This window comes from Chanodichthys erythropterus, chromosome 23, assembly GCF_024489055.1.
Source record: "Chanodichthys erythropterus isolate Z2021 chromosome 23, ASM2448905v1, whole genome shotgun sequence".
In the NCBI taxonomy this organism is placed as follows: domain Eukaryota; kingdom Metazoa; phylum Chordata; class Actinopteri; order Cypriniformes; family Xenocyprididae; genus Chanodichthys; species Chanodichthys erythropterus.
Window position 1 is genome coordinate 9,156,506 of NC_090243.1, and position 144,179 is coordinate 9,300,684.

The following is a 144,179-nucleotide window of genomic DNA, read 5'->3' on the forward strand; positions in this document are numbered from 1 at the left end:
ATTCAATTTCATGAGGAAAAAAAGATTAAGGTAAAACTAGCTTTGCTCAGTGCACCTTGCAATTCTAAGTAGATTAATGCTAACAACAAAATGGAAACTGAGGGGAAAATTATGTGAGCTGTGTATGTGTGTCATCATATTTTTTGTATCACCGAATGTGTGTGTGTGGCTCCGTGTGAGGCTAATTAAGCAGAGAGACTGAGCCGCGGGACAGCTCGCTCATTGAAGGTGCATGCCTGATATTATTGTAGAGTAAAGCAGGATGGGGCGGCCACACCGGCATGCATTGTGGGGAATTAAACTGCGAGAGAGAAACAATAAAAGCAGGCTGGAGGAGCGAAGCATGGAGCACTTGCTTAAAAGACTAAACGGAAGGGTGATCAGGAAGCTCAAGAGCCTCCCATTATGTGCTACGACTCAGACAGAAAATCTTACTGGCCACCGTGAAGAGACAATAACTGAAATTAAATTCCATACAGCCTCTCTCTTTGAGCCCCAGGAGGAATCGCAGCTATATCAGTTGCTCTGAAAAGCCAGAGCCGCTTTTCACAAGCATTCTTGTTCAATTACATTTAACTGTGCGATCTGACTAAGAAGGTGCTTATCAAGCCTTTTTTAATTTGGCAGACAGCAACAATTATATTACAAGTCATACAATGCATGCAGTCAAAACAAAGACATTTGGAGATTGATCGCAATTATTCATTTACGTTTCACCCAGAACACAAGATGCATGGCTGTATCTTTCAGAATTAACATCTTTACAGCTTCAAACAACAAATACTATTATTCTCATATCGATAGCAACCACAATTAACTACATGCAAAAGAATGGTGCTCTTTTTACTGAAAAGAAAAAACCATCTTAATTAAAACCACTGTCTTTTTTATCATCACAGTCAAAGCACTAAAGGACAGTAAAAATCATGTGAATTTACAATAGCAGCAGGCCACAGATGTCATTTCCTGAACAAGCAACATACGCACCACTTTTCCTAGACATGCCAGAAAAAAACCTAAATATAAACGTGTCTGTTTTAGTTATTCAGATAAATCAGAAGAGGCTGAAATTAAGAGAATAAAAAACATTAGCTGATTAAGAAACGCTGGGAGAGAAGTGGTGGGTCTAATTTAGTAGCAGGTCTGAGTGTCCTGAGAAAGGTCCTGTTTGCGATTCGTCAATGCAGCTCTCAGCCTTTATGAAAAGCCATGCAATTTATGGTAATGAGCTTTTTGAAGGTTATGACCACAGTAAACTAATTTGTTAGAGGAATGGCAAAAGCTGGCACAAACACTACTCAATCATTAAAGCCTGTGTGGGGAAAAAAACTATTAAAGTAATGGTCAACTACCCTGCAGAGAAAAAAAAAAAAGCACAACACAAGCCCAGTAAGCCCGTACTGATATATAACAGGGCAAAACATGGATGTCGCATCACACAAATTACTTCTCAGGACCATTTTGAACATTAATATGGCTGAAATAAGGGCAGAAAGGAGCGGGAAAAAACGTCAGATCCCAGACCAACGCCCAAAGCGGCGATGGAAAGAAAAATAACCAGGCTGACTGGCTGAAAATGGACCATCAAGGTTGCACCACTGACATCTTAGATTAATGTGCGAATTTAGGTCAGCGGTGGCCCTTACAATATACATTGGCTTGGCCTACCTCTGTCAGAAATAGTCAGGATTTTACATAATTCTCTACCTTCTTATTAGGGTTTTGAGACCGTCGCACATAGGGTGAGGCGAAGGGGGATGTAACTGCCCTAAATGTGGCATCCAAGAGCCAATAAAAAGTAAAATCCCATGGCGATCACAGAGGAAAACAGATAACTAATGAAAGAGCAATAAGCCGTCGCTCAGTCTGATGCAATCACAACATATTGTTTGTGACCTTGCTTCAAGAAGGTCTTTAATAATTGCCGAAACGGCTGTCTTGATAAAAATCAAAGAACACCTCTATAATATGCCACTATTTGAATCTCAGTCACCGTAGAGTCTGGGCTATCCGCTATTACAGCGTGAGGGCACATGCAAAGATAGGGGATGCCGTTCGACGCCGTTCTGACCTGATATATTAACAAAGGTTTACAAGGGCATTCAACTACATATGTAGGTTTGCCCTTATTGCTGACCTTACAATGCACTTAGTATCCTGTACTTGAATAATGCTGTCTTGGCTCCTCAGCGCAATTTATTCTAGCTAATGACCATCAAGAGCCCATAAATCAGCATTAGGTTCCTTTAAACTGAGCTGGTGACTCGGGCAGAGCATAGATAGAGACCGCAGTCTGATGCCTAACCTTGTATTGGCACCTCTATTGATTTTAATTAGTCTAATTAGTTCATTATTTCAGAAATCAAATGGCGCATTCATTACACAGAGCTTTACCCCAGTGACATAGCTTTACAGACGAATATGGTAATGAAGCTGATCAATTATCACTCAAAAGGAAGTCATTAACAACCGAATTAACATAACCTCCAATAGTGACCTGGCAGACCCTTCCCCGAGCAGCCAGTCATCACTCCTGCTGATGCTGCTCAACGGTCTCGGTTTACTGCGGCTGTTGTCTGGAGGAGCTTCAATTAGTGCACACGCCAGGCTACTGTGCTGTGATTTCACAAACTCACCTCTTCAAGCCTGAGCTCCTCTGCCGGTCCTTCCTCTCCCCTGTGTTTATCATCCAGCAAAACATACTGACAAAAGGAAGCAGAGTGTTATTATCCTCTAACACCACAACGGGGCTGTGCTGAAGCGGGCACACCGACTCTTGTTACAACCGATTCCGCCCCATGGGCACAGCTGGCGCAGAGGCCGACTTGTCACGGCTAAAGGTACAGCGGCAGGATCTTGGCATGGGCACGTTGTACACAGGAGACTATTGTGAACCTGTCAAGAACAAACCCCACACAGCAAAGGCATTTTAGATCTGTGCTTCTCGAGTGTTTTTTTTAATGTCAGGTAGCAGAATTTACATTAGACATCAAGACATCAATCACAAATATTATGTTATAAAATACTATTAATTTAATATTATTTATTACTTAAATCTAATATAAATGATATTAAAAATATATCAAATTAAAATTAATTTAATTAAATAAATATTTTTTAATTAATTAAAAAAATATTTAATTACAAATATTTTATTTAATTTATTTAAAAATTAAATTAAATTATAAAATGACATTTAAAAAAGAATTACTGTACATGATAATTACAATAATAATAAATAATAGATTAATTATATTATATATTAAATAAATAAATTATTAATCCTTAAAATCAAACATTTAAATGAATTAATATAACCAAATGTATTAAAGGATTAGTTCACTTTAAAATGAAAATGATCCCAAGCTTTACTCTCCCTCAAGTCATCCTAGGTGCATATGACTTTCTTTTTTTCTGATGAAAACAATCAGAGTTGTATTAATAAATATCCTGACGCATCCAAGCTTTATAATTTTAGTTAATGGGACCAACGGGAAGCTGAAGAAAATGCATCGATCCATCATTAACGTACACTCTATAAATGCTGAGTTAAAAACAACCCAAGTTGGGTTGAAAATGGACAAACCCAGCGATTGGGTTGTTTTCAACCAGCAGTTGGGTTAAATGTTTGCCCAACCTGCTGGGTAGTTTTACTTAACTCAACTATTGTTTAAAAATTACAGTATTGCTTACTTAAAATGAACCCAAAATATCTTGAAAATTAACGTTTATTAATATGTTTAATAAATGAACATTTTAATTTAATTTCATTTTAAGTCAGCCATATAGTCATTTTCAAACAATAGTTGGGTTAAATAAAACTACCCAGCAGGTTGGGCAAACATTTAACCCAACAGTTGGGTTAAAACAACCCAATCGCTGGGTTTGTCCATTTTCAACCCAACTTGGGTTGTTTTTAACCCAGCATTTTTTAGAGTGTACTCCACACGGGTTAAAGGGTTAGTTCACCCAGAAATGAAAATAATGTCATTAATTACTCACCCTCATTTCGTTCTACACCCATAAGACCTTCGTTCATCTTCGGAACACAAATTAAGATATTCTTGATGAAATCCGATGACTCGGCGAGGCCTCTATTGAGAGCAAAGCCAATTACAATTACTAAAGTATACTTTTAGCTACTTTGTGACTTAATAAAATTAAACATTTATGAGAAAATATATATTTAGAATTTCACATCTTAAAGCTGCTTAAAGGGTCAGTTCACCCAAAAATGAAAATAATGTAATTAATTACTCAGCCTCATGTCGTTCTACACCCGTAAGACCTTCGTTCATCTTCAGAACACAAATAAGATCTTTTTGATGAAATCCGATGGCTAAGTGAGGCCTGCATTGCCAACAATGGTACTTCCTCTCTCAAGGTCCATAAAGTTACTAAAAACATATGTGAAACAGTTCATGTGAGTTCAGTGGTTCTATCTTAACATTATAAAGCAACAAGAATACTTTTTGTGCGCCAAAAAAAACAAAATAACTTTTCAACAATATATAGCAACGTGACCGATTTCAAAACACTGCTTTAGAGCTTTACGAATTGAATCAGTGGATCGGAGTGCCAAAATCACGTGATTTCAGCAGTTTAGCCGTTTGATAGGAGATCCGAATCACTAATTCAAAACAAACAATTCATAAAGCTTCGAAGCTTCATGAAACAGTGTTTTGAAATCGGCCCATTGCTAGATATTGTTGAAAAGTCGTTTTGTTTTTTTAGCGCACAAAAAGTATTCTTGTCGCTTTATAATATTAAGATGCAACCACTGAACTCACATGAACTGTTTCATATATGTTTTTAGTACCTTTATGGACCTTGAGAGTTTGAATGGCTTTGCTCTCAATAGAGGCCACTGAGCCATTGGATTTCCTCAAAAATATCTTAATTTGTGTTCTGAAGATGAACGAAGGTCTTACTGGTGTAGAACGAAATGAGGGTGAGTAATAAATGACATTATTTTCATTTTTGGGTGAACTAACCCTTTAATAAAGGCCTTCTGAACCTTAGCGATGCATTTGTGTAATAAAAATATCCATATTTAACAAGTTATAAAGTAAAATATCTATAAATCTTTAAAATTACAAAAGATAAATACTGAAGGCGGTCTGGTGGAAGCTAGATATTTTACTTTATAACTTGTTGTGACAAGCAGGGCTGGGCGAGAGCTGTTGGGAAACAGGGCCATTATAAAGCTTGGATGCATCAGGATATTTATTAATATAACTCTGATTGTGTTCATCAGAATGAAGAAAAAGTCATATACACCTAGGATGGCTTGACAATGAGTAAAGCTTGGGGTAATTTTAATTTTAAAGCGAAAAAGTCCTTTAATATTACCAAGAATTGCAGAGTGTGGAAGAGGCACAACTTGTCTGTCAAATTTAATTGGAGGCATAGGGTGGGGTGGGGTTTAATTAATTCTAAATTATTTTCTAGCATAATTTTATATGCTAAATATGTATAATCATCTGATTAGTTGCATTTTGATTTTCCTGGTGTCTGCAATCAGAACAGACCTACTACTCCTTTTTTTCACCAAGCCTGCTGTACATGAGTATTTATACTAACCTTCTACACCTCACCGATGTTCTGCATTCACACATGATGTGATAAACGGAGAAGGGAGATGAAGAGGAGGAGGAGGCATATTATGCAGATCAAAGGCAGGACTGTGAAAAGGAGAGTGGTTTGATTAGAAAGAGGTATTGGAGGTGTTCAGGATGGAGAGGAGGAGGGAGCCGGGTCTCGTCGACCGCGGCCTGAGGGGCCCAGAGGAGCCACGAGGTCAAGTCGAACCCACTGAGTCGCATCAGTGTGGCAGGGCTGGAAATGAGTCCCATGCTGGCGTACTGGATCAAAGCCCAGCTCCGTTGATCCCTCATGCCCAAAGGCCACCAGTCAAGGTGAAGCCAGAATTAAAAAATCCTGAGCTCAAGGGCGGAAAATGAGTTTTGAAAAATGAATGAGGGACCGTCCCATGACTTTGGGGTGAGGGAGAAAATGGAGAGCGAGCAAGTGAGTGAGCGAGAGAACGAGGCAAGGGAATATAGGCATGTGACTCACATCCAGGCCGAGCATGTGTTGAGCGCGATGGATCACTTATGTGAGGGGTCTAATGTCGGTTTTCAGCTCCTGGATCTCAGCTCGCAGACAGCTACTGTCCTCCTCCAGGCATGTCCGCTGATGGTCCAAATCCTGCTGAAATCACAAAGGCAACATCTCCAACCCCTCCACACTGTTGCAAATCCAATCTGTCTAAACGAACAGTTTAGCTTGAGCTTTGATATAAGCTTTGGAATATCTGCTCCAGGTTGGATGGAGGAGACCTTTTGGCCATAAGCTAAGCTTATCATAAGGTTGCTGTGGTTGGTTGATTAAGCTTAGGTATGCTGCATGCTGATAAAACACAGCAACATGGCTGTAAGTTCAAGTAATTGGGTCATTGACAAATAAGTTTTTTAAAAGTGTAAAAAAAACATAATGGAGATATAATTAATTTTGAAGTTTTATTAAGTGTTAACAATGAGATTATGTGGTTTTTATAATAATCAATTAACACTGCTTTTGTCATTTTTTTTTTTACAAGATGGACAAAATTTGTCACCAAAAAAATGTATTTGGTTTAACCAAAATTTCGGTTTTACCGAATGATACTTTTGGTTATACCGAATGAAGATATCTTCAAACAATGCTAACAGGCTGATATCTAGCTAGCTAGCTAACAAAAGGACAATCAACAATTTTATATTTAGTACAAGTTTTTAAAATATTACATTTCCCATGTTTTTTGGCGGTTGTACTGAATGACCTGATGTTTCGGGACATGCATGAGCAAGTGAAAACATGATTTTTTCAAATAGTCAAGAGAGTTAGTTACTTTGCTTTATGACCACGTGGTCCTTTGAAGGTGTCTGAATGATGTCACATCCTGTCACATGATATTGACCACATGACTTGATCCAAAATGGTCCTTTTATATTGGTTACTCCAAATGACCTCAATGAAATTAATTATTTCTCATAACAAAGCAATGACTTCTACACATAATTTTAATACCATTTTGCACTATGTTTGATATATGATGTTATAAAATCATGCCAGAATAAAAGATAAATTAATTTATTAAATTTTAAGATATTTTAATCACAAATTAAATGGCTGTTTTGGCCTTTGAATGGTTAAACCGAATGACTTTTGACACTTCAAAATACCTTTATATGTAGAAAAATATAATTAAAATCTTTTGGATTCAATAAAAGAGATCTATTTGTACTACCTTACATACTTTGGATGTCATATCCTTGTTTTGTTTTTTTTATTATTATTATTAAGGCCTTTGGACAAAAAAATGACCCATCACGTCATTGACCCATAGTGCACTTCAGATTTATCCATATGAGCTCTTGTAAAAGAGCTCATATGGCTAAATTTGAAACGCACTATATTTGGATTTGTAATATTCCTTTTAATCATGTCTACGCATAAACTGATGGCAATAAGCAGCTGTACTTTGAAAAGCCCATTACTTTAAAACAATTACAAACCTATGAAATGGGTTAATAAATCTGGTTATATATTGCAACCATTCAATCAGTGCATTTGGAGCTTATATTACCAGGTTTGAAGCATTCTTTACATTGCATGAGGCAAATAAGCAGCTTTTAATGCTCTGAATCTATTCAATTGCCAATTATGTACATTAGAACAATGGTTACTGCAGCCAAGGGACAACAGCATAATATGCCTCTGGGACAGTAGAGATGCAGTCTTCAATCTAATTCTGCTGATTCTTGAAAACATAGACAAATAGAAATGGAGTTCATATGCTATCCCAGCATCAATATTGTGTGGTCTAGCTAATGAACTACTCGGTAAACTGAGAAGTGTGTACTGTTCTCTGCATTTTAGAGGTCATTTGCAGTGATTGCCAAATGCATGTTATTTGTTGTATGAGACGTAGGCTAACTTATAACCCACCTACATTTAACCTAAATTATCAATCTCACCTCTGTCAGGGATAATGGTTTTAAACTAGGTTAGGTTCGGTGGCATCAATGACCATACAGGGAGGTGAATAATTTACAATACATACTGATGAATTATTAAAATCTCTATTAACGGCGCACATACTAAATAGCAGTTAGTGCATATTGAGGAAGGTAATGCGAATGTTCTCCTAGAGTTACAGATCATGTTGTCCCTGCTATAGCAGAAATGATTAGTAATCTTAATGTGAACTTGATGTGTCTCTTCTGGCAAATGTGTAGCTGTGACTAATTGCTACATATACAAGTATAAAATGTGTGGAGCTATGAATTGTTCGATCTGAACTTTTAACAGTTAACATTCCTTTAACAATAAACGCAATATGTGAATCCATAAAGGTTGAAGAATCCACAAGAGGTTTCAAATGATTATCTTCATGAAAAACTAAACCTTGAGGACATAGAAAAGACATATGAAAGTGTGAATACTTGTACACAATAGTCAACAGTGTTTGTGTAAAAACATTTTTAAGAAATAGCTTGTACAGCTACATACAATAGTGTGTACACTTACAGATAAACAGACTCTATACATCTCTTGAACTTCTGGCCTCTAAGTGTGCCAGACTGTTGTAGTTCAAGTTCCTCTTTGTATCCCTGGTTTTAACAAGGACATTTGAGGGATAGTTCAGTCATCATGTTCCAAACCTGTTTGACATATTTTCTTCTGTAAAACACAAAAGGAGTTGTTCAGAAGAAACACTCAAAAAGACAATAAGTGAATGGTGACTGAGGCTGTCAGCAACATTCTGCCTAACATCTGCATTCCACAAAAGTAATACAAATTAAGGAACAACATGAGGGGGAGTAAATGAAAAAAAGTAAAAAAAAAATTTAAAAAAAAAAATTGGCCATTAACTTTCTGAATTGTAAGCACGGGGGTTTGGGGTTCTAATCTGCCTGAAAATATAAAAAATTCTTTATTTAATTTTTATAATAAACAAGAATTTCTGCCGCATGTCATCAACTGTGTATGTTCTTTTAGTGACATGCAGCAGAAATTCTTGTTTATTATAATACGTATTAAATATTAATAATTATCTAATATCATATATATGTATGTATACACATACACACTCCAGGTTACAAAAAAAGGCAATTCAGTAAATAAAAAAACAGACGTCCCCTCTTAGCTGATTTTTCATTGCATTACGAAAACTAAGCACATGCGGGGAGCATTTAACAAAACAGTTGCAATTCGCTGTTTTCCCAAGCAAAACAATATAAAAATCAAGAAAAGCAAATGCTTTACATTTATGTAAACCCTTGTTATTATGTCGTATGAATGTTCATATGAGCATTTCCCTTCTTTCCCACCCCCCTTATCCCTTTGTTCAGTTGTAAACAGTCTCCGTGCCTGAACGCGTGCTGCTCAACAGAGCCCGCCCCTGCTTGATAGCGATTGGTTAAAACATCCTGTAGAACAACACTGTCGATTTTGATTGGACTAGTTACTGTCAGACGCAAACGCTTGAAGACTTGCGTGAAGCTACGCCTCTCTCACGCGCATGGCGCGATGCGATTCATGTTTGCCTCGCTCAATCAGATATTGCGATTGGATGCATGTGATCAAGGGTGCAGAGAAAATGCAATTTGCAATTGGCTCATGTGCTTCAAGGAGGGGTTAATCGAGATAACCCGGAAAAGAAGGAAGAACAGCGCCTCAGTACCGAGACCGACCGTAGACTGTCAGTCTTATCATGGGTAATTATACTAAATTTATTTGCTCTAGTCAAATCTCACTTAACCAGACATTGTGACAACACATTCTATATTCGAGCTGCTTTTAGTTTTGCGCAGAACAGGGCATTGTTTCCTCTCCTGTCAGTCTAATATTAGATTCGTGCGTGTTATCACTGCATAATATGTGCATTCAATGTACACGGTCGACAAAAAACAATACTATAATATTTTAGGTTTTTTTTTTATTGTTTATGTTAACGAACTTAAAACCAAGTTGCATCAAATCTCATCACGTTTTTTGTTTTAAGCATTTTTAAATGGCATCATAAAAACAGCAACTACTACTATCACTACCATAATAATAATAATAATAATACAGTAACAACAGTATCTATTTATTATCACAAACTGATTCTGATATTATAATTAATAGTTACCTTTTTAGATCATTATTTATTAAATCCTCAGACACCACAACCTCACAGATAATTTCATGTTTTTAGTCATTTCCAGTTCATGTATATTGAGTCTTGACCAGATGTGGTGATGTCAGAGTTGGGAGTTGTTTACTTTGTAATTAGTTTGTGCATTTTCACCAATTTGACCCATTCAGGTCTATTTAATCACCTGTTAGGCAAGCATGATCTTGTTGACAGCATGATCACAACATGTATGCATTGCATCCTCTAACATTGTTTTTCAATTGTAGTTTTCATTACTTTTTTTTCTTTTCAAAAATCAAGGTTTCCTTTTTCAGTTATCAAGGTAACTGAACAAACTGGGGAAACACTTTTTTTTACAGTGTCATTGTTACATATGTTACATGTAGTTACTATAGTAATAACTATAAATTATGCATAATTACATGCAACTAAACCAAACCAAACCCTATCCACTTGGGTAAAGTTGTTTTTATATTCGCACATTTGGACTTCTGATAAATTCAGACTTTCCAATAAATGTGCAATAAATGAATGTTTGCGAATTTTAAGCAGCGACATGATATTGACAACCAACGATTGTCAACTTACGTAACATAACATTTTTCACAGTCGATCAAAATAGGCAAGTATTGTTTTAATGGCATATTTACTTGTGAATGTCCACTGAATGTCCAATGTAGTGTGATTAACAAGGCTATTGAATACGGATGTCCGAATGTGTGAATATAAAACCAACTTTACCCAAGTACCCTATCCTAACCCTATAGTAAGTACATGTAGTTACTTAATATTACTTAATACTTAAATGTATAATTAAAAGTGTAACAAAGACACCTTAAAATAAAGTGTAACCCAGACTGGTTACTTGGCCCTACTTGATACCACTGTCATAGATAATAATTATAATTATAATAATAATTTGGAATTTTAGTTGTAACAATAACTTTAAAGGGTTAGTTCACCCAAAAGTTAATTACTCGCCCTCATGTCATTCTACACCCATAAGACCTTCATTCATCTTCAGAACACAAATTAAGATATTTTTGATGAAATCCGACGGTGAGGCCTCCATTGCCAGCAAGTTAATTTCCTTTTTCAATCCCCAGAAAGGTACTAAAGACATTTAAAATAGTTAATGTGACTACAGTGGTTGAACCTTAATATTATAAAGCAACGAGAATACTTTTTGCGCACCAGAAAACAAATTTTTAGACTTTATTCAACAATATCTAGTGATGGCAGATTTCAAAACACTGCTTCACGAAGCTTTGAAGCTTTACGCATTTTTTGTTTCGAATCTGTGGTTCAGAGTGCCAAAATCACATGATTTCAGTAAATGAGGCTTCGTTACGTCATAAGTGTTTCAAAATTTCAATGGTTCATGTGACTTTGGCAGTTTGATATGCCATGCGAACAACTGATTCGAAACAAAAGATTCGTAAAGCTTTGAAGTTTCATGAAGCAGTGTTTTGAAATCACCCATCACTAGATATTATTGAATAAAGTTATTTTATTTATTTTTTGGCGCACAAAACATATTCTCGTCGCTGTATAATATCAAGGTTGAACCACTGTAGTCACATGAACCGTTTTAAATATGTTTTTAGTACCTTTCTGGGCATTGAGAAAGGAAAAATGAAATTAACCTACTGGCAATGGAGGCCTCACTGAGCCATCCGAATTTATCAAAAATACCTTAATTTGTGTTTTGAAGATGAATGAAGGTAATCGTAACGGTCGAAGGTAAATTGGGTGAACTTACCCTTTAACTAGAGTGTATAAAATGAATTTATAGTCCTCATACAATTTTTGTATGACGTTTTAGTGTGATCTGAAATGGCGTCATCGTACAGAATTAGGACAGCTGATTGCTGTGGATTTGATTGAGCTGTAAGTGGCCCGTTGCACACTTAACATAATGAATGGAGTTAAAGTCAGACTGCTGTATGATCTCAGCCCAGGTCAAAGGGTTGCCTATAGATTTGTGCCAGTGTTGCATTTAAATGGATTAAGATTTCAAATGCAGACTATATTGTTGGGTTGTTTTGCAGATGTGTTTGCAAATGAGCTTGAGTCTTTCTTCCATTTGTGGGTAAAATGTTTACCATGGTGCTGATTCCATGTAAACAGGGAGCTTTTTAATATTACGTTACATGACCATGCTAAGCCAAATCTGGATGAGGGTGAGAAGAAAAACATTTCTCATATGACAGGGTTTTATGATGTGCTGTCATGGAATAAGGATGGTGTGTTTTCTGTTTTCTGTTTTTTTTTTTTTTTAAATACAAGAACATGGTTATTGTAAAAAGTTTTTTTCATGCAAATACATCATCTCATAAAGGTGATGAAAAATTGCAAGTCAAATGTATTGAAGCGCAGATCCTTTATGTGGACACAGCAAAGCCTGACTGCCCTCTGTACACCGTAATATGCATCTTCACAATTTTCTCATTTATTAACTGTTCTCTTCAGTCGTTCCTGCTGCATCAGCCTTTAAATGTTTCATGAGTTTTTAAGCTGTTTTTTCTGCCTAACTCTATACTTAAGGCTTTAAATCTTCCACCTTCATGCTCACATAATCAATTAATTCTTTTAAATAATTTACATTTTGTGCAAACAAGATTTAGCAAAGCATATCTTTATGTCAGACCTATAGCTGCATTAAAAGATATTTCTTAGACATTAAGTTTGTGTTAGATTGGGGCTCTTGCGATTCATTGGTAATTAGAGAAATGGGTCAGTCTGATGAGACATTAGGACCAGACCTTGAACCCCAAGTGCTTTTGCAGACATACATATTTTATGATACAGACGTAGAACAATTAGAACAGTCGCAGGACGGGTATTTTAGCAGTCCTGTAATCCCATTTCAGGATGACATCACCTTTAAAATTCTGAAACTGACATACCCATCAGTGTTCATAATAAAACAGATACTTCTGGGACAGAGTTAAAAGTTGAATGCTAAACAAGGAGACTGGCTAATTCTTCTGCCAGCTAAAAAAGGCGCCAGAGCTCTGTAACGTTAATCGCGCAAATGATTGTACAAAGGAGTCGAAGGTTTAAGACAGGGTTTTTTTTTTTTTTTTTACTGCGTGACACTCATCTGCCACTGGAAATACAAAGTGACAACTAGCTTTTTGTAAGTTTAAAATGTTAAGCGAAGGATAATAAAACCCCTCTGACATGTGATTTCATTTTTATAAAAGGCACTGAAATCTTTGGCAAATACATAGTGTGTGTGTATATATATATTAATATATATGTCAATAGTATTGTATGTGTATGTGTATATATATATATATATATATCAGTCAAACCGAAAATTATTCAGACATTTTTTTATATTTTTGATATATTTTTACTAGTGTGTGCAGGACACTATAGTTCATTTATGTAATTGAGGATAGCAAAATAAAGTAAACTCTGACATATTATACCCAAAAATTCTTCATACAGTGGACTACCAGTAAAATTTATAAAAATTTGGAACCAAAAATTATTCAGACACTTTGACCTGAACATGTTTTGCTTAAGTGTTATCTGACATAAGATTATTTTTTTCTGACACAGTTTAACTAGTCATATTTTATTACCATTTTTTAAACTATAGTGAATAAACTGTATTAATTAATGAAATTTTCAAGGTGTCTGAATAAATTCTGGTTTGACTAATATATGTATATGTATGTGTATATAATGTATATGTATGTATGTGTGTGTGTGTGTGACAAACAAAAGTTTGGGGTCAGTAAGATTTTTGTGAAGAAAATAATTTTATTATGATGCATTAAATTGATCAAAAGTGAAAGTAAAGTGCTGTTGAAATCCTACTTGTTTTAAGAAAAAACCCAATAAAAATTGTTAAACATAAAAGTGAAAGTAAAGACATTTATAATGCTACAAAAAACTTCTATTTCAAATAAATGTTGTTTGTCTGAACTTTCTATTCATCAAAGAATGAAAGAAAAAAATCATGGTTTCCAAAAAAATAATAAGCAGCACCACTTTTTTCAACAATGATAATAAGAAATGTTTCTTGAGCACTAATTCAGCATAATAAAATGATTTCTGAATGTGACACTGAAAACTGGAGTATGTCTGCAGAAATTCAGCTTTGCAATCACAGCAATAAAATATTACATTTTATTATTAAAATGTAATATTTAAAATAGAAAACAGTTATTTTGAATTGTAATAACATTTCACAATATTACTGTTTTTATTGTATTTTGATGCAGCTTTGGTGAGCAAAAACATTTAAAAAATATTACATATAATGTAATATAATATAATATAATATAATACGTAAAGTAAAAGTCTGTTGTTTTTTATGTATAAAGAAATATAAGGCCTAGATTCTCTGACTTGCCGCAAAGATGCAAAGGCAGACAGAATGCCAAAAGCAAGGTCACGTAACCACAGGCTTCCTAAAAATCTCCAGATTCCAAATTGTCCAGTCGCTGCAGGAATCTCATGGCCTGCCGCCTTGTAATGCTAAGCCCAAGGTGACTCTGTGACCCAGCTTATCAGTTGCAGAACTGCAGGCCTGAGCCTCCAGTGGGCTGCCTCAGGAGAACATGTTTTATAGCCCGTGCCGGTGTCAGGCATTTGTCATTTAAGGATGCTTGTCAGGACCTTGACTTGGCTGATATAACCTTATATGCGTGTTCCCCATCCATTTTGCAGCCCGAAGATAGGCTCCATTTCCTAGAAAATTCAACTTATTTGTTGGAGTAAGATTGATTCCAGATCTTAAATAACAAAGTGGGCATATTGTTGAAAAATAGAGCTAATGAGAAAATCAGTTTACTTATTGTGTCCTATTGTTTATTCAGACTAATTTTGTTTTAGCTAGGCCACGTTCTCATTGGCCATTTGTCACAGATGTTTTTTTCTAGTGCACTGTAAACGTGTATGAATCACTGCACTCCATGTAGGCCAGGTCTTCTGATTACAATAGAGGTAAACACAGCCATTGATTATGAATTTGGCCGATTACATAAGAAGCATAGATTTTCAGCTCTCCGGTTAAAGCCCTGTACATTCAAATGCTTAATTTTTATAGGCAGTGCACATTGACAAAAGTGTCTAGTTGTTATATATTTGGCAAGTACTTTGAGTCTGAGAGAACATGTCAATAGTAATCCTGATATTGATAGCAGTCCTATAAGAGATGTTACTTGCCCGAGCTAACATCTATGTGATCCTCTAAATCATAATTACATTACTATTGACAGGCCCTTGACAATAGTCACATTACTATTGATAGGTTGCTGTCAATATTATGTTCTCAAATAAAACATATTCATTCATAACTTGTAAACTGCTCAATAAATGCCTATGACGAGAACATGGAAAAGCAGTATCCCTAGTGGCCTGCCGCAATGATTTGCCTCACCTGGGCGAGTGACGCCGTGCGGCGAAGGTTTTTTTGCTTAGCTGAGAAACTATTGAGATGGTTTGTAATCCTAGACACATTTAAAACATAATCAGTGGCCCAAAAGGGTTTTGACTGATTATACAATAAACTTAACTAGTTTCCAACATCTGTTTAAAGCAGATAATTTTTCAACTGATTCATGAACATCTTGCTTCTTTTTTTAATGTCCATTTCAGTTTCATTCTTAAATGGGTGAAGGTTTTGGGCACAGATGAACCTAAAGTATTAGAAAAAAGACTTTACTTAAGATTTGGACATGTTTTCAACAATTTTTATAAGCCAATTTATTGCAGATATTGTCCAAATCCAGTCCTAAGCTAAGAGGTGGTCACCACAGCCCCTGGCTCTCATTTTTTAACCATTGCGTTTAAAGAGATAAACTCAGCCCGATACAAACGCATTCCATGAAAAATTGCCAAACGTCACAGTTCTTAGATCCCTTATAAAAAGCCGTCAAAGTAAAGTAGTTCCACATAGCGGATGTTTACTGCCTTTCCAAGCCTGTGCTGTTGGGATAATCTCCTGTGATGTGATTTGTCCTCAGACTGAATCTTGAGAGGGAACAGCGTAAGACCTCCTGTGCTTCTGCCCTGCACAGCTGAAAGGGAATTTAGGATGGGTTTTACATGTGAAAAGTGATTTCAACTCAAATGCAAAAATGCATAACCATTTGCTTCTTCTGCTTGTAGCTGGAGCTGGAGGTGACGAGCCTTTCGCCAAGGCCAGCCCAAGCCCTTTATCTCGGGTTTTGAGAATCAGTCAGCTGGATGCTTTTGAACTGGATGGTGCACTGGAACAGCTTGTTTGGTCACAGTTTACCCAATGTTTCCAGCATTTCAAGCCTGGGCTTTTAACCCCTGTGGAACCAGAACTCAAGGCCCTTCTCCAGCTCCTCCTCTGGAGGTTCACTGTCTATTCCAACAGCGCCACCGTGGGCCAGTCACTGCTCAACATCCGGTACAAGAACACTCTGATACCGGGTGAGAAGTACCGGCCCATGAGCCGGCCACAGAAGTTCTGGTTCGCTCTGCTGACAGTCGGTGAAAAGTGGTTGAGGGATCGCTCCAATAGCTTGTTCCTCAACCACCCTGCAGAGTCCAATGCACGCAAGGCCCGCAAGGTACTCGCTATCTTGACGGGCCTCACCAAAGTGGCTAGCCTGGTCAACTTCCTACTATTCCTCCAAAGAGGAACCTTTCCGACCCTTACCGAAAGGTTGCTGGGAGTACAGCCCGTCTTCAGTCGACCCCAGGGCCCACGAGACATCAACTTCCAGTTCTTGAACCGGGAGCTGTTGTGGCACGGCTTTGCAGAGTTCCTCATCTTCCTGCTGCCTCTCGTAAACGTGTGGAAGCTGAAGGCTAGTGTCACCGCTCTGTTGTCCCCTCTGAATGACCTGAGGGGAACGGACGGTTCGGAGGAGACTTACTGCACCGAGTGCGCCATCTGCGGGGAGTGGCCCACAATGCCCCATTCCATCGGCTGCAACCACGTGTTCTGCTACTACTGCCTCAAGAGCCACGCAATCGCTGATGTCAGCTTTACCTGCCCCAAATGTGCTGCCAAGGCGGGAATGATAGAGCCAGTCACCATTCACGTAGGAACAGAGTTGCATCAGAGTTGAGACTGTTCTTCAAACAGCCTGCTGATTGACTTGAGAGACACATACTGCAGTTTGAGTCTATCACAGAGATTGGTTGATGAAAGTGTATGACTTGTGCCTTTTTCTGAAACGAGCGTATTTGTTGCCATGAAATATGCAGAATTTTGTACAAAGAGACAAACTTAATGATGTAAAATTCTAAAACAACATCATTTGTGTCACTAATTTATTCAGCCTCATTAAAGTTTGATAGAAACTGTGTATCAGAGGTCCACTTTTCTGCATTCTTGGATTGAGCGCCGAGCAAATGAATAAACATCAAAACAAGCCTTTGCTCAACTGCCTGCACGATCCAATTCCCCTCATCCCCTATGAAGAGAGAAATTTGCACAAGATCAAGGAGAGGCCATGATAGCACCAGGGGGTAGTTGACTTGGATGCAGATTGACAGACATCCCATCATAATCTCCATGGCCCTTCTTAATACGCCAGTAAACTGTAACAAACCAGAGTAGGACCGATGCAAGTTTCGGGGCATATTATGCTTTAAGCCTAATAATGACTGCAAAGATGGGTATTTATTCTGCTGTTAACTTTCTCCAGTGAGCCATGCCTCAGGCCAAACACATCCAAATGGTCTCAGTCCTGCTGGAAACTCGCACTTCAGGGTTTTTCCCCTAGACCACATTGCCTTAATTGCCCATTGTGAAGGCAATCAATCACTTCTCTGGGCACAAGGGGACCAGTGGTTTGCAAGATTTTGTAATTTTTTTTGTAAGCGCTGCTCTCAAGTTCACCATGACAAAGAATTGAAAATTGGGACATGGCACACCGGTCTGCCCTCATGTGGGCTCATTGACATTATTTTGCGTATTGTTGAATACCCAGGACCACCAAGAAGTGTAGTTCTCACTATAAGCAGAACTATCAAAGTTTACTTGTGCTCTAGGTTAGTAATGTTACAAAAGATTTTTAATGTGCAACAGCGAATGTTTATACCCTTTGTTTTGTTTCAGAGGATTAAAGGAATTTGCCGCCACTGTTCTGGAAATGTTCAGTAATGGTTGACAATTTATAATATACACAACACATGGTTCTGGTGTTTTTCATATAGATCGGGTCCAGGGAACATCTGTCCTCAAAATACATTTGTTTAAAGACTTCAAAAGCATCCAGATATAATCTTGTAAAACACATTATACCAGGCACAATAGACTATTGTATATTTATGTAGTTGCAACAAATGAGATTAAATTTTTACATTTGCATTTTGTTAAACTGTATCAGTTTATTATAGGCATGATGACATAATGTTCAAAAACTAGGTTTAATTGTTTAAAGTTTTAAATAATTAGTTTAGAATTTGGATGGAAGGATGGATTTTCTAAGCAATATCATATATTTTTTGTATATAATGTGTATTTTACAAATATTTTCAAACACTTGACATCACAATGATTTAAATGCAAATAATTTGTACAATTATTCTGTGTAACACATCATCTAAGAAGTCGGCCCTCATTTTGCACTTTATCTTCTCCAAAGCTCATTTACACTCAGGGTTGCACTGTCTCCAATCAGCATTAAAATCTTCAAGCTTTGACACCATTTACTTTTGCCAATTGCCCACGTTTTTTTTTTTTTTTTTTTTTACATACACGCTGGGTGTTACAGCAGACAAGGCCAGATTCACACTTTGAAGAGTGATCCTGCTCATTACAATCGACACATTCTTGATCCTTTGATGTCGGACATTGAGTTCTCTGATTAACAGGTGTGAATTTAAAGAGCTCTATTTTAGACTGTGTAATGCTAGTACTTACCCTTTGCTGCTATTCTTTGCTTAAATAGTAGTTTATAGCGTACCAAAAGGCATATTTGTTATCTAGGTTTAAATTCTGTGACTGAGAGTTTCTTTTTGTGTGTGCTTTTCTGTGAAAGGCAAAAGTCATTAAAAACAAATAAAACATCTGAGATAAAATACTTCAAGCAGTTCATTGCCATGTGTTGCTATCTGCTCTAGACTCCTAACTAAATGTTATCACCTAAAGTTCATAGTTAAAAAGCAAACTTAACACAGCTACCAGACAAAACTTGTCAACGGTGGCCAATTATCTGTGTTTCCTCACTGTTGGAAGGGCATTTGCACTCTAAACCAGGAATATGGGGAATCAATGAGACAAAAAAAGATACATTTCTTGACACCCACTGATTTCTCAACATAAATGGTTCACTTCGGACCAGCGGAACAAACAGCGATCGGTACCTCTTGCTATAATTGACCCAGTTTCTCACTACAGTCAAACTTCCAAACACACTGCAAGGATACATTTAAAATATATCATTGCTTTAATTGCATTGATTTATTACCATAAAGCCTGCACATGCTGACAGTGTTTTTTTGTTGTTGTTTTCTCCAACTTAGGCACTTTTGGCCTATATATATATATATAAATATAAAGTAAATATAAAAAATAACAAAAATAATTAAAATAAAACAAACTAAAAAATAATAAAATTAAAAAAATAAAATTAAAAAATGAATTAAATTAAATTAAAAATGCAATGAAATGAAGGCATGGTTTCCAAGATAAAACAAAAAGAAAAACTTCTGACTTTTCATAAATCATGAAAGTGCCTATAGTTGAAGAAAGCCCTTTTAACAGAAAAGTTCAACGGCATGTCTTCCCGCTTTTTCTCACAGGGTCTCTCAATTCCAGGTTGATGCTAATGAATGCAAGTCTGCCACTGACATTATCTGCTGGTAACGTCTGAGGTGGAGGGAATGAGTTTGGCACGGTAAGTGATAGCCTCGCTGACTCCTGTGGAGAACTACAAAGACAGACTGCATGCCTGGAAGGAAAAGCCAATACCTGTGTGCCTCCACAGGCCCTCCGTTCATTGGCTGTGCCGGACTAGAGTGGCTTAAAGAGAGAATGAACGACAACGAGGAATTAAGGGGGATTATGGGCCAGTCTGCGCTGTAATGAGCCCGAGGTGAGGTGGGTTCCAGCCAAAGTCTGAGCAGGGCTCTCATTGATGTCTACTACACACAAAATTGCAAATAATCTGCAGACATCCTTCCAGATGTCCCCTTGAATTTCCTGCGGCTTAAGACAAATCGAAAGTGCTTTGAAAGTTTTGATAATCAAATAGCAAGTTTGATTGAAACCTTGCACATGGAAGAATGTAGCGTGCAGCCATCTAAAGATGTTTAACTTGTGTCCTAATGACAGTCATCCCATCTCAAGGGAATTTTACAGGGAATCAAGGCAGAATGATACCTTCTCTTTCCAGACAGTGTTATCTGGTAATATAAGAGACTGAATTTCAGCATATTAGATATGGAATGTACAAATATTTTTATCTTTTCAATACATGTAAAACTCTAAAATTCTGAAATATTATTACAATTTAAATGAACTTTTCTATTTCAATATATTTTATATTTATTCCTTTGATGGCAAAGCTGAATTTTCAGCATCATTACTCCAGTCTTCAAGGGTAAGTTCACCCAAAAATGAAAATTCTGTTATTAATTACTCACCTTCATGTCGTTCCACACCCGTAAGACCTTCGTTCATCTTCAGAACACAAATTAAGATCATTTTGATAAAATCCCATGGCTCATGAAGCTTCGAAGCTTTACGAATTTTTTTGTTTCGAATCAGTGGTTCGGAGCGCGTATCAAACTGCCAAAGTCACGTGATTTCAGTAAACAAGGCTTTGTTACATCATAAGTGTTTCGAAATTTCAATGGTTCACCACTGGGGGGCGTGACTTTGGCAGTTTGATACTCCGAACCACTAATTCGAAACAAAAGATTCGCAAAGCGTCATGAAGCAGCGTTTTGAAATGAGTGGAAAACATTATTATTATTTTTCAGGAATCTTTGTGAATAGAAAGTTTAAAACTGCTGTCCGCGATTTTTGGCCCTCTAGTGGTTAATAAACAGAACTGCATGCATCTTTTGGAGGAACATTCTAGCCGGAGCTACTTTTCCTACCAGTCCGATCTGAAATAGTCCGAATATAAACACTTATTATAAGTGTACCATAATGATTCAGGATAAGACAAAAACACGGTTTGGAAAATGGACTCATTCTCATTATATATTTTTTATACATTTTGAACACAAAAAAAGTTGCGGACTGCAGCTTTAAAATAGGAGCATTATTTTTACATGTATATGTATGTGTATATATACACACACATACATACATATTTAAATAATTTAAAATCTAAATATTTGCATTTGAATATGCTTTATTATATATATACACATATATATATATATATATACACATATATATATATATATATATATATATATATATATATATATATATACATACATACATATATGTATATATATATTGAGAGAGAGAGAGAGAGAAAGCATATTCAAATGCAACATGACAGTGGCAGTGAAAAGAAGGGCAAATTATAGTTTATATGCTTGCTGAAAATATGAAAATAGGCTGAAACCTCTAATGTGCAAATCAAAGGTGATGACAACATACAGCATACAGATGTTCATTTCAATGCAGCTGGCTAAGAAAATCATTTCCCCCCGTTCCCATGGAAACCATACGGCAAAAGGTGTCTGTCTGTGAACTTCAGCTGGAAATCACAGAACTAGACGTATCTGCGAAGATTAACCTCAGCAACAGAATTTGTTCTGTTTGCAAATTCCCCACCAAACATGGAAATACTGATCAGCAGGAGAAGGGAAATTGATTTTCATGCGTTATCATTTCTTTTTACAGCATAGACGGTGAACTTTCTCCTGCTCATCTGCTGTCTGCCATTTGCCTCTTTTATTTACTGAACTTTTTTTTTTATTTATTTTGAAAGTGGCACAAGGAAAAAAAGTATGAAACAAAGCCTGTATGCATGATCTGATATTAGAAAATTCCACACATTTTCGTGTTAGAGACCAGGGCACTTCTGTTCACCAATGAAAGACATACCTTTCCGTGCTTTTTCCCTCTACCAAAGAGGTCATTGTCAATGCACCCAAATGAAAATCAACTCTAAGATATCTTTCAATCTGAAAGCAGGGACTTGTTCTTAAAAGACTGGTGACACTGCACTTGTATGAGGACGGGCTGCCCTCTATATGCCCCTGCTGATTGCTTTGCATTCACAACAGCTGTGGCTCCGCAGCAATTTCAAATCGTGCATTATCTTTTCTGCTCAAACATTTGAAAAGGCAAAATTATTCCTTCTGAAACACATTCTGTTTTGTTAAAAACAGATGCTGGACTTTAAGGCATCTGTGTGATATTTATTCAGTTTGAATAAATCATAATTTACAACAGAACCATCTGTGAGCTGCGTCATCATGAACAAATTATAAATATGTCGATTTTAAATGATCTATCTATCTATCTATCTATCTATCTATCTATCTATCTATCTATCTATCTATCTATCTATCTATCTATCTATCATCTATCTATCTATCTATCTATCTATCTATCTATCTATCTATCTATCTATCTATCTATCTATCTATCTATATGCGCTTTATAATTTATAAAGTTATAAAGATAAGAACTTATAAAAATGCTTTATTTCTTCCATCACAAAGCGTCTGAATATTATTTCCTTGATATTATACAGAGTTGACAGTTGCTCAAAAATCCAACCGAAACATATTTTTGAGCATGCATTTATATCTCACAGCGGTGTTTATGTCTAGTGTTGCATCGCTGCATGTATTTATGTATTTATCCATTGAAAGGCACACAGCATGACCTACAGCTCCGCTCAGAGCATCTTGGGGGCTGGTATTCCCCCCGGGCCTCTCATCTTTTACTGTGCTGTGACAGAAAATGGAGGCAGCGAGCGCAGAGTGCTGCATTAAAAACCCTTTACCCATTGGTGATTTATAAGCGTCCGCCCAGCCAAGCCCACAACGCCACACCATCTTTCCTGCATGAGGCCATTTGTGAATTTCAGCTCTGGGGGGGGGTCGGGTGCTTCATCACAAAGACCCAACTTCACCATGAGACGGTTGCACGTCTAGCAATTTTGCATTTTAATAGTTATTCTCGCCTATTCAATCGTGATGCAGTGTTGGTGAAGTAGCTGAGCAAGACGAAGTACTACAATTATATGATATCTTCTCGTTGACACCAGGTAGTCCTGACAATGAATATTTGAATATGGCAATAGCAGAGATGAGGAAAGAACCAGGCATGTTTTTCACTGAACAGCTGTAGAGTCTCAGGTCACCAGAAATAATAAAAAAGTAACTCTCCAGACATGGACTGGGGTCTGTGTCTTCGAGATGGGCCAAAATGTAAAGGAAAAATTCATTCATACTAATTCTGAATCAATCTGGGGTGCGTTTCCCAAAAGCATCGTTAGCCAACTATGGTTGCAAGTTCTGTTGGTAACAACTTGCGAACACTGTTGCTTTTTGGAAACGCGTCAGTAGTTGTGTGGACTCTCAATGGAGCAAAGGAAATCTCTCAGACTTCATTAAAATATATTTATTTGTGTTTAGAAGATAAATGAAAGTCTCATGAGTTTGGAATGAAATGAGGGTGAGTAAACAATGACAGAACTTTGGGATGAATTTTGGACAGAATTTTTTTTTTGGATGAATTATGCCTTTAATGCAACAACACTAATGTGCCCCAAAAGGCAGTAAACCACATAGTATAGATTTAATGTTTTCATTTTTTTATATTTTGCTTTCCTGTTTGTGAAGGCTAGTAGCAAATTTGTCAGAGCAGATGTGGAAGGCCTTTTTTCCCATATAGTTCCATATATTCAGTCAGATCTCAGCTGATGATCCATGAGCTTGTGACCAGAAGAATGGCTGCCATTAAATGTCATATGTCGCTGTCATGATAACATTATAAATCTATGTGTGTGTGTGTGTGTGTGTACACCCAGCAAGGATGCATTAAATAGTGACAGTAAGTACGTTTATAACGTTACAAAACATTTCTGTTTCAAATAATTGCTTTACTTTTGAACATTCTATTGATCAAAGAATCAAAGTTTCCACAAAAATATGAAGCAGCACAACTGTTTTCAACATTGATAATAATAAGAAATGTTTCTTGAGCTGCAAATCAGCATATTAGAATGATTTTTGAAGGATCATGTGACTCTGAAGACTGGAGTAATGATGCTGAAAATTCATCTTTGCCATCGCAGGAATAAATTATGTTTTAAAATAAATATGTAATTAATTCATATAAAACAATAGGAACCAGTTAATTTGAAAGGGCACCAGTTTTTATACCAAATAAATGCAGCCTTATTGAATAAGACACTTTTTTTCAAACACATAAAAAATATTTGCTGAATTTTACATATTTGTATATGAATTTTATATATATATGTGGGACATTTGATTAAAATTAGAAAAGCTTTTTGCTTATGTAAGATGTGCAGTTGTGTCATCCAAAGTGTACATTGTGCTGGAGCTGTAATGGAAGCCCTGACACACACACACACACACACGGGAAAATAATGAAGATGATGAAAACTGGAAAGGACTTTAGGGTTTGCGAAGGGTTGTTATTGCGATCAGTGGCAATTGTGCTGGCTTGATGTCTACATGATCAGGCTGGGCCACAGACAGACTAACGAGTGTATGGCATTACCCATGATTCTTTGATTAAACACAGCAAGCCCAGCAAAGGTGTTACAAGCGTCTGTTTTATCATGAATCAATTTAATGACAAAGGATGTGTTTCAAGGTTAAAAATAGAAGAAATAAAAAGTTGTCACATGGACATGCAGAGGAAAATGTCAACAAATGATCATGAAACCAGTTTATTTCTGATGTTTTACAGACAAAATAATGACTCATATATGTACACACAGATCAACTCTTGTGAGTTACCCTTGTGTTTATGAGATCCTATTGGTTTACATTCAAGATCAATAAGAAATTCACAGCAAACTTAAGATTCAGATTGAAAACAGGTTATAAAAGACTTTTTATAAATTTTATATTAAAGTAACACCAATTAATGAACGTTCAATTGTTAATGTTTGACAAAGATTATGACAATAACCAAAAAACATGCAAATACTGTCTGCATTTATGCTTAAATAAAGGCCCTTAATGTCATCATTTGAGCTCTGACCTGTGATTTCCCCTTCTCAAATCTGAGAAACCCTTCAAGTGGTAAACAGGTTAGAGGGGAAAATGCATGTAATCCAAGTCCCATGTTTGGAAATGAGAGGGTCTTTTGTGTAGCACAGGCGTGTGATGCACTGCTTTGTAATTTACATATGGCTGTGCTCTTTGTAAATATGCAGGGAGGACTCAGACAGGCACTGCCAAAACACACAACCGCTCTCCGAGAATACAATGGCTGGCCTCTTGTTCAACATCTTTGCAATGAATAAATGAATAATGTTGCACCAGAAGAAATCTGTAACAGGCGTGCGGGACTCGATATTCAGAGTTTGAATATGTATAACACGGAAATGTTTTGTGTGCCGGAGATAGTATGCTGGCTTCAGACTACCTACTGTAAACATCTTTCAGTAAATCAGTTAAAAATTATTGTTGCCCTGCAACATTGAAAGACTAACATCATTCTGTCATAAAAAAAAAAAATATATATATATATATATATATATATATATATATATATATATATATATATATATATATATATATATCACCTTTAAAGTTGTCCAAATGATGTCACTAGCAATGCATATTACTTACAAAAAATATTTTTATATATATTTACAGAATGAAATTAACAAAACTTCATGGAACATGATCTTTATTTAATATCCTAGTGATTTTTGGCATAAAAGAAAAAACGATAATTTTGACCAATTTTTGAGAGAGAGAGAGAGTTTCTGTTTAACAGAACAAAGAAAGACTGGCTACAGTTAAACCAGGACCCCGATCACCTTTACATCATTCACATATAATGTCAGCTCTATTTCTGAAAGCTTCCAAGCGCTCATAAAAATTCAGGGCTCTGCTTAAATGCTTTTAAAAATGTATTTAACGAGTTATGAAACATGACATGTTTACTGCGGTTGCCATAGTGTTGTTTCCAGTGTAAGAAACAATTAAATACGAATATTGTATTATGCGGAGTCTCAACCTCAATTCATAGCGGTCCCAGCGGAACATGCGCTGGAAGTAAATTAAGAGAAGGATTTAGGTTTTGGCCTTGCTTCCCTCGAGCAGACATTGTGAAGAAAAGCAAATCCAAACTGCTTTACATTAATATTTACAGTAATGCTCTTAGCAGACACTCTCTGACCAAAAGAGACTTTCAAGAAGTTTCTACCATCCCACAGGAGTAAAGACAGATTTCAAAAGTCAATAAATCAGTGACAAAAGTGACATTTTAATGAATTAAAACTGCTCACTAGTACTTGACGCTTGCTTTTCCTTCAAATAAAATTCACGTTTATGCATTTGCTTAAAGCACAAATGTGCATGCATAATTATACTGCAGTATTTTTGGTGCATTTCAACTTTGATCTGTCCATCTAAATCAAGGTGAACAGGACAAAGTGCATGTAATATTTCACTCTATTTACCATCCAGACCTTTATTACATCACAAAATGCTCAAAATAAGATTAGCAAATATTCATCAAGTGATGTTTACATTGCTGTCTTTGTGAGTATATAAAAACGGACATTTGTTTTTGCATTTCACTGCTTCTCAAACAGATTTTGCGTAATTCAGACAGACTTTAGGTTTGACAAGTTTGACAAAGCATCTGCTATTTCAGCCTCCCCTCCCTTACTGAAATATCCCGACCGTTTGTTGATTTAAGTAACATTAAAGCTGGAAGTTATAAAAGCCGTTTCCCTATTCAGCAATCCGAAGAGTGAACTTTGAGGAAGAAAATACATGCAGTCTGAAGCATAACAGGCATTTTATATAATAAAAAACTGGAACTTTACGCACAATTCAGAAAGCTAACAAAAAAGATGGGTTTCTTTTGTAATATCAAATCTACAAAACGCCTCGCTGTTCTTTAAACGTCGTCAATGCCTCAGGTGTTCAACGATTCACGGTGTTTTCTTTAGATGTATGGCCTCAACTAAAATGCATTGAACATCAGCAGAGAAGTATTATTTTGTTTGTGAGAAGGAAATAAGACATTTCTCTGTGAGGGATGGTATCATACTACTAGTTTTATCTGTCTTAAGCAATAGTGTCTCCCAACCTTCATCTCAAGCCATCTGGGAGGTGTGGTTTTCTGAGCATATCAGAAAACATAACAGAACAATCTGCCTGGAAAGTCCCAGCGGGTTCGAAACAGCATCTTTTTTGCGAGCATTTGTTTCAGAGGTGTAGCTCTCTGGCTTATTTAGACATCTCCCAGGTCTCCTTACTCTCCCATTCCTTAGATACTTGTGTTTGTTGAGCACATCGCCTACATGGATATTGGCAATGTTAGGAGCTTATTTCACTCTCAGAATGGAATAATTCTTTTATCTCTTCAGCTTTCCTCCATATTTGTCTGTTGTGTGCTGTTGGGGGCAATATTATATATCGTGTTATCAAAGTTTGAGGTCTCTCTTATCAGCTGTAATCCTGTTTTTATTCTGGCCTTTTTTGCATTAATGCAACAGGACAGTATGAAGCGACAACAACAATTTTGAGAGAGAAAGCGAAATGGGATTCGGACTCAAACTTGCGACCTTGCGAGAATACAATTACTAAAGTATACTTTTAGCTTCTTTGTGACTTAATAAAACTAAACATTTATTAGAAAATATATATTTAGAATTTCACATCTTAAAGCTGCTTAAAGGGTCAGTTCACCCAAAAATGAAAATAATGTAATTAATTACTTAGCCTCATGTCGTTCTACACCCGTAAGACCTTCGTTAATCTTCAGAACACAAATAAGATATTTTTGATGAAATCCGATGGCTAAGTGAGGCCTGCATTGCCAACAATGGTACTTCCTCTCTCAAGATCCATAAAGGTACTAAAACATATATAAATCAGTTCATGTGAGTACAGTGATTCAATATTAATATTAGAAAAGCGACGAGAATATTTTTTGTGTGCCAAAAAAACAAACAACTTTTTAACAATATCTAGTGATGGCTGATTTCAAAACACGAATCTACGAATCTTTTGTGTCAAATCAGTTGTTCGGATCACTTGTCAAATCACCCAACTGCTGAAATGACTTTGGCGCTCTGAACCACTGATTCAATTTGTAAAGCTCTGAAGCTTCATGAAGCAGTGTTTTGAAATCGGCCTTCACTAGATGAAAATTCGGGAGGAGCAAGTTCAGATAATTATCCTAATTAGCACAGGTGGAGAGCAATCAGTTAATCAACTCAACCAATGTCAAAAGGTATTAATTCAGCAGACTGACTTCTGTTCATCTGAGAGTTTATCAGCATCTCTCCTCCACTCCATCTACTCACTTATAGTTCTATCTACTTTTACCACACCGGGGGGAGTACTCTGGGTTCGGGCCAAAATTCCGAGCTCGGAGCCCTCTCCCCGGACAGCACACCAAATACGCATAACTTTACTCTATTTAATTATATGGATATGTGAACTTGTGAAATATTGTTAAAAAGTCATTATTTTGGGGTTTTTTTTGGCGCACAAAAAAATATTCTTGTCGCTTTATACTATTAAGATTGTATGAAATGATTTAAATATGCCTTTAGTACATTTATGTATCTTGAGAGAGGATGTGCCATTGCTGGCGATGCAGGCCTCACAGAGCCATCGGATTTCATCAAAAATATCTTAAATTGTGTTCTGAAGATGAACGAATGTCTTACAGGTGTAGAATGACATGAGGGCCAGTAATTAATGACATTATTAATGACACAAATGCAGATTAATGCAAATTGGAATTAGAGAACTGATCTATGTCTGTGTCGCAAATGCAGAAATGTTCTATTAATACAAGGCCTCTACAGTCAGGCCAGCATAAATTATTAGCAATTTTGTCTCGAATGTGAACATACACATCTGGTGGGACTGCTCAGGTGCTCATGGTAAATGAAGCACAGGTGTGGGGACCGGAGCTAGTTTATGAATCAAAGAACAAACTAAAATAGCTCTTGTGATCACCGGTGAGAGTAGGAGATTAAAAAAAGAGGAAAGATTAAAGGAGGACATAACATAGAATTCTATGAAAAAACAAGCATGCAAGAAAACAAATAGGATAGATAGATAGATAGATAAAATGGTAGATAGATAGATAAAATGGTAGATGGATGGATGGATGAATCAACAGATAGACAAAACAGTAGATGGATGGATGGATCAATAGATAGATAAAATGGTAGATGGATGGATAGATGGATGGATAAACAGATAAAATGGCAGATGGATGGATAGGTGGATGGATGGATCAATAAACAGATAAAATGGTAGATGGATGGATAGATGATGGATGGATCGATAGATAAAATGGTGGATGGATCAATAGATAGATAAAACGGTAGATGGATGGATAGATGATGGATGGATGGATCAATAGATAGATAAAACGGTAGATGGATGGATCAATAGACAGATAAAATGGTAGATGGATGGATGGATCAATAGATAGATAAAACGGTAGATGGATGGATCAATAGACAGATAAAATGGTAGATGGATGGATGGATCAATAGATAGATAAAATGGTAGATGGATGGATAGATGGATGGATAAACAGATAAAATGGCAGATGGATGGATAGGTGGATGGATGGATCAATAAACAGATAAAATGGTAGATGGATGGATAGATGATGGATAGTTCAATAGACAGATAAAATGGTAGATGGATGGATGGATAGATAAAAAGGTAGATGGATGGATGGATCAATGGATAGATAAAATGGTGGATGGATGGATGGTTTTGGTACCAAAGTGTATTTTATGTTAGGTTTCTAATCTTAATTTCAATGTGAATAAATCACAAATCTTGGGTTGATGCATTTTCTTGGGATAATATAATATTTGCTCCAGTAAATTAGGGATTGTGCAGGAATGATACATTCCCATGTGCAGAATTTAATTATAATTGAATCAGTTTAATACGAAAGACCTGAGTTCAGGGACTAAATACTGAAATTAGTATTCTACACTTGGGATTTCAAGTGGCAAGAGAGACAAAGATCCAATCACTTTTTATTCAGTTTACTGTCCCCAGACCCAACAAATGGCTTGAGAAAATATCAACCATAAATGTGTCAATAAACATTAGCATGCGACACATCAGCTGCATATCATCTCTTCGATTGTATAAGCAATGCCATTAGATGCCAAGTATCCCGTATGGACAGATTTAATTGTCTGTTTGGCTGTTGTGACAAGTATTTGAAGGAATATCAATGATAGATAAACTTATGAATGAAGACTATTCGATAGTCATCTTAAACAATTTCAGATATCTTAAAATCCAGCTTCTGAGTGACAATTATGTGCTCTGAATAATCTTTTACGAGGACAGGTGGAGTTTTAAGTGCAAATCTGTGGATTAACATCAGATGTCCCTCTCTCTCAAGAGCAAAACAATGGAACAATTCACAAAGATCACAATGCACAGGATACGCACAGAGCTACTGGGATCGGTCCTGAGTTTTAAATGTCAGCAAACAACTGTGGAAAGATAGAGAGAAGGTGTGGGGAGAGGGCAGAACTGAAATACCTTCTGCTATTGTTCTTCCAAAGGTCAAACCCTATCCAATCACAAAATAGTGTGACCCTGGCTCTATGCAGCAGTAAGATACTGGAAAAATAAAAGGAATGACATCCAAGTGTCCTCAACACTGGGCTGCAAAACAGATTTGTGGGAAACATCTGTTAGAATAAAAGATATATATATATGACAAAATATGCAGATAATGATTCGGATGTGCCGAGTAAAGCTACTCGGACTCTAGAGGCTGATCAAATATGTCCAAACTTGGATAAATGCCTTGGAGAATCATTTTCTAGACACTAATGGGAAAGGGAAAAGTTAGCTGCAGTTGGACCATGAAGAGTTGGATGAGAGATTGCATGTGACTGCAGAAATCCTGAAGTCTGATTTGTTTTAAAAGCAAGTTAACTTTCAATTTACTACAATTATCTACTCCTTTTCGTGTGCGAGTTTTAAAACGACTAGCGATTAGAAGAAAAGTATGCAAAGTCCTTTTTTTCTCTGCTAGATGATCTGCTTGGTAGATTGATGAATAATCCATTATCTCTTCCAGGGGAGAAGCTTAGACAAATACCTGCAGAAAGGCTCTTGAGATTGACACTTCTAGAGATAATCCATTGCATCTGGATAAAGCCAGATTACAACCAAATAACATGTAAAGGCATACCATGTGAAATTAAAAATGTTCTCAGTGTGGATTTAGGGATAATGTGACCTCTTTCCTAGCTCATTGGCAGCATGAGCTCAGTATAAGGATGGAGTGGATGGGCTCCTCAAATTGACGTCTTTTACTTGTGATGTAACGCAATAATATTAACGGCTAAACTGTCAGTGGCAGTGGAAAGAAACAAAGACAGTGAGGCCAGGCACAGAAATGGTTTGCAGATACAGTTTTTAATGTATCACAACAATGAGCAACAAACATACTTGATGAACTATTTCCAGAAGAAGTTGTTCAAATACCATCTACAATAAACGTCATTTCAACTATGACAACAGGTCTGTGACAAAATAAAAAAAGTTTCAAAACCATGTTATTACCGTAATACGGTACAGCTGAGACCTCAAACATTACAGTAACAAAAACTAATGAGACTACTCTCTATATATAAAACATCAATAACATTTTTGGTTTAGTTTATTTAAAGTTTTCGCCATAGGGGCATCTTTTTTTATTAAAACCTTGGGGTGCATTTCCTATGTTACCCAGGCGTTGAAAGTACGTATTGTGTAGAATATGATTACGCCTTGATCATCCCTTTGATATCCAGAAGAACAATCCTAATATCAACCTTTAAAAGGTTGTCCTCCTATGCTTGACACTATCCATCCGTAGAAAGGTTTTTTGGCTGCTGTGCAGTTGCAACATTTATGTACAATTACATTATTGGACCATCCTTTGTTTTTTTGTTTTTTGTTTTTTTTTGTTTTTGTTTTTTTATTTTAATTTTTTTTTTCTTTTCTTTGTTTTTTTGCTTTACCAGTCCTTTGTGTGGGAAGCATTCTGGTCCAGGCTAACACCTTAGCGCACGGTGCTAGCTGACAGCTCAGTCTCTAAATGCTGTTCCACATTCAGGGAAAGGCAAAAGCAGAGTTCTAAAAGCCTTTGGAATCAGGACAGTCGCTCATGTTTTGGACAGAGGCAGGATTGCACCTTAGGAGGCCAAGATGTCTCTTGTGAAACACAATCAAAAAGTGTCTTCAGGATTAAAATAAGCGTTAAAATATTAAAAATCCAAATAAGAACATTAAAAAGTCCACAAAAAAGAGAATTAAAAACTGACATTTTACCTTTAACAGAAAAAAAAAAATCACCTGTACAGCAATAAAAAGTAAAATGAAATGTTACTTAATTTCATCGTTTGAAACAATTTTTAAGCATGATTTGATTTAACCTGTCAAACAGTTGCATTACATGCTACTTGTTCATCTCAGAATAGGAATACCAAAAGCAATACATTTTTGCATTTCTTCATATTAATAAATTTGTACCATGCACAGCCAACTACGAATATGTACAACAGCTTAGCTTTCTTTGTTCACGAGCCTTTTACTTTCATACATTAAGCCTTCTGTTACTTTGGAATGAATCACATTGTCCAACTGTATCAAACCAGAAAGTGATTCGTAAAAATAAAACACCCTTGACAGCGTTCACATTCTTTAAGTTACACAGCCAAAAACAAAAGAAAACAAAAGAAAAACAGCAAAGCAATGTAATTCATGATGAATCAGTATTCTGTCTAGTAGGAAGCTGAAATTTATGGCAAGCGATAAAAAAAGTAAAAACAAAAACATTACACAGTAGCAGCATAACGTCATAAGATAATACTTTGTAATCCAAGTATCACTAAATATGATGGAAAATGGTCTATGTTCATGACATTAACAGAAGTGCCCAGAGTAGAATGGAAGAAACAGCCTATCCACTATATGGCAGTGTATAGGGGTAACACTGTGTTCAGTCCTACAGAAGTACAGGAAAAAAATATTCTCATTTTATAAAACAAATGCTTGTCCCCCTTTTTAAAAGCAGCTTTCTTGTTTAAAAGAAGCAAATGTTCATACCATTTTTTCAACACATTTTGTCCAACTTGCACTTTTTCAGTTTCAAGTATACAGTACTACTTTCATGGATGCACCAATTGTTAAATGTCTCTGGATTGTTAGGTGTGAAAGGTCTAACAAATGTGGACCAATCTGCTGCTGAACTACACACAAATAATAATTAAAACAAACAAACAAACAAACAAACAAACACTGAAAATGATATCTATTAAATTAAGATATGGCCTACCTCAAAAAAAAAAGAAAAAAAAAGAAAGAAAAAGAAATCAAATAAGTGCACTATAGTCCAGACACAAGCAAGTACCGTAACAGTATAGCAATTCACAAATGAAAAAATGTCCTATTCACATAATCTTCAAGAGTCTATCAAAACTAGAATTATTACCTCTTCAGAAAAGGGTGTGATGAGAGGTAAAAGAAAGAAGGTAAGAGTTGGCACAGATTATTAGTATATTCTACAAGAAAAAAGGGTGTTGTATATAAATACAGCTTGTGGCAATACAAACTGGCAAACACAGGGGCATACACATGACTTCACCATTCTAAATTCCCTCAGTGGTAAAAGCATACTCTCTCATAGGGCAAACTAAAAGGATATGCGCGTTGTCCTGTAACAGTTATATTGTCTCTTGGTACACTACACACATCAAGGAAATGCCTCCAATAAAGCTTGACATGTTTTGGTAAAAGCCATTTATAAGCAGGCTTCGTTGCTGTTTCAACAAATGAGAAATGTTATGTTCTGACCTGAGAATTTAAAGCTACTGAATTACACCTAACTAAACTAAGAGAAATTCTCTTTGAAAGTTCTGGATCATTATCCCATACAGTACATGCTAGCATTTGGAAATCAATCCAGCTGAGGTGCAATTTGCTATCGTGAGAATTTTTGGCTTGAATCAAGCTCCAAAAGAACTTGTGAGAGTTTTCCTATTCCATGTTTTTGTATACAATATAAGCTCAGTCAAGCATCTGCAACAGTTCTGTCCATAACAAAAATCAATCATTTTCTTGCCAGCATATCAATATGGGAAAAACAATCCTGAGTCAATCTTTTGGTACTGTAATTTTTTGGGTTAGAGAAACTTTGGAACTGCAGTTAAAAGTCTTTTTTTCGTTTAAGCAAGGGATCCGTTTTCACTCCTACACACTGAACATATCCATTCTGATACTACTGAAATTGCCATCTAGGCCGGACGCCGCCTTAGCCTTGACTTCCAACGCGTTATCTAAGTCATCCAGCTTCTGGCTTAACTCACTGTCAGACTCGTCTGAACAACTTTCGGTGGGTAGTGAGGTTTGAACCCCTGAGGTGCTGCACGAAGTTGAGGTAACCGTTGAAGGCAAGGAAAGGGGAGGAGGAGAAGCAGATGGGCAGGAAGCAGCTTTCCTGGCTGAGGCCTGGAAAAGAATATTTGGCCAGGACTTCATGGACAAGTGAGAGAGATGAGGCAAGGTGTTATTAGAAGAAGCTGCAGACTGCGAGGTAGATGTGGTGTTAGGACAAGGGGAGCAGACTGAGTGAGGTAATAATCTAGCATGCTCTTTGGCATTTCTCATTGCTTGTTTGATTGTTTTCTCTTTGTGCAAGCTCGACTGAAGGTGTTGGCCAAGTGCTTCGTTCCCACTGACGGACACGTTGCAGGCTATGCAATTGTACTTGCTCACGGCCTTACGAAGCACTGTCTCTTGTGGATCGATAAAAGGGTGACCAAAGTAACAGAAGGACTTCTGGTGGCGAGCTGCTGAGTCTTCATCAGCAAAAATCATCTGGCACTTTCTGCATATAAACTCGTGTTTGATGGACGGAACGATAAACGCATCTGGAAAGCTTGAACTTTTGGTATTTGTTTGGGGTTCTTCATTTGTGCTTTCTGTTGAAGAGCCTTTATCATCCTTAGTTTCAATAGCCTCTTTTGGTTTGAGAGAGTTGCTCTGTGCACTCGTTGACTTAATAGGGGGCGTTTTCTGCTGCGGTTCAATTTGCTTCTGCTGCTGATGCTGCTTCTGTAAGGAATCCTGGAGGGACTGCTGGTACTGTTGGTACTGCTGCAGCAGGGCAGTTGGTGAAAGCCCAGCGATAGCCTGCGGCATTGCAGGGCCGTAGGGGAATAAGTTCTCCATTCCACACAGAGGAGGGAAGTATCCCCCCTGTACTCCGCCAGGGAGCTGGGGCGAGAAGCAAGACGCGAAGCCAGGGATGAAATAAGGCAAGAACTGTCCCCCTAAGAAGGAGCCTGGGTCACCAGCAATGGCATTCTGAAGTGCTTGCAGTTGTGCTGGGTCCATCTGAGCCTCACTTCCCAATTTTCCTAGCATCGAAAGTGGCGGCGAGGGCTTTTCTCTTTTCTTCACAATTGGGGTCTCGGGACGGGCAGTGTCGGCTTCTCTTTCTTTCACCTTGGGCTTCTCTAACTTCTTGTCTTTCTCTGATTCTTTTATGTGCTGCTCAGTCTGGTTTGCTGCCAAAGGAGTGGGAGGAAGAGGAAGTGCGGGGGGCTGAGGAGGAGGAGGGGGAGGTGTCTGAAGAAGAGTCTTGGTTGGGGTACTGCTGAGAGACATGGCAGGAGAAGGGGTGGCTGGAGTAGGGAACCCAAGCATGCCAGCACCAGGAGACGCTAAAGCTGAAATACAGTAGTATAGATAATATTGAAATATTTGACTGCAGAATTACTCCTAAACTTTGCAAGACATTATTTTGGGGCTCTCCCTCTGATATACTGTTATGGATCAAAACTGTTACAAGCACTTTATCAAAAGAAGGATACAACAAAAAGAAGAAAAGATAAAACCAAGAAAACAAGCACAAGCATTACAGCAACTGAACTTTATGCGTTACAGCCAAACTCAAAGTAAAGTGTTCCACATTGTTACAGTAAATGCATGCATTAAATGTCTCTATGACTCAGTGAATGTCACAGTCCTTCAAAGGAGGCAAATGGGGCAGTTTGCACTAAGTGCATTTAATGCATTAACTGTTCATTAAGATACCGTACTGTGTTTTTGTCATACTAACTCACCAGGTGTATTTGGTGGAAAACCAGGAAGGGAGGATGGCCCATTGACACCAGGAAGAAGCACTGGTGGGAGACCAGATATTCCTGGGTAGGCAGTTGGCAGGCTAAGGCCATGAAGTGCATTATTGTCCACTGCAGGTTGCTGCTGGGCTGGCAAGTTGAGTACATCGGTTGCCTTCTTCAAACGGTCAAGTTCTTGTTGAGCCATAAGCTGGCGGACAGTGGTAGGTGCAAGATAGTCTTTTTCTCGATCAACCTGGTTGCCCAGGGTTTCCTGCACTTTTGCAATGTGCTGCTTCGAGAAGATATGATCACGAATTGAAAGTCTGGCTGTATACTTCACGCCACATAACGTACACTCAGGCCTCGGCCCGTCTGGGGAGCCTTGGCTTATCATGAATGGCTTTCCAATATTTATTTTGAACTTTTTTTCTTTTGCACGGGCATTTTGGAACCAAACTTGCACAACACGTTTCGGGAGTCCTATTTCATTGCCCAGCATTTCACACTCTTGCATAGTAGGTGTGCGGTAGTCACTGAAGCAAGCTTTTAGGACTTTAAGCTGTAGGTTGCTCATTTGGGTTCTAAAACGTTTGTGGCCTGGTCTCTCCCCACCAGCTTTTGCAGACTTGAAGGGATTCCCACCTCCAAATGGACTGGGTGAGCTTGGATCAGCCAAACTTGAAGTCTCACTTCTATCAGCATTATCATCAAAGTCATCATCTCTGGAATTGAAGTAGTCGCTGTCTCTTCCAGAGAAACTTAATGCTGGGCTAACCATGTTGAAAGGGAATCTATCCTCATTTATATCAGAAGTTTGTGCTTGGTTCATTTTGTTCTCAATCATTTTCTCACTTCCATTTATCGTAAGATTCTCAACCTCATTATTGGTCTCATCTCCAGTTGTAACATCACTTACAGCTGTGTTAATAGAGGAAGTCTCATCGAAATCAATTTTGTTGTTATCAAAAGAGGCTTCTGCAGAGCTCATGTTAAGCCCCTCAAGTTCATCACTATGTTCTGCTTTTACAGATGATAAACTCAATAAGTGTTTTAGTGGCATCTCGGAAGGTTTAACTGGAGTGGAAGAAGCAGTTGGAGGCTCACTTTCATTCATTTCAGTCTTTGTGGGCATCTGTAGGTAGTCAGCAAAACTGTACTTATGAGGACTTTGACCTCCATCATCTTGAGGCATCATTGGACTTGGGGGCAAACTAAAGCCTGCCTGTTTTGCCTCATGCCAGTGTCTTGAGCGAATGTGACTATCAAGAGCTGACTTGGCCTTGAACAGTGCCCTGCAGAATGGACACTTTTTGTGAGTTTGGGAAGGCCCAACTGCTCTAAATTGTCCTTTCCTCTCTCTGGCTCTTGTGTTCTGAAACCATACTTGGACAACTCTTTTCTTAAGTCCAACTTCACGAGCAATGTGATCTAACATCTTTCTTGTTGGGTTTGAATCAAGTAAGTATTTATCATAAAGGATCTCAAGTTGCTCTGGAGTAATGGTAGTCCTTAGACGTTTATCTCTGTGATGATCTTCTGCACTGTTATCTTTTTCATGAGATCCATCCTCTTTTTCGTCTAATTTACGTTTCATAGAGTTAGAGTTTACAGCAAGGCCAGAGTTGCTCTGAGTTGGCATCTGAGATAGAGCCCCAGACAGAAGTTGACCAGTCATAAGAGGGTTATTTGGATCAAAGATCATATAGGGCATATCTAGTGGCCTTTCTAAAAACTGTGAGTGTAGGAATTGGTTTTGGGCAGCCAGAAAATGCATGTGCTGGTGCTCCTGCCATAGCTCTACTGTTGGGAAAGCAATTTTGCACTGATCGCAGTGGTACTGTAACATTTGGGGCGGTAGGCTATTGTTAAGAGAAGACAGTGCAATTGAAAGAGGACTTGATGGGAGAGCTGTAGACTGGGGCTGGGAATGGGGTCTTGACATTTGTGGTTGAGGTACTTTTTGTGGTGGAGGCTGTGGGGTTGAAGCTTTGGAAGTTTTTAACTCATTTAGGTTCTTGGGTGTTTGTAAAGGGGCAGTCTCTCCCAATTTTGTTTTTTCATGGAGGAGTTCAGGTTTGGGTGAGGTTTTCCCTACATCAGGTCGAGGTGAAGGCATTAATGGAGAGCTGGAACCAGAGCTGCTTGCTGTTACAAGAGAGGGTTTTGCTGGCTCTGCTGGCTTTGCTGAATTCTGTTCATTAATCTCTGCATATTCTTCTGAGTGGTTTTCATCTCCAGCTTCATCATCCTCATCTTTGTAGCATTGCTTCTTCTGGTGAGTAATGAGGTCAAAAATTCGGGGGAAAATGACACTGCATTTCTTGCATTGGTACTGCATGTTGTTGGTCCTGATGTATCGTTCATTTGTTAATTCTTTCTTTTCGCTATCTTTCGTATCTGCTTGGTTCTCATAACTCTTGCGGGCCTTCTGACGGGCATTTTGGAACCACACCACAATCACTCGTGTTGGCAGGTTGAGCACCGTGGAGAGCTGCTCAATTTCATCATCCTTGGGGTAAGCATTGGTATCAAAGAAATCTTGGAGTACTCGCAGTTGATAATCTGTGAAACGTGTTCTTGATGACCTTTTGTTCGCCGTAGCATCAGTTCTGTAGTACTCCAGCATGTTCACTTGGGATTCAAGTCTGATGTCTTCCAGTGTGGTCATGGGTGGAATGTTGAAATTGTAAGGGGAATCTTTGCTTCTTTGACGTTCTTTGAAGAGTGTATTGCGGAACCAGTGCTTTATGACTTTCTGTGGAAGGCCAGATTTGTCTGCCATTTCTTGAATCTGTTCTTCGTTGGGAGAATTATTGATGTCAAAATGAGCACGGAGGATTTTTAGCTGATCGTCTGTGATTCTGGTGCGAGGACGCTTGAACTGAGACTGCCGCAGGAAGTTTGGATCCAGTCCCAGTTGTTGTTGACATAACTGTGTGAGGTCAGAAGATAAAGAGTCCATTGTTGGAAGCTGCAGTGCAAGCTGTGGGGGTAGCCCAGGGTGCTGCACTGATTGCATCATCAGTGGTGGGAAAATTGGCAAGTCAAGAGAAACAGGGAGCTGCACTTGAGGAGGGGCAGTTGGTGGTGGAGGTGGTGGTGGTGGAGGAGGAGGAGGTGGTGCTTGCTGAGTTGTTTGTAGAGGTGATGGAGATGGTGTCTGTGATTTTCCTACAGATGTAGTGGCAGGGAGAGCAGTCACTGGGGCAGGAGGCGGAGGAGGTGGTGGAGGGGGAGGTGGTGGGGGAGTTTCTGGAGATGCTGGGTTTATGGGGTACAGCTTGTCATATGCCTCCCTGTACTGCTGTGCAAACTTCTCCAACTCCACATATGGAAAGAACTGCCCGTGCACATGTTCCTGATGGCTTTTTAGAATAAGCATGTTGGAGAAGAACTTTCCACAAAGCCCACACTCCAGTTTGTCAGTCAACTCTTCCTCTCTGTTCTTTTTCTGACTTTTCTGTCTATTCTCATTGTACTGAATAACCAATTCAAAGCCAAAATTCTCTAGTAATGCTTTAGCAGCATTACCTCTAGCTCCTGAGATGATGCGTGGTGGAGGAATTAGAGGTTCTGAAAATTTAGGCTTTCTGGAATCTTTAGTGTCTTTTGCACTGTCAATATCATTAGCTATATCATGCTTTGCTTTGCTCTCCTGCTTTTCAAGGTGCTCCTCAGCATCTCTGGACATCTGAATCTCAGACAGTGCAATATGGTTGGACTCAGTTTTAGGCTTGTGACTCTGCTGCTGTGCTTTCTGCTGCTGCATTTGAGACTGCTGCTGCTGAGCCTGCTGCTGAGAAAGCTGAAGCTGTTGTTGTTGGCCTAGCTGATGTTGTTGCTGCATCTGCTGCTTCAGATCTTCTAGGAATGATCCCGTCATACCAGGCATCCCAAACGCAGCTGAATGCAATGCGAGTTCAGGGCTGATGTTAAATTCTGCACCAGGGATGTAGAATGGGAAGAGGAACTGGGGCTGCTGGAATTGCAGTAGAGCTTCTGGTGTCATTGGGAAGTGTGGGAAGAAAGCTGGGTTCAGAAACTGTGGCTGAAAGAAGGCAGCTTGCTGCTGGAGCTCATGCTGCAGTTGCATCTGAAGCTGTGCTGGTGACTGGGTTGGTGGGTGGGTGGTCTGCACAGAGATGTGATCAGTAGTTTGTTTCATGGTAACTTCTTTGGCATCTACAGTGTTTTCTTTGTTAGAGGATACTGGTGCACTTGCAGAATCAGTGTTTCCCTGATTAAGTGGAACAGGGCTTTTAGATGAAGTACTTCCGCTGCTACCACCCCCACTACTGGTACTAGTCTCCATTTTGGCGGTTCGTGCTTTTGTCTGATGAAGTACAGACCTCATGTGAATCTCCAGGGTTGAGCTTTGGCTATAAGCAACGTTACAGATATTGCATTTGTATGGTTTGTTGTCAACATTGTTGCTGGTCTCCTGGGGAACTGGGCTTGAGGCCTCTTGGATAACTTTCTTTAGCTTATGCAAATGTGAGACAGAATTGTAGTGAACAAGGAGAATGTTCTTTTGGGTGAAAGACTCTTTGCATACTGTGCATTTGTATGGACGTGAGGGGTCTAGAAATTTTTCCATGGTGAAATTAGAACCTTTCCTAAAAGGCAAGGTCCGCTTTGGCTCTGAGCCCATATCATCAAGCAAGGAGCTGCTGTCACTTCCAGTCGGACTGGCCTTCCCTTCTTGATCAAGTTCCTCATCTTTGTCTAGCTCGTGCTCAAAGGCTTGTGCCTCTTCCAGAGCCCGCATCTCACTCTCAGCTATGTCACCATTTAGGGGTAGGTTCCCACAGAGTTGCTGCACTTCGGCTTCACTCAGTTCAGGGTGACCAGTCTCCAAATGCTTTCGAAGGGCAAGGAATGTCCTGAAGCTGCGCTGGCACAGACTGCACATGGTGGCTGCACGGATGGCGTGGTACTGGGAATGTATTTCAAGCTTCTGCATAGTCTTGAAAGCCAGGCTGCAATGGTTGCAGCGGTATTTGTAGACGTGGCGATCAGACACTGAAAGCTGCTGGCGCTTCTGAAGATCACCAAGATGCTCCTGCAGGGAGTCTGGGCTCTTCCTGTCTTGCCCACTCGCTTTCTTCCAGTCAGGTGCCTCAGAAGCCTCCTTTGGTGGTTTGAGTTCCTCATTGGAAAGTTCAACCTCACTTTTGTCTTGGCCTGTGCTGCTTTTCAAATCCTTAGAGCTGTTTCCTGTTGAAATTCAGAGAGAGAGAAAAAAAATCAGAATTCTTCCAAAGAATTTTCATTATAATGGATTATTGTTATGACTTTTCTAAGGAATCCTCTGTAATGCGGTTCATACATTTCAGATGACACTGTGGCTGCATAAATGTGCTTACCCATGGGTTTTCCAGATCCCTCAGGGATAACAGCTGAAGAATCCATCAAAGATGGGACTTTGTCTTGTAATGATACAGACAGCAAAGAATTGGGCACTGTAACATCTGGACCTGCAACCTGAAGAAAGAAAATATATAAATAATGTTATATCAGTGCCTTAACCGAATCAAATAAACATAAGATAAACAATAAACATAAATAATACATTTATAAATAATACATTTATTCAAAATGTTAAGCTTGTAAACATGAAATACAGGGACTTCTAAAAGATATTTTTCAAAACTGCTGTTTTGTGATTTTATAAGTGGAGAATTTTCCAGTTCATAACATATTCTTTGGAGAATAAGCTAGGCCTGGGAAGTGCTTATTCAAGTTATTCCCTGCCAACACCGCCAGAGTATGATCTAGTTAGTAAGGCTGTCAGCTTTGGTATTTCTTTCTTTTTTTTGGATTTAAAAGAAATAAATGAATGCTGCACATACTGTCATAAGTAACTTCTCCACACAGTCTGGAGCCACGCTATGGAGGTGGGTGAGATGCAGCTGCAAGTGAATCTTGTTGCTGAGAACATCCTGACACAAGGGGCAGCTGATGACAGGCTGCATGGAATGCTGGGACATGATGTGCAGCTGTAAACGGTTTGCATCCTTGTTACTGTAATTACAGTATGGGCACTGCTGCACCTGAAAAGACAAAGTTTATCATAGCATTGGCATACATTATAGCACTGCTCCGAATGACTACTTATGAGTGATGCTGCAACATGAAGCCTTAAGAAAATCAAATTTCAAACAAAACAAGTACGGCTCCAAATGTCTATAAAATTAAATTTCCTCTAATTCACTTAAGTTTTCATTTCATGTAACTTAATTAAAAAACCTAATCAAGTGAGTAAGTAAATGAACTAACATGAATGCCTAGAATTTCTAATCAGAAGATTACAAAGGATGTTGACATGAATCATTTCTCATTACACGAAGTACATTTAAACTGCACCTTCTCACTACCTGTTTTAATGTAGCCCTATCAGAAATGGCTCAGCAAGTCCTGTACCACTCAGACAGGGTAATGCTTTATATATATATATATATATATATATATATATATATATATATATATATATATATATATATATATATATATATTTTTTTTTTTTTAAGCGAATTAATATAATCTAATCTAGGAAATCAATTTATACACAAAGATGGCTCAGTCTTGTTATTAAGCCCCATTTTTGCAAACAGATCAGAGTAACTAACCTGCTCATTGGACAGCGTCTTCTCTTCAGCTGATTTAGCCCTCTTGGTTGGAGTGTCATTTTCTTTCTCCTGCTGAAGCGACCGCTTCCCTGCTGTAGCAGTCCCCAGGGTTTCTTTAGCCAGTGTATTAATTCCTGTGAATAAACAGATAGGATATCTTCTGTCACAAGCTTATTCTGGAAATCTCCTGACAGAGTTACAATGAGCCTTACTTTAATAAGACGCCACATTTAGGTAACATAAGCTTATTGTTAGGTATGTAGATCTGATAAAAGGTTATTGGGCAACTCGCATTATGTGAGACTCAGATTATTTTATTAATAAGAAAAAATCTTCAAAAAGCATTTAAATTGAATTACACCTCAGACAAATTGTGTATTGATTTTGAGCATGAATACTAGAGGATCCAGCAAAAATCTATATTCACAAAAGCAACCGAATGAAGATATTCACAAATAAATAGAGGTTCGAATTCATTGTTATTGCATTGCAGGTCACGGTACCATTATGCAGTTCATTTAGGGGATATAGACAGCCAAATCACCATTCCTAGCATCCCCCTGAATGTCCATGCCTCACACTCTGTATTAGAGGGGGTTGCCATGTTATTTCCATTTTAGCTGTGCTCAATTCAGCAAATCAGCCCCCAGTTGTATTTAGAGTATGCTGCGCAGAGTGATAAATCTTTCATTACCCCTGTATCCTCAGATACAGACAGTGTCCCAGCCTCCTCAGTCAATGCAATTTATCCTCTCGCTGCATATGCAGTGCACAAAGAAAGCTCTGCTCGCTGTTCTTCACTCTAATCTGGTCACTCTAGGCTAAATGTGTGTATTACTCTTATGAATCAAAGCTTAGCAAAGCAGTCATCGAAAATGGATGGTAAAAAGATGCTGGAAAAAAGGGAGAGAGTATTTTTTTCTGCTTTGTATTTATTTAAGTATATTTCAATATCTGCTGCGTGTTCATGCATTTTAATTCTTGGCATTACAAGGCATTCTGCTTATTTTATTGTGGTCTTACATATCAGGAGCCTGACATATTAGCCTGCCAAAGAAAGTGACACAAGAGGGGGGAAAAACCACAAGGGCGCAATACAAATTTCCAAGAGTATCAAGAGTATGGTCTGCAGTCTCAAATAGCTAGGTAATCTTTTTTTTCTCTCCTGGCCTTGATATCCCTGCTGCGTTGGGTGTGTGTGTGTGGGGGGGGGGGATGTCACATGCATTTCATAACAAACAGAAAACCTCATTTGCGAGGCTCCCCAATCTCATTGCTGTACCGCATCATCTGACCTTTTTTCTCCCCCTTCTGTTTATTACGAGGATTTCTAATTTTAACTTTCAATTTTCACCATCTTCCAGTCAATCTGCAACTAAATTATTTCCCGGGTGAGGAGGTGACTCCTGGACAACTGGGTGCAAATACATTTCACAATGCAATGAGGCCCCTTCCATTGATTGCCATCATATTGAATGTAAATGTATGGTCTGGGGGCTAATCTGCTCTGCATGAGGATCCATCTATATGATTTATTTTCTTAATCAACACGCTGCTTTCATAAACATTTAAAGTGCATTGCAGATGGACACAATAGGCTGTCAGAAATGAAACGGTGAGAGAAAATGAGGAAAGAAATAGTAAGAAAAGTAATAAATGCTCAATTTCTACTGAGCATAAGGCTTTGCTGATTTGTCATCTAAATTAACTATTTGAATATTCTAAAGACTTTATACATACATACACATACATACAGTATATACATATATATGTATGTATATGTATGCACACACACATTATATAATGATTTAACAATATCTCAATATCTACACAATAGTCTTTATGTTTATGTTATGTGTCAGAACTCAGTGGCTAGGCTCTTTGTGTAGTCTGTACCTCACTAAATGAGAATGCCCTTTTTCTTTGTCTACAGACACACACACACAGTGCAATGAAGCAATAGAGAAAATAATTGTGACACCACAGCCCCCCTTCACATCCGAATGACAAATGTCTTTGAGAAGCAGGACCTAGCTTGATTAGATAAATCAAACTGTGATTTATGATAGTCAAGCTGTTTGCATTACAGGGACCAGAGCCGTAGACAGGACACCCATCTTTATTTACAACTGTCAATGGGATTTTTAAAATCATGCAACCTACGCAAGGCTTCTTTAAACATCTCTGTTTAAAGAAGAGGAACAACCAAACTAAAAGAAGAAACAATAGATGATCTATCTGGTCTTCCTCACTAAGTGAAAGGCCATTTTGAGTCCTGTTCATTTTCAGCATTTAATTTCATATCTCATAGCCCCATCTAACATGAATAAAATTTTACATGAACAAAAACTGGAGTAGTACGGCCTCACTTTGAAAGATCTGCACAATAGTACTGTGCGTTTGTATCTGACAAGCTATTTTATCTCAAAATTTCTTTCCCCTGCAAACGCCAATTACACAGGACTTGCTTGATAAAGGCATCATAAATTTACTATTCAATTTACTGGTCTTCAGTCCAGCCAGTCTGGCTGAGGTGACAGGGCAATAAATAAAGCAGGACCCTGGGACGCTCCGAGAACTTTAGTGATTTACAAGGACAAGAGGTTAAGGTTACGCATTAGTGTGACCTACAGTTCAGCAGATAACATTTGAATACCACTCTCTAAATTCTCAGCTTGGACACTGCAGCCCTGCTTTCTCTTCGCACTTGCAAAAAAAAAAAAAAAAAAAAAAATCTGAGTCCATCAGCTTTACCATCGCACTTCAGACGAGGCGTAAACCGAAGGATGTCATATTTGGCAAATCCTACAGGACTCTCTGAATTGATTATGACAGCGACAGAAATCATAGCTGTAGGGCTTCAATGAAATATGCAAATACTTTTAATTTATTTTAATCTAATATCTAGAAAGACAGAAATTGAATAAATGCTCATTTCAGAGCTGGAAACATGCAAATGCTAATGGTAAATATGCAGAATTTGATCTGTCTTGCATTTTATTTAATTCAGCTGCATTATTTTAAATTTCATGAGCAGCTGATTTGAAAACAATATTTAATTTCCCTGCTAATTTACAGCAGGTATGCAGAAAATGTTCTTAGCAATAATGACAGCTAATTTTCATCTTTGCTTGTGTTTGCTGAATTATCCCTTTACCCTAAAGCCAACACACACTGACATGCTTCCGTGCTACATCTAAACAGAGCACAAAGTAATCTGGAGTTGATCCAGATTAAGACATTTGCATGGAAAATGCAATTTGGATTATAATTAATCCACAGTGACACTAGATTAAAATGAAAAAGTAAATGGGCTGTTTTGAGAGATGCTGCCTATGAAGATGAATATTGTGAATATCTCTACATATAATCTTTAATATGCAGGAGCCTGGTGTTTTATATTCCAACCCACATTAGGGATTTATTCCTTTAGACCAAAAACACATTTAACATATGGGTTCAACAGAGCAACCCCTAAAGCCCATTCTGACTGCTCCTCAAAATAATGGATTAAAAAAAAATCTAAAAATCAAAACAACAGCCATTTGGGGACAGATATTTTCTAATTTCAATTTAAATACTGCAGCCTTAAAAAAAGGGAAAAGGAATCATCTCAATGCAAAAGTTCGCAAACATATATTCACATTAAGGTTTAAGAACGCTAGTTTAAATGGGACCTGCATCTCGACCGCAGCGTTAAATGACGCCGCATGTAATAGGTCATGTAAATGCATTGAGTACGAACTGCCTCAGACAAGCCTGTCATGGCTATATGGATAAAAGATAAACGACTGGCTAAACTAATAGGCTCTGTCCTGTTTCAGCATTTCCTCTGCTCCATTGAACCCAACATTATGTAGCTAGGTATGGTGTGCATGAAAGACGCCTAATGTAATATTCATTTCGACCATATATTTCCATCTCATACATAAAAAAGCACATATGAATTCTTATTTGGCGAATCAAATATAACAGAGCCTTAGGTAGTGATGCCAGATGCTAGCTCAAGGGGCTGTTTCCTGATCTCAACACAACACTGTTTTGTAAAGATTGTTGCCTTTGCTAATGTGCTACCAGTCAGACGTGTACGCAGATCTGCAGTTTGAGGACAATGAGCTCTAATAGGTGGTGCGTTGCTTGAATTTAAAAAAAGGAAAAGGGTTACAAAACTAAACACTTGAGCGCTATCTAATCCTATGCTTATACAAAATTAATATGTCATCAGAGGAATCGCAAGAACAGCAAAGATTAATGAAAGGCGCTTAAAAATTACAAGCGTACAAACTGATTTGATTAAAAAAAATAATCTCAGTGGTCACTGTGGAATATTCTTTGCCTTTATCCACATCTCTGCCATCAGATGGCTGTGATTAAAATGGGTCAGCGGGAGGCTACTGATAGCATTCACATGCAACCCACACATGCAGCTGTTATTAGCAGGAAAAGCCCCATTGGAAGAGAACAGTAGAGGAAAACAGGTAGGAGTAGTGTGTGTTAGTGACTAAGCGACACTGATGAGAGGGTACCAGGGAAAAAAAGACCAAAACTAAAGGTCTTACTGGAGTCCTTCTCTGTTGTCTTGCCTTCTATGGCGTCCCTCTTGCTCGAGTCTTTGTCCTCGGCCGCGGCCAATGAGGAGGCTCGTGGGGATTCCTCGCTGTCTTCACCTGGTTCTTCTACAATTGAACACAGGAAGGGCACTTGGTTACCCACTAGAGGTTACGGTGATTGCTTTTGAATCGTCTCTGAACACACCAAACACTGCTGTGTGTGTGTGTGTGTGTGTGTGTGTGTGTGTGTGTGTCTGTACATACACAAAATATACCACAAGACACTGGTGCAGGGAATTCGTCTGGTTTCATTAAGCCTGGGACACAATGAAATATGAATGTTCTTCACACACCTCTCCAGATTGTTAGCACTGGGCAGATTACATGGAAATTTTTCTGTAGGCTCAACCACCTCCACCTCCCCCCCTCGTGTTTAATAATTCTGTGTATCTTTGCAGCACTGCCAGTGGATTAATCTGTTTATGCTGTTAGGTGATAGGTCGAGGCCGTGCGCCTCTAATCCCTGAAAGGCCTACTGTTCCCTTTCATCCAGAGAGCATTTGTCTCTCACTGCGCTGATGTCACATTTTAATGAATTTTTAGCAGGCTGAGTAATGCCAGATAACCACTCCTGTCTTTCCCCCTCCACCCCATGCAGCTTCCATCACACGGCACACGACGGGGGAAGAAAGAAAGAGAGAGAGAGAGACAGAAAGCGAGAGCGAGAGGGAGAAATAAACATATTTTGGAAGACCCCGCGAGAAATGAAATAAATTAGGACAACATGAGGCAGGAAAATGGCGTTCAAAGTGCTGTGCTCATCCATTTTATAAAACCTTAATAACCATATAAATTGACCACGGGGAGGCAAAAAGGTCATCGGTATATTTGCATACAATCACTCAAGTCATTGTTTGGTAAGCAGAGGGGCCCCGACTGCAGATACATGATATAATTAACCCTTTAAAACTCCCCACACGGTGCTGGCACCGACGTTTTAAGTGCAATACATTAAGTGGAAATTATATACAGCATGAAATTTTCATGGCAGATGCTGGGAGTGATTGAAAGGAAAAATTGTGCTGCACTCTAGTCCTGATGTTTTATTAATAATATTCTGACAACAGGATGAAATATCTCCTGTCACTGCTGGCAGCCGGCTGCAAAAATTGCTATTTTGGCGCACATGCGGTGACGGTGTGCTCTAATACATCCTGCAACAAAGGCACTGTCTGTGTGTGTGTGTGTGTGTGTCATGTGTGTGTATGTAAGACAGCTGGAGGGTATCTTTAGATGTACATGCCGCATTTCTACAAAAATAAATGGCATAAATTGCAGCGTTTGTGCTTAAGGAAGCAAAAAGCTGTGGTGTTTTTTCCATTAATATACAGAATTTTTATTTTATTTTTTATTTGAAATAAAAATAAAAAACTTAATAATAATAATAACAACAACTAAACAATATAATAAATTATAAATATTAATCTTAAATATATACACATTTCTGCACAGTCATATAAATAAATATAAGACTATGCAAAAATGTGTATGTCCTATAAATGTGTAGCCCAGTTATAGGCTTCAATGACATGAAACAAACAATATACTGATATATGTTTTTGTCTGTCAAAACACAACACAAAATTATCTTTTTTTTAGTAAATATTACGTAAATATAATCGGTAAATGCAATCAATCTGCTTATCAAACTATGAATTTGATTACAATTTGAATTGATTGACAGCTCCACTACTTTGGGTATTTGACATATATGATTTTATTAAAAAAAAATTTTAATTAAATATCAAGACTTTTTGGGTTTAAAAATATTATAAGTAACTAAAATACTATTAAAAAATATTTGAAAATGAATATACCCTTAAGCTGCAGATGTATAAATTTCATTGCATGCAGTGTGTACATAACATACAACAATGTGAATCTCGCTCTCTATGCTTCACTTCCTCTCTGTCGCAGAGGCAGTTGAGGCAGGACTGGGGGTGAATGTTGTGGGGGAAGGCGGTATTGGGGGGCAAAGAGGCTCTGGACGGTGGTAGTGTTGAGCTTAAGCCAGTGTCAGGACAGAGGGCTAATCAGAGAGAGAGAGAGTGCTCTGCCTCAATAGGCAGATGGGGGTTAGGACCAGCTGGATATCTGTGATCATGACCAGATTTCAGGTCGGTTAATAAAAGAGACACACTAACACACACACACACGCTCATACACAAACACCACAGCACAATGTCACACCCTAAGGGTACAGGGGCCAGGCTGTGGCACCTCCCCCTTTACTCGCCCCCTCTCCTCCTCCTTGTCCTCAGTGTGAGGCGCTCTCTTCAGTCGGCTAGATTTACTGACCCAGTCCCCCTAGCTGGGAAATGAAGTGTCAAAGTGCTAGTGAGCGTCTCTACCTCGAGGGGGCATCAAATTTTTAAGGCGATTGTGGAATGCATTAATAAAACATGGAGTGTCACGAAAAAGAAAAGGGCAAATTATGAAGGTAGTAACAGAAGGAATAAGGGAAGAAAAGGATGGGTTGCTATCATCTGGGTCTCATCAGACAGCATTTTTTTCTCTTTCCTTCCACTGTCCTTCTCTCTCTCCCTCGTCTTTTAGCAGGGTGTTCTGCAGTTTTTCTGGTATGCATTTCAAGAGCGAGAGAAACTCCCAGACATGCTTTCCTATACATCATAGCGGTGTCTGCCCCGCGCCTGACCCTGGCAACAGTTTGAGTAATCTGAATGCTTTACAGAGGCAGCGTGTCAGCAGCATTGGAGGGGTGCAAGGGGGGTTCGGCAGACTCTCTGCCCATCAAACTTAATCGCAAACAGCAGAGCCATAGACAACTTTTACTGCCCCCGTCATCCCTTTCAAGCAAAACCCGCAAACACATCAACCACACATCTCTGACGGTTCTGTGTTCACCAGTCTCCCGTGAGACCTGCTCTGATGTGGGATGATCGGCACGCTGGAGGGAGACTGGGGTCAAGAAGGCATTACAATTAAAGCAATGCTGAGTTTTTGCCTAATCAAAATGCACCAGATCCCCTTGCACAACTAGCATACCTACAAAAAAAAAAAGAACAAAAATAGAGGAGGCATCCATGGAAATGTATAACTATGACACCAGACACTTTCTTTTCATTAAAGCACCAGACCTGTCCGGTATAGAGAAAGCATAATGACAGACGTGGAGGGCAGGCTTCTCACTCTCTCTCCTCTTGGGGGCTATAACACCTCAGTGCGGTCATTATCTGGCCAGTAAAAGAGACACCCACCGTACACAGCCGTGGATACCCCCAAAAATGACTCATTAAAATGTGTCCCCCACCTCCACCTTAGACTCACGGTTTATTTATGGTTCTCAAAAAAGAATAGCAAAGAGCTTATTGAAGCTAGGCTATCCTAAACTGTATCACTGTTGAAAATACAATATTTAAAAACAAATTACAACCAGAATGCATTTTTGCAAACATTGAAATCAGCAAAAATATAAGAAACAACAACCACCTACTGTATATACAAATTAAACAATAAAAAACAATAATTATGATTATATTATGATCGTCATTTCTATATTGTTAATTTATTAATACATTTTACTTCATTATTAAACTAATAATAATAAAACTTAATTTAATAAAAATAACTATTATTATTATTATCAGTAATAACAATAATAATAATAAATCTTTGCATGATTGTCATTTCTTATAATTTTACTGATCACAGCATTTGTGAAAATGCAATCTGTTTGTGATTATGATTTCTGGACTGTCTCGTCTTGTTGAGGTGTAAGGAACACTAATTTCCCAGCACACCACAGGTTGGCTCTGAGCTGCCCAGGGTTTTCATGATGTCACATTCTTTCCCCCCATGGTTTTCATTTGAGCCGCTCCATTTTAAAGGAATCTTTGAAACTCGAAACCCTGTACTACTTTGTTAAGGGCCAGTTGTAATACTTTCAGGATAATAAGCTTTACTGACTTGTTGATCCACCGTCCCCCCTACCCAAATCTCCTTTTTTGCTCCCTACTTTTTCCAAATTTCAGTGTATTTAACAAGCATTTAGATCTTAACCAGATGCTGTTAATGTAGCATGTCTAAAATACTAAACATCCACGTGGAGAGTGGGCTTGTTTCCCTTTGTGGTGCTGCTGCTGCTTCTGGGAGACACAAGAAAGCTGCTCTTTCTCTAAGGCAAGCACACTTCTACTGCAGTACACCTTATGCATCAGCAATCAGAAAATGTCTTTTGTTGCTGTCAGTTACTTTCATCCAAGAAAGTTTTCCAATGCTACCAGCTCTTATGTGATGTATGATGCACTTCAAACCATTAATCACCTCCATCAAATGAATAAACATGATGAAGATTAAAGCTTCTGCTTTTGCTGCACCAACACAAATTTCCCCCTCGTTTCTGCAGACTTCTGTTTCTGCGCACACCCGCATAAGGGATATTAATGGTTCCAAATAACTAGCATTAAATCTTTTAAAGAATGCATCTTCAAAGGTTTCCACAGACAAACCCCAAACACCTGCATCGTACACAAAAAGGCTTTTTGTGTCCGTGCCATTCGGATCACCTGAGGCATCCGGAGAAAGGAGGCACTGCAGCCAGGCTTACTTTAGTATTTGAAAATAATATAAAAAGATTCCTCCTCGTTTCGTTCTCCCCCTCCCTCCTCACTCCTTTCTCTCTCTCCTTTTTATTATACTCCATCCAATATTTATTCAAGACATGATTATAAACATCTGCCCGGGTAGCCGTTTCATCTACACAGGAGCCAAAGGGGCTGGAAATTTCACACACGGCCGCCAACATGACCTCGGCTCAGATGGAGCATGGCGTTTTTTTTTTCCCCTCCCGCGCACCGCGCGGCTTCCTGTCTGTGACGTCTGAAAAGCACTGGGGGCCAGGGTTAATGGCCTTTCCAATCTCTGTGATAAGAATTCATTTTGTTCTATTACCAGCAGTTATCAGAGGAGGCTGCAGCATCACTTCAGCAGGAGGTTCAATCAATGAGAGAACCTAATGAAGTAACCAGCTCTAGATCTATTTTCTTGCTCAACTCTATCAGACAAATAAGACCTATCTGTCACCCCTGTGCAGGTCTGCTCTGGAAACCCAGAAAGCCTCAGCCAAACCAACCTGACCGCATAGCGAGGAGACACAGACGGCTGAAAAGTTGGTCTGGCGCAAATGCAGATTTTTCAAATATACACAGAGAGCTGCATCATCCTTCGAAGAGGGGAAAACGTGGACTGGAAAGTACCAAAAATGACTACAATAACAAATTCCATACACGTCTTATTATGATCGATCAAAACACTGACCCCATTTATGGGTTACAGTGGCCATGTTAACAATCGGCAAATTCTTACAGGGCAGAAACGGGGTTGACAATAGCTGTGCAGCTCGATCTGTGGCGATGGCTAGGAAATGGCATCCAGCGAGGAAAATGAATGAGTCTGTGCGCTCCCTTCCAACTCTATAAAAACATGCAAAAAATGTCCATTTCATTACTTGCTAAACAATGTCATATGGGCTGCACTGCCCCCTAATAGACCCTGACAAAGGAGTACCAGCAGACATATGCTTTAAATAAATAAGATTACCCTGATAGACAGAGGCCTCTGACAATGTTCCCTGTTCTCTCTCTCTCTCCCTATTTTTTTCCCCCTTCCAGCGCCTGTCATTCTTGCCTTCATTTGTCTGATACAGAGAAAATCAGAAGTACAGCAGATGCCCTGCTTTCAGGGGCCCATAAGTCTCTTTAATTGCCTTGAACCTGTAATGAAAGGACAGGAGGGCATTCAAACATGACGTTTTTCATGTGTTCTTGCATTAGAGAGATCTTTTGTTTGATTTTACGCTGACCTAATACAATTAAAACACCATAAACATACTTTGTAATTGAGGACACGCTGTATCTGTGCCAGAAAAGACAATGAAATCGCCTGTGGGCCTTTAGGAAGTGTCAATGGCAGTTTCACAACATACTAATTGTGGCTTATTGATTCAATTGGAACAAAGTTGTTTTGTTTTTTTTAAAAAAGGAGCAATGGGCGAATTATGTTGGGCAAGGACAGTCCACATACAATTTGAGTCAAAAGAGTGTGATCAATATTTAAATGACTCTCTGCATTGATTTAAAATTAACTTTCAATTAAGACATCTGTTGGACTTTTAACTACAACACTTAGCCATTGAGGAGGAAATAAGGGAACATTTATTGATACTCTTAAACAGCAGTGGCCATTCCGCCATCGATTCGGTCATTTGCGCTGGCATTGGTATGCAGGAGGTTCTAACTCTTTCCTTCCAGGCACCACGCTAACAGCCCCTGGCCCTGGCCTTAGCGGAGGACTTAAATAAATATATAAAGCCCAGACCCATCTCGCTGGACAGACAGAGGGAGATTAACCTTTATCCGGAGCTAAGTCAAAGGCATGTTATCTGCGGAACTGTTTGGAGCTGTAATTACATGGGCTCCATGTTTGTAGCCGATCGAATGGAACTCCTCGTGCTGCGTCGGCAGTCCGGAGGGGGAGAGACTTTCTAGCCGGCCTAATCAGGTAACAGACACCTTTTGTTTTGGGAGCTCATTGATGGATGAAATCTTTATCTGTAATATTGATCAGCCGGGACTCTAAACTGTCTATCTTGGCTACTGGAAGCTCTAACAAGATTGCCAACTGGAGTATATCAGTTAACATTTAATCAATGACAGTTTAAGACACAGATGCTTTAAAAAGGCTATGTGTTTTCCTCCTGCTCTGAACGATTAGGGGAGGGATTGCTCAGAATTTATCATCCACATTTGAAGACGAAGGCCTGCGTCCTTGAATGTCGGAATGTCAAAAAGGTAAAGGATATATGAATAATGAAAAGAAACAAAACATTGAAAACAGTTCCACCATCCATTTCTATTGCACCAACACCGACCGTCCGATTTCATTGCCATACATCAAACAATGGGGTGGCTAACCACAACCCGCACCCTGTTTGAGAGAAAAATACATGCATGCGTCATCTTAGTAAATGTATAATTTTTGCCACCCTTGCAAAATATAGCGATGTTAGGTGCAATGAGGTGTCAGCAAGCCGAGCATGCAATCCATTAGAATTCCTGTTTGGCTTGTCTGCTGTTTGCGCAGTTCACCCCCCCCCCCCCCCCCCCAGTCCCTCCCTTCCAGATTCTTCCATTTTCCTTCTTCTGCAGACCAATTAAGGTTGGAGCTCGTCACAATGGCTACGGCGGCTGTCACTCACCCTCGGACCTCACCGCCCCTGGCCTATGTGATCATTAGCTATTCATTTGCCTGCCTTGGCTGTCCCTTAAAAAATACGAGTGGGCTAATTATGTAAAACATTGGTGTCGGAAAAGTCTGCAATTTCTCAGAGGTCTTTTTGTCTCCTGCCTCCTAGATTTGCTTGGAAACAAGCATGCAATGCTTATATAGTGTATAAAGCACACACAGATTTAAATTTGACACTAACATGTGCATGTTTACAGTTCTAATAATCCCTGTGATCAAAGCCCATAACCTTCTGTGAATATTAGCGAAATGCGTCGTGGTTACCTCTGATTTGCATCTGACAAGGTGCTTTCGAGCGACGAATAGAGGGATGTCCTTTCTAGGCCTCAGATCAAAGGCACTTCAGTGTGAATGTGGCACCAGAGATCTTTGCTTCCCTCCATGTCGAGTCAGGAAACACAATCGTCAGGCACATATTATGACAGCGGCAATTACACAGAGGTGCATGACACTATTATTGCCATTTGCCGGAGAGTGATTATGCTAATGGAGAGATGTATAGCAGGTGGCACGCATGCTGGCAGCTGCCAGCCAGAGACTCGCACACACACGTGGAGCCCTCCCTTTACACACGCTCTCGCCCGTCTTTCTAACAGTATGAACAATGCCTTACAACCAGCCAGTCCCAAGATATGTAATTAGGACTCACTTTGATTTAACACTTCCTTATCACATCAAAGGCACAGGAATTAGTAGCGAAGGAGAGGGAGAATGAGACAAAAAAGAGAGGGAGAACAAGAGAGAATTTATGGAAGCCTGTCTCCACCTCAGAGGAAAAATAAAAATAAAACAGGTACAGGTAATTGTGAGATAAAGTTTAAAATAAGAAATGATAAAGTCAAAATTGTAAAAATAGTCAACTTTTTGAGATATAAAGTGCAATTATGAGGGGAAAGTCAGAACTGTGAAATATTAGGACATTGTGAGTTAGAAAGTGACACTAAGATACATAAATTCAAATTGTGAAATGTTAAACCAGATTGGGAAATCTAAATTTGCATTGTGAGATATAAAGTTACATTGAGATATATAAATTCAAATTTTGAGACAGATTAGGAAGTATACAGTTTAATTGTGAGATATAATGTCACAATTATGAGATTAAAACATATTGTGAGATAGAAATTCACATTGTGAGACATTAAGCCACAATGTTTTACTCTGAGGTGGACAAATATTTCCGTTGGAAACAGATCTGCTTAGATGTTAACAGGAAGTGGAAAAGTGGCCTAGCATGTCAAAATGCAGGTATACAGCAAGTATGTTGTTTGTTTTCTCTTTTTCTTTTCAATCTCATAAGCTACTTGAGTAGTTGCACTGTATATACTATATTTAGATATAAAAGCGCATGTAAGGGTGTTGAAGTGTGTGTGTTTTGGCAGTGAGCTGTGGCACTAGTAGCCCTGTGTGTTTCTAATTCCTTCGGCCGGGTTATTGAAACGGAATCCCCCAGCTCTGCCGGCACACTCTGGCGAAGGGGGAAGCCCTCTCCTCATCCCTGCATGGATCCTGCCTCTACATGAAAGCCCCGGAGATCCCCGCCAACAAAAATCAATGTATGGATGTTCAGAGCAGTTTTCAAGGTTTTGTAAGACAAATCTTCGGAGCATGAGCTGGTTTAGTGCTATCGAGCCGAACTTCGATCAGCCTGCCCCGGTGAATAATATGAGAGGGCCTTGCTCACTTTACCAGCTTGTGAAATGAAGACAGGGTGCCAGCCACTTCCCTTAAAGGAATGTAACCTGAGTAACTCCCCCTCCACAAATAACCTCCCTTAATCTAATGTCAGATACCACCTCCCTAAAGCCGATCCCAGATCAGGCTGCGGCGAGGCACGGGAGTTATCGCTTGCTCGGGGCTGCATCCTCACAGAGCCCTTTGTATCTAGTGCACATTCTTCTCCTAATTAGAAGAGATGGGTGATTATACCTTTAAAAGGAGGCTACTGTTTGCAATTGTCATTTGAGGCAGGAAGTCAGTCGTCACATGGCTTGCTTGACGAGCAAATAAATTAGATTAATAATGAGCACCCATACAACATTTTATAACCTGGGGTAAAAGCAAAAAAAGCAAAAACATGTTTAAGCAAAATTACACTGACATGCAGTAATTAAAATAATACAACATGACATACTTCATAAGGGCTTCTCTTAGCGGCTTTGCTGACATGGCTACAGGCACTGCATATGTTTGTCTTTTCTTCTAATTTTTAAAGGTAATTAACTGCCATTGTTTTTGAGGCAATTAACCAAACATCAGTTTCTATCAGTGTGTGTTTTTAAATTTCGTTCTCAAAAGGACTATATAGTGTGCGCTAACCTAGAATAGGTTGTATAATACTGTTAACTGGGAAGCTGAACAAACCCTCTACTACACTAAAAAAAGAAAAAAAAAACTGCTGTAGACGCAATTTTCACTCGGAAATTGATTATAAATTTCACAAACAATTGCAAAGAAACCACAAGTAACACATAGTAGAAAGACTGAAATAATTTTGTGGATGTTATAAAGCACTTTTTTATTGGCAGTCACATATATCTGAAAAGGCAGACTGGTTTGAGATGCGTGTGTGGTGTTGGAGTAAAGGACGGCATTGCTAGCCGACAGGTTTCAATTTCACATCCTCGATTATCTCACCCCCAATTCCATGCATGCCTAAATCTAAAAAATCTCATCCAGTGACTCCAAACAAACTCCCTTCCTCTCCAAACGCCTCTGCACACACACATACACATGATTCCCAAGGAGCGCCATCTCTCCAAGCTTAAATAGCAGAAAATTGCTCTGCTTTTCCGTGGTCTACCTCCTCATTCCTATCAGCCCAAGTGGGAACAAAAGTCTCGGATTCACTGGCGTGTGAGACCTGCTGATGGGCCGGGAGATGGGTTGCAGTTTGATGCCGTTGATGCCCTGCTGACGGACAAGCAGGCTGATGGAAGACGGGGATTTGCGAGCCTACTAGGTCGCCATTTTGTCCCCAACAAACAAATCAGAGACACCACGCTCGCACCCGCTGAGGCTATTAGGCTCAAAATAACATGCGAGGCAGGAAACAATACTTGATTTCATTATGGAAAACAGAACAATGGCTATAAATGTCTTGGTGGAATATATCTGGGTTTAAGCCCAGGCCAAAGACAAGACCGCTAATATAAAAGGAACTGCTCCAGTGACAGCAAAAGGGCCTTGTGTAAATTTACAGTGATGGCAGAGAAAGAACAGGCCTCTCTTAGCCTCTTATTCCTCCAATCTCCCTCCCGTTTTTTGCAGGAGAGTTATTATAGGATGATAAAAGCAACAACAATGTTGTGACATGAAACCGTTAGCATTAGGGTGGAAGAATGGAAGATGAAAGAATTTTCTTGGGAATTGATGATTGCTCACAAGGCCCTGATTTCAGCCTTTAATCTCATAGCACACTCAAATTTCCCTCTGTACGCTGCTGGTTTTGGCAGCAGAGAGTGGAACGGGGGGGTCTGGGGGGCAAATAAGTGAGGCTAGAGAGAAATTAGAGGTGTACTGTATACTATAGTAATAGTATATAGTTCACTCGGCTTTGATACACACTAGGTGGTAGTATACACCCGGCTGTAAAATACATTCATTTGCAATGTACTTTCAGCTGTACCACAAGCTCTGCTGTAGTACATATACATAATGCAATATACATTAAAATAATAGTCATAGATTATGTTAGAGATAAACATCTATTAGTTAATGTTTTTTATTATTATTATTTAGTAAATTGGTCGATTTTGGATATTTAATTGTGCATGCTCATTTCCCATATTTTACATTTAGATTTCCTTCATTTTAATCAGAATTTTGTTACAAGCAAATGTCAAACTATTTTTCAAACTATAAATTATAATGTGTGCCAAAAATGGATTTTAATTGTTTTTATTTTTTAACATATTTAGACACAATACTATTTATCACTTATTGGCCATGACATTAAAACAATTACAGGCTTAATGTATTGGCCAGCATTTTAATATTGGTGCATCACTGGTATATATTGGTATACTGTTATGACAGTTGATGATACCCAGCCCATTTTAGTCTTTCTCTAATGGATAATTGTAAAGTGGAGCGTTCTAGTGTGTGCTTTGTAAACAATGCACTCCATTTTTATAAATTGGGTCCATTTTATTAAGCATGAATTCCTCCGATGCCCAAGTTATTCATAACATGGCCTGGGCTGATGAAGATTGGCCTGTTAAGAACCTCCAGAAGCAATTAAAGTGACAAGAAGGCAAGGCCCTGATGTGTACATTTACTATGACGAGCGCTCTCCAAAGTGAATGCCCTTATTAAGAGCCACTGTTCACCTCTACAGCCTGCCACGATGAGAGAGAGAAGGAGAGAGAAAGAGAAGAACAACATGTCAGAGGCAAACGCCTGGAGAAATACCTATTCCTGGAGTGAGGGCGATTTGGTAATGAACCTTTCAATTCACTCCTGGGGTAATACATTCTGACTAGTGCATTAATTACTCGATAACATCCCATCAAAATGCAAATGCAGCACTTGACCCACAAGAGTGTCTCATTGGCTCTGCACTCGCTGGAGTTTCTGCACAAATCGTCTGTTTTCCTTTATCAAACAGAGTGGCGGTGTCATATTGGGGAGCGTAGGGTTGCTCGCTTCTAGCCATGTGTGTGTTCGGTCACACGGGCCTGACGACCCCCCCCCCCGTCCCCTCACAGTCAGACAGGACCGTGGCCGCATGCTGACACTCTTAATTGCAGCACTTGAAGACAGTGTGCCGCTCAGATGGAATATTTCCCCTCTGCCTGGCCATGATCTGACAAGCTTGAGACAACGCCTTAATGGCTTTTCCAGAAGGGTGGGGCCAGAGGAGAGGAGGAAGAAAGAAACATGGAGGAAATGAGAAAGATGGTCAGGATCTTTCATAGAGCTCATGAAAAATAGATAAATAAATATGCAATTATATATACATATATAAAGTTCACCCAAAAATGAAAATTCTGTGATCATTTACTCGTGTCATTCCTAACATGCATGACTTTTTCTTCTGCGGAACAACGGAATTTTGGTTTTCTTTTTCTCTCTGTATAATGAAAGTCAATGGGGTCCATTTCACAGAAGAAAAAGAAAGTCGTAAAGGTTTGGAATGACAAAGGTGAGTTAATGACCATAGAATTTCCATTTTTGGGTAAACTATCCATTTGAGTCTATGTCTATTAAGATATCTGTATGCTAATATCCATAACCTTTTGCAGCTATACGCAATTAAAATGCAGTTATTCTCTTCAAGGAAAACAGACCAAAAATTTCTTGATCTTATGTCATGAAAAATCCTTTCCCCTTCAAAGCCTTATTATAATTACTAGGTATAGCACTATTCTAAGGTAGTAGGCTAAGCTGTTAGCTTGCTAACCGAAGACAAAATGAAAACACCAAATGGAAAATGTTAAATTTAACAATTTTAGCTTCTATATTAATGTGACATGTAATTAAAAAACAGTATGATTAAGAATAAATAAACTATAAAGTTTTCTATTATTTTTAATCACGCACTAAATAGAGTACCCATAAACAAAACGCTGCAGCCACTGGAAGGTTTTTTTGAGCAAGGGGGACAGGATTTTGCACACCACCAAGCAAGTAGCAAATAGCAAATATTGTTTGCGACTGTTTTTTTTTTTTAGAAATTATTATATACTGTATGCACAGCACAAACTTCCTATTTCAACAGGAAATACCTTAATACAGGAAAGAAAACTGCAGTCGTCAAGCGATTTCATGGGGCCTTTGCTTCTCAAACATGGCCAGTGGGTCTGAGAGATGTCTTTCTATCAACAAGGTTGGATTACGAGCTTCAGCTGTTAGATGATCCTTTCACACTGGAATGTCAGACAGTCTCATGCCACATCAATCCATTCATTTTCTCATCTCTCCATCTCCTTTCTCAACCCGATCACCTGACTCCTTGTTCATTCAAAATTATGAGTAATTAAGTCATAAGCGAATAATTTCTGGGAAGAATGGTGAGATTCTGAGAGAGAAGCTGAAGCTCTAAGCAGTGGTGGTGGAGAGGAAGCCCTGATGAAGTGACTGTATTGTGCCGATCTCTAGAGCAGGTCATGGGAAAGTGAGCTAACAGAGGCATGAGGTGTATTATAGCAGAGAGAATCAGTGTGAACGGTATGTGGCATTATCAGAAATACAAGCATGTGACAATGAGAGAGAGAAAGAGATGAAAATGACCTTCTGTGGCATGAATCCTTCATGCATACCAAAGGTTTGGAGGTGTCTGCACTGTCCTACATTGCATACATACTGGGATCTGGATCTTATTATCAGTTTGTTCCTTTTTGGACCACAGTCGCCCCTGAATGATGAATTATTCAGAACGAGTTAATTGGTTTGTGAGAGAGTGTCCACAGAAAAAGATATTCCTTAGCAGTGGCTAATGAAAGAAAAATACCCACATTTTTCTGCCGTTTTAACCCCTACACTTACACACAAAGAAGGTGGTCGAGGCCTGGAGGGGATGCTTGTTTCAGGTATCCTTGGTTGTAATTGTGAGGGCTGAAGAGCTATAAATGGGCTTGAAATCATCAGGATTTTGAGTCTGTGTATTATGCAAATGCCACAGAAGCACTCCAGCACACCTAGACACAGTCAATGAACAATCAACAGGCCTTCGCCTCAATGACAGTACTTAACGCTACCTATTGTTGAGTCTCCTAAGAGTATGTGCGGCATTAAATTCCCATCAGGAATAAAAGCTGCTCCTCCTATTTAAAAGTAAACTCCACCACTGATACGTTCGCTGACAGGCGCGTGCATAAAGTTTATGTACCGTAAAACATAATGGGGAACACACACGCTTATACGCACCTGCCCTGGATGCCCCCCTTCACACAAACAAATTAAATGAAAATCCGGCATGACCGCGGAGTGGAGCACTCTACTTAAGCAAGACCACTGTCTTCTGATTAAGGAAAAAAGCCTTTGCCCTAGAGAGCGAAATTTCATAAAATACTAGTGCCTGTGCTTGATGAATCATGTCTCTTTAATGCAGTGCAGTATGATGGAAGAGAGAGATACAGGCGAGGAATCATCAACCGCTGCTCCAGCTCCCTCTGATAACACCCCATCTACAGATTGCCTTGATCAGATTCTCGTTTTATTTAAAACAGGACCAATCCCGAGGCCCGACTCCTTTTAATTTGCATATATTAACAGGGTTCAAATGCAGCAATAGCTAGGAGCACTTCCCAGTCAACTTCCCAATCTGCCTGCATAATGGCAGCCTATTAAATAGAGTTACTCATCAGTGCAGGAAGCAGACATGGGGAAAAAAAGATGGAAAAAAGCAGGCTAATGTGAGCGTTTGCTTTTATGCAATTGGACTGAAACAGACGTGAATATTCCTGTTGTGTTGCTGTGAATGTATTAAGAAATAACATTCAAGACACTGAGAAAAAATAAAAAAAATAAGCCTATTGATGTTCTTAACAAACGTCCCTGACATATTGCACATAATTCATCATATTATTTTAAAGAAAAAAAATATTTCTTTACCTTTTCTTTTTCTGCGAATTCAATCAAACCTATGCATAAAAAAAGTATTAATCAACAATATTGACCAATAACCACTACTATCACAGTCTAACTAATATTACAGTCAATCAAGTGCTAATATTTCACACCTAAATGTGTCAGATTACCGGAGTTAAATGCATTGTGAATGGCGATTCAACTTGTCCTTAAGTCATTTCGTTGGTCCAGAGGGGACGCTGTCTAACACGCGGTGGTCAGTCGCTGTAAGAGAACATGATGACAGCATTAAGTCTAAATTCCCAGCTGCATTATCACTGGCCCTGGTCCGACGCTGGCTAAATCTGCAAAGCTTCCTACGGTTAGCCACGATTAGGCACTGCTATGGATAATCAATACTGGCTATCAATTCCATACTTTGTTGTGACGGATGAGGTGGATGGGGAAAAGGAAAGGGGGAAACAAGAAAAGCAGTCTCTATCAGAGAAAGAGACAGGGAACAGAGGAGAGAGAGAGAGAGATGATGATAAACAGACCCATGCACCATGTACGCTGAACCCAAGAGACTGAAAATGAATCTGTTAATAAAATAGTGAGTGCAAGTATATATATATATATATATATATATATATATATATATATATATATATATATATATATATATATATATATATATATGCACATTAGTTAATGCATTAGATACCATGACCTAAAAATAAACAACATTATTTACAGCATTTATTAATCTAGGTTAATGGTAATTTATAAATAAAAATAATTAAAAGTTAATTCATGTTCATTCATTATACATTCATTTAATATATATATATATATATATATATATATATATATATATATATATATATATATATATATATATATATAAATTTAATACAATGCACTTATATTAGAAAATGTAAGTAAAAAAAAAAAAAAAAAAGTGTATTTAGAAAATTAACCAAAAATAAATGCTTTATTGTTTATTATGTTCATTATTATTTATAAGTTGGCAGCCAGCAATTTTTTTTTTTTAAAGAAATTGATTACTTTTATTCAACATTGGATTGATTACAAGTGACAGTTAAGACTTATAATTTTAATAATATAAAGATTTACAATGTTACAAAAGATTTCTATTTAAAATGTCATTCTTTGGTACTTTCCATTCATCAGAGAATATATTACAGTTTCCACAAAAAATCAAGGAGCACAACTGTTTTCAACATTGATAATAATAAGAAATGTTTCTTGAGCACTACATCAGCATATTAGAAAGATTTCTGAAAGGTCATGTGACACTAAAAACTGGAGAAATGGCTGCTGAAAAATTTAGCTTTGTCATCACAGAAATAAATTTGAAAAGTTTATTTGAAAAATTGAAATTCAATTTTAAACAGTAATAATATTTCAGAATATTATTGTTTACTGTATTTTTAAATGCAGCCTTGGTGAGACTTCTTTCAAAAATCATTTAAATCTTACTGACCTAACCAATATATATATATCTGATATATATATATATATATATATATATATATATATATATATATATATATGTCTGTTATTTTTTTACACAGATCACACTCACATGATCTTATCTCAAATGGATGAATGAGAGAAAGGATGCAAGGTCAGAGAGACAGTGAGAGGGAGGGGGGAAGGGAGAGGGGGGGAGGGGGGAGGGGTTGATGGTTGGAGGGGTGATGGTTGGAGTCAGGACTAATTAGTTGCAGGCAAGCTGCACTGGGGAGGACGGGGTCACTAACTTTACCCTGACACCTGGACGCCCAGTCATCAATGGACTGCCGTCTAATCAGAAGTGAAGGGATTCAGGGCCCAGCGCTCTCCCAGAGATGATAGCTAATGACAAGGGTGTTGGACACGAAGCCACACACGTCACACTATTGCAGTCTCATCACAAGTGTAACCCAGTGGAAGTATCTGTGTGTGAGAGATCCATCCGTATTATCACACATTAATAATAACACTAGTCTGCTGTTGTACTGCTTGAGGCAATTAGTTAATTGCTGCTTTATCAGAGCTCTATGCTGCCTGTCTTTGTGACGTCCTCCAAGCTTTGACAATGCCTTGTTTCCCTTAATGCCCTGTGACAGAGAGCATTGTACTATCTCCTATGGTTAGTGTCAGTGGAGTCACCACACAATGAGGAGGCCGTGGAGCAATTTTCCTCTCCCTGTTCGAATTAAGACCAGATCAAGTCTCTGTAGGCTGTCAGCTTACACCTTTAGCAGTCATGTGTACTGTACATTTACTAAAACACGGCCCCTTTAGTCGCCTGCTCACTATGCAGGTTTATTAGCATTGTTCGGCATGAACAAAAGAGGGCCTACTTTTTCAAGCGTATGTAAATCGAAACTGTCACGCTTTTCTAAAGGTATCACATTCCTGGATGTTTACTACCTGTCACGGACACTAACGAAATAAATAAAAAAATCCCTTATGGTGTAAAATAATTCACATTAGTATGCAAGGAAAATGTCCCTCGGACTTCAAATAAGCATAATGGTTTAAAGTCGGGTATGTTAATGCGAATAATCATTGCAATTTCTGCTAATTTTAACTGTCAGTGGCCACAACAGCCTGTGAAAACACGAGGTAACAATTTAGCTTTTGTATCACTCCTCTCCAAAGGAGGATCTCATTGAAAGAAAAACAAGCAGGGACGCCGGTCCTAAAACATGTCTTTTCGAAAGCACTAACTGACTATTTTCGAAAATAATTTTGGACTTTCTGCACGCAGAAACCGCAGAATAATTATGATAGCATTGGACGGAATTATTCAGAAATGACTCAATCTTGAGTGCCTGCCATCTGAAAAATGGTTTTGAGCTTTTCTGGTAAAATCACTGCTCTTTGCAAAAATAATAACACACATACGCATAACTGACTTATTATGACATGAAAAAAAATATATTCGAGCATTGAGTATTGTCTCCATTTAATGATACAGCAATATAAACTTGGGGTTGGGCTATGGATCTCCTGAGACAATTTCCATCAACAAAAAGCCTCTCATGGTGAAGATCGTGTTTCACAAGGGATGGCCTATTTTCTGTGAAAAAGTGAGCTTTGGTTCCTTTGCCATCATTGTAATGGCATTGCTTACTCTAGACACAATTTTTACACCAAAAACTTGGCAATTTTTACAAACATGACTGATAATCTTGTTGATTTACTGTCGTTCTATCTTTTTGATTTTTTTTACAAATTTCCTCAGGTATGATAACAGGAGAGTGAAAAAACACTGCAAGCTTGTGTTCCTGCAGCCTGGCCCGTCTCCGTCTAATCACAGTGGAATGTGGCCGCCTCTGCGCCTCCTGCTTTGTGTAAGGAATCAAAGGGAAAATGGATGGCCTTGCATTAGTACATCACCCATGGCTAACAGAATGATGAGACCGATTTGGCTGTATGTCATATCTTTCACTTCACTGCTTTCCCATTTCAGTTTATGTAATGGCTACAAATTATGGCCACAAACCCTGGAAACACTGTCTAGGGAGGCGATCTCAAAAAGTAACTGTTATAATTGCTTGTGTGCCCTCCAAGTAGAAAAAAAATAAAATAACCTAAACCGTTAAAATATCTTGTCATGGCTCTGAAATGCAGGCAGATGAGAATACGACCGCAGGGAAAACAAAGAGCAGCTTTGAGGATCGCATTCGGAGTGTAACCGAACAAAGCATGCAGTCCTCTTCATATACACGCTTGCGTCAGGCTAAAACAAAACGCGTCTTTCTTTCTTTCTTTTTTTTTTTTTTATGCCAATCTGTGACAGAAAAAAAGAGAACATGTCCATTAGTGTATGTTGTTGGCCTACAGCTGCCATGAAAATGGTTCTCACTGCATTGGTGGTAATTTGGCCCTTGTTGCAAACCTCCTGAAGCATTATCACTCAGAAGAAACAAAAGAGCGGGACATGCGGGGCTCTCTCAGCTTCCATCCGGCCGCAGCATTTAAAGATGTGTTCATCTCTAAAGTCAGCTAGACCTTTTGTTTAAGCCCCCACCAGACAAAGGTCTCCTCTTCTTGCCTAGTTTTAATACACATGGAGGGAGGGGGGTAAGTGTGGCGGGGGAGACTCTCAGAAATAATTACCTCCATAAGATCCCATCTCCTCTCTCAGAGCCACGACAAAATGGAGAAGCAACCCAAGGATGCAAAAAAGCCCTTTATGCATCAACAAGCCCATCAGGCATTTTACAGGCCAAGCTACAAGCCAGGGAAATGGGTCCCACTCCACACGCACACAATTACAGTGCTTTCTTCTTTTGTCTTTTATTAAGGAGAACTAAAACACAAGCGAATGCATACAAATGTGTTGTAGCTGTTATTTAACCTTTTTATCACAAATATCAGTGCGTTAAATATTTATATAGAAATATCACACAGTTTTAATGCAATAGTGAGTCGTACAATAGATAAAATATTAAAATCTAGTTTAAGCTATCGATTTGGCTTTACGAGAAAAGCGCCAGCTCTAGTTATTCCATAATGGAAATAATCAACATAAATATCATTTAGAACGTAATAAAAAAAAAGCCTTGTTGCATTTTGCACATTCATATGTATCACACATCTGTGTAAAATATGAGTTTTTAGGGCCCACATACATGCCGCTGCTTAGATCACTGTGATTTACAAATGAGGGGCGCCACTTCAAAAACATGCTTAACCACACAACCCTACTGCCTTTCCAAATTCTCAGCTTCACGATGTTTACCTTGTGTAAATGATGAGCCTTCTGGGTCCTGAGCGCAGGGAATTACAGTCGCCCTGGGAGACTTGGCAGTCTGATTCTCAGGGAGGATGGGCTCATATAGTCTCTTTAGGAGGGTATATTACTGTTAGTGCAATGCCATACTTGGTCTCGTTTGGCTAATTTAGCGCATTGGGCCCATAGAGGTCGGATTCATTATCACGCACCACAGCGATCGTGCTGCTAAGACCGGAATATACGACTTCTTGTCTTCCTGATGTACACAACGCAAGTCTAAACCGTGGGCAGGTTTGGGCCATGTTTTAAAGCTTTGTGTTTATCAACAAAAACAACGCTGGCGAATTTTTGCAGCGCAAACCCTTTTCAGCATGCTTTTGTAGTCTAATTAAACAATAAGCAGTTGGATATATGGCTCTCGTGCTACAGTGTGGCTGTAGTTTGCTGAGTGTGGCTTTTGGCACTAATGCATTTCTCCTTTATTTAACCACTGTAAGCGCCACAAAATCTCCCCTTAATTACGTCTTAAAAATGGCATCAAAATTGTTTAACGAAATCCATTCACATGTACATGAAGTCAATGGCATTCTAACCTTTATTCCCAAATGGCTTTATAATTATTTGGCGCATTTCCACAGAGCTGCTTTTAAAAGAAAGATACAGGTCAGCAGTTAAATAAATCTTTTTTTTTCTTCTCTCCCTCTCTTCATGAAACTGACTAATGACCAGAAAATGCTAAACTAAGGAGTTATACCCACGAAAACCTACCGGCCCCTTTAACATAGAGCTGTAATTCAGCGAAGGCTGAAATGTTGCTTACTCCAGGACCTTTTCTCTGGAGCAGAGACACAAATTATTACCATCACATACACACAGGCACCCAGCCCGGTCCTGAGAACGCAGTGGGCACTGTGTCACGGGAAGGCCAGACTCCCCCTGGCCCTGCCAATTCACCCTCCCCTCCCTCCTACGCTGGCATTTGGATAACATTTTTTTATTTATTTACCACTTATGCTTGCCAGTTGGAACAATTAACAAAAATAAGCTGCGATTTATCTGGTGCCAGCGATCCATTTCCTTAAACTTGCCAGTGTTGGGCCTGTTTGAAAGCACTTCAAACATTAGGATTATGGGGTTAAACTACCTGAATAATCCCTTTCCTACCAAGATCTGCAGCTGTAAAAAATAGTTTAACCCTCCCTACTTGCTGCACTCGAGGCTCTAACCTATTAAAGCTAGTCACTCTACAGCTGAACCAAGCATAGTTGTGTATAAACAAAACATTAGCTGCTCTAGAGTCCGCCTAGAGCACCGAAAATCAACGACAACTGGTTTATCCTTTCCATAATGTACTCTGTGTGCAGTCCGCCCACCTCGTCTACTCGGTGTGACGTTCAAACAAGTGAAAAAATTATGGTCGTTACACGCCAAGTATAAATTCTGAATGAGTCTGTTAGTTTATACACATTAGCGCCATTCTGAAGGACTGGGGTAAATATAAAAGCCATGAGCTATAGCTGGAAACACTAGGAGAGAAAAGGTGACACTTGGGAATAACCTTTGAATTTGAATATGCTGTAAAGAAATACACATGATATGGTGTTTACTAGCGGCTCATGAAAGAAAGCTGTTTAAAAAATAATGCAGTCTGTGGGGCACAAAAGGTTTTTTTGTGGTACTTAAAGCACATATAATGCTAACAATATATGTTTACATGCAATAACATTAGGTTAGAGAAGGGAGGCTATGTGTGTGTGTGTGTGTGTGTGTGTGTGTGTGTGCAACAGAGGTAGGCTGTCTTTCTGAAAGCAAAATAATGATTTATCTAACTGGTCCTTTGGTGCACCCAGACTCCGAAGCACCTTTGATCCAGATATAATTAATGCCAAATGTAAAACACACTCGTTTATTTCCAATATGGGTAGTTTTGGAGCTGAAGTTTCACATATGGTTCTCCGTTTAATCCCATCTGGTTCTGGAGTTCATATATAAACAGGACACTTTGGGGAACAGAGATTAATTCAGCTTTGGAATGCCATTGAAAACGTGTTAGTCGTTTCCCTCGGCCAGGTCAGGCAAAGCAAAAACAAGTTAAGCGTTCATTTGGTCGTGCAGCATTAACGTGGGCATTATTATATAATGGACCCTGACTCGCTCTTATGTTTTAAATTACAGGTCTCTCTCAAATAAAACTATTAATCTTTTTTTTTTCCTTTTTTTTTTTTTTTGGTGTGCGTCTCTGAATGTTTTACAGTCCTGTTACACTTATTAGCTTCTGGCAGCTCCAAAACTTTTAAATGAAAGCCAAATTGCTTTGGTCATGAGAAAGGAAATTAAAGCTCACTCCAGGGGGAAGAATTTCACTGTGAGATCCTCCCAAGGTAGAGTTTCATAACCTTCTGCATGCCTGCTAAAGATGTCACTGCGTACAGGGCCGAGTGTGGTACTGATATAAAAAGACGGTCCGTAATGGGAACAACATGTTCATTTTAGGGAGATTAGGCAGCTGGCATGTTTTACATCGGCAGAAGAGGTGCTCCAGGTTTGGGTTCGAGGGAGGAGGTATGCGGTATGGGAGTGGGCTAAATGGTGCACTCACCCGATTCGTTCGGAGGGCAGTCCTTGACGAAGAAAATATCGGCGAGGTTGTCTTCGTCTGGAGGAAGGCCCTGCTGGTGCAGCTGCAGCTTGCGGAGACCTTCGGTCTGCTGGTGCTTGACCGAGCGGAGGTGCTGCAGCAGGTTCAGCTTGGCTCGGCTGGAGTAGTCGCACAACGCGCAGTAGTAGTAGCAGGACTCCGAGTTACACGCACTCTCTTGTTTTTGCAAGTGCTGCAGGAGGGGAGGAGGTGCGAGCACAGATGGAAAGAGAGAGAGAGAGAGAGAGAGGGAGAGAAAAGGGGAAAAAGTCATTAGGGGCTATACGCTTCACATGAAATTACAGCCGTCGTTTGTTTCACGGGCTGAGACAGCACCTACATGAAACAGATACTTCCTTTCCACCGTAATAATCTCCCGACATGAAATGCATTCCTTCCAGCTTTGTCCCAAACATAAATACTGATAACAAAGAGAGATTGTCAAAGCCGAGTGCTTTAGAGGGGCTGCCCGATGAGGAAAGACAGACGAGGGAGAGCGAGCGAGGTGCAGAGGGGGAGACGAGCCAACGTGTCTCCGCCTGGCATCACGTAATCTGGGACATACCAGTAATTTACCGCGACAAAAAGTCCAGCTTAACTTAAGTCTGGACTGTGCAACTTTAGAAAGGGATAAGGGGATGATAGAAGATGGGATCTGGTGGGAGTAATTTACTATCTGTGCAGCGATAAAGATAAGAAAACAAATCTACCAGGCCCTTGCTATAAAACTACCACAGGTCTGCAGCTTCATTCGGTAGAAGAGGGGTACCTCGGCTTCTATCCTGCTCATAACGGCCTATGGAGGGTTGTGAAACAGTTTAAACATATATTGACACACACATTCAAGTTTTATGTAGTCTAAATATTCACATGCTGCTTTTTGTGTGTTTAGAGAGGCGTAAGAAGGCCTGTGGCGCATTAGCAGAGGAGAGTGGAAGCTAAACCCCCGCGTGGCCTCTCTCTCTTCTCCACTGACACAAAGACCCCTGTTACTCAGACCCCACTGTATGTATGTATGTGTGTGTGCGAATCTCACAGTAGTTTTACTGCCACCATGTTGCTGATGTTTTGAAGGCTGATTCTAACATTTTTTAAAACTTTTTAAACTTAAGTTGCAAAAATTTAGTTCAATTCATTCATTAATCAATTCAAATTGTCCATTAAATCAATTCAAAAAAACAATTTGTTTGCCTCATCACTCAAAATCTTTACGCAAGTAACCACATGGCATTTTACATGCTTTAAAATGTTTTATAAAAAAAAATTTGCTAACACTTTAGTATGGGGAACACATATTCAGTATTATTATTATGACTTTTCCCTCAATAAACTCCTAATTTACTGCTTATTAATAATTAGTAATGTAGTTGTTGTAGCGGTTAAGTTCAGGTATAGGGTAGGATTAATGGATTTAGATTATGTACATGCAGAATAAGGCATTAATATGTGCTTTATAAGTAGTAATAAACAGCCAAAATGCAGTTTAATAAACAACTACTTAAAAGTGATAATTGTTCCCCATACTGTAGTTACCAAAATTATATTTCTATATTTTTTATATTTATTACATATAAATACATATATTACATACATATACACACACATACATATATAATAATAAAAAAAATTATCTATATCACTCAGCTCTAATGTGCACACGCACAAAAGTGTATTCAACTTTTTCTAAGGGGAAATCCTGGCTACTTTCTCATGCTAATTCCGGCACTATTTACAGCTATTAAACTGCACCTAAATGCTTTATTTCTCGTGCTGTTCTGGCTTCCAGTGGGTCAGCTGGTGAGGATAAGGTGAACAGCCTCCTTCCCCCTCTGCCTCTAACAAAAACCAAACTGGATTGGTCTTTTTAGGGACAAGCACGCACACACACACACACACACACACACACACACACACACACACACACACACACACACACACACACACACACACACACACACACACACACACACACACACACACACACACACACACTGAGCTGGTGGGGCTTCCTAAGCTTGTTAATTCTGACAAGAGACTCCAAGCGGAGGCTAGACATAGAAGGAGAGAGAAAGTATTTAAAACAGTGCTTTGTAGGCGAAATCCGAACTGTCCAGCTTTGCATATTGTTCTATTCAGCTCTAATGTGTTTCAAACAGCAGGGCTCCCACATTCAGCCCTGCCTGACAATTATGCACTTTAATTTGGGCTAAAGTTTTGCATTAAAATTGTGCAGTAGTGCACCATGCAAGGCCATAGTAGGCCTCCCCTCCACCTAACACACATACAAAGCCCCCAATCCAACAAACAGTCCTTCCTCCCTCCCCATTCCCCAGGCAAGCCAAGCATATCAAGTGTGCCTACAGTACTCCCAGACTAATGAACAATGTGTAAAAACAAAAGGCAGAGTGAGGCCTCCATTATCTGATCTTCCGCTAAAACACAAAACCGGCCCTCTCCGAGCTTGAAGGAAGTACCGGTGTGCCTGCAGGTGTGAGCCAGCTAAAAGAAAACCCTTTTGACAAAACAGATTCTTGGACTGTCAGGGATTAGAGTCATGGCACCAGTGGTAACACACATCTTTTCTTTCATAAACTCGGCAGAATTTTCTCACGAGTCTGCAGGGCCGCGCTCCGTAAGGGGCTCTCTGTGGCCATTGAAACGTCTTAAGCTTTAATTAAGTTGAAGTTGTCAGAGGAAAGCCTTTTTGGCACAGATTCAGGGTCATTAATTACAGCTATCTTTGTTTCTTTCCAAAGGGAAGCCCTTCGAAGACATGCGGGGCTACTTGTATGACCTGCCTCGCTGTAAACAGACTCGAACCCGGCTGAATTGGCATATAAAGCTCTCGATGATTCCTGCCACTCTAGGATAACCGCTACATGTAATGGTTCAGGCCTCTTCTATCTGTAAATTAGGAGGAGAATGTGCTTAATCTTTCTCAACCTTCCCAAAAACCAAAATTAGATCAATCTCAATCCTAATTCAGAACCAGATGTCTATGGAAACTTTGCATCATAAATTCATCTTAGGTAGCCGTACGGATAGTGAAAAGAAAAAGAAAAAAAATCATGACATCCCATTTAGACTCAAGATGGTTTCTGGGAAAAACAGCAATATAATTTGTTTTCTCTGCATGATGACTAAACCTCATTAGGATGAATAACTGTCGCTAATAAACAAGCATTTGCTCAAGGGCTATTGGCTAGCTATTGTCGCATTCATATCCTCGTATTGCATTTATACGCATCTTGAGTCGTAGCCCCTTTTAGAAGCCTCCATTACTAATATTTTCATACTAATATGAAATAGATTTGTGTTGCGTTTGTGAACAAGCCTGACCACACATCTTAAATTATTCTGAATCATAATCGCAGCTGCGTATCCATTTTTATGGTCCTAATAAAAAACAATGCAAGCAGACATGTCTAACGTTTAAAGGCCGAAAGAGTGCGTAACTCTAGAAAATATTAATTTATTCACTATCAGCATTCCTGCTTTGTTTGCTCAAGACCTATATTGAAATCGAGTATTTTTCTTCCTTCTTTTATAGACCCCTGTGGCACTGGTGCAAGCTGTTCAGAGACTCGAGCCTGGGGTTTCTGATTTATGAGGTTTAAGCTTACCATTTTTAGTACTGCCAGACTCACAAAGCAGTTATATACTACCTGCAAAGTTCAAAATGTTTGTGGCATCCCGTAGCAGATTCTGCCCACCGAAAAGTCAGGATGCTGCTAGCAAAGAAAAGAAGGCCTATTTATTACTAAAATAAATAAATAAGAATAAGGCTTCAGTTTCTCTCACCTCGACTTGGTTTTGCAGAAAGCTGGAGGATAAATTGTGCAGTGATTCTGTCAAGCACTAAGAAAATCTCTGAAACTGCTCCAAGTGCTGTTGTTGTGGGTGGTAAAGAGGCTATCTATGACAATATATCGGAGCACTCTTGCCTTTGATGGGTAATTGTTCTAGATTAGCATTTGGCAAACAACCAAGAGTCTAAAACCCCACGGGGTCCAATCATTTTAGCTAACTTGCCGTCCCTGGGTGCCCTTTGGCATGCCAAAGAGCACATCCAGTCTAACGGGATCGTGGGCACGGGGGTCTGAGGAGGAACACCCATTTCTCGCTCTCTCTGGGCTCTCAGGGCCTAATCAGGCATGAGTTGGACGACTCTAAAGCAAAGACGCCATCGTACTGTGCTGCCAAAACAATGCAAATCAAAGCACCAGGGACTCCCCATCACCTGTCATACTAGGCCCCAATTCCCAGGGAGCGTGTTTTTTCCCTAACCTGACGAGACTTATTTATTTATACTGACTTCAATGATTACAAAACACCTCTCATTGCCTTCCCCTCTGCCCGTCTGCTGTTGGCAGTAGGAGACTGGTTTCATTTGTACTGCCTGCAGTGACAAAACAGACTCATTAGTGGCATTCAGAATAAGGATAAGGGCTGTTTGAGACTGGATGTTTATTCGCTTCGATGACAAGACTCCTTCAGACAAAAAAAGAAAAATATGAAGGGTTAAAAAATATGCTGTTTCTAAACGAAAACAAATTAGGGATTCAATTTTATTTTTTATTTTTTTCAGGTCATTAGTGGAAAAAAAAATCCAACAAAAAGAAAACATGCAGAAAATAATAATGTTCTTGAGCGTTTTTAATAAATTCTATCAGCATTTTTTTCTTTTCTTTTCTGTTTCTTCCCACCTTTTTAATACTTGTTTGTGTGCTTTCGAAGAGGCACTGGTTTCCGGTCTAACTCTGGGGACCCCGAGAACGAAAAAAAAAAAAGAAAATAAACAAAAGCTTGTTTTGTTCCTCAAAGCATTTTAAACACATTCCAGCCTTACTTGGAGGCCGGCCAGGTATACGATTCCATCAATGCTGACACCGTCCAAACACATGTTACCAGTAACCACTATTGAGCCTGGAGACATAAATGTAATGTTATATCATGGGTACCGCAGGAGTTGGCAACCTGAGCGAAATTCTTCTGCGAGAGGTATGCCCCCTACATTCCATTCAGAGATTGCGCACAAGGCCACCGTCTTTTCCGCTACAGGCACAAAACAAGAGCAAAAAAAAACATCTCTTTTCAACTTTCCCTCTCCCCTACCTCAACAAATCCCAAGGAATGCATCAAAGAGCCCCAAATTACCTTCCCTATTTATTTTTTTCCTCTGAATCCGTCTGGTTCATCATATGTAATTATGGCTTAGGACATTCTGCCAGTGCATGGCTGTATGGTTTGCTGCTTAGGTCATATAATAATAATAATCATCCTTGCAAATGGATGCCAAGTTAAATAAGTGAATTAGCACAATGTGTCTTTCAGCAGCACACTCTCGTCTGAGGTGGCTTGTGGAGACGCAGTAAAGAGAGCGGGACACACCCCGGGGTCCCTCCAAAATGACTAAAACCCACAACTGCTGCAGCGTCCATCCACAGCCTCTCATTTACTGTAATCGCGCTCAGACCGGCAGGACCGGTCTGGGGCGACATACGCCCCATTTTCCCAAGGACACTGGTTCGGTGGAGCTACAATACTGTGAATATTGCAGTTCGCAATGAGGCCTTCAATAAGTCGATGAAGTCTACACTAGGACTTTGGAACAGTTAATGTAAATGTTGGCCAGCCAAGCGTGGTCCAAACAGAAATCCACCAAAAACACATAAATCTACGAATTGACAACCGGTTTGCGGAAAGTCTTAAAAGAACTTCTGTGTGTTTCTTTGGAAATATTGTTTTTCCTCTCATGTACATTTACATTTGCATTAATCATGTCGAAGTCTGAGTGCATGTGTTTTACCAGCATTTTAATATGTGGATTGATCCACAACATAATATTTCATTGATCGCTGTAAGCGCCAATTCCTGTCGAATCACTATTAAAGCAAACAGTGCACAAGGCTTTGGGAACCAATCATTTCATGGCTTCATATGTTTCTCGCTGAACGGTAAACAGATGAAGAGGGACACGTGGAGAGAAATATTTCCATGTGGTGCTAATGTTGTTGATCTGGCATATATCATTAGGCCTGCAATAATGTTCCTATGACAGAAGGAAATGAGCGAAAACTTAAGACACTACGGGGTTCATGGAATGGTATTCCAAAATCACAGGTCCACTGGACTCTCTGACTCTGTTGAAGGTCAACCCGAGGTCCTAATGCTGAAGAACAATGTGGGTTGACTGGCACCTTATCGCAAATAATCCACAATAAGTCATAATGATCATATTTTAAAGGAGCCTTCTGTAATAAAGATCCTTGCTTATCTAAATGTCACATAAAAGATAACACAGAGGTGCCTAGACAACATTTTTGGAATTATAGGGACGTTCAATCTTTCAATATAAAATGTTTTTAAATGACTGTGAACATTTTTGGAGCATAATAGGCATGTTTAAATGCTAAAACAAACATTTTGAATGTTTTCAACAGTTTGTTGCCTATGTAAACAGGATTAAACATTTATAAAGCCCAAAATGCTGTCTACGTAGGTTAAGAAACAAAGCCAGAGACTCTGGTGATGACATCCTGATGTTGCTGATTGGTAACCAGATAAATGAACCTCTCATCTATATATAATAGAATCACCGGACTTAAACATGAAGCAGCAGCATTGGAAAATTCCATTTGCATATCACCTCTCACCTCTGTAGTTGATATGGAAGATTAAGAACTAGTCCTTAATCTTCACTCCTCTAATCCTTCCCACCACTAAGACAGGCACGGGTGTTCGTCTGCTCCTCAAATTGCCTTAAAAGAAAGCAAACTCCCTATGAAAATGGAGGTGTATTTATATTATGGTGATTTAAAATCTGTCGCCTGGACACTTTTCTCCCTTTAAATCCACTGACCTTACCATTACCCTTAAAAGCTTTGCCTGTCTCCATCAGAAGGTGAAAAAGACCAGAGGCTCCACCATCATCTTCATGTCATACTATCACAAAAATGTGGTTTTCTGCAATTGAGCATAGTGGTAAACTTAAAAATAGGTTCTCAAATAACCAAGTTAAAATAAGGTGAGCAAGTTACTGGACAAACCTTTTTCATCAAATAAGTCACAGTCGTTTGAGGAAGATGTTTGAGACATGTCTCACCAGAGTCTGGAAGTTAATAACTAAATACAACACAAAAAATAACTAAAAAGAGCACCTCAAACAACATAATACCAGCTAAAACTACTGTAGAGGAAAGTGGAGTAATATGTGTATATATAAAACAATAAAATAAAAATTATTATTATTATAGAACACACATTTAATAATTAATGGATAACCTTTAATAAAATCATTTATATGGTTTTATATATTTATATATTTGTTTATACAAAAAACTAAATGCTGATGAACTGTCCAATGTATAGAACCATGACAATTATTTGAGAAAAAAAAAAAAAAAAAAAATTGTCACGTTTTACGTTAAGCTGTGCCAGTGGCTAAGCTAATAGTGATAGTAAGCTTTGCTTCCAAACACAGAACATACTAATGACAAAATTATTAAAAACATTCAAAATATTCTGAATATTAAACCGTTTCAAGGTTTGTTTGAAAATTATGAATAATGTGCTGCAAAATTTGTAAAAACAAAATATATATAAATATCTTGCAGATCTAGTATCATACCATCCCCCACTTCTCAGCATATGTTTTTAATGCAAACAAAGAGTTATGAGCTCATAGTCTCAGGTGGGAAGCACAGGAAAGGATGATCCATGCGTGTGACCCTCAGCCGGTACAGTACGAGACTGTGGCATTCCGACTAATTATGATGCATGGTCTACGGGCTGAAATCTTTCCTTTAAAACGAGCCCATGCAACGATGAGACAATCTCCCACCTTGTGTATCTGATAAGAGCGGAATGAGCCCCGACTCACCGCTGCGTGCTTTCCCTATTCATACTTTTAAACATTAAACCCTTTCATGTTCCATCTGCCTTCTCCCCTTCCACAACAACATAGAGGAGGGTCCCTGATTTGCATCCTATTATAGGAGGGAGGGAAAGAGGGAGGGAGGAAGAGAGCGTAGGGATCATGGAGAGGAGCTTGTTTAAAGAGCCCTGCCTCTTGCTTTGCTGCTCTCACTCCTCAATGGGAGCACTTCTTAGCCGAACGCTTTGCATATTGCCTATGAAGATCTTCAGGAGTCGAGCCTGTAGGGGCGAACGCTTTTAACCTGTGCTGTATCAAAAGGACCTAAGTAAATAACACCTTACCCACCCACTAACCCACACATCAAGAGCCGGCGGGGATATATTAAGAATGTTAAATACATACAGACAAATATAAATGTTCGAGTGCCTCTAATGCATATAAAAACATCAATTAAAACTGCGGTATTGTTAGTCGATACAACTGATACAGCTAATGTCTCAACCACAGTTTATGCAGTTACAACCCATAAAAGGAAAGCCATTGTTTTTTTGCTGAAAAGCCCTAGCCATAGCTTGCATTCCACGGTCCACTCAACATACCACTGGCCACTTTGAAGATTACTGAAATGTTTGCCTTTGTTCTCTGGAGAATCACAAAAACTAGGCAGCCTTCTTTTCAAACACACTGCACCTTTGGGTGAACCATTAGGCTTGGTGGCATTCAGTTAAGCGTGATATTAAGGGGAAACTAAGGTGAGCATTTGAATGTTGGAAAAATTGTAATTACAGTACACTGCATTAAATAAAAAGGCCATCTGCGTCTCACGGAAATGCTTTTAACAATTATAAAAATGATAATTCAACGGGTTAATTTAACTAAATGTGGAAAAAATCATGGGTGTAATCCCAAACAAGTGAGTGGGACTTCTATCAGATCTATTTCAAAGCATTAAGGATTACTAGTAGCAGTCTAATCCTGCTGAACCTAAGGGGAGGTAAATCGTATTGTGTTGGAAATCCTGGCCAGGAAAGAACAGGAGGTTAAATGAGTTCTTTGCTCTGTAATCGAATATCACACTCTACTTATCTATTCAGTGAGCACCTAATGTTTAAAATCAATTACTTGAGGAATGCTTTCTTGCATTCAAGTCTGTTAATGTGAGCAAAAACTGCCACCCATGACTGCTGCTCTGTCGTCACTCGGGCATCCGTTCTGGGCCGTGGCTCTTATTAAACGACACACGTCAATATTGATCTTAATTCCAATCTTTTCGGCAAACTCTCTCTCTCTGCCGTTAATTGTTGACCGACCTAATAATCTTTGGGATGATTCTTCGTTTTTTAAACATGCAGCCTGCGTGTAGCTACTTAAAATAACTGGGAGAATAAAGGTTAGCATTGAAAAGAAAAATCTCAGCTGAGTTACAGGGGAGACCTCAGGGGAACGTGTGACGTTCAGGCATACATTTATTGTCCAATAATGCTTTCCAGACAAAGTCATATGTTTGCTCTCTGTCTGTGTCTGGAGAGTTAAAACAAAGCTAATTACCTTCAGCCAGCTATTTCACCAAGAATATCATATTATTGCAATTCAAGTCCTTCCACGGCTGGCCTTATCAGAGAACTGTGAGTCATCCTTTGTTAAGCTGGGCCCAAATCCCATGAGAAATGGAGGGGTGGAGGGGGGGAGTGAAAAAAGGAGGAAGAAAAAAAAGAAAAGAATGAGGAAAAGAAAGGAAAGGGGTAAAAATGACAAACTCCTGCCACTCTTTGTTCCTGGGAGTGCCACGCTCCCCTTCAGGGCTTGGTAAGTCTTATTTCCCCTGCTATGGTTCCCATACCTGTCAGCCTCAATAGCCTTCACAGTGCCTGCACAGAGACAAATGGGCTGACCTGGCTGGCCTCTCTGACCCAGGGCCAACAGGAAGATCACATCTGGTTATTAATATCAGAGCATCCTCATATGGCAGTCCCCCCCCACCCATCTCATAAGATAGAAAGAAAAGAAAACAGCAAAACAGGAAAGAACCAAGCAGAGAGGGGTGTCTGGGGCACCACACTTTATCATAATGCTTTAAGTTGTCCGTCAGCAAACGTTAGTCCTGTGGGGCCGGTGTGGAGATGACCATCTGCTTATGAGCGGGGAGGGCATGATGGGAGAAATACCTATTAATATCTATGAGGATTAATGACAGCAGGGCCTAGCTGAAGCCTAGGCTTTGTGTTTGCACCCACACTCGTCTGTCTGTATGCTTTAATTATACCCCCTCCCCCTCGTGCCCTCCCCTGAAAGATTCCCATTGTAATCCGCGTGCAGGTGAAAGACGAGAGCGTCTGAATAATCTGGCCCCTCTGTTGGGTCAGAGCGGGAGGCTGAGAGAGTGCTGACATACTTTTATGCCTGCAGAGAGCAAGTGGATAAACGGACGCGTTTGTGAGCCTGTGGTTTTGTTTGCATTCGAAAAGTAAAGTGAGGGCTTGCATAAGGCCGTTTGGACCTGTGCAAAGTCCTCTGGTACTGTGGGGAACTAGCTTTTATTGACAACAGCTGAGACTGGGCTATGTCCGCTTTTCTTTATTGGCCATTCTCTCTCAACTCCTCCCAGGTTTGGATGCTTTCTATGGGGTAAAGTGTCTAATTTTGCAGACAGCATGAGAATAAATGCAACAAACATGGTTAAACAAACCAAATTTGAAGTATGTTTTAACTGCTGTTTTTAATCAAATAAAAGTCATAAGGGCCCAATGCTATTTTGCTAATGCTAATGACTTTAATTTTAATTATATGGACAAAAAATAATTTCTGTGGTCTGCAGAAGAAAGTCAGTTGGACTGACTATGAATTAAATACATTTTTTAGTGCTCACGCTGGAGACTCTGGTTTGAATCCAGCCTGTATTTATTAAGAAACTGTAGAAATAAGCCCCAAAATAAAATACAATGTGTGCTATAGGATAACACCAATGATGATGATGCTACATGAAGGCTCATGCAAAATAGATCCTCCTCGTTCTTCTATAGCACAATGGCTTTTTATGCAAATACCCTCAACTCAATCTCCTGTCCATTTTACCATCAGATCGGGGGAAATGACAGACAATAATTTGAGCTGCATATATATGGGGCATTTGATTTTCAAATGAGAAGGAGTGAGGCTGACCTTCAGTAATGAATGTGCTGTAATATAATGTGCCCATCAACCGGCAGCCATCTTGGTATAGAAAGATAGAGCAAAAGACTGAGAGAAAAAAAGGGGAAATGAGGAGGAAATACTGACCTTCTGGATGAGAATAAAAGGGGAAAAACATAAAAAGAGGTTGGGAAAAATCTTTTGATAAATCTGAAATTCCAGTCTCCTCACTTTCGCATTCTCTCCTCCTCCCTCTTTTCTCCGCTCCCCTCTTTTAATTTCCCCTCTCATTTCCCTGCCCCGACCAATGGTGTTGCCATCCGTATCATGGATAATGAGATGGGCTATCTGCCTCTCCCTGGGGACAAGGCCACGGAAAGCCAATCGCTGTGGCTCCATCTCCCTGCCTGCCTCCGCCAGAGAGAGGAGCATTATGTGTGCTACGGCCCCTGTGGCTCAAAACGAGGAGAAAGGAGACAAGGAAGAAGAAAAAAAGGAGGAAAATACAAATATGGAAATGGAGCCTTGCACTCCAGACAGACAGAAAATTCTGCTTGAATGATGACGGATGCTCTGGGAGGGGGGTGGCTGCTGTAATTAAGCAGTTCATAGCTCCTGACGCGCAACTGGGGGATACATGCTGGACATCCTTATGTGCTGCACACAAGCCTCCAGAGAGCGGAAGTACAGAGAAAGAAGGGAATAGGCAAACAGAGGGGGAGGAAAAATGAGAGGCAGAGTGGGAGATAGAAGAGAAGAGCGCAGCGAGGACCACCTGGTGAACAGGTGTGGGTCGTATCTGCCTTTCCCCCCGCTTCCAACACATTGACCATGAACATTCTTGACTTCAAATGACCCAAGTGCCCAGCGCAAATCGGCTCTTTGGAGCAACACACATTTCTCACCGTTTCTTAATCAAGCGTTACGCAGCCTTTGAATGGCCTTGACAGATTTACACTCGACTACATCTGCGTTTATTTGAGTGCTTATTAACGATAATTGTATAACGACAATATATCATTTCTGTAGGCTAAAGCCAAACACTAAGAGGTCAAGAATGTGTATTGTATTTATTTTAATAGCCGAATTACTTCATAATAGTGAATAAAATCCAAGGCTGTTTTAGGTGTGGGCTTGGGAGCTTTAAAACCACCTATGAGAAGCTGTAGCCTTTCACAGAAAAGAAACATTGCACTGCTAATGTAATTTAGCTCTTTTTTAATGTCTGGAAAATCTGAACTCCTCTACCAAAAAAATAAAAAATAAGGTACAAAGCTGCAATAAAAATACTGAATATGCTTTTTGTTTGTCCTCAATCATTTTTGGGCCATAATGATACTTTGTGTTCTGGGGCTCATATGGAAAGGTCATCAATACTTTGTTCTTTAGTGCACTACCCTTTCACCTTTGAACATAAAAGACGAGGTGTTTTTCTAGTCAAATAAAGAAACCTCTTTTTCTTTTTTTCCCAACATTTACTACCAAATATACATGAGCGAAACGGTCCGGTTTCTGCCAAAAGCATTAGAAGCCGCATCTGTAGAACAGATTTCCCTCTCTCTGGGTAAAGGTGGGGGCGCAAGGAGATGAGAGAGCCAGAGCGAACCCCCTCACCCCCTCTGTGTCAAATGGACACCCTTCTCTCTCCATCAAAATTCAGCCCCCATCACCTGTTCTAACACTTCTTAAAATGTGAGCCAATAAAACTCAAATGGGTAGGCGTCCAATTGAGCGCTGTTTTTTTTTTTTTACCTCAGCAAGTACTTTAACTTTTAATAAAAACTATTAAAACTACAGATTTCATTAGATTATTTCTCTCTCTGTTAGATTACATCACTCGTTTCCAAGCTTCAAAAGAAAAAAACACAACTGTTGTGCTGGTTTAGGATTAAACCCAAAAGATTGAGACCATTTTAATCCTACATACTCTGCATGTGCTGTTCTAGAAAAGAATGTGTAAGTGTAAATGATGCATGATTTTTTAGTTCCTAAAAAAAAAATCAGGTAAACATTTCAGAATGAATGCAAACAATCATGTCAATAATCAGGCAGTGACCCAACTACACATGCACGTGAAGAAACAAATCTACTGCGAGACTTACTAAGATCATAGCTAAGCTATGCCTTTCTCTTCTTCTAATCTCCAATCTATTTGTCTTTCGATGTGATCTGAAATGCTCTCTGTTGCCATGGAGCCTTTTTATTTGCTTAGAGAATTAGCCAAGCCCCCTGACCCCCCACCCCTTTCTAAACTGCTAAGGATTTCAAAACATTCCCATGGACTGTGTCTTTAATGCCAGGCCTCCAAATACCACATGCGATTCTTTCAGCCCCTTTATTTGCCTCATGCTGACTTCACCCATTGGAGGATTTGCCCTTTGTTGTTTAGTTACTTGCTCTGTATTTCTAACACTGTCTGAACACATTAATAACATGAAGCAGCTAAAAGTCTAATTTCTGTAAAAAAAAAAAAAAAAGTAAAACCGGACCATTTGTTATTCTCCTTTTTGAACATTTGGTAATGACCTAAATATTTTTCAGGAGGTTCAACAGTGTGAAAGTGACAGTAGTTGTACTTTCCTCTTAAAAAGCTCTTTTTGAATGACCATAGGCGTAATTGGGTCAAAGTAATGAATTGTTCGCATTATTGCTATCATCACAAGGCTGCCAATTTCTTATGTAGTCTAGCCATTGTCAGCTGCTAAATTCACTTTTCTAAATATACAGCCCAGTCCGGCTTACGAGCACACAAGTCAAAAGTGACTAATGCTGGTCAATAGATCCTCATTAAGTTAATACAGTTTATCCAGAGAAGTCCACTAATGTGTCTGGGATGTGATGCTGGTCTATGATTTCAGGATGTTAGTATTATTGTTTCAGGCAATCACACAAGTCCAGTAAGTCAACACCCAAATGCACTTAAGAACAGGATGAGGCTGCAGTGGCCTTTGTTCAACCCCCATCGCTGTGGATCAGTTATCTGTCTTAGGCCTGGAGCACAGCAGTAAAATATGACCCGCAAATCAAAAAGAGAAGGTACATTGAAACGTGATTTGTACATGTTAAAAAATTGGTATAAAGCAGGGTGATCTAAAAATAATCATGACATTTTCCCTTTCTCATGCATGCATGTGGACGAACAGACACGGTCACACATTCAAAATCCGTCAGCTGTTCACATGTTTGTTGTTGTTCACCAGCTGATGGGGCAGATTTCCACAGAGGTGAAAATTTAGTGAAGTGCTATAACAGCGGCCAACTGTTAAACATATTGATATTTCTGGCATAAATTCAATTAGGTTTGATTTCTGAAAGGCATCATGTAAACAGGCTGACTGGCGTATTCCTGTCTTTACAGGAAAGAGAGCAGAGGAAACTGGGAAAAGGGCGAGCATGGAAGGCCAAATCAAATTTACAGCTGGACTAATGACATTTGACATCATAAAAAAAAAAAAGTGCTACAAAAAAAAAAGGTTCACCATTTGTGCTCTTTTGACCATGACCACTGAATTAACGGTCCGCGGTCAATCGCAGTGACAAAATATGTGTAATGCAATACAAAATACCAAATATGTGTAATGCAATACAAGTTAAATAAAACAAAGTAAATATTAACCTACAGAGAACATCCAGAACTAGGACAGTGGGTCATGACACAGTTCAACACAAAGTAAACATAACTGACCTTGTAGACCTTCAGCGCCGCTTCGTGTCTCTGGTTGGTTGCATGCAGTCTTAGCTTCTCCACACTGTTGCTGTAGTAGTCACAGGCATTGCACTTCAGGTGCACAGGGTTGCCGATGGCAATGCACTTGAGACGCCACTGGTTGGCTTTGCCACCTTCCTTGATGTGGGCCACCAGCTGATACTTCTGCATGTGCTTGTCAGTCTTGCAGTGGAGCTGGAAATTGGCCTTGAGCTGCGTGTTGTAGTTGCACAGCTTGCACTGGTAGACGTCTCCCATCACGGCTCTCCACTCCTCTTCCGGAAGCGATCTCTCTGCCGCCACGTGCCCACTGAGGGCCTCCAGGCTGTCAGAGCTGTATTTGTTGCACACCGCGCACTGGAAGAGTTTCAGCAGCGGGTCGTTGATGCAAGGTGACAGCTCCCCAGCAGAGAGGACGGACAGGTCATCACCCATTAGCTGACCACTCACAAGACGCAGCTCCGCAGGCAGCTCATTATTTACTGCAGGCAGAGAGAGAGAGAGAGAGAGAGAGAGTGAGAGAGGGAGAGAGAGAGAGAGAGAGAGAGAGAGAGGGAGAGAGGGAGAGAGAGGGAGAAGGGAAGAGGTGGGGCCCAGTCACAGGGAGGAGAAAAGGTTTTTTTTTATTAAATGAAATATAAAAAAGAGCTGAGACACTGGTGTAGGGCACCCATACAAAAGGATTTGATAAAATAAAGCCTCAGTAAGGAGTATGGCTTTTATAAAGCCTTAACTATAAAAAGCTATAATAGGATTGAATCAGGATCAATTACAATCATCCCTTTCAAGTTCTAAACTCCCTCATCAGATAGCTTTAATTACTCCTACCAGGCATTCCTGAGTTTGTACTCAGCCACGTTTCTCTCTCTCTCTCTTTAAAGACATCAAACTGATCGATATAAAACAAGCCTGCCTCAATAGTAGTCCTAAAAATTAAAATAATAAAAAACAGATCAGCTTACATCTAATTGTAATTTAGTCCTTTGATCTCTGCACTTTTAGAAGCAAACTGGATCATTTTCCTTACCCTCAACCCCCCTGGAAAAAAAAGCTTTGAAATTAATAATTACACAAGATCAAGACAAGGTACAAATATAGCATTTTGTCAGACAGAGTTTCTGAGTTGCTAGATAAAAGACAATGTATTCTGTGAAAACAATATTTCTTGACGGGCTAATGTATATGTGTCAGTCTATACTAAGTATGGAGGTAAAAATCCATGAGATAAATGCACAAGGGTATCGGCTGACCAAATATCGGCTGGGTTTGGTCTTGATCGACAAAGTGAAAGAACAAAAACTGCTACTACTAAAAAATCTAGAGTGCTAGTGTTGAATGCAATCTTCCCTACAGTCCGTGTTAAGATGAGGTTTTTCTGGGTGGAGCGAAGGACTAAGCTTAGAAAATGAAGAAACAGATTCTCACATAGCAGCTCAAATCACAGAACAGATTGAGAGCAGGATACAATAATGACAGGAGTAATAAGACCAGAGTCAGTGAAGGAAAGAGAGAACAAAAGAAAGTGAGTGACAAGCATATCCAAGGGAAAACTACTTACCGTGACCAGGAGCCAGAGCTGCGGCAGTGTTAGGGTCAAGCTGGAAGGGGTTGATCATCATCTGTGGGTCTGAAGGGTTATCCAGTTTCATCCCAGTGAGGCCGATGTTCTGGGCCAGGTAGTACTGGTAGAGCTCTGCCTCGGCCGGCGCCAAGCCTAGATGCAGGTTGTGCTGGATCTGCTTCATGTTCTGCTGAAGAAGCATCATGTTGTGCATGTGTTTCTCACTTGTCATATGAATGCGCAAGTTGCGAGCCACATTGGTCTCATAGTCGCAGACCTCACATCGCCACGTGGGCTTCTGTTTGGGCTTGGAGGGCGAGGGCGTACCACATCCACTCAGGCTGGCGTTTGACACAGGAGCAGTGTGGTTGTAGATGGCTTCAGTTCCTCCGTTCTGCAGCGTCTGCACATTGTTGAGGTGCTTGTCTGACTGCATGTGTATGCTAAGGTTGCCTTTGGTGGTTGTGGAGTAGTTGCACACCTCGCAGCGGAAAGGTTTGTAGCCACAGGTATAGCTCTCGCCCCGGGCTAGTCGAGGGTGAGGCTGGCCCGTGCGGCAATAGACGCAAGAGCCTCCAGACTCTGGGTGCTTCTCCTTCATGTGAGCATCCAGGGTCTGCTGGTATTTGTAGTGCCAATTGCATTTGGGGCATTTCAGCGTCTTGCAAGAGTTCCGTGAGTGCATCATGGTCATGTGACCACCAAGTGAACGGGAGGAACCTAAGACAGTGTCGCACTTGGGGCATTCAATTCCACTTCCAGGAGAGCCCTCTCCTGGGCCAGGGGTGCCAGGGGTGCTGGGCGTGGCAGCATGCTGGTGCAGTGGGCCTGGGCTCTCGTCATCTCGTCGCATCAGGTCAAGAGGAAGAGATGGTGGACTGCCATCCCTGCCGCTGTTGGAGTCGCAGCCGTCTTTGCTGCCTCCACTCGTAGAGTCATTGCTGTAGTCCAAGCTGGCAGCAGCTTGCTTTGTCTTCTCTAGGTCATTGGCAACAGTCACAGAGGAAGTAGTACCCCTTTCACTAAATTTTAGCACACTGGACGAAAAAGGAGAAATGCTTTGGTTTAAGAGAGGGAAATCTTTGCTACTGGTACTATCCCCAAGTTCACAAACACCATCGTCATCAAGCTCGTTCGAATACATGTCTTCATCCTCCTCAGCATCAGCCACATCTCTGGGCTCGCTTTTGATGGGGAGCTCACCATTCGCATGCAAAGTGCTAACGTCCTTCTGCCGTTCACAGTTGCTCTCCTGATCCCTGCACCCAGCCCCTGGTGACGAGCGCTGGAGAGACGCGGAGCCGACGGGGGACTTGAGCGCCGAGGTGGCCGCAACCCCGAGGTTCAGTTCAGCCTTTGGCATCTGGGCACTCCTGGGCGACTGGTCTGCAGAAGATGCCAAACTGGCACTTCCTTTTAGGAAGGCAAAACCAGCCTGCAGGGAATCACCATTTTCCATGTGAAAGGTGTTCCACAGGCTACGAATGCCTGGATCAGGGCCCATGAAGTTTGCAGTAGAAAAATGTGGTAACACAGAATTGTTTTTTTTTGGTTCCAGAAAGCTTATAAGAGGTTCTTTGTCTTTACCAATGCCCTGTATGATGGCAGAGACATATTTATTACTAAGGAGCTTCTGCTCCTGCTCATTGAGGGTCATCCGATGATCATGCACAGCATGGGTTACAAATGACCTACTATAACCAAAAGACAACTTGCACAAGAAACACATCAGAATAGGTTTCCTTTTCCCATCACTAATGCAACCATCAAATTTAGACAAGTCCACATTGTTTGGAACATCTTTGGACACACAGGAGTTTTTGGCTGCACCATCAATGGTAAGATAGTCTTTATCACTCTTGTGTCGGAGATCGTAGACACGGAAACTGTGCAACACAGGACCATCTCCTGCTAATGCTGAGGTATTTGGGAAAGCCTGATCGGCCGTAAATGGTTTCCCGAGGGATGAAGCGATGTGAAAGGTATTGATCACTTGTGGATAAAAGGACATGGGGGCTGTGGCCGACTGCTCAGTCTTGTCCCCGGCAGCAGTTTGAGAGTTTGAAAACTGTGCTGGGGAGAAGAGGCTTTTGACCCCTGACTGGGCATTCTGGCCACCTTCTTTGGAGTCCTCAAGAATAAAAGCTGAGCCATCTGGCTGGTAAACTATCTCTCCTGTCAGGTTCTCTACATCGCTGTCCTCAAGGTCACTGACCTCGCTCTCGTTCTCGTCCTTCAGAAGGGGAAGGCGAGCGTTCGGGCAGTGGTGCTCCATGTATTTTTGTAAACTCGAGAAGGAAGTGGCACATTCGTTGCAGGGGATGTCTTTAGTGGCCGCACCTATCGCATTCTCCGCGTTCAGTCCTGATGCGGTCTCTCGACGGCTCTCCTCCGTCCTCAGGTTGTCATCCGCAGGGCTGTTTTCCTTGTCAGGCTCCATCCCAGGGACTTTCTCTGGCACCTCATTATCAAGATGTGTCGTCTCACGTAGCTTTGATATCTGCTGCCCATTTTCCTGCCTTGAGAGAGAAGGGGAGTCACAAGTTTCCATGGTAATCGCTACATGGGGATCTCATTTCATCCAGCCTGTCAGGGACCTGCATAAATAAAAAAACAAAAGAGCAAAGACATATTAGAACGTGTATAATGATGGCATACCTGATCTTCAGCATGTGCTGTCCTTGATAATACAGAAAGCATTCCTGCTCTGCAATTACTCGTGAATTAGCTCAAAAATGAGCAGCGGGGATCTATCTAGAAAAAAGCTGTATGGTTTTTAAATGCACAGACACACTCCATCAATTTTAGCTGAAGTTAGCAAGAGATTTCAATAGTTAAAAAAGGTTTAAGTATGAGACTTTCAATAACCAGTGCAGCACTCCCCTTAAAATAAGTCCACTTCCACACAAATGTTTCTGTGAGCCCCTTTATCACTGCAACATAATTACAATAAGCAAAGAAAAGGGGGATGAACCACCACATTCATATCATGACCACTTTGGCAGAGAGAGGCGGTATCTCTTTGGTTTCTATGTTATTCAGTAAATCAGCTTACTCCAAATCTTCCCTCTGAGAGATCCCCCAGCAGGTATCTAACAAGCCCTGAGTAAGCAGCCATCCAAATTCTTACCCACGCTTTTGCCTCTCCGACAATCACCCCAAACTCAAATTAATATTTAGCACACCCAGTCGAGTCACCCCGGGAGGGCCATCTCACAATTTCTTTTCATATTTTTTTGTTTTTCATTTTTCATCCTTGGCAGCTCACAAAAACCCAAGCACATAAAGCACACCATTTGAAATACCATTGTGATGTTATCTATCCTGGATGGCTGCCAATCTCCCAACTGTCACTGCCCAATCAGGGTCTCTCCTGGCTTTCACAAATCATACGCGCACCTTGCTGATGAAAACCCTTCAATCATATTTCTTGGACCACAGACAATTTATTCTCAAGGCTGGCAATGCAGATTCAAAGACTGGGGCTTGGTACATAAGTTTGGACACTGAATAGAGCTGGATTCAATGTGTTTGTGCCTATCATGCCAAGGCTCAGCGAATGAGGCCCGGAGAGTGAAGAGAAACCCAGCTGCTCCAAATTATTAGAGTGATATCAGTGTGTGCAGAAGAGGTAGAGATTTGTGGTGAAGGCCAACAATGACAGGCTTGCAACTGCTGTGCTTTCAATGAAAATTAAATACAGTCAAGCCAGTCTCAGAATTTAAAACGGCAGCTCTGTCTGCTGCTGTGCCAGGCTTTATTTTCTAATTATTCTCAAAAATATAGGAAATCTGATAATAGCTTATTGAACACGATGCAATTTGGAAAAACACTTTTTTTTTTTCAAATGGGAATGAGGTTGAAAGATGGTGCAAAATTAAACAACCATTACAGCCATGCCCTCTCCACCTAGCTGTGTGCAAATCACTTTCTTTTTTTTTTTTTGTGGATATCTATTTTGATACAAAGCAATTTGGTGATTAATTTATATATGCCTTGGCTAAATACATTGAGGATATAATATGAATATTACACAAATATTTTTATTATTCAAATCAAGTATAATCTCATCAGCTAACACAAGGAAACATACAGAAATAAAAAATAATGCAGATAAGCTATTGCATTATTGAAATTAAAATTAAATTGTATAATAAACAAGATGGTGGGGGTGATCTGCACAATGAAAACACAATGTGAAAATAAAGACCTGAGATTGCTCCCAAATGCTCTGAGAGCAAAACAACGCAGCAATTAGTGCAAAATTAGCACCTATTAAAATTAGCTTCACACAAGAAAAGAAAAAGGTGTGTCTATGAATGTGTGCAGTGGCGAAGTGGGGCGGGGGGTCATTTATGTAAGCCGAGAGGAATACGTCTCCAAAAACACACGTTTGGCAGGGAAGCGAGGGCTAGATTACAGTGTTCTCCTGTGATAATTTCTGCATCTCCCGGTGTAAGATCACAGAGCCAACAGCTGTGCCTCCAGGGCCTGTGGGCGCTGGGTGAGTGTGTGAGCCGCACACAACATTCCAGCGACGTTAACACAAAACCCACTGCACATCATAAAACAAGCAACCTTCACAAAACACACACTCTCCCTCATGTGTCTACCTTGTCAGCGGCTGCCTGTGATTTGTTTCTGTTTGAATTCAGCCTTTAAAAGGTATCAAATACAATAAGGAAGCTGTAATTACACACCTGGTTTCTTCATTCTCTTTTTTCTTTCTTTCAGGTGGCAGAAAAACAGAATTTATGCAGAGATTTTGTGTGCAACTATGTGTGTTTGTTGCTTTTCCTTCCAATCCTTAACACACAACATCGCTTAATGCGGGTCCGGACATAAAACGCGCAGTTTGAGATGAATTATGCATATCTTGACACTTGAAGTGCTGAGAGAGATGCATCCTCTGGATTTGCCTGTGTCTCTACATTTTTGGCTATGCATGTGAATCATTACATGGCTATGAATTATAAAGCAAGGCACAAAAGAGCTAAACAGCTCAGAGCTGTGCTTGTTTTGATACAAGGCAAGTATCCGGGGATGCTGAGAGCACCTCTCGCTTTCATATTGATATTTTGCATCAGAAGACATTTCATTGACAATCAGCCTGGTAACTTAAGTGTGCCCATCAATTTGTTCTCACAGTAAATAAATAAATAAATAAATAAATCACTGCTACAACAAGTCACTGAATATTATCCAGACATTCTCAAGTGCTCAATATGCCTGACAAGAACAACTTTAAAAGAATCACATGCAGGCATCTTTCTTCAAAAGAAAAGAAAATCTCAATAGTTTACATACTCTCTTTTCCATCCAAAAGACAGAAAGTAGTCTTAAGTATGCACTTTGCTATTAAAAAGGGGCTCTATGTTCTTTTTGACTGCTTTTTCCCCCTCTGTTAACACCTTTTTCTATGCACCGTTCTACAATTCCTCCAATGTGTTGTAACTTAACTGTGAAACAGATTTTCTCTCTTCTTGCTTTCCCTCCTTCTATTCGGTCTAAAAAGCAAAGGCTACAAAAAGAAAAAAACAAATACTAAGCTCTTTTTCTTGGAACCAAAAGAGCGCTCTCTCAAAACAATAAGGACAGATCTCATTGCATGGAAATGGCTCCCGTTCCCATTAGAAGAAAAAGATGGCAAACAGTGTTTCTACCTCTGTTTTTTTAATTAAGACTGTCTCAGCTTCTCTCTCGGTGCTCTGTGGAGACGCTGCCTGTGAAGTGATTAAAAAGAATGTGATCTGATCAAGAGACAGGAATAATGGAGTAGGAATGCTAGGTTTACCCTTGTGCTAAGACTCCCCTGATCCAACCACCCGCCTCCCTAAGAAAAAGGATTTCACTCACCCTTTCTTCCCTAAATAGTTTTTCAGGTCGTCCTTTTTTAATTTTTTTTTGGAGTCGAAGACAAACGTTAAACGTTAGTGTGCACATGCATGGAACTGCAGTACGAGTGTGAAAGAAAAAACAGGAAAATAGGTAAAACGCCTTCGAATTATATCCGATTTAAGAAAGGTCACCCCAGCCTCTGCTGGGGTTTTTCTCAACACTAAATCCTCTATCAAAATGTCATAGTGAGTTAGGGAAAGACAAAGGAGAGTCACAGCATGCAAACTGCACATATATCTAATCCTAACAAAGCCATGAATGGGCCTTCACAAGTCTAATTATACTTGTTTATTTGTTGCCATGCAGAAAGAACTGATGAAAAATCCATCAAAGTGGTATTATCCAAACATCAAGAGCTTCTCTAGCCTCCAAGGACACCGGGAGGCTTAATTCTTTCTTGTTTAAGTCCAAAAAAAGAGAGAGAAAGAATTGCAAAGGGGAGAGGAGCAAGGGGGGGAAAACGGTTTTGCATGACCCTTTTTTCACAAAGGCTTTTCCCGACCCTGTCGATGCCCAGAGGTGTAACAGTAGAAGCAGGATATCTCCCCAGTGCCATAACCACATTTAAGGGCCTCATTTTCAATACACAACATATCATTACTGTCGGGTGTGGCAAATCCACATCAGCAAAAAGACGTCTGTTTAGCTGTTGTACAAATTACCTTTTTGTGGCTGGCGTTTAACAAAGGAGTCAAACAATTTGAAGCACAAAACAAGTTTTAAGTATGAAAATAATATTATATTAAAAACAGCATTACATGACTTGAGTTTTACATTCAAAATTACTTCAATAAGAGCCTTTAAACGAGGGGAACAAAAAAGACTGCCTGGGTTTATACGACTCCCTCGCCCATTCGAAAACTTTTAACAGGAGAGGCCAGTATCAAAGGGAAACATAATCTACATAGCTAATGTCTTTTCTCAATTCAAAGCAGAGAAGGCTGCAATTTCTCCTCGCTGGCAATCTGGAAACACTCTGGAGTTAATTACGCCTGATTCAAAATGAACCGCACAAACAAAGGCCAGTCTATGTCCAGACTATTATACTGCATTAACCGGCTTTAAGCTTCCTGCGGATCATTCCGAAGCTCTTCCATTACCCTCCCCTACCGTCCCAACACGGAGAGAAAATGCCTGCACACCCTGGATTAATGAAAAGGAGCGTAAAAAGAATGTGTGACGACCTCTCCCGACACAGTGCAAACTTTCAGTCCAAGTCACAGAAAAAAGGGGAGAAGGTAATTAAGTTTGAAAGAAAAGGTCCTCACGACAAACAATGAGGCTGTGTCTCCGGAGGAGCGCAGGGGGGTGAAAAAAATCATTAACATTCTTTTTCAACTGAGAAAAAGAGAAGGAGGGGAAAGGGGAACGTATGCTGGCAGGTTCCCCACTAGTCTTCCTCTTTAGCCTTTTTTTCACCCCACATCTGGTTTCACATCTTCTCTGGTGCCCGTGTCCACGTGACGGCAGATCATCCCTTTAACCCCACCTCTTTCTCTCTTGCTTCAGCTTTACAAAGTTAACTTCGACAGTTAACGTAGAGAGCTTCGCAGAGTCAACCACGCACGTTTGCCCACCTGAGACCCATCAGGCATATTTGCCGTGTGTGTTTTGCTAAGAGAAATAAGCCAGATGCAAATCAGTGCGTTGCCCCTGGTGAGTCTTATGGCTTAATTAGTAAAGCAGATATGCTGTTTCCTCTTTATAGTAATGACACACAAACAAATACAAACATGCACGGGCACTGGCAGAGAATATGACTAAACACACACCAACTCACTAGAAACGCACATTTCTCAAAGGAGGCACTGACTAAAATTAGAGTTGTTTTCTCTGATTCACTGGCTTGATGTGAATTCATCTCGTGATCTTTCTGCTGTCCGCGCAAGCACGAGTGATGAATATGTTTGCTTTCTGCTTTCGCAGGAGGGGGAAAAAAGTTCAGCACTTTATCCCTTTGTGTGTGTGTTGTGTGTGAGTGTTTTTTCCCCCATTCTCTACAAGAAAAGCAGAGAATCTAATTGTAGCTTTGTCAGTCCATGTTCAGTAATCACCCTCTTTGTCTAGTTTTTGCCGAGCAGGATTAGAGTTAAAATGATGACTGACTAATCCCTTGATTTCCCTGTGCTAAATAAATATTAATCTACTGGTCAAACATGTTCTTGTGGAGTACAATACATACAATATGAAAGCGCTTACCAGTTACATAAATCGCAGTTTTACGCACAACTGTTTGAAAGCACTGCCCCCTTCCAATACATACAAATAAAGCAGAATTAAAAAAGAAACGGCAATCCGACAATCGAAGTTGGCGGAATGAGTGACGCTCACGTAATCGTGCTTCAAACAAACCAAACACATGCTTTGCTTTTGAAAACATGGCTTATATTGTAAAGACGAAGGTGAGGACCAAACACACACACACACAAAGTTAAACACAGGCCACATATTTCACCTCCAAAAAAACACATTGGAGGGGGCAAATTCACAGTTTAACAAGCCATCTAAAAATATACCCCGTTAAGCCTGTCAAACAGGTGTTATATTTCTACGGTCGTCCTCTGTTAACTAACTTTAACCTGATGAATGTTTTGACACGCTACCACATGGGCTGGGAGCAGTAAGCAGACGCCATTTGGAACGAGAGGCCATTTTTCGTCGCAGATTTTGACCTTTCTGTGCTGTCATTTTCCCTGAGAAACAATAAAAGTTTAAAGTTCAAGCTGCTCAGTAAAGACGGAGCATCCAGCCTGCCGGTCCTGTAATTATCTAGTATTATAAACATAATCACAGGCCAGGTATCCCTGCATGCATTCCAGTGCCGCTAGCTATGTGCTAACCCGAGCATTCTTCACGCAGGAATTTCACAAAACATGTCAAACAATCTATTAAAGCATGAATTACTGCTAACTAAGTTCTCCCATACAGGCCTTAATGCCTTTATATGGCAGCAAGAGAGATTGTGCTCCAGATCTCTCTAATTTCTGGAGCCAGAGAATTACTAATTAACTTAAGGTTCGGGCCTATATTTAATTAGAGAGCTCTCCAAATGAACTTTAGACCAAAGGCATTTGCTTTTTAAACAAACTCTGTTCTGACAGCTGTTGCGAGTTTACCCTTGTATGCCCACAAAAAAACATTTATTTTCAGAGCCATCATGGGGTCATTATTTCTTTAAGAAGGAACCAGAGTATTCTGCTTGAAAAGTGTACACTTTAATTGGATTTCACTCCAAACAAACAACTGTCAGATGTAATTAGAATGAGTTGAAATTAGGGCCACAATATTCCATTATCAAATAAACGGAATGTCACGCAAACTACCGATTTAATTTTCAAAGTTAATTTCGACGAATCTGGCAGTCACGTCGCTCCGTCTGCTTCCTACAATCACCAGACAAAATGACGCACGTATAGTAAAATGATTAATCCGTTTTTTTGACTCATTAAAAAAATCATTAATTTAATGGCATGGTATAAGAGAGACAAAAATTGTTTCTTTCTCAGATGAAAAGGGCAAAAGACCGAAAAAATATCCGTGAGCAGTGTTAATGAAGAGAAACATTAAAAGAGTCTGTGGTTATTGCCACTTATGCCATTTGAAATATGGGCCGCTTTGGCCCAGCTGTAACATTATCAGTGCGCTGCAGTGGGGAAGGCCACATTGTGTTATGCTTTTCAGATCGCTAAGGCCTCAACAAGACACTGGGGGTATTTTAAGGTCAATGACAACCTAGAAGAGAAAACAAGCTCTGGATCAGCATAACCGCCAACTAATTAAAGCAAAGAAAACACATTATACCTACAGCTCTGAATGGTAATAGTCAGGGGGAAGAATGATTTGTTTTGCTATCAAATGCCATGCAGTAATAAGCATAAAGCTGCGGTGAGGGAGTGTTTTGAAATGCAAAGCCCAGATGCGAGCGCATGAAATGGCACATATACATTTGTTTCAACAAATCTCACAGACTCGCAGGCATTAAATGGAAAATAATCTGTGCTTTCTCAAATATTCTTCTAGCCCCATCCATCGTCAGATTTAATAGCCCTCCAGTCCGCCATTCGTATGCATCGCTTGATCTTCGCAAAGGCCTCTGATTTGATTTTATATGAAACACCCCAAAGGACCTCAATTTTCCTTAATGGTTTTTTCATACACTTTCCATAGGTCTTTTTTATTACACTTTCTTTGATTGTCCATAACTTAAATGGTTATGGGCATGGCAAGCCGGTCACCCTTTTGTCTCCGTATAAAACTAAAAGAGATCTTCCAAAAAAAAAAAAAAAAAATGAAGACAAGGTGAGGCAGAAAATCGTTGTTTCTTCAAAAGCCCAAAATACAGATGACACCATTATCTTTTTTCTCTCGGCTCAATGTAATACTTTGTTCTTTTCATTTCATGACCACGATTCTCTAACGTGAGCTCCGCGAACCGCACATTTAATCTCGTTCCGTTGCTACACGCCATTAAAACTAAAAAGACGATGACCCATGAGCGCCCACACAAAACCAGCCTTCAGTCTGTGCCACTCATCTGCACTGATGGAAAGTCTAACCCCCTTTAAAGCAAATAATTAAAGATGATTCCAGCGCACATGCCAGACCAGAGCGAGACAGGATATGAGAAGTCTAGCATTAACCAAATTCTTCTCCGGGGACTTCTGCTGCTCAGCCTCTGGACAAACGCAAACACTGGGCCAGTGTCATGTCTGTAAAACTGTTCTTTTTCTACATAAATTCCCATAATCGATTGTTCTTAAAATTAACGATCCATTAATCATTAACCTTAACCTCTTATATCCGAAGAAATGGGTGCTACCAAGTTATTGCGTTACTTAACCAACACAAAATAGGTGTCGTTTTATAGCTTAGAAGCTTGGCTTTACAGTGAATATAGTGAATATGACTATCACTAACCAAAGGCTTTTACATTTGTTGACATATTAGAAGTGCTCCTTTTCATAGCATGAAAAAAACTGCTTTACATGAAAATGTGATCTGTAAAATCATTGTACATAACGGATAGACTCATATAGTGATAGTGTCATATATCATTGAAAAGGCCTCAACTAGCAGAATACAACAAGCATATTTGTTGTTAGAGACCCAACTACACTGAGAATTTGAAAGAAAATTGATTGTTTTTAACTTTGCAAAACATTAGTAAACCTTAGAAGATCTTGTATCTTTATTTAGAGCAGGTGGTATCGAGCGATCCCAAACACAACATAAAACAATGGGTAGATCACGCAGTGACATGACATGCTGCTTGGCTAAAGCTACAGGACTTCCGGATCCGATCGCATCGTGATCATGACGCAATGTTTTCAAATGTAATTTGAAAGTTCAACCAATGGAAACTGGATCTCGGGTGTGGTGGGTGGGTATTGTGGGTAGGGACGAAGTGTAGAAACCAATCGGACACTGTTTTACTGCTGGAGCACGCTTGGACTGGTTTGATCACTTAGATTGACCAGTCTAAAACAGTGCTGGAAGATCACTCATCCACCAGAATCTTATTACTTGTTTTATTGTGGCGTTTACACAAGTAAGTAGTTCTTATAAAATAACTTGTTTGGAGGGTTTTTTGGACCCTAATTATGTTTCGAAATAAAAGGCTATCCTACATAATCCATTACGTGGCTCAAAGACAATAATTCATTTGGAATACGTAACTACGACTTGCTCACTTCATTTTTCCTTGCGTGTTCACTGCACGTGTTTTGCGCTTGAGCCGCATACACCTCAAAACTAGGCACTCTAATGATGACCTCGCTTAATCAACCATCAATAAGTTTTATCGATTAAATTATTAATCGATCATCGATTAATCGTTAGCACCCTTAACACAAATACACATAAATGGAACAGCTGTGTTAATATCCTCATCATAGGGCCAGATGAACTAAGCAGCATGAATATTCATGAGGGCAGGCTCTCATTTATCTGTTTACATAAGGCACTACCGGTCATACATATTCAATTATGGTCTCATCCCTCTCTTGACGACTAATAATGGGCTTGTTATCCAGCTGAGATCGGCAATGAGGGTGCATACGATTTTTGAGTGTACATCTGTCTAAATGAAGCTCACATAAAGTTTTATCTACAGTACATATGGAGGAAGAAACAGCAACAGGACGAGACTGTTAAGTTCAACCTTTGCCCATATAACTGTACTTGGACATGAAATAAGGTGCTTCACAACAGCTGTGGCTATATGGCAATCCCTCGGTATGATACTTTCTTCACATGACATTATCTCGTTGCAAGGTAAGAAAAAAAGATTCCCAACATAAAATATCAGCTGCTTTGAAACGGGAGACAGATGTAATGTCAAATGCTAATATGTACATGTAATATTACAATTAATGAAAAATATTTTTTTCACAGAGAAGATTAGCTTATTTTACACACCACATGGTCAAAAAAATATCATAATGTGAGGACCTTTCGACCTTTACCTTCTAATAGCCACAGCGACAATAACTACAATTACTTGAAAACTTGTCAAAATGCGACTCTGCGAGATACGGACGCGACTGCATTCACATAAGTCAAATGTCCTGCTCTTTTTCTTCTTTAATCTGAACTGTTACTTAAAAACGATTCTCTGGATTTTATACACAACATTTTGTTCTGTTCTGTTAATTTCCATACATGACTGTTTTTTCCAATGAGATGCCTAAATGTTGCTTTAGTTGGATTTCTTTTTTTCCCCCCATTTTTAATATCCTGTAGAGAAGGCGTCACGAAAAACCAAAGAAGGCCTGAGAATACGAAGGGGAAAAATCCCCTTCTCCGATGAGACGCAAGCTGACAGTAAAAGTAATGTAATCCTGACTGGCAAAGGACCAAGAGCAACAAAAACATTTAGATAACTGCGCTCAAAAATGAAAGTTCTCAATGAGGACAAAAATTACATTTCCTCACGATAACAAGTCCTTCTCATAACAACCCTTACAATTGTTTGAAATGTCCATGTCCTCATCAGTCATGTGTTCTCACACATCGGGGGGAACAGAGTGTAAGTCGCGGAAGAGGAAGAGACGTTTTTAACATCCAAGCTGTGGAGTAAGGAGAGCACATCTCGAGGGCCGGTGGGGGCGGAAAGGGGGACAATCCACAGCATACAAGTTTCACTTGGCAACCAGGCCCACATCAACATCTGGTTGAGCTTGTCAGTACACGCCTGATTCAACCAGACATTAAAGCATGACTTGTCTAACTGCGAGCTTTGTTTGAAATGCACAGACGTGAACCGTCATCCACGGTGTATCCTTTTCTTTAGCGCCAGAGTTAAAAAGACTGACATCGCCACCTTTCACAATCGACTCAAAGCTACTTGCTTTTCACCCCTGAAACGGTTGGAATAAGAGACAGAAGAGAAAAGAAGAATAATCGTTTTGTTCGTGATAACCTGTGAGCACTTATCCTGGCTACAATTCCTTTCCCTTAATCATTTGCATATGAAAGGATAGCTCTAGTCTATAAAAGGTCAGTGAAAGATGATCAAGGCCTCACAGAAAACAACAAAACACAGGAAAAAAGGTCTCTGGCAGCAGCTTGCGTTCATTTAATAGATTGCGACGTCAGTGACGCTGAGATCACGGAAGTGGTGCTCACGTCACACTGGGACCTTCCCCCCCAAATACAAAAACTAGCGCTAGAATCAGACCGTCCTCCAAAATGTCTCATCTATAATACACGAATGCCGTATTAATCATTTTATTTTTCACTCACGCACAATACACATGCACACACAAAAATTCAAGCTTGGAATGTTTTTCTCGGAATAACAAAAGGATCACAAACATATTCCTTGGGCTCTGGTTCCTGTTTATATTGAGGAGTGTAAAAGAATGAAAAGAAATAAAAAGTAAGAAGTACACACATTTCTAGTGTTCAATCGAAACCTTTCCTGTTTAAATTGAGGACACTAGACGAAGAAAGAAATCCCATCTCTGCAGAATCCACTCCCTAGCTCTGCTGTTGTGCCTGAACGCTACTGAATAAAGCATACGGGCTGCTATTTACCAGTTGAGAGAGACCATTATCATACATATTACTTCACATGATGACAAAATCTGCAGGCATCTTGGGAGGCTTCAGGAATATGAAGCCTGCGCCTGTTGTCTCAAGTCCTCGACAAACATCTTTGGGGACAAGCGGGGCCTGGAAAGAAAGGACGAGAAGGCACCGTTTCCATCTTGCTTTCATCTAAGTCACTCAGTCAACCATTCAGTGGCCCATTCAAAGCCGCTGTGCATTATGCAAAAAAATGCTAATCCTTTTCCGATGCTTTTTACACTTGTACAAACCCTGCATTCCCTTTCCTGAAAAGCAATTATATCAGTTTACATTTCTGTCAAAAAAAACAGGATTACTTCAGGAGAACTAGCACTGCACCAGGCTTCCCCCATCTATAGCTGAAGGAAACTAGAGATTATCTGAGACAGTATTTTTTTTCCTCTTCTTCCACTCTCCTCAAAAAAAAAAAAGTGGAGAGGCCTTAAGAATGTGATTTAATTAGCCAAAGGGAAAAGAATAGATCTTTAGTTGCTGTGGAAACTCTTTCTGACCTGACCTTCTCTTTGCGAAAAGCCCCGAACAGAACGAGCCTCAGTCTGGTCTATTAATCAGAAACAAATTATGAAAGAATGTTGTCGGCCTGAATAATGCTGCCCATTCTGTGGTGAGATCAGCAACAGCCTTCGCTCTTGCTTTCATTGTCTTTTTGCGCGTTTGACAGCACGACATGACGAATGAGATCAGGAAGACCCCGGATTTGCATATGCAAATTCCCACATGAGAGAAACGTGTCTAAACAAGTGTTATCGTAAGGCAGATTAAGGAAGCCGTCGTGCTTTTGCTGTTTTTTGGGGGGCCACCGCCATAGTTAGGGCCATTAGTCAGCACAATTAACCCCATCTCCATGGCTACTAATGAAATTTCGCCATGGTACGACTTAAATTAGATAGCTGGTTATGCGTTGCCACCGTACGACTCCAAATCCATTATTTGCCCCAGGAACAATGAGCCGTTTGTGCTCAGATGATCTCCACCAGCTGAACAAACCTCCGAGTTAACAATTTGCATATGTTAATAAAATTAAGTCCTAATTACATGAAACTTGTACATATTCAAATGCACTTTCCCTAGGCGCTATGGAGCTTGAACCCCATCCAAGTGTTTAACCCTTCAGAAAGCCTCTAAGCAGGGGAGGCTCTTTCTGCCTCAGAAATGCCTCGGGGCTGACACAAAAAGGCCCCCCTTAATACATTAAGCCAGCTCCTGACTTCTCAGCTTTCCACCCACTGCTCTGCGGACCGGGGCAAGTACTGCATCCTCCAAACCAAATTCAATTGGGCCCACAACAAAAGCCCTATAGTTCCTCTTAAAACAATGTGAAATGTTTTCTCAATGAGGAGTGCACATACAACACACACACACAGGAGTTTATTAAATGGTTAATGTGCTCGGGAAACCACAACAAGCAATAGAAAATGAGTACCTAATATACAGAGCTAAAATAAATCCTTTTTGTTATAAAATTCAAAAGTCTTGAATAGAGCACGCTTTAAATATTTATTCAAAAAAAAAATGAAAGCGAAAAAAAAAATGGACAATATCTTATCGCAAAGACATTCAGCTTTTGAAATCATAACAGACAGGGAATCTTAAAGGAAATCATACAGTCGCAGCCAGATTAAAAAGGTCTTTGTCCTCCACCATGTACATTTTTTTTCCTTCTGTGCCGGCGAAATTAAATTGGTCTGTTCAAAGGTTTAAAATGAGACCAAATGGAAAAAAATCATATATGAAATTCATGCCGCTCTGTGAAGCGTAGCCCAGATGGTGCGAGATGAATAAAAAACAAACACCTAATGATAGACAGCAGAAAGCTCAGAGGACTATGATAATGTCAGGGTTAAAGAAAACCTAAAAAAAATCTTTCCTGCTTCTTCTCAGTATTGCTGACCAACAATGAATTTCCACGACTGCAATGAAATAACAAGCCGTGCTTCGGTGGATTGAAGCTCATGATGCTTTAAATGGTTCATATCATCACATTCGAAAATAGAAACTGTGTCTATTTCTCAAACAAGGCCTTTACAGAAAAAAAATGTTTTATATTGCAGTGTTTTAGGGAGAAACTAATACTAGTGATGATGGTTGGTCGTGTGATTTTTAAAGATGGATGCTGTCAAATTTGTGCATATTTATCGTGTGAGTGTGTGTGTGTGTCTGAATGCATGTGTATGCAAACATCAGCGCGCGCGTGTGTGTGTTTAAATGGGGCTTCTCTTTTACAACTATCAATACTGGGATAACCACGTATTAGCATTCAGCCGAACATGCAGTCATCTCTCAGCCTTTTAGCCAAATTGGGTGTCTTAATGTCACAAAGCAGTGGCAGTCAACCCCTGCGTGTTGCCATAGGAGTTTCGGTACTGAACAGCAGAACGCTGTGATAGGCTTGTAGCAAGCCACTCCGCAGAGGCGGATTTTAAATCATCCAGCCTCTTCTATTAGACTTGAGACTTATTGAGGTAGAAACCATAAAAAATGAAGAAGGGAAATTTAATCCCTGAAATATTGATTTGCACATTAATATCATATAGGCAGTGGGCAATTTGGCTTCATGGAAATGACACATTGTCGACCCTAGGAGAAGCCTCAGCCAATCTTACTGCAGAACATGTCTCAAGAGTTATTAAAGGCTCATCGCGATATTCCGAGCTGCCTCCAATCAATCTGTACACTGTACGAAATTATGTGGACAGAAAAACGCAAAACACATCTGATATTAAATCAAAGCACAGATGCCTGCATATCTCAAACAAAACGTTTTTTTTTTTAAATAGTATTTTTACATCTAACTGTTGTTGTCACACAGCAACAGAATTGCTGAATGAAACCTTTTATTCATTAATAGAAATAAAATAATTCAAGATGAAAATTTAAAAAAAATTTAATACAAAGAAAAAGCACTACATTTACATGCAAGACATATAAATATATGCATATAATAATAGTAGTATAGTAGTAGTAGTATTGTTGTTATTACTAAATTATTACCAAATTAATGTATATGGAAAAAAATGAATCCAATAAAAAAAGATGCACAGATGTCCGGTTCAGTTCCAATTTGTAAACAAATCCAGGTATCCATAAAGGATCGTATTAATACAAAAAAAGAGAGTACAAATCCACAATGTCTAATGAAGAAAAATCAAACGCAGCTCAATTAATACACAAACAAGCAAACATGTTACCAACAGTAAAGAGTAACCCCAAAACAACGTGAAAATCCTACAAATGCGTTGATCCAGGCAGTGAAAATCTGGTGTTTTAGAGAGCAGAGAGCGCAGACACACAGCGATACACACCGCGGCTCTGTGCTCTGCCTCCCCACTGCCTGTGTTTTTTCTGTGCTCTCAATGGAAGCGATCGATGCCCTTGTCACTGTCGCGTTCCAATCGGAGCCAAGACTCTGTCTCACACTCACCATCAACCCAAAAGCCAAGCGCTCACACACATGCCACGGTCTTCAATGCCAATGTTAACGTTTTACCACAAAAAAACGAAAACTCTGAACTTTAAGAATCTACCGACCTTACTATAAACTCGGGGACAATTCTTTCAGGAAAAAAACGTAAAGGGAATGAAGGGAGAAGAAAAGGAAACTTACGGGCAAGAAAGAAGACAGGAGTAGTTTAAACACGGAATGGGCTTTCTGATGAAAATAGGAGTGATTTCAATCCTTTTTATTCCGTTTTTTTTACGTCTGCCACAGACACGGAGGAGTCCGGGATATTGCAGAAGAGACCCTCGGCTGCTGTTAGAGTTCAATCCCTCCTATCGTTACCAGCAACCGAGCCGCAGCGTGGAGAGACTCTTTTATACGTTGCAGGTAACAGAAATGTACAAAGAAGCATCTTTTAGTTATCTGAGGTGAACTGTGCAGCTTTTGAGTCTATCTCAAGATGCATGACTGAAAACACCGGTCCGAAGCGCCTTGCGACGTCGTGTCAAAACGTAGCTTTCGCGTTTCTTACTAGCTACTACAGGATGTATTTGCCCTTAACGACACGTTGCCTTTCCGAACAGATGCTATTAAAAATGTATGACTTATGTTGTTTGAGATATACGATTGATAATTTGTTCAAATGTAAGGAAGACCTGCTGTTTAGCGTTTGCTGTGATGAGGCGAGTCCAACTCCTGAGGCGAACACAACAGCCGCGAGCGTACAAATCTGGTCACTTTTACAATGTATCAGCTAATAACGCTATAAAATAGAGCGAAACTTAACATTTATGACGGGTATGCTTGCAAAAGAAGCGAAATGGAGTCGGGAAAAGGTTTACGGTTGATACTGTAGGGCAACATCTCCTGACAGTTCGCGGCTGTTCGGCAAAACGACTGTTTTATGAACCGAGAGGAAAATATTTAGGCTGACATTTGTCGAAATTATATCACATAAAGCCGTAGTCCGACAGCGGAATAGCGCAGATTCGGCAAAACTAGTCGCGAAAGAAAATCAATACTCGACCTAAATTTAACATCAACTACTCAATAAAAGTTGAAGGGAAAAAAAACTTACTTTCTTCCCCCGCAGTTCCCTCCGCTTCTTCTCTTGATATTTGCTTTTTCTGAAGAAAATCACATCCAATGGTAGCGCAAGTAGGTAACAAAAAAAGGATAAAAAGAAAAAAATGTAACAGTAATCCTCCAACTTTATTGGAAAAAACGTAAATACTACAGTAAGAGTCGATCCTTTGGGTCCGGTTGTGTAAAAGATGTGTCGACGGCTGCCTAGCAGTTTCGGTTGTGGAGGGGTAAGGGAAAGGAGGTAAGGAAATGAAAATCCGATATGTCTTTATTCTGCTAATTATTATCGTTTTAGCCCTGTTTAAAAAAATGGCTGATTAAGTTGAGTGCGCATGTCTTTGTGTGTCTATTCTCGATATGCACTCTGGGAATGAGAGAGAGAGAGAGAGAGGGGGAGTGAGCGCGCGAGGGAGGGAGAGAGAGAGAGAGCGCGAGGCAGAAAGAGAGAGACGTAATTAGTGAGGTGATCAACAGTCTCCACATTGCAAATGACGCGCTGTTTCAACTTGGAGAGCCGAAGGGCTGTACGAGCCAGATTCCTAAAATGATCTAATAGGGGGGAAATCTTTTTCGGTGGGCAAGACGTCCTGTAACGGCCTGGAACATTTGGTGGGACAACAATATGTTGTTTTGTTTTGTTTTTGACTTTTTTTTAGTCATAGCCTACATGTGATCAAAGCCGTTTTTAACTAAAAATCAATAAATAAATTCAAGACAACGTGTTATAGGATGCCACTCTTAAAATGTTAGTCTGCTGTTATTAAACATTATTTTGTTTTTAATGCAGTCGGCCTAAATATCATGTACTTTCAGTAATGCTTCCTCTAGATTTTTAAAAAATATAATCTCCCCATACGCTTCGATGCATTAACATTTACAGATTTTAAACGGCATTTGGACGCTAGTGATGCAATAACATCCGTCTTTAATGTATGGAATAGTCCAAATATTTAAAACAAATATTAATAATAATGATGATGATGTTATAAAACAACAAATTAAATGGCAGTTTTTGTTATTACTACAGTATGCAAGTATTCAATGAAAGAATGAAATGCAATGTAAATAAAGGAAAAAAACATAACATAAGAAAAATATGAATGCTGTACAGGTCTGATTATGGATCTGCTTGACACGTAAAATGTACAACAGTGAGCAGATTAAATATACAAATCGCCCCAGTTTTAAAAGCTATAATGATTTTCAGTTATTGTATTGTGTTGTATTGCACGTGCTTATTTTGCTTTATAAAAGATATTAAGGCACCTGATGATACCTATACTGTATAACCACGCATTTTGTTAGCAAATAAAAATTATATGCAACGGTAAATTCGATTCAAATATCCCATTGATTTGCAGAATATGTATCAGTAATACAGTGTGTTCAAAATAAATCTTCAAAGTTGGCAGTAAATGGGCCTCGGAATTTAAAGCTCACAGTAGCCTATACTGTAAAAGAGCCTTATGGCTTATGAACTTTACATCCTATTTGCCTCATCAAGCGTTTAGTTCATATTCATACTCGCATACAAATGCTCCGATTGATTAGCTAGTTTGGATCTCCTAAAATGTCGCCATTGAAAGAAGACCCGACAAGATGTTAATCGTGAAGAAAATCAAAAGATCGGCTCTGCTTTATGAAAAAATCGAAGGGGTTGAATTGAGCGAGGCTCTGTTTCCGGATCGCACGATAAGGATGCTATAGCAGAGCTGTGTTTGCAGTAAAACACGAGCCCTTGGATTGGCATGTCTACTGTGGGTCTTTGGATGGGCGAGAGGTGGTCAACAGAGGCGTTTCTTCTTCACCCCTGATCCACTGTTTCTAGTCCTCGGGGGACTCATGCCTGCCAGACCCAAGTGGTGTTTCGGCAGGATGAACGAGAGAACAGAAACAAGAACGAGACGAGCTTGTAATAGGACACGGAGAGCTTGAGATTTTTCCTTCATATAAACGCAAAGCAAATGCGGCGGAGTAAAGGTTATTTATTTGCCACTGACGACTGTATTTCTGCTGCTCATCGCGGAGGACTTTAAAACTATTGATTTAAAGGTCTCACCTCTTATGCAAGTATACTTTGACGGATACATTTAGCGTTTTTATAAGAGTTTTGCTGTCTTTTGAACTGTTTTAGGTTGTGAAATGGAGAAAGTGGAAGCTGCGTGGCTGATAGTGCTTATCTTAGTCTGTAGCACTTTCAAATGTGCTCGTGTTCGTGTCCACCCTCGTACTTTCTGCTCTTCTTACTCTCAGGCTATCTATCTGACGAAAATTTGCGTATTATTTCATCTTCAATTAATTCAAGATTGATATTTTGTTGCGGTGTGTTTTTTTGTGATGTAACGTTAAAGTATTGAGATTTTTCTTATATTTTTTGTTGTTTGGTAAAAGCTAGCGTGTGATTTAGAACGACTAGCATTTATCATCGGTGATTAGCCTATTTGTTTATTGTCTTATTTCAGTGTATTTTCCTCAGCTATATGGATATGTAAACAATATCAAAAGGTTTTTTCGCTTTTTAATGACATCTGACGTGTTGTCTATGAGACTTATCAAAAACTGCATGAATATTGATTTAAGTGAAATGTCAATAAAGCAATCATCATACAATTCGCGACCTGTGATTTCTTATAATTGTCTTTCTAAAACGTACGATGTCTAACAATGACTTAAGGGTTTCTTTTTCTGTTCTTTAGTCGTATTGAAGGAGTGAATGTCTGTCCTGCCCCACAAATGAAAGGTTTGTCCAAACCGCCTGGCGCCCTCTGGGGTCTGAAAGGTCACGTTTTGACAGTAACTGACCCTTTGTAGCCGCATAAAGCACTGTCCAAAATGCTTCGCTAACAGAGAATTAAGTTCCTTCAAAAATTCTCAATTCTCTCTCACACACACTCTTCAAGAAACTTTCCACTATTTGTGGAAGATGGAAAAATATCCGTGCAATATTACAAAAGTAACCATAACATGCGCTATCAGAACGAAAATATCTAAATGTATTTAAAACCAAATTGATTCGCTATAAAATCACTTTTCATGACATTATGTGGCAAAGTCGACATGGCCAAGTATTCACAAAACTGATCACAATTTGAGTAAACAACAACAACAAAGCCACAAAAGTAGCTTATAAACTACGCCACAAGAAAATTAATTTCAAATTCAAAAGATATTTGATTCCCCCCCAAAAATCAATTCGTTTCAAAACTGTCCCACAGTGGAATCTCACAGTTCTCTCATAAAAACAAAATGCTTAACATCCACCACAAATAAAAAAATAATAATTAAAAAAAAATCTCCGCCATCTGTATCCGATCAGCTCTCTTTTGTCTTTTAAAAATGACATTTACACTAAACCGACATATTTCACATGCACTCTGTTAAAAACATTATATTCCTTTTAGTATTATATATTCCCATCTCTTGTTTATAAACGCCAGCAAAAAGAAAATAAATCGCTTGTACCTTTGGTATAAAAGGGCACCCCGGTGTCCTCTGTCTCTCTGATGCTCCGCTTATAGCATATGGAAACTCTTTTGAAAATGCCTAGATTTGGCACATTGTCATTGAAAAGAGCGGAGCGCGGTGATGCTGGAACACAAAATGGGAAATAAGTTGGGGATTGGGTGCAGCCTCCCTCAATGCGGACTTATCTAACTTTAATTTCATATACCGCAACGACATGTCATTCAGAATGATTTGAACAATTAGAACATTCTTGCTATTTTCAACCAGAATAAGACCCGCACAGCACAATGCGTTTGTGCATTCATATTTAATATTTGATGCATTTGCTTTTATGTTTTAATACGAACAAATACAAGATTTCGTGAACAATCTGTGAACAACGTCGTGGCAAAATCACTTCCAACGTAAAATCGAGATTCACAAATGCTTGTTTGTAAAACACTGGACTTTCGATCAATGTATTGGGACATTTCGATCGATTATATAAACGAAAATCCATATACGACATGAGACTGGTATCAGACACGACTTTCACCTTTCATGAGAAACAAAATGAAGTGGCAGAGAGCAGTGAGAGCATAAATAAGCGATTCAATTATATTTATCATATTAGAAAAATACTTACAGATAACAACAACGTGCAATGTAGCCTGCTGAAAATAAATACATTTGAATATTTACGCGTTATATTTCAGTATTAAATAAAAATATAAAATAATTAACTGACATGCTACTGAAACGACATTGTTTTAATGACAGCCATCAGTATGATAATTCTGTGTTTAAATGTGGTAAATTCACACGAGCTCCCAGCTGCTGCATGGGTCCCGGGATCACGGATGAGGGAGGCGGCCAGGCACGCGGTGCCATTCTGTTTATTTGATAAAGAAAATCAATGAGAGTGACTGTGGACTATTTAGCGAGACGTTTGAGAGGGGAAAATGGTTGTTTGAAAAGTGACTTCAGTTGGCTGGTCGATCTCATCGGGAAATGTACACTAAACTACACTCTCAGAGACACACTTGGTCCTCTCTTTGAGTCCATTCACCCCCACTGCCCCCTCCCACTTGGCCCTTTGCTCCTCATGGTGCGGAGGTTTTCATTGTTGATCCCTCTTTAATAGACAAACGGCCAGGAGTTGCATCTCCGGCCATCTAACCTAAAGCCAGAGATTCTCCATCCGCTGAGCCACTTAATGTACAGCCGCCTGGTTTGATTATTAAGTATATCATTTGAATATGAGGTTTATTTTTTTAAATTATGTCATTTTTTGGTGTGAAACAAAGAAATAAATAATTGTCACTGATCACATGTCAAAGTTAACAATAACAATTATTATTGTTATTATTTACATGTATTTAAATCTAAATAATTCCCTATATAATTATTGCTATTATTTTGTTTGAAACTAAGGATTGTTAATAAAGATTACAATCAATAATCAGCTAATTAACTCTAAGTACAAACGAGCCTGCTGTTTGTACACTCCCTATTATATGAGTTTAAGCCCCCATGACCAGAACACCTACTGAGTGGGCTGCACTTAAACACACACTAAAACCAGAATCATTCAGAACACATATCAGTTCTAACCATCGCCCCTGTTCAGGAGAGTGTATATTTCACTGGGTTCTGGCTAATGCTCTAAAGCAGAGAAGAAACTGTGCTTTTCTTCTTATGAACTTTATTAAATTATTTGTCTTTTTGTGTGCTAGATAATTGCATTTCCAGCTTTCCCTGTTCAAATGAGTCTTTAACATGGCTAGATGTTTTCTTCTGCCTCTCCCGGGGGTTAGAAGCTGCCCTCTCCCCCATACGTAGTGGTGCATTCTATTTAGCGGATTACCTGGTTACCATTGGTCAGCACAGGAAAGGCAAGAGAGCAAAACCATGGCAACATGACAGATTCTAAACCCATCAGCCAAACTGGATGATAACAGTCAACTTGGTCAAGCGGCTTGGATTTATTATTTTTTTTGCCTATAAGAAACGTGAACAACGCGGTATCGTTTCATTATAGTGTGTAAAATATGAAATATTACTTATTACTATGCATTTTGAGGAATTAACATGATGCAAAATCATCTTCATTTCTTGCATAATTAAACAAAATACAAATGATGACGTCAAAAGGCGCAAAATAATTTGAAATTGATATTTAAATGTGATATTTTCATCTTAGGGAAAGATCAGAGAATGTGTGTCAAATGCTTTATCTGGATCTACATAATTAATCCTATAAACACCGCATTTTTAAATGAATTACATTCCAATTAGCCAAACAAATGAACTAATCTGTCAAAACACTGACTCTGATTTGAATCAGACACATCTGAATCCGATGGTTTTGATTGTTGTGTAACATCCATATCACACCCTCAAATTAAACGCACTCAGTCAAAAACAAAATGTCAGGACGCTTCACACATGAGCAGCTAAATGGCTCTTTTCACAATTTATTGTATTCTCATAAATATATATATATATATATATATATATATATATATATATATATATATATATATATATATATATATATATATAAGATCAACAACAAATTATTAAGAGAAAAACAATTCAGAAAACAGGTCAGTGAAAATATTCATAATACAAATGCATATGTATAAGTGTCAGATAAACTGATTAGCCAGACAGATTGCTTATTGATTACAATAATCAGTTAGGCTGGCTGATTGATTTATTGCCTTTAATATCTTATTTACCAGGCCTGAAGGAAAAAAAAAACTCACCTAAAACATCAATTAACCAAATGATGTGTATGTTTATATATTTCCTGGTAAATCTTTGCTATGTAAGGTGGTTATGGCCAGGATCGTGTGTAGCGGTGCTGGTTTGTGGACAGTCAGCTGGCGGCTCTGAATCCCACGGACGAGAATCTCAGGCTTTTTCACATTTAAAATGCACCCGTGGGCCAGACAGCTGAGAACGACTCCTTGGTGTCTCAGAAAAAGGCTGGAGTCTGTTTGCACTGATATTTCACTAGTGGCAGCACTAAGGACACTTGGAAAAAGGGGTGGAGGGGGGGTTAATAAAATCTGCGTGTCTCCTCTTCACGCTGGAGGTGTATGAAGGTGATTGTGGATTGGTTAAAGAGAGTCGATGGATTGTCATGCATAAGGTAAGCGCCCGTCCGTGAGCTTTGTTTGAAAGCGCTGATGTTGAGGAGGTGCTGACAGCCCTTCGCTGGGGTTTCTAAAGCGAGCAATTTCTGTGCTTTGATTTCTTCCTATGATATGTCAGATGCACAAAACACATTGTGCGATTTGAATTCATTTGCGATATGTCTCTCCTGCCAGTGCTGTCTTTCATGCGCATGTTTTTAGAATAATTTTTCTCGCAACGCATTTATTAGCCGAGTTGCACCTAGCTTGTGGAGTCAACGAGTTAGAAGTTAAGCGATCAAAATGACTAAAATATAAAATAATTCATCTTTTTGAACAGATCCCTTTATATATTTTAAGTACATTAAGGCACTGAATAACAGCAAAGACATTTAAATAGTGGGTGTCTGTTTTGTATCCATAAGATTACATAGTCCATATGCATGCAAGCAGTCATTCGTGCAGTGCGAGGGGTTTCTCTCTTTCTCAGCCAGGGCTGCAGAGGAGATAATTTGAGTCTAATCTGCTGGTGCAGAAGTGTGAGGAGTGAGACTGGACAATGAGACTCCCTCTCCTCTCACCTGAGAGAGGTTTCCGCTTAAATCACGCCTGTCTCACTGGCCACAGACCCAGATCCCCAACTTTAATGGGAAGACAGTTAATAACCTTCTTCTTCTCCTTCTCCTCCTCCTCCTTCTTCTTCTTTTTTTATCCCCTGTGCACTATCAATCTGACCTGTCAGGGCACTGCTGAATCAAAGCAAAAGTCCTCTTCACAGATGACTGATTAGAAACGCAAAATCACAAAATCCATCTTCATGGTCACTTTTATTACAGTCATTTTTAAACTGACAGCAACCTGCTCAGGCTCAGAACAGAGCTTGTGGTGCAGATTGTGTCTCTGAGCGAGAGAGAGATGAGAGGATGCAGAGAGGTGGAGAGACAGCCTAATGTCTGTGGGAATTGGGGTGCATCATATGCATTACCCATATACACTTAAATGCTTACATGAACCCACATGCATGTATTTTTGCATGCATGCACACCCGCGAATGGAATATACATGTACACATATCCCTCATGTTCAGCTGAGTCTACTGGTATTTTACTGCTGGTATGTATGGGGGTGCATGTGTAAAAATAATAACAGTTACTCTGATTCACTTCTTAATTTCATTCAAGTAATTTAATATATTCCTTAGACTGAATAAAAACCCAGTAAGCAGATCATCCAATATTACAATTATTCAAAATAGGATAACACTTTATTTTGAGGTGTCTTTGTTACACTGTAATTACTGAGTAATATTACATGTACTTACTATAGGGTTATGGTTAGGAATAAGGTTTGGTTTAGGGTTAGTTGCATGTAATTATGCATAATTTATGGTTATTACTATAGTAACCACATATAACATATGTAACAATGACATTGTAAAATGTTACCCAAAATAGTGATATTGCTGTAGAAAAACGATATATGAAATCAAAACGATCGGCAGGAGAGTACCTGATCAATCAGAGTATCATGGGATATGAAAAATTATTGTATTCTGAGACTCCAAACATAAGTACGTTTTTATGGAGAATGCTTGCTGCATTTTATAAAGTAAAATGTTCTATATACATTTTTCATATGACTAGAAAAAAATTCATGACATATCAACAAGCCAAGTGTGTGTGTTTTTAATCAGTCTATTAAAATATCATTGAATATAGGGATATACATACATAAATATGTATTGGGCCTTCACAACACGAAAAAAAAAATCATATACACGTACCACAAAAGACTACAATAATATAAAAACTTAACACCTGGAAAATAGCATTTAAGTTTTGCATAAAGAGCTATTTATGAGTGCAAAGAAGTTGGTTCACTTATAACACTATAACATGCATTTAATAAGGCAGGACAGTATTTTGGACTATATTAAAAAAAAAAAAAAAAAAAAAATATATATATATATATATATATAGTATTGCAAAACACTTGCTGCTATTGAGGTGGGTAAGGTTAGGGAAAGTTTTGGTGGTATGGGTAGGTTTAAGGGTGGGTTAAGGTATAAGGGAAGTGTCAACAGTGTAATTATAAATGTAATTACAGAAATTAATTACAGATGTAATTACATGCACGCATTTTTTTAAATATAAGTGCAACATAAAACCATGAATGTACACAATAAGTGCATTGTATCAAATGATTCATTTAAATGTTAGTACAATATATGTATATATATATATATATATATATATATATATATATATCGTCCCACTTTGTATATATACATATATATATATATATATATATCAAGGTGATCAAATTATTAATCAGAATAATCCGTATGTCAAAATAGGTAAGAATGCAGTGGTGGAAAAGGAAGTTGTTTTGTCGAATAGGCGACTTTTACTGTTCCATGAGCATGTCTGTCAGGGCCCGGTCCTGGTCTAATCCTTCTCGACATCATTCAGGAGGGGTTACGTGTGTCTTGGTTACGTTCGTACACAGAACAAAGGAAAATGGGTCACGAAAGACAGAAAACACACCATTTCACAGAAACCTGGGGAGCAGACAGCCTGCCACATTTAATGTTCTTAAAACATCTGATTGAACAGCTTGTCAAAATATTAAAGCTCACTTATGAAGGCCTAAGAGTCATCTCTGAAGGGAGGGGGATTATTCTATTTAACAAATGATTTTTTTTGTATTAACCTGCATGTTGTATGGATTTAAAAAGCACTGATATTTTTTTTTTTTTGTCTTGTGGTTTCATTTTAACATCATTCATCGTCAATTCATTTATTTATTACATGCCATATAAGATGCATTTAGCCAAATAAATAATTTTAAATAAGAAAAAGCCATCTGTCAGATCATAAACTTCATAACGTCATACAGTTCGACCTAGCCTAAAAATATATAAACCACATTAAAATATGTTTGGACAAGCCTTTAAAGAGGTAGGGTTTGGACCAACACACTCGTGTCAGACTGTGGAAGCAGCTGCGCTCTTGAAATGAATGCCCCTGACTGTACGCCTGTCAGTGGACTGAGACCCGACTGACCTGATGGGTTTGATTACTTCCCTGACATTCAATGGCAATAAAAAACAAGGCATAAAGAGACCTGGGGAAATTTCTCCGCGCACATCCGTACGTCCACACGTACACCCACGCACACTGAATGCACATGTAAACAACACTCACCCACACAAGCTAACACATATGGTCTGAATAAACATAACAGATACAAGGCACAAAAGCCTTAAAATCTTTAGCTTCAAGTCTCCCAAAAGAGCCAAAACGTGTTACGCTAACCTGATACAAGCGAAAACGTGGCCTTGGATATGTCCGAAACACTCAAACGACCAATACAGAACTGCACCAGTATTTTACATCGATGACAAGCACTAACTACCATGAAATTCCCTAAAGATTAAATGTCCCGGGACCGTATTCCGCCTGCTCTGCCTTTCCTCGACAGGAGGGAACAGAGGAAAGGCAGATAAATCCAAAAGAACCACCCCACAACACTCAGCGAGAGGCAAACCAAGACAAACAGCACATCAAACCTTAGTCTGCAAAGCCTTCTTTTTATCCTGCTGGCATTAAACCCCAGACACACACACACACACACACATGCACACACACACTCGGTGGGAGACTGTACGGAGAGAGAGAGAGAGAGACATACACACACCCTCACGGCACAGGGACTGAGAAACCCAGACAAACAGAAACGGCACAGAAAGCAAACCGCAGTATTCGAACACAAACACACGAGCCGTTCGCCTACCACACCTGCCTTTGTGTGTCTGCAGCGTCGACCGGCAGTCCTGTCTTTTCTGCAGGGCAACGCCGAGTCCTTTCAAGAAGGGGGGAGGCGGATCAGGACAGGTTTTACTGGGGGTAAATCAGCAGGTCAGGGGCTTTCAGGTGGGCTCGGGCAGGAGCGCTGTGCGAGAAGGCCGGAGCGGGTAACTTTCAGCAAGTCTGTGATTCCTGGGGTTCATATCCTGACTCCCACATTTGTGCTCTTCAAAAGAGAAAAAAAAAAATAAAAATAGGAGCGAGAGAGAGAAGGAGAGAGAGGAATAGGAAGCACAGGTCATGTAAAATGTATAAGCTGCATTTAAAAATAATTTAATTCTGGAAGCGAGCAGCTCATCTCCTGCCACCGAGGATCCGGGTGAGGGGATTCTTCTCTCTCTTTTTTTTTTCCCCCCATGAATGTACCTTTTGTGACAGTCTACATTTCAGCTCAGGGGAAAGGAAGAAATAAGAAAGTTGTTTATGAGCACTAGAGCAAATATTTTTTAGCAAAAAAAAATCTCTTAAGGTAGTCCAGCCGAGCGTACGACAGTTATCACTGGCATTCGTGAATTACAAGTCATCCTTTGCTATTTGTTTGCGGTTTCCGCTCATTTCGGTCATGTCACACGGGTTGATTTTATATTCGCGAGGACTGAGAGGTATTTAAGCCGGTTGAACTACAGCATTTAGTCGTCGTGTAAGGCGTAGGCTGGTCCTCACAGGTGGGCTTGTGTGTTTTGCACTGGCTGACTCACTTGTAAGCAAAACTCTCCTCAGGAGGCAGCTCAAACAAACCCAAATTACAGGGTTAATGAAAGCCGAATAAATTAAACAAACACTCAGCTGCTTATTTGACGTCCATTTAACAAGATATACATTTATTTTTTCCATAAAAACTGCTTTGACCCCCCAAAAAAGAAAAAAACGCACAGCTTGCTGCTGCAGCTGAAGGCGGCGTGTTTCATATAGCTCCGTTATGCAGTATAATTATGTTATACTTTTGACCTTTGTAAGAAAAAAATTCTTTGAACATTTTAATGTGAACCATTTTAAACTCCAAAAAGAAGAAAAAAAGCACAAAATGCCATATTTGGTATGTTAAACGTTATACTGTGCCGGCCGAAAAGTTTTCTGCCTTTTATTTTCACTTCATATTCTTAAAATGAAAGTTTCTTTGTTGTCTGTCGCCTGATTGAGAGTAATCAAAAACATTCCACGCCGCAGAACATTTTTGCTCGCGGATTACTTCGAGAACCTTGTTCGGATTATATTTAGCACATCATGAACGATCCTTTTGCACACGTACACAGAGAAAAGTCTTATGTAAACAGACCACAACAGTGCTCTGTTATAATAACATGTAAGGGGTACAGGCTGTCTGCGCCACCATCATTTTATGAGAGACATATTGCTGAAATGTCGATTTCTGTTGCTTTTAATAACAAGCACATGACAGGGCACAAAACACTGCATTGTGGGATATTGACCTGGTCGGGGGAAGGAGGGGGCAACGATTTGGATTGAGGATAATATTCTCTTTAAAGCGCACCGTGTAAATTGTGCGTATAAAGTCATTGGAAGTGATTCCTCAGGACAGCCTGAGAGGACAGTTACCTGCTGGCTTGAAGAAGCCAATCAATAGCAGGAAATAGAGCCGTGCATGAGGCTGGGAGGCTAGCGAGCGGTTAGCGCTAATAAAAACGGCCGATGTCAATATTTGGGAATAACAGACGAGAAGGATAATAGACAAAAGACAGCATATGCCGTCGCGTACTCAAACAGGGGCTCCGAATTAATGCGCAAAGTCCAGCTGCTCCCGAAGGGTAGACCCCTGTGCATTAGTTACCGCAGGTAATGCCAAACTATAGTAAAATCAATGTGCTCAGAAGCGCTATAAAGAGGGACAACACTTCACAGGAGGCATGACTGAGTGTGTCTCTCTTTCTCTCGCTCCATCGCAGGGTCACAGAGCTGTTGAACGTGTAGTGCTTTAACAGACGCCCTCAAAAAAAAAAAACAAGACAGAATAAATTATGTACGTCGCACAAATAGAAGAAATTACAACCGATCCAATTTCATCTGTGTTGCCTTAATGACAATTTAATATTTCTAGAATGGCCATGAACTAACCGACGGATGTATTTTGTGTTCGCTTGCTGCGCCGCTCTTAAAATTACTCTAATTTTGAGGTTGTTTGGCAAAATGGGACATTATACATGAGAAACTAATGTCATCATATTTATATTTTCCTTTTATGGGACCCTTAAATGCTATTGTTTGTCCTTCATAAACCCCGTTTTCACAAACCCCCCACACAAGACACAATGTCTAACTACCTCAAAAATGGCAGAATGATTTTCAGAGAGAATAGTTTGGTGTTTTTATTACATCTAATCATGATATTACCAAAATAAAAAAAATTACGATAGAGCAAACTTCAGCAGTCGTAGCCCTTCATGAAAGATGGGATTGTAGAAATAATAGTTGGATGAAATTGTCTCAGTCTTTCTCAGACGTACTGAACATACTTGTACAAAATGGCATGTAAGAACAGAGAACGGCATACGAGACACTGCTATTTAGAGACTCTCTCACCGCATCTTGGCCGCATTCTCTCACCCATTTGGACTGGATGGATCCTCAACAATTGAGTTTGAAGGATAAGTTCACTCACAATAAAAATTCTGTCATCATTTGCTCACCCTCATGTCATTCCAAATCATATGAACTTCTTTGCGGACAAAACACGAAAGGAACAAATTATGAATAATGTATTGGAATCATGGAATCACAATGAATTGTGGCTTTAAGCTTCAAAAAGGATGCAAAAGCAGCATTAAGTGCAGACCATACAACTTATGCGCTATATTCCAAGTCTTTCGAATCTTTGTGTGAGGAACAGACAATTTTAAGTCATAACATTATAGGGGGAAAAAAAAAAACTGATGTCCAGTTTAGAAACAAATCATTATTTTCAGTCAGTTCTTTTCTATTAATCAGTTGATCCAGTTTGCAAAACAACTTTGAATGATTCATTCATGAATTAAACTGACTGAATCAATGATCCGGTCGCAGCTTACTGATCCAGGACGATCAGTAAACAACAGCTTAAATTTCAGTCTGTTTCTCACACAAAGCTATCATGTGACTTCAAGTCTTGAAATTTGTATGGACTACCTTAAAGGGGTGGTTGATTACGATTTTACTTTTTTAACTTTAGTTAGTGTGTAAAGTTGCTCTTAGAGCATAAACAACATCTGCAATGTTACGACGCTCAAAGGGAGATATTTTCTTTTAAAGGTGCCCATGAATCAAAAATTTAATTTATATTGGCATAGTTAAATAATAAGAGTTCAGTACATGGAAAAGACATACACTGAGTTTCAAACCCCATTGCTTCCTCTTTCTTATGTAAATCTCATTTGTTTAAAAGACTTACGGAAAACACGTGGATCTCAACATAACACCGACTGTTACATAACAGTCGGGATCATTAATATGTATGACCCCAATATTTGCATATATGCCAGCCCATGTTCAAGGCATTAGACAAGGAAAGGCAGTATTAACGTCTGGATCTGTGCACAGACAAGGTAAGCCAGCAAGAACAACAGCGAAAAATGGCAGATGGAGCAATAATAACTGACATGATCCATGATAGCATGATATTTTTAGTGATATTTGTAAATTGTCTCTCTAAATGTTTCATTAGCATGTTGCTAATGTACTGTTAAATGTGGTTAAAGTTACCATCGTTTCTTACTGTATTCACGGAGACAAGAGCCGTCGCTATTTTCATTTTTAAACACTTGCAGTCTGTATAATTCATAAACACAACACAACATTCTTTGTAAATCTCTCCAACAGTGTAGCATTAGCCGTTAGCCACAGAGCACAGCCTCAAACTCATGCAGAATCAAACGTAAACATCAAAATAAATACTTTACTCACATAATTCGAAGCATGCATGACGAACATCTTGTAAAGATCCATTTGAGGGTTATATTAGCTGTGTGAACTTTGTAAATGCACTGTAATATAGTCGAGAGCTCGTGTGGCAGAGAGCACGCCATTTAAAGGGGAGGCGCTGCCAAAATCAGTGTATAGTTAATGATGCCCCAAAATAGGCAGTTAAAAAAATTAATTTAAAAAAATCTATGGGGTATTTTGACTGAAACTTCACAGACACATTCAGGAGACACCTTAGACTTATATTACATCTTGTGAAAAAGCATTCTTGGGCACCTTTAAAGAATTCTCTGTTTAAGGACTACAATAAACGGCTGGAAGGGACTACAACAAGCTTCATCCCAGGTTAATGACATCACTAACCCTAAAATTTACATAAACCCTGCCTCCGAGAATGCGCAACAAAGGGTATGAGGCCATGTTGGGCTGCTTTAGAGAAGTGGAAGAGTTGTTGCAGTAGAGTGTTGTTGCCATATCGTCTTTTTATGCAGGAATGCTTCACAAACGAGGATCAATTCAACACTGGATTCGCACAAAAGATTAACATGACGGCACATGGTAGTCGATGAGTTGAATCAACTCCACAACATCTACATAAATGTATCCACTAACCGTTCAGAAACATCCATATGCATTTTATAACTTGTAACTTCTTCCTGAGTCTCTCCATCAGTGTCTGACAGACAGGATGAACAACGTTACAACAACGTAACAAATTACAATCTTCATTTTGGCTACGTGAGATTCTCCAGCTTTGTTGTTGTTGAGCAACCAAAGCGCGAGCTGTTAAAGCTTCGCCCTCTTCTGGTAAGTGGGCCGAGAGAAGCACCTAATTTGCATTTCAAGGGACACATATAAGACAGTGTGTTTTTGCTCAGATCCAAATAGGGGCAAATTTGACAAGCTATAATAAATGATCTGTGGGGTATTTTGAGCTGAAACTTCACAGACACATTCTGGGGACACCAGAGGCTTATATTACATCATGTAAAAGGGGCATTATAGGTCCCCTTTAATTGTATATTATAGTGCTTTTAATTTCTAAAGTTTGAACGCTTCAGTCACCAGTCATTGTGTTTGTTTGAATAAATAATAACGTTATCCAGTCATCCAGATTTAGAATGATATGAGGGTGAATAAATGACAATAGAAATTCTCTTTTTGGTTTTGTTGACTTTTTAGGCTACTTTGACAGCAGATGAAACAAGGTCAGATATACATTTTTTTTTGACGCATGTCATAAGCACACTTCTGGTACCTGTCCGGTCCCAACATGCCATTGTACAGGTTGATTTTGCACGTGGGTGACATGCTGTCTATATACATCTATATATCATCATTGGTGTGAGAGGTGGACACTTACCTGGGGCTGAAGGGGGCAGGGCGACCTCTCATCATCTGGTGACCTGATCTAAAGCACTCGCACAAACCGACATTAGACAGGAAACAGGGGAAACGGCCAATGAATGCAGGTAGAAGCTGGATGACACATTATTTGGACTGGAAGAGACAAAAAATATGAATTTATTGGACACATTATTTCAATATTTTTATACAACATCTATTATGTACAAATCTTTGAGACTAAAACCTAAACAGAAAATATGCTTTAGGCTCATTACCGAGGTGTGTGAAATGCATTTGGGCGTCTATAATGACTGGCTTCAGACCCAACACAATGCAAAGCTGAGAAGTGCACAAGTCTGTCATGTGAATTTTCCATCTACTCTTCAAAACACTGTAATTTGGGCCGCATTCAAAATGGCCACCACATTTTTTTGCTGCGCGTCCATCCATTACCTCCTTATGATGCCCAGAAAACATTTCAATTGGATTGTGATGGCCTGTTTGGGCCCTTTGATCCTTCTCCCTTTTAAGACCTCCATTGTTCAAGATTCGCCATCCTGTGCTACCGAGAGGCTGACCCTAGGCAAATCTTCATAATGAGCTTCTTGTCTGATCCATTATGGATTCTTGGATGTGCCCACATCACACATGCCTCTGGTGCATATTTCTGTTTTCCCCATCCTCAAAATGCTCATAAATGTATAAAGAAGGATCAAAATCTAGCAAAACACACTCATCAAAGTCCTCAAGGTAGCGATTGATTCAGCTCATATGAATTTAGACATTGCGCAGCCCTAATGAAAGATTAAAGACTAGTTGGGAGCATTACAATTTAGAACAAATAACTCAAGATGGGTTTCATCTCCTCCCATACACAAGTGAACAATACGCTGTTCCTCGCCTACATCAACTAGTCTGGTAATATAGTTTGAGTTCTTCTTTGAAGTTTTACGGCATGTGTGGGTGCACATGTATAGGGGACACCAGGGATTGCTGTAGCTTGCCCCAGACCATCACTTTAACCACTTAGGTAGAGGGATGAAATCTTTGATGAAATCATAGGCAACAGTCAAATCTCTGTGAACACATATAAAGGATTTTAGAGGCCAAAAAACAATTCTGAGGCAAAAAAAGCTACATTTCCCTTCTGGTTTTTCATTTAACAAGTTAATGGATGTTAAATGACAAAACAGGGATAATTTGAATCAACAGATTATCTTGTTTAATTTGATTCAATTTTGACTCCAAAGTTCTGAGCAGACAGGAAGGTTCTAACACTACTTTCCCAATTGTGAAATTGACACACACATTGTGACATTTATATACAGTTCTGCTCATAAGTTTACATACCAAAAATTGAGGGATCATTAAAAACTGTATGTTTTTTAAGTACAGTCCTAGATGCATTTTTCCACACCGAGGACAATTGAGGGATTCATATTACACAACTATTAAAAAACATTCACTGATGCTTAAGATGGCAACATGATGCATTAAAGGGATAGTTCACCCAAAAATGAAAATTCTGTCATCATTTACTCACTTATGTTGTTCCAAACCTGTACGAGTTTCTGGTTACACTGTATTTTAAGGTGACGTAGTTACATTGTACTTTCCCAAGTAAGTATTAATTAACTACATGTACTTACTATAGAGACGGTTAGGGTTTGGTTTAGGGTTAGTTACTTGTAATTATCCATTATTTACTGTTATTACTATAGTAAGTAAATGCAATAATGTGTCACCTTAAATAAAGTGTTACTGAGTTTCTTTTTTCTGTTGAACTAAAAAGAAGATATTCTGAATAATGTTGTTAACCAGACAGTTTACGGTAGCCATTGACATTAACCATAGTATGAAAAAAAAAATACTACGGAAGTCAATGGCTACTGTCAACTGTCTGGTTACCAACATTCTTCAAAATACCTTCTTTTGTGTTCAACAGAAGAAAGAAACTGGTTTGGAATATTGGAAATTATGAGCAGAATTGTACATACTGAACACTAACGTTCAAAAGCTGGGGTCAGTAAGATTATTTTTAAAGAAATTAATACTTTTATACAGCAAAGATGCATTCAATTAATCAAAAATGACATAAGAGGCATAAGAGACATCTTTATTACAGACTTCAAACTTTTGAAACCTTTTTTTTCTATACATTTGTGTGCCATATAAAATGGTTAAAACATAATGAAATTTAACACAAAAATATGAATAAATGTACACAATTTAAAATAATGTCCATGTTTTCTAATGCTACCACTTTTCCCACCTGCTGTTACAAATCACCCTGGTGGTGAGGTAGTTTGTAACAAAATTGCTTTTTGTACTTGACAATCATTTACACAGTTTAGGGATAAGTTGTAAAATTTCAAAATAATATAAAATCTGTAGCAGATAAATGTGGTAACATCAAAGTTCAAGATACACAGCACTAAAACAAACAATACAGAGTTACAGATATTAAAGTAAAACATAATAAAACCATCCCAACCTCTCATACAGTTTATACTTTGCATGTGTTCAAAGCTTTATTGCAATACTATAGACACCTGTGAAACAACACCTTCAAGGTTAAATTGATAAATCGGTAAACCTGCTGTACGAGACCAACAGAAAGTGGCATAGCAGAGCAATCTGCATGGATAAAAAGACTTCTGTTTGTTTTAGACAAATGCATGTCAATTAATTGATATTAGAAAGGCTTATGCAAGGCTCTGAGGGCAAATCCATTAACTTATTTATATTTATGCATGTACAAACAAAAACAACATACGGTTCAAATATGAAAAGCATGCTAGCTCATATCCTGCATGTTATTATTCAGTATGTGAGACCAATAGATTTCCACTTTTTTTTTTTTTTTTTTTTGATGTACGGCAAGAGCTGAGAACCATCTAAATGCTTTTTCGCAATTGCCTCGAGAGGAAACTTTCGAGAAAAAAAGTCAGAAAACAAACAACACATAGACAGAAAAAAGGAAGGGGAGGAAAAAAAGGAAAACATCAATTGTCCTTCTTGAGAACGACATGCTTTGTAGCTCTTCTGTCATATCTCATGGAGTCGAATGGACAGCAGGATTGCTGGCTTGACTGACTTTCTGACATCCCCAGAGACAGCGTTCTCTTTCCGGCACCTCTCAGGAGACGGCTGGACTTTATGAATTAGTTACAAGCTTTGTCCTTTTCTTATTGCATGGCAGATGAAACCCACACCAGATAAGACAGAGGTGCAGGAAAAGCACAAACGTCAATTGGAGTGAATTGTGAATTCTGGGAGGGGGAAAAAAATTGAAAAACAAATGAAAGAAAAAGTTTTGCTCGCATTTGCAAATGAAATGCAGCTGCGTGTCATTTTTGGCCTCCACCCGTTCTAAGATTGGAAAGATGGAGTGCGTGTGTGTGACGGTGGAAGAGTTCTGTCTCCTTTGTGACCATTTGCTTTGACCTAAAACACGGCTGGGGGGAAACAGCACTTTTTACAGTGTGTGGCTCAATGTCGAACTTATATTTAATATATGACATTTCACACAAATCATCCGACCAAAGACATGACCCTGGGGTATTTTTGCAGATTGCTTTTTCAGTACCTCAGCAACTGTGGAATTACTCTTCCTCAAGAAAGCCTTTGAGTTGGACGAGGTGATCACCTCGGATGGCTGTGGCCATCCTGATCTGGAACAGCTCAGAGAAAGTGATATCATGATCGTAGAGCCATGCTAAATTGAAAACATCTTGGTGGCTGGAGGCTGTACAAAATACCCATATATTACATATTGTATAACACTCAATTGGCCGGACGGACAATTATTCTGTTGTGGCATCTCAGATGGTCTGTTTTTAAGCTTACCTTCATATCTACAAGCGTTCATTTTTAATAGGACTAATGCTTTAGGAATGAAGAATGTTGTTGTCTTTTCTGTGGCTCCAAAACGAATTCCAGTTCACCAAAAAATGAGAATTCTGTCATTGTTTACTCACCCTCATGTCGCTCCAAACATGAATGGCTTCTTTCTTCTGAACAACACAGAAGGTTTTTTTAAAAAAAAAATAAAAAAAAAATGTTAAATTCAATGGAGTCCGAAACGACACTGGACCCCAATTACTTTTATGGTAACACTTTAGTTTAGGGTCCAATTCTCATTATTAACTACTTGCTTATTAGCATGCATATTATTAGGATACTGTCTGTTTTTTAGTACATATAAAGCACATTTTAATGTTAGTGTCTACAATGTGACTACAGTGGTACATGAATTGATGACAGAAATTTCATTTTTGGCTGAACTAACCCTTTAACAACTACCTTAATAACTATTAATAAGCAGTAATTAGAAGTTTATTGAGGCAAAAGTCATAGTTAATGGTTAGTTAATAGAATTAGACCCTAAACTAAAGTGTGACCCTTTCATTGTATATTCACTCTAAAAAAATGCTGGGTTAAATATGGACAAACCCAGGGACTGGGTTGTTTTCACCCAGCCATTTTTTTCAACCAATTTTGGATTTATTATTTAGCCAGCAATATAGTAATATAGTAAAAGGCATGTTTTTGCTCACTCCCAAACAGTGGCAAATTTGTGGAGTATTTTAAGCCAAAACTTGACCAGACCAGAGACTTATATTACATCTTGTGAAAGAGGGCATAATAGGTGCCCTTTAACCCAACCTGCTGGGTTTGTCCATATTTAACCCAACTTGGGTTGTTTTTAACCCAGCATTTTTAGTGTTGTTTTTTCGAGGAAAAAAAAAAAACTTTATGCATTTTGGCCATTCATTTACACAACAACAGCATTTTGGGGAACTAAAAATGCAAACTTTTGAAAACGGGTTTCAAAGTGCAAGATTTTGAAAATAAATCAATTATCGCCACTGTGTAAACTACTAAAATGGGAATTTGTGAAAAGGGTCATGTCATGCGCATGCATATTACGCAGTATTTGACAACCTAAACAACAATGGCAGACTACAGTACTGTGTTTGTGCTGCTCAAGATACTGAGGAGAAAGTGTAGATTTACTGCCACTACTTTACCACTACTATGACCAGCAGAGATGCATTATTTACATAAGCCAAATTCTAACATCACCAACTAATTCTAATTCTGACATCGCCAACTACTGGCCCGGCAGCCATAATACAGTGTTTTTAGTCATTTTCGAGGACCCGCGTGAATCTTTGGACAATGTTGTCATCTGAAGTACTCTAAATATTTCAAAAGCACAAAAGAAAAACCTTTACATTCCAAATATTAAAACAAAGTGGCATCTGCAAACAAAAGATTGTATTATTATTAATTTTATGTGCCACTTTTGCAATGACTACCAACTACTAAATGCATTCTACTGAATGTATGAAGCCACAAAGGTGTCCTAACAGAGTTAAATTAAAAGTGTCCAAAAACGTAATGTTTTACTTAAAAAGTGTGTGCATTTCTTCAAGATAAAAACCGCTTGCTTTGATATTTTGTTTTCTTATCCAATGACATTTGTACAATTTTTAAGTGTGGCTTAAGCATTTTGAGACCTAATATATAGATTACTTCAGGCTGTGTGCATTATGTTTAAGTGCATAATGTACACAACACAACCAAATCCCACCATCCCCAGAAGAAAGGTAAAAGAGCGTTCCACATTCTGAAGGTTAGTGTCAGGCCTGGGCTGTATTAAATCCACAGAGCCTATTCTACAGTTCCAGGTTTCTCCTCAGAGACAGCAGCATCCCCATTCTGTCTCTACCCACTTACTCTAATTAAGCAATTATTTTGAGCTAACACTATTAAAATTGAATAAAGAACACAAAAGATGAAAGCGTACTGTATATTAGCTGTGTACAGCTAATATACCCCCCTCCGCCACAACAGAATAATTAGCCGTTCTCCCTCAGGGCAGAGGAAAACCTGTTTTTAATTGGAATCCAGCCGGGACTTTACCAGTATTAAAATACATGAGGCTTCAGCAACAATAAAATACACAGAATTTGATATGTTTGCTGAACTTGTTTATCTTGAATCTGCCGGGTCGTTGTATTAAGAAACATGGGTGGTAGCTAAACTCAGTCACAATTACACACATATTTTGGCCACATTTTGTACTTATTCTGCCTTTTTTATAATGGATACAAGTGTGACTAAGGGGATCCTATCAAATTCAGGGCAGATGCTTTTCTGCCAATTTGCAACAAAGACCTTTGGTTTTCTTATATGGGCAATTAGCCGCTGTTCTGACTGTCTTTTTCTGCAGCTATTAAAAGCAAATTCGGCTGGTCTGGGCCGGACGGGTGGGGTTTAAAAGTGTGTGTTTTGGTCAGGAGGCTTTACGTAGCCGCACCCCCCCCCACCCCCTCCCCCCTGGTTTAACCTACGAGATTCCCCAGCCTATGGCTGTTTCCCGCGGGACTCGACCCCGACCCTGCAGAGGGAGGCTGATGCTGAGGCTGTGGGTAGCTGCGGCCCGGTCGCCTTTGTTTTCCTCCAGCTCTGTCATTTCCCTCCCTCTCTCTGCCTCAGTCAAGTTCAAGGATATCCTCAATTGGCTGACTGCAGGTCATTTCCTAGGACCTTTGAGCGCTGTGATGCTAGTTCACCCGCAAACCTCCACTCCGCCACTGGCCTATAAACATTTGGTAAAGGGATTAAGTCACATGCGCACCTTATGAAAATAAATCCCGAGCATTACATTTGGTTATAGAAGGGGGTTCTGCCGTGTTGCAAATTTCCTCTCCACCTAAATGGAAAAAAGGAGATTCTTTTACGCATCCTGCTGACGGCGGGCAAAAAAGATCCTGAACGTTTTCTGTCGGCCATACCGTTGATGGATCAACATCATGTGTCTTACTTGAGTGGAAATGGAGGACAGACAATTGGCTAGCTGCGACTCACAACCTGAATCAGCCTGCATGGAAATGAAAAACAACCGGGAAAAAAAAAAAATAAATAAAAAAATAAGAACAGAAAATATTTCCCACCCCAAGCAAAAAGATTAAATTAAACTAGTTTATTCTAGATGTGTCTGGAATGAACACAAAGCTAGAAGATTGCAAGAACATGCAAGGAAGAAAATATTAGGTTTTTGATCCAAAAGGCATATTCATTTCTCAAATATTTTGGTTTTTACCATTTTAAAGCGATACTTCAGCACATTATCACATAAAACTGAACTACTATGATTTCAGATGATTAATTTCGAATGTTAATGCAATATTACTTTCACAATAATTCCCTATATTAATTCACCAGAAACATATTTCTGGCTTCAGCCGGTGAACAATATTTGCAATTTATGCCAATATCTGCATAAAATCAAATATATGTTTGATCTCTGAATTTCCCTAATGGTTGAATGGATTTTAATTACAAACCCCAAATTAACTTTCCGCAAATCATTAGCATTCTGTAGGACCTACAAACCTTCCCTCCTTATATCTTATTTAGATTAAAAAAAAATGAAGTATCAGACCCTTAAAATAAAATAGGATCTTTCTCTGATAGAGAGAAAAATCACATAAAATATTCTCCTTTTAAATATTAAACAGCAGTTTTCTTCATATTATATAATGTGTGTATATATATATATATGCAGGCCTATATAATCTTTATCTCTGAAGCACAGAGCAACAGAATTATGTAAAACTATGGAATATGTTAAGGGTTGATAGGGACACTGCAGGAAGGCTATAGGGGATGTATGTGGGTTGCTGTCTGTTTGTCTCTATATGTACACGTCCATCTATCATGCCATCTGCAGGTCTATCAGTTCCTACTCGGATGTGTAGGGGGAAATAAATTTAGCCCCCCCTGCTTTAAAAATGCACATACATTTCCATACATTGGGGGTGAGTTAAAGGGGCTTAAACCTATTTCCCCAACAAACCCAAAACACCAACAGAGGGAAGATAAATGCGTCTGTCCTTTTTTTCCAGCCGCTGCTGAAAATCCCCCCATCGCAATATTTATCTTAATAAGGGGGCGCAGTGACAGGGACCGCTATTGCACACGGCCTCACCTGCACATTTTTTAATCCACTCTGCGTTATCATACAGGGTGGGAAACCCAAATGAAGCGGAGTCGTCACCCTTTTAGGACACAGAGTCTGCGTCTAACATCTATTCACGATTCGCTCAGCTGTCACAACACGTTACCTCATTTGTAGATATTTTACCTGTACACACACTCTCTCCCTTCTCTTTCTATACACCTGCCTTTGTGTATTTGTTGTTTTGTCCCAAAAAAGTATCGTGACATCTCTTCACCTAGAAAATTCAGATAAAAAGGCGACTAGTTCCAATAAATGAGGAGACTCACTTTCCGGATTCGGAAAGCTGTTATAAAAGACTACAGATTAAAGAAAGTTTTACTCACGCTTTAAAAAGTTCCATTTTGTTCTCCTCAGACATGAGGTCGTTTGTGCTCTTTCTATCAGTTAAGTCTATTGTGTTGTTTTGTTTTTTAAAGGTGAAACAGTATGGGTTGGCTGTCACAGAGCAGGCTGGTGTGTCTGTCCCTCTCACATTTGAAATGCAGAGACGGATGAGGAGAGATATGCACATACAAAAAACAGGGTTTATATCTTTCACCAGCATCTCTTCTACAGGCCAAAGCAGTCGAGAGAGAGAGAGAGAGAGAGCAGAGAAATCAGAGGGGGGGAGAGCATGACAGAGTAGGTTGCCATTCTGTCACCTCGACCTCTAAACACGGAGTGTATCAAGCTCCACTGCCTTACTTTCACACATACACACACAAACACACTCACAGACAGCGACTACTGCATCTACATAACCGCTGAGGCATTTCACATATTAAACTTTAGTTTCACATTCAGGTCTATTCCTATTCAAAGTTTTGTTGGGCTCACTTTTTTTTTTGTCACATTTGTGTAATTCTAAAACTTATTGGTTGTTACCCCGCAAATGTGAGGGTGACGAGTTTATTCGAGTTTTATGGACATGACAGAATGAGGAATGTATAAAAAAAATTCACACAGAGACTCTGTTCCTTCGGCTTTATGCCAAAAAAAAAAAAAAAATGATATCCTCAGTCGAAGAACTTATAATGAAAGATATTACTACAATGTAATTTTCAAATATTCAGTTTATTATTAATAATATAATTTTAAATGTTATAATTTAGTTTTGAATTATTTCACAAGCTATTATAAATATTTAGAAATTTATTAAACTAATTATTTATCAATAAAAAAGATTTAAAAGAATTAAGAATCAATCAATTATTTAAAGTAAAAATAACACTTTACAAGGTCTCATTTGTTAACATTAGTTAATGCATTAACTAACATTAACTAACAATGAGTAATATAAATTTTACAGCATTTATTTTTATTCTTAAAAATACAACTGTTAGTTTACAGTGCATTAACTAATTTTAACAGATATGACTTCCTAAAAGTCCTAAAAAATGTATTAGTGAATGTTCAAAATAACATTAAGATTAATAAATTCTGTTGTTCATTGTTAGTTAATGTTAACTAATATAGTTAACTAATGTTATCTAATGAAACCTTATTGTATAAGTGTTACGGGAATAATTTTCAAATGTAAAAACACACAAATATGATAATGTAATAATATAATAATAACTATTATAATAATAATTAATATAATATTATGGTCCCGGTTCACAGAAACAATAGTGTAAATCGAAAGTGGACTGAGACCTGGTTTAAAATGGACCAAAAATCAACATAACAAACCTGTCAACACCAGGAAAACATTTTAGTTTCAGCACAATAAAGAAACTATGTGTAAAAACACCATTGAGATAATATAATACTAATTTATGAGTTAGCATACCACACACAAACATGCAACACAATCACCACTTGTTATGAACATAATAACACTCCATCTAAAATAAAAAATGACACACTCTTTTCAACTGGTGCTGAAACTCAATCGGACCTTGTAAGATGATCGTGGCCCAGTTGTCCTAGAATTGAGAGTGAGAGAAAAAAAAAAAAAACATAACCAGCCTCCCGAGGGTGTCCGCATGCAAACTCATCCTTTCTTTTCTCACCATCATCCGCTTCTTTTTCTCTCACGCTTTCCCTCTCAATCCCTCTCTCTGATTTCCCACAAGCCTCGGGGCAGACGGATTGTCAATCAGCACCATGTGCTGATAAATTAGCACAAGTGTTTCTCTGATACACTGTACCTCATCCCGACACATCGGATAGAAATCTGTACAAAGCAGACAGTTGACTGTCTCTCAGGCCAAAGCGAACACAAACACACATAACTATTAGAGTAGAGAGAACAGCGGCAGATCTAGAAAAATTCTCAAGATTTCATTCCACTGAGAAGCTAAGAGCAAAAATAGAAATTGCTTTTCCCTTTCTTTTTGTTTGGTGGAGCACTTTTACGGTGGTGTTTGTGTGTGTGTGGATGGTACAGGGTCCTTTCATTACAAGTGGAGGCAGATCTTATTACCTGAAGTAGTATACAGACATATGTTTCTCATGAAGGGCCTTAGCGAGTCAAATGAATTCTCTGAAGTTACATGGCGACTGCTACTCTTCTCTTTGAAATTGGGCACACCGTGCTCCATAATCAATAAGTCAAGCTATCACACACACACACACACACACACACACAGACCCCGTTTAGATGAAAAACTTCAATTTACTTTATAATAAATTCAGATTCACTTTGTAAATTGGAGACAAACCGAAAAGCATTAAACTATGTAAAATCGAAAAGTTTCCACACTGGACTTGTGGCGAAAGAAGAAAGGAAGTACATGAGGTCCCCAATATTTACATGTTCGGTGCTTTAGTGGAGGCGGCAGACGGACATGCTCGATGAATATTTGCTTCGGTCTGAAAATAATTACTTACATCATGGTTGGGTGCCAAACTGTGCCACATCCCTTCTGAAATTTCAAAGCAATGGCTGTAACTTTAAAAGCAAACTGGTTTTTAAGCCAAACTAGATGTGAGGCCTGCTGGTTCTGTACAAGAAAAAGTTAATTAGTTAGTAGTAATAATAATAATAAATGATAATTAAAATGTTAGTACTGCTTGCAAATTTTCTAATCAAATTTGCTGTTATTAAAATTATTTATTCAATTGTTTTACAAGCAGTAAAAAATATTAATAACAAATAATATAAATAATAAAATATTTATATCATAATATACAACTTATTTATTAATATTAAGAATATTTTTATAATATTCAATTGATTATTAATATTATTGTTTATATAATATTTTTAATAATTTGACAAGCCATTATATAAAATATTACATTTATAATATAACAAACAATATTTAATAAAATAAGAATTAATCAGTTACTTAAAAGAATATTTTTTTAAAAATATGAATACAAATAATATTAACATAATAATAATAAATAATTATTAAAATATTACTACTGCATACAAATTTTCTAATTAAATTTATTGTTATTAATATTATTTATTCAATTATATAACAGTTATATAAAATATTTATAATAACTTTTTAAATATTTTTTAAATATGAATAAAAATAATATTAACATAATAATAATAAATAATTATTAAAATATTACTACTGCATACAAATTTTCTAATTAAATTTATTGTTATTAATATTATTTATTCAATTATATAACAGTTATATAAAATATTTATAATAAACAACTTATTTATTAATATTAATAATATTTTTCTATATATTTTTTATATTCAATTCATTATAATTAATATTATTTATTCAATTCGGAATAATTTCACAAGCCATTATATAAAATATTACATTTATAATAATATAATATAATATAAAGAATTAAAAGAAGATAAAAAAAGATAAAAGAATATTTAAAAAATATTAAACTAAAACCTTACATTATGGGGGCAAAATGTAACCACAACGATGGCAATATCTGAAATCCTTGTCCTTGTGGGGACATTATTTTTGGTCCCCATGAGGAAAACAGCTTATAAATCATACTAAGCGATTTTTTTTTTTTTTAAATCTAAAAGTGTAGAAAGTTTTCTGTGAGGGTTGTGTGAGGGGTAGGGTTAGGGTTAGGGTTAGGGGATAGAATATACAGTTTGTACAGTATAAAAATCATTATGTATATGTCCCCCATAAAACCCAAAAACCCAACATAAATCCTACTTATAATCAGCAGCACAAAGATAATTTGCTGTATTAATACTTGGATAACTGTGACACTTCCAGGAGAGGTGTGTGTGTGTGTGTGTGTGTGTGTGTGTGTGTGTGTGTGTGTGTGTGTGTGTGTGTGTGTGTGTGTGTGTGTGTGTGTGTGTGTGTGTGTGTGTGTGTGTGTGTATGTGTGTGTGTTGTGCCATTTATGGTGGTTGTTAAAACTCGTGCTGAACATGGCAGTGCGGATACCATCCGATACAAACTCCTGGCAGCAGAGACTTTGATTCGCAAATCGTCTCTTTTTTGCATGACATTTATATGCTCTCCATGAAAACTGACACATGTTGCCAAGACAACTGTGATGGCTCAGCACCATGACAACAAAGCAAAACTCTGACGGTGCCAAAGAAGAGTGGGAAAACCCTAAAAAAAAAAAAAAAAGCCAAAAATTTCAGTGAAAGGTTTAATGATGAATGCGAAAGACTAGAAGCGAAAAGACATGTTAGGATATATAAGGCTGAAGATTCATTAATTCTCAACCTGTTAGCTACATTTAAGGGAAGAACCTTCCGGGTGCAATAATCTATAAGATCAAGCTAAGTGCTGCATCTGTGAGGGAACCAGATCTCCCGGATCAAATAGCAGCAATTAAGATGTCAAAATGGTGGGCTAATTGTGTTCAGACTCATTAACAGATCTGAAACGCAGGGTAACAGGATACAAAAGAGGAGAAAATAGTTCAAAGAAAGCCTCAAGTGTTGTCATGAAGTCAAGTCTCTCATTATATGAGATTGTAATTAACTGTGGAATAAAAGAAAGCGCTGTTAAGGAGGACCACCGCCAAGACTATTTGGTCTTGATAAAATGTGCAATTGATTTTGCATAGTCTCAGAATTGTGTATCTGAATTCAATTTACAAAAACAAATATCTCACCTTCTAAATTCATACATCCCAGAAACAAGAGAAGACCATTTATCCTGCCGCATTTCCTCATAAATTTCCCAAAAGTCCATTTAGGAAGTTTCTAACAATACAAAAGCACATGCTCTGGCTAGAATGCAATGTCATTTTTTGTCACCTTGTAAATCCCGACATTTTTCAGAGCTCTTTTGCCATATGAGGTGGAGAAAGCGCAGATGTGTCTAAAGGAAAGACCAGAGGAGAAGTGTGAGCTGTCTGCCGCTGCCACTAATGCTACACAAAACTGTCTGCTTTTCAGTTCAGGGTTCCCGTTTCAACTTGAAAGCAGTGCAGATTGTGTCTTAAAGTTAATGCCACCATCGGAATGCTAATGGCACTGAATTTCAGAGCGTCAGAATCATTTCCTCGTCTGAACCGGTGCACAATCCTGTTGATTTAGTAGAGTTTTTCAAGAGCATATCAGATTTTAGTTTCAGCAGAACAGGGCCGTGCATCAGTGCTTCTTTAATTCACATAAAACAAAGATTTACTTCCACCGCTTCAGGACATAATGCTGATGAATACATTAAACACTTCTGAGAAAAATCTAAGGAACTTGCTTGTTGTAATGAAAAAATGCAATGACAAAACCAGCAATGAGGAAGTGGCGCCTGTAAGGTGGAGGTTTGATCGTCTACATAAATCTCAGATCAAGTTAACTTAAAGATGGTCCATTAAACTTTTTCACCATATATGATATATTTCCTTCTCTCCATCACACTTTCTCCTACTGTTTTTTTTTTTCCTTTTTACCTGTCAAAACACTTTCATTATTGCCAAATAATGAAAATCAGTTACTGCAAGATACTGTCAAATCAGTTATTAAAGGGATAGTTTGTCAATAATAATATAAATTTTGGTCTGTTCCTCACAAAAAGTTATTTTATGACTTTTTATGAATATAGCACTTGAGTTGTGTGGATTATATTAATGATGGTTTTATGGTGTTTTATGAGAATTGAAGCTTGACTGACCCAGTGCCCATTTACTTATATCATATATGGAAAATTAAACTAACACTAAATAATTTTTAGTAAAATGCTGAAATAAAATAATAAATAGTAGATGAAAAACTTTAGTAAAAGTACTATACTCTAAAAATGCTGGGTTGTTTCAACCCATGTTTGTACTTTTTTTTTTTTTTTTTTTTTGCCTCAATAAAGAGTCCTAATTACTGTTTATTAATACTTAATAAAGTAGTTGTTAAGTTTAGTTATTGGGTAGGATTAATGATTTAGAATATGGTCATGCAGAATAAGGCATGTGCTTTTTAAGTACTAATAAACAGCCAATATCCCATTAATATTCATGCTAATAACCAACTAGTTAATAGTGATAATCGGACACTAAAGTGTTACCATCATTCTTATCAACTCACCATAGTATTTAAAGTGAGAAGGATAGATAAAAACATGCATTTTTAACATCAGACTTTACATTTTGATTGTTCTACAGTCTAAACACAGTATTTGGTTCAATTACTTCAGAAGTAACTGTAATTAAATTACAGAAAAAATAAGAGTAATCCCTTACTTTACTTTTTCAAGGGAAAAGTAATTAAATTACAGTAACTAATTATTAGTAACTAGTTACACCCAACACTGGTTGAAACAACTCAGCCACTTTTTTAGAGTGTAAAATATCCCTTTAAGGGTTCTGAGGTCCTAGTCTGGGAAGTTCATGATTCAAATGTGAAAGAAAAGCTACAATGAACTCTCAAAACATAATCAGACGCACACACATGCACACATAAACACCCAATGCGGTAAACGTACTGCTGAATTAAAACAATTATGCCTCCAGGTTCTCTTAGCCTGACCCCTGATCAGACGAATCCCCTGCAATCGCTAGCAGATGTTGAAGTAGCCACACAGATACACCCAGCTCCTAATTAAGCTCATTTAGCTCATTTCATTTCCATGCAGGACTCACGGACACTGATGCGCGGCGAGGGTTTGGGAAACCGATGTTAAGCCCGTCATTAAGAGTGTTTAAGGCAGACTAAGTAAGGTGGAACAGCAATGGCTAGTGTGACAGCTGACATGAGAAATAATAATAATGTCCAGGTGCTTGTGAAGGTTACAATGATCAAAGTGTGTGTGTGACATGAGGAAGGGAATAAGTTGGAACATATCTAATATGTGAGTTCAGCTCAGACCAGGGCAATCAGCAATTACAGGGAAGGCTTTAGTGATGGCAAATTGCATTACCATTTAAGAGCAGAGCGAGGAAAACATATCCAGCCAGAAGAGTTTCCAACGAGACTCGGATTAGGTTTCAGTTATTGATTTTTGTTTTAAACTGATACATTAGTGAACCTAATGCTTTAATAATTTCAAATAAACTGTCCTTCCCCAAAGTCTTAATGAGCAGCACTGACTAAACGCCAAAGTTATGAGTAACGTGTACATGTGTGTTTTAAAAGACACTTAAATAGATTGACGAATGATTGAGAAAGAAAGGAAGAATGGATGGATGGATGGATGGATGGATGAAAGAAAGAAATAAAGAAAGAAAGAAAGAATGTATGGATGGATGATGGATGGATGGATGGATGGAAGAAAGAAAGAAAGAAAGAAAGAAAGAAAGAAAGAAAGAAAGAAAGAAAGAAAGAAAGAAAAAAAAGAAAGAAAGGGAGGATGGATGGATGAAAGAAAGAAAGAAAGAAAGAAAGAAAGAAAGGATGGATGAAAGAATGGATGGATGGATGGATGGATGGAAGAAAAAAGGAAAGAAAGAAAGAAAGAAAGAAAGAAAGAAAGAAAGAAAGAAAGAAAGAAAGAAAGGATGGATGGATGGAAGAAAAAATGAAAGAAAGAAAGAAAGAAAGGATGGAAAGAAAGAAAGAAAGAAAGAAAGAAAGAAAGAAAGGATGGATGGATGAAAGAAAGAAAGAAAGAAAGAAAGAAAGAAAGAAAGAAAGAAAGAAAGGGAAGGACAGAAGTAAGGAAGGAAGGATAAAAGAAAGAAAGAATTTAGTTTCAAGTGTAATTTGAATTAAAAATATTTTGTTTATAAATAAATTTTCTAGATTTTTAAAATCAAATATATAATGCAAAATCTGTTGTCATCAGTTTGTCATAAAATAATTGTATGAAACAATATAAAACAGTGTATCATTGTTTTTTTCTTTTCTTTTGTACTTCATTATAACATTCAGAATATCATTTTTAACACATAAATCTGTCTTCCTAATGTAATGCAAATAAAAATAAACTATTTTATGTTTATGAATTGATTTTCTACTTTTCTAAATCAAATATATCCAGAAAAATATGTTTTCCTCATAAAAAAATTTGGGAAACAATATAAAGTGATTTTATCATTATGTTTTTCCACTTTCTTTTGAACTGTATTGTTAATTTCATCTTTGCTTAAGTGGTACAAAATGGTAGATTTGTATTACAGACCAAAAAAAAAAAAAGAGAGAGAGAGAGAGAGAGAGAGAGAAAATGAAATGAGTTAAAAGAAAGGAAAAAACATTGACCATGAGCATTTCAAATGAGACAAAGTATGGACTCCTCTCTCGTTCTCTCCCTCTCTTTCTCTCTGTCTGTCTCTCACCACAAACCGCAGGCTGTTCAAGGCAACTTAGAAATCTCTTACATCTGGAAGAGTCATAATTCATGGGATTTCTCTTGACAGCCATGACAGGCATAGGGGCAGCCAGAAACAACTGTCTCCTATGTTGTGCTATTTGCACAGAGGCAGGAGAGGAGGAGCAGGCACAGGACCACATCCTTCTCCAGCAGATGCGAGCAGCGGAAGCCCTTTTATACTTTGCCAGTTACTCCATGAATAGGCCTTAAATATTATATAGACAGTAGCTATTGCTTCCAAACAGAAATTCCGGACTGTCTGCTAAGCTGGAAAGCACATGAGGGTCCATTGTTCTAGCGCAGAGGTCACGCCGCGCTCTCTGCCCGGTTATTCATCTCTAGGATTTCTCACATGTTGGACGGAGATTAATGATTGGAGCTGCACCCCGCCGTGCATGAATACGATATCATCCTTTGGCCAGGGATTGGCTTTTTTTCTCTTTTTGGGGGGTGAAATTTATACCGAGACCAGGCTGTGTTCGTTTTGAAATGGCCAGGCAGGGAATGGTAGGAGAACTGCTGAAATCACAACAGTTGGTGGTGAAGTCCAAACCAGGTCCAAACAAGGTGCTACTACCTTTGAAATCATTTAGAAACCCTCATGTCTTTTTAATGGCATTTCCTTTTTTTCACTGAACACAAAAGAAGCTGTTTTCTTTTCCATACAATGAAAGGAGACTATGAGCTTTAAAAAAAAAGACCCATAAAAGTAGTTCATACAACTTTCATATTTTCAGCAAATAATTACTTAAAGATTAGTCATATACAGGGAAAGTTAATGCATTACAATATGGCAGCAGCTATTTGCACTAAGTAAAAATAGTATATTTTCTTAGCATTAGATGCTATTTACACTAAGTTAAAATAGCTGTGAGCCTTACTTGCTACAGCTGTGCCACTGAAAATGCTGTGCAACATTTTTAAAACTTGAGCGGCTCAACCAGACATTGGTGGGTGGAGCTAGTGTAAGGGACACACTTAGTGTAAATAGACACTCCGTTACAATATTACGTTACTCCCTAAAAAAGTAACTAATTGTGTTAGTTACTTTTTTTATGAAAAGTAATGCGTTACATTACTTTTGCATTACTTTTTCTCACCTGGGCTGGGCTTGCTTGTCTGTTATTTAATAACAACAAAAAATATATATTTTTGGCAAATGTAAAGACCCTTTCACACCAAAAGTGAAATTAATAATCCTCAGGCTGCAGGAAATGCATATTTACTCCTGTACAGTAGAGGGCGCAGCTCAAACAAACCTTTCAGCTGTGCTGCCATTCTGGATAAAAGAAGAATAGGATACAGGAGAAGGAAGTTCAACACTCTTATTTCTAAATCTAGGCTGCATCCGAAAACTGAAAAATGCTGCCTTCCGAGGACACATTTCAAGGTAAGAAGGCATCAAGGCACGTCCGAATCCAATGTTAGCTTCACTTCCTCTCTCATGAGATACCTTCCTCAGATCGATTTTTGAAGGAAGCATAGATGTATCCTTAGCTGCCTTTGATATCCCACAATCCTGTGCTTTCCATTCTGTGACAGTTGAGCTAGAAAAATAAAGATGGTGTCCGAAGGTTGCGTTTGCTGCTCAGTTTGTGTATAAATGTACGATTTTGATCAACATATTTCAATTTTGATATAATTTCTATCAAGAAATTACTACTGTAGTAATTAAATATTTGTTTAGTTCTCACCAAAGCTCACGCTATATTGCTGTAGATCATCGTTTCGTGAGGTGCCTTCAAGTACAAACGCTGCTGTACAAGTCATTCTCTTATAAGATAGCAAGGCAGCAAGACATCTACCTAGGTTTTCGGACGCAGCCCTAATCTAAAGTAATTTTTACTTATTAGTATGTTTGAATTAGATCATTGAAGGTCAGCAGCAAAGACATTGCTTAATAAAGTGAGATTAAATACATAAAGTATATCTGTGTAATTTAATGTAGTTAATTATTACAGGTTTGCATAAAATTCTGAGATTGCATTTGATGGGTTTTATTCATTTAGATGAATACCAAATGTTTTCCTGCAACTGAGATGAGTAAATGCATGTTCACATTTAGTCTAGAACTACAATACCCATCATGTTCACACAGCGCACACAACACCTCTGCACTTTATTTCTCTCTACATGGGGACAAGAAGAGCTGTCAGTCAATAAATGTGAAAAAGTAACTGCATTATTTTTTTGAAAAAGTAATGTTACTTTACTATTTACTTGATAAAGTAATCTGATTACGTCACTCAAGTTACTTGTAATGCGTAACCCCAATATAAATGTTTTTCTGAAGTGCGTTCAACAAAAAAAGTAGTCCATTCTAAACTGTTTAAAGGAATTAAATAGCTTAGTGTGGTGTACAGACTAAAATTTAAGTCAGTATTTGCTGAAAATATGCAAGTTGAAAATATGCAATGATGGCAGGCAGCAGCTCAGACACTCTCTCTAACATCTCCTTTTGTGCTTCACAGAAGAAAGAACTTTTTTTTAACGTCTATTTATGAGAAAGTGCAATCACAAGTGAGGATCCCTCATGGGGAAGCCCTGGCTTAGAGTTTCCATGTTGGCCTGGCTGGTTGATGTGGAGCATATACTCCCTGATGGATGATCTTTTGGTAGTGGAGATAGTCTTTCCAAAAAACTACATCATTCTCTCTCCCCTTTCTCTACTCTCCCTTTTTCTCTCCTTCCAGACATCCCAGCATCTGACCCTCAGGCCACAGGGGTTTAACAAAAATCCAGAGCTGCACTGGGTGAAACCAGGACGAAAAAGCAGAATCATGCCACTAAAGACAGCGAGAGAGCATCTGCGAGCACCTATAAGAAAGACAATGTGCATTTATGTATTATAGGAGGAGGAAAAAACAAATATAAGGGAGAATGTTGTAAGTTGTCTCATCCCCTAGCAAACTATTTTTGTCATGTGACCACAAAGGTTAAAAGGGCCCATAATTTAAAGCTGCTTTAAACTGAGAGCATATTTTATGCTTTACAAACATTTGTAAAAAGAAATTTATGCAAGCACAAAAGTATATAATCATAGATTCATAATTCAAAGGTTTGGGGACGGGAAGATTGTTTTAAAGAACACTCACCAAGACTGCATTTATTTGATCAAAAATATAGTAAAAACAGTAATTTGTGAAATGTTGTTACAATTTAAACAATGTTTTATATTTTTAATAATATTTGAAATTATAATTGAATCCTGTGATGATAAAGCTGAATTTTCAGCATCATTACTCTAGCCAGTATCAGTGTGACATGATCCTTCAGAAATCATTCTAATATGCTGATTTGCTGCTCAAAAAAAAAAAAAAAAAAAAAAAAAAAAAAACATTTCTTCTTATTATAACTATTGAAAATAATTGTGCTGTGCAATATTTTGAGTGTAAACGGTGATACATTTTTTCAGAATTCTTTGATGAATAGAAAGTTCAAAAGAACAGCATTTCTTTGAAATAGAATTGTTTTGTAACAATATTGAAGTCTTTATTGTCACTTTTGATCAATTTAATGCATCTCTGCTGAATAAAAGTATTCTTTTTTTTTTAATTAAGTAAATAAATAAATACAAAGAATAGTAGTGAAAATGCTGTGAATTGCCAAAGTTTAAATTATTTAAATAATTTAAAATGATTAAAAATGCTACATTTTGCTAAGATTACCCATGAAACATTAAATCAATTTTTTTTATTTATTTATTTTTTTTTTTTTTACCCCAATATGGTAGTTGTGGGATGTTTTTGTACAAAATATGATTACGAATACTATAAAAATTATTTAATATTTTGTGTGTATTAAAGATATAGAGAGAGAGTGCTATGAAACAACCTGGAAAGAGTGGTAAAGCATATTCAGTAGAAAGGAGTGACTGAATGGGCCTGGTTCATTGTAAATTTCTCAGACCAATTATTAGACTATAACAATATTGTAAATGCACACATCTTGACCTGGATATCTTATCTTAGTTACCACGGTTTAACAAGATAACTGCAGGGAGAACAAGCCAGTGGTGATGTCAATGTAAATGTGTCACACGTACACATACAATGAACAGACCAACAGAAAAGCTAAAGAAACAAAATCGATTGTGAAAAGCAATAAACAAATACAAATGACTTTACTTAAAGAAAAAAAAGGCTGCAAAATTCAAAAATGTTGCCTGTTCCATGAAATAAACAGTGCAAATGCAAAGCTCATTGCTATGGTTGTTTGTTTACTTGTCAGTTTTTCTCTGCATGGTTTTGATAATACACTTTCGGGAAGAAATGGCAGGCTTTTTCCATCCACCTGTTGACAAATGACAGATGTTGTCTTGCCAGGCTCTAAAAAAAAAGGTCAAAAAAGTCTTGTAAAAGTAGTCCATTTGGGTCATTTAGTAATGTCAGCGCCATGACCTAGTGGTAAGCGATAGTTCCATTCATGTTGAGCCATGATGTTCACATAGAAGATAGGTTTCACAGATTCTGGCCCTTATCCTATTCCCATTTCTTCTCTCTCTCCACAATCATTTCTTGTCTCATCTTCACAATCTCCATCCAATAAAAAAAGTGACAAATGTCCAAGTTGTGCATATCTCTCGTGACAATTATTGATGGCAGCCTGCTGACTGTGCATTCTGTAGATTGCACCAATTTCTGTTTGCTTATGATTAAATGTTTATGTACTGTTGGGAAAAACACTTTGGCCCTCATAATTTAAAGCATAGTGTAGAATGGTATAGAAACAATTTTTACTTCGAAATTGCTAGTAAATTTCACAAATTATGCATGAAAATTAGAAGTAGAAAAACTGATATAGTACTTTCGTGTAAAACATACTTCAATAATCTTTATTTACAGTGTAGTTAAATTATATAAAGTTACGTATAATATAAGCTAGCTACACAATTACATTTAAGCAATTTAAGATGGTGATACATATTTAAATATATGAATAACTATCAGTGTTTCATAAAACAATCATTTAAACAAAAACATTCATCTGCTCAGTAAACGCAGAACGTTCCCCTAATGTTCTTATTTGGTTATTTTTAAAGAACTAATTCCTAATGTTCTAGAAACATTGTTTGCTTTTTTAGGTTTTAGTTTTTTAAACCATAAACTAACATTCCCAGAATGATTCTATTTCCATTAAAAATAAATAAATAAACAAAAAAATATGATGTCTGCTCTGGGAACAGTTTGAGAAGTAAAACTAACATTTCCAGAATGTTCTGTGAACCTGAGTGAGAAAAAAATAGCAAAAAATAACAGCATTTACCTAACATTTTCTCTATAAACAGACATAAAATGCCTGTGCAAGGACTCCAATGAATCATTTTTGAACAGATTCTTTTAAAATGTCCAAACTAAATAATTAGAAAGTTTGATTAAACCCTCAGTTTGCTCAACTGTAAAGCTGTGCATGATATAATGTGATATAAAAACAACATATTATTCCCTACTTTAAGAAAAAGTGACTTGTTGGAGAAAAAATATTTAAAAAAAAAAAAAACAGCCATGCCATTGGAAATATAGTAAAGTTGGACATGTTGCTACTTTTAGTTAGCTTCTCCCCAACAATTCTCTACCTCAAAGCATTTACCAGCATCATTCCAAATAATTCTTTTGTATTTGGAAAGAAAAAGAGAAGGAATGAATTACATAAGCTGAGTTTGCACCTTTCGTTTCAGTGTTTCAGTGAGACAATGCTTTGCTGCACTGTAAGAAACTGCAGGCAAATTCACGAAGACACATCTATTTCGAGATCAAACAAGAAACCAAATAATAAGAATGACGGCAAATTGACAAACACGCTCCCCCTCGAACGTTACCTATTGACTTCTGTTTTAAAATACAAAAGCGAGCAAGCCGTAAAATACAAGCGCACTTTTAAGATATATGACAGATTCAAAAACGGGCGTGCTGAGTTTTGTAGAAAGATGACATTACATTTGCCGAAAAGAAGCTGAAGGATCTTTTCATGGGAGAAGAAAAAAGAATGAAAAGAAAACAAAACGGAAAGCCTGTGATCACTGTGTTTTTGACATCGCTGAAGGTGTTTTTTCTTGACAGAAGAAAAAGTAAATGAATATGTATTCAACATACACACACATGAGAGAGAGAGAAGGGCTCAGGGAAAATTGTGAAAACTAATGCTGTAATGTTGGTTTCAGTATAAATATCTGCTTTAATTTTGCATCAGATATCCAGGCGATGACGGGTTCAGGCTACGAGTCTGCTGCTGATTTGTATGTTTAATGCGGCGCATATCTCTTCCTTAGATACACTGCCTGTGTCATGCTTAAAACAGCTGCAGGCGAGCAAGGCAAATGAAAGAGGAAAAAAGGTATTTCCTCTGCAGATATACACAGCTACTGTCGCTCCCTCTCTCTCTCTCTCTCTCTCTCTCTCTCCTTCTCTGTCTGAGCCCGTTTTCTCCTGTGAGTTTAATGTGTTGGCTCACATCACACAAATGCACTGTGTACGCCATAACTCTGCTTGGGCCTCTCGATCTTGCGCCCCACGCCAGGAAATTAGCTGTGGCATTTCCAAGAAAAATTCCTTCTAATAAAACGACTCGAGTAAATAAATAAACAAATCAGTGAAATATTTATGCAGCACGCTACGTTTAAAAACTGTGCCAGGCAGGCAAAGTTGATCCACGGTTATTTGCCTTATCGGGGAATATCTAAACAATCTCCTGAGGATATTAACCAAAATACCAAGATGTTTTGCTTTCCCGTGCTGCTTCGATATGTTATGTCTGGATATTTGTCATGTAGTTTATATGTTATATCTTAAAAGAAGAATGAAATTAACTCTGCAAATCATACCGCGAACGGGCCAAAGCTGGAGTCGGCGTCGGCAGAGTCGAGTTGTGAGCGCGTTTAAGCCTCAGATGTAGGTGTGATTCAGTGCGAAGGGTCGACAGCAGCATGTACCCCTGTGGGAAGGCACACACACACACACACACAAACCATTACTGGCACCACAAGGACAAAATCACACAGATGAAAATAGCAGATTCGGCATAAACATCTCCATTCTCGCCGCTATATGCAGCGACTATTCCTAGCCATCAAATTGATATGCATTAAAATAAGGCAGAGTGCTTCTCTGCCCGTCTGTTTTGATTGCCAAATTTATTTGC

The 144,179-nt window shown here is 38.7% G+C and overlaps 2 protein-coding genes across 3 annotated transcripts; one reads left to right on the top strand and one right to left on the bottom strand.

Annotated features, from left to right (window-relative positions):
* Positions 1-9,700: 9,700 nt before the first annotated feature.
* Positions 9,701-18,263, top strand: pex2 (peroxisomal biogenesis factor 2). Its single transcript, XM_067378260.1, has 2 exons — positions 9,701-9,764; positions 16,319-18,263. The coding sequence occupies exons 1-2, from the start codon at positions 9,761-9,763 to the stop codon at positions 17,251-17,253; spliced, it is 939 nt and encodes a 312-aa protein (XP_067234361.1). The 5' UTR covers positions 9,701-9,760; the 3' UTR covers positions 17,254-18,263.
* Positions 18,264-31,754: 13,491 nt separating this feature from the next.
* zfhx4 (zinc finger homeobox 4) lies at positions 31,755-104,999 on the bottom strand. 2 transcript variants are annotated; one of them, XM_067378669.1, is made up of 10 exons: positions 104,649-104,999; positions 86,140-88,739; positions 84,561-85,063; positions 69,829-70,060; positions 47,648-47,764; positions 43,089-43,222; positions 42,312-42,512; positions 41,826-41,943; positions 36,460-41,676; positions 31,755-36,063 (listed from the first exon to the last, which is right to left on the bottom strand). In XM_067378669.1, exons 2-10 carry the CDS (start codon positions 88,691-88,693, stop codon positions 34,583-34,585), a joined length of 10,557 nt encoding a protein of 3,518 aa, XP_067234770.1. In that variant the 5' UTR covers positions 88,694-88,739; positions 104,649-104,999; the 3' UTR covers positions 31,755-34,582. The 2 variants fall into 2 exon arrangements, with proteins under 2 accessions (XP_067234770.1, XP_067234771.1); XM_067378670.1 differs by lacking the exon at positions 47,648-47,764.
* Positions 105,000-144,179: the final 39,180 nt, after the last annotated feature.

Bases quoted from the DNA above. Each gene is read 5' to 3' on its own strand.
- zfhx4 (XM_067378669.1), bottom strand. From the start codon at position 88,693: ATGGAAACTTGTGACTCCCCTTCTCTCTCAAGGCAGGAAAATGGGCAG. The intron at 47,765-69,828 runs GTGAGTGCACCA...GTTCAATTGTAG, and splicing joins CTGCCCTCCGAACGAATCGG to AAGAACCAGGTGAAGACAGC. The intron at 36,064-36,459 runs GTGAGTTAGTAT...ACTGTATTTCAG, and splicing joins TTTTCCACCAAATACACCTG to CTTTAGCGTCTCCTGGTGCT.